The sequence below is a fragment of the Hippocampus guttulatus genome, chromosome 1 (assembly GCF_054856545.1).
Source record: "Hippocampus guttulatus isolate MCC_2025c chromosome 1, RoL_Hgut_1.0, whole genome shotgun sequence".
In the NCBI taxonomy this organism is placed as follows: Eukaryota; Metazoa; Chordata; class Actinopteri; order Syngnathiformes; family Syngnathidae; genus Hippocampus; species Hippocampus guttulatus.
The window spans coordinates 14,100,928-14,243,967 of record NC_141261.1 but is presented as its reverse complement, the minus strand read 5'-3'; the positions used below and the strand labels follow the sequence as shown (position 1 = coordinate 14,243,967).

Below are 143,040 nucleotides of genomic sequence, written 5' to 3'. Positions count from 1 at the left end.
TTGGTGGCGAGGAGGTACTTAGGTAGACCCTGGTGGAACCTTCCGGACCAGAACCTTTTTTGTGTGTGTGTGAAGTGGATTAAAAACAAACTACCAGCATACATTGGGAAGTTCCAGTATTGGTTCCTGCGTTTTGAAAGCCCCTATAGTAATTATCCAGACAGGCCGAGGTCCCCAACCCCAATCTCTGAATATGCAGCGGAGAAATGGAGGCCTGACCTTGGGTGACATGTTGTTGCTGATGCAGAAAGCCAGGTGCTGTTGAATGCTCTCCATGCTGTGGCAGTGCTGCTGTTTGGTTGTCCTTAAATACTTCTGGAGGGTCCGCGCCATGGACGGGAAGATGGCTTGCGCTGCCTCCCGCGGGTCCATCACGTCTCCCGGAACTTTCTTCTGCTCCTCTTCCTTCATGTGCTTGATATGAGTGAAGGCCTCTTCGACGGCGACCACCAGTCTAGCAGCAGAAAGCGGAGTGCAAGCGTGACATCAATACCAGAGGAAATCATCGGATATCTGGCCATTACACCGGCAGGAAGAGAGCACGGAAGAAACTGGGAGTTTAAAGGGGCCATTTAAATATTTGGAAGCAATTTCACTCTCGCTATGCTTAGCTTTGACTTGAGAGCAAAAATTCAAGATACGAGCGCTGCATGGTGGAAGTGAACTCAACTCCATTCACTTCACAACAAGCAGCAGTTTGGGGTGTGATGAACAGTTAAAAAAAGAAAAAAGCTTCAAGCTTTTTATTTCTCACCGGCTAGGTGATGTTCACTCACAAACTTAAAAGAAAATGTACACATTGTGCATTTAAAACAACCAAGTAGCTTTGCCTCATCTTCAGCAAGCTGATATGGGGAAACGACATAGATGAGCGAACAAATATCATCGTTATTGCGGTGTTATAACCTTTGAAGCAAAGGATGGCTGAACACAAATGGTGTAGCAGCACATGTAGATGCACAGGCATGTATTATTTATCCCTGTGTGAATCACTGCAGCTTATTGAGGAATGACATGCATCTCTGTATGTCTTCTTTACACTGCAGTCTCCAAAATATTTTCATTCTTTAAATTCAAATCAAGTACGTCATTATTCTGTGGTTCTCAAGTGCAATACTACAGTGTTATTTTTCTCTTTAAAAAAAACGCTGACCAGAACAAATGATTGGGATTTCCGTTCATTTCAACAAGGAAAGATGATTTCAGATATGAGTGTTTTGAGTTACAAGCGTACATAATGGAACAGATTAAATGAATATGTTAGGGCAACACCGTATTATTCAGAACGGTTACATTGAAAAGCAAACTAAGTATCATATATGGGTCATGCATGCTGAGATCATGATGTTTAAACCACTGGTGAAAGGAGTTGCCTTTGAGTGTCGGTTGTGTAGTATTTGAGGAGATGCAGCAAAAAAAACCACAAAAGATGGTTTGAGCAAATTCAGTCTTCCTCTGGGGAACCGAAAACCAACTGCAATGGTGGTTAAGGATTCAAGAGACTCTGAGAATGCCGATCAAGAGGAAGCCAAGTTTTTCCCGACCCATTGCCACCACTCACCGGGCTCTCCGTTTGCGCACTCGCCTCTCGTGCTCGGCCTCCTCGTAGTAGAGCTCGTTGTGGCTGGAATCCCGGCAATGGGCGGCGGCTGCAATCATGGCTCTGGACTGCGAGTGCGCCATTCCTGTGGCCGCGTTGTTCCCCGGACCTGTCGCAGCACACACAAACGAAAGGGGAAGGATGACAAGAATGACTCTGCCGCAATTTATAGATGTATATTTTTTGCACATTCCTTCTCCGGCCTTTTTTTTAAGGGGTACACATCTCTCCAAAAAAAGACAATTCACAATCTGATATGTACTGTATATTGATAGGATCTCAATTCAGTGAAACTCCTCTACAACGAAATCATGTTTGCAGCAAGAAACTTTTCACAACAGGGGACTTTTCACTGTAGCAAATTTTATGTCAGACGTAAACACGAACACACACAAAAAACGTGTATGTGTAATTTTATTTTTATTCCCATAGTGCATAAATATGAGCATGCACTTATTGACACTTCATATAGCCAGCGAAGAAAGAAAAAAAAGGAAAGAAATTGCGGTATTTACGATCAGCATTACTTTCACTGACATCAATTTCTTGCAGAATGTCTTTTATTTTGCTTCCTCCAGCTTCCATTTTTATTACTTTTATCCTGTCTTCAAACGTTCAAGCTTTTCTTTTCTGAACTCCTTGGTACGCAAAGATCCGTTTTGTCGCCATTTTAGCAATGCAACTGAAACAAATACTTCCTGTACTACTGCGCATGCGTAAACCAGTGTGGTGGTTGCTGTTGCCTTTTCCAAACGAAGCAGTAGAGGTCGCTGTGGCATGCTGAAGTTGGATTAGACTTTTGTGGAAGGCTTGTTTTCATTGTAGTGAATCTCGTTGCAAGGCAAGAGCAGAGAAAAAGATTTTGTATAACGGACCAGGGCAACTTCGTTGTAGGGGGAGCAGAAAAGTGGGAATGGCTTTCATGCATGAAAATTTCTTCACACTCGGGGGTATTTTCGCCCATGTAGGTTTCATTGTAGAGGAGTTTCACTGTATATGGGGTGCAATACCATTCAAGGAAGTTATATTTGAAAGGGGAGTGATTTGAATTGGTGCAATTCGACGCACTCCCGCATTTTAAATCAAAACCCCATTTTCCGATTTAAATCATTATTTTGTTACACTCCTCGTAGGGATTCTCAACAGGCATAAACCTTGGATTTTTCCACTTTTCATCCGGAATAACCTTGTGAAATTCAGAATGGTTCTGCGCTCTAACATCGCTCCAAGCTACGGTTGTACGGTTAACAAAAGTGGATTCTTGCGCCCGATCCTGAGTGGTGCAAATGCAGGTTAAGAGATGGCAGCCTTGATAAATTATTCATGCGGACCAAAGAAGGCGCATAAATGGAATAATTCATGAAGAGAGCAGCGGAGGAGTTTTTCAGCATATCGTGCTTTGAATGACAGCGCTTAGGTGGGATGGATGGATGATGACGTTCCAAATGTTGACACGTTTGCAACTCCGAGGAAACAATACAAGCAGGCAGTAGCTTGTCAGGAATCATCAAACTTCCTGAATTAAATTGGATGAGCAATTCAACAAGAGTGGAAATGAATAGCAAAGGCTTGAAAGGGGATGACGGGTGAACGCAAGTGAAGCGGTGCAAGGGCGGGGAAAAAAAAACACATTGTCAGCCATTTTCTCCTAACATGGAGACAAATGCAGGGGAGAAAAAAAAGTGAGCCAGGTTAGTGCACTTGAGTGATGCCCGAGAACGGGTGATAATTTAACAACATCTGCGCGTTACATTCACACAGTTGACTGAATATTTGACATGAACTCGCGGCATGCCATCAGTGTGAGAGTGCGGCATTTACAAGGTGCACACGCTGTGCGCAAATCTGTGAGTGAGAAGCATCAGCCTTGAGTTGACTTACTGTTCAACAGATACGCTCGGAGTTTAGCTTTAAAGACTTCAAGAGAAAACACCAGGAGAGGAGACAGTCAATGACACACACGATTTAGTGAAGCAGGAGGGCTCGAGGCACAGCAGGGAGCTTACGCACACGCACACGCACACACACCTTCTGCGGGGGCCGCGGGGAAGTCCCCGTCGACGTTATAGACTTTGAGACCAGCCAGGTGCTTGGCGGCGCGCGACTTGGAGGCGGCGAGCAAAGCCGGGTTATGGATGGCGAAGTCACAGTAGTAGCGCTCCAATACGGCCAGTGCTGCCCGCTGAATACTGCGCACACAAAGTCCACCTCATCATCATATTCACACATTTGAGCACATGATTTCAAAGCCACGAATCCTGGAGCTGAACAGCCAAAGTCAAATCCACACCGCAATGTCGAAGAATGCAATTTTCAACTCGCAAAGGTTGCAATTGGAATCAATAAAAACAAAACAACCCCCATAATGCTCCATTTTGGTCAATTGGTCGCCTTTTTCAGCACACAGAGAGAGAGAGAGAGAGAGAGAGAGATTTATCCATATTTTGTCAAGATACGTTCAGTGCTTAAAAAGTGCAGTGCACGTGTTTCCGTATTGTTTCACGAAACATGAAAAGTTGATCAAGCCACAGATTTGTTTGAATTACTGTTGCGTCCGATTTATGATTTCCTCAGAACTCTTGTTCATGCCACTCTTGTTCAGTAGAATTTTGTGACGTTCTCTTCCCTTTTGTTTTCTTTTCACATCTTAAGATATCGGGGGCGCTTCTCAGCGACCCGCCAGGCTTGCCGTTCTGAGTTAAGAGTTTTGAAACGTGTATTTGTGGCCCTTTCGGATTTGTATAGGAGTACCCCGGTAGTCTCCATTCACCCCTCCCATCGCTTGGCGCTTTTCTCACCTGAGTTGTCCCAAGTTATAGTGCCTGGTTTCTCCGTCTGTGGAACGCGTGACACACACGGAGTAGTAGGGCCGAAGCTGCCTTAACTCCAGCAGCACGATGGCCAGGTAGTGAATGAAGAGCAGCGCGTCCACCAGCGACACGGCGTATTGCACGATCCCCTGGTAGTCTTCATCCTAGAGGGCACAAACGTGAGGATAAGGCCAAAGTCGACCGCCGCGAGTCACGAGGTGTTCAAAGGACAAGCAAAAAGCAGGCATCAATCTCAAATTTCTCTTTCGGCCCACCTATCCCAACCAACACTTGAGCCCTTGGCGCAAATCGAACATCACGTTCTCACCTGCGAATCGAGTATCCTCACGCCATAGAACAACCAATAGGAGACCACAAAGAGCAGCACCAGAACAGCAAGCAGCGCCCGGAAGACAAAGAGGCGCGGGAGGCTGGCTTGTGGCGGCCGGAAGAAGAGCGCCCAGATGGCAAGCAGCAGGATGAGCAGCTTGAAGGCCACAGAGATGAAGAGGCCTTCGCAGGCCGTGCCGCAGCTCTGCAGTTTCTCTGGCCAGAGGAGGTGGGGGAGGACCAGGAAGGCCAGCGGCGAGAGGAAGACCAGGAGGCCCAGGACGACGGCGAGCGTGAGCGTTAAATAGCGGCGGCAGTCCAGCCCCACACTCTCCTCCAGGTCCTTAGTGATGCGCACAATGTCTTCCTGAGAGAGGCTGTGCTCCGATGTGCCGGTCACAGCCGTGGTGGTTTCGCCCCAGTTGTCATCCTGCAAACGTGACATTTCAAGAACAATCAAGGGGGTGACATGCTCCTTTACCTTATTTGTTTGGTTTTTGTATTAAATTGATGACTTACGAGATACAAGCAAAAGCACGAAAACATACCGTATATCCCGCACTTAAAGGCGCACCTAAAAGCCTTCCATTTTCTTAAAAGCTCACAGCGCGCCTTAAAATCCGATGCGCCTTGTGTATGGTTATTACGGTAATATGTCGACCGCCAAAATGCTTGCTGTTGGTTCAGTGAACTGTGTCGCTGCTTTATTAAATACGTTTTACTGACATCTGATCGTTCTGTTGGCATTTCCTTGAGCGTAGCTCCATCGAGTGGATGCATTGTAGATTGCATCTTATAATGCGGTGTGTCCAATATATGAAAAAATGACAAAATAGGCCATTCACTGAAGGTGCGCCTCATAATCCAGTGCACCTTTTAGTGTGGAAAATACGGTACACCACACCAATGACCACTCGATGAGCAAGTCTGTTGAACCCCTACAGAACAAAACGAGAATTCCCCAAATCCAGAGCTCTAGCCAGTGTACGCCTCAAAATATGAGGACTAAAACAATGAATCGAATAACTGGAATAAGTGGATTCCAAAAGGCGAATCAAAATCTCTGCCTCAAAGCGTCACGGTGATGATTTTTCCACAGGGACGAACATAACGGTGCCCACGCACGACTCCGCATAGAAATAAGTTGGCGTGACTTTGAATTGTAAAAATCAATACACATTGGATTACTCAATGAATCGATGGGATCATATGGGGATTAATCGATTCTAAAAATATTGAATAGCTGCAAGCCCTTCCAAATTGTTTTCTGTCATTTCATATTTACAGTTAATTCATCACAAGTAGGTAACATTCTTTGAGACAGACAAATAAAAACACAACAAACCAAAGAGGTCAGAGAATTGATACATTAAAAAAATCACTCGCACATTTTTTTGTGGTTGTGAGGGTTATCCCCCTTTTTTTCAAGAATTTTTGGGTGGATAAAAAAATTAATGACATGCCGATTTTTGCTACTAGAAGGTCAGCCCGGTGACCTGTGGGTCTGCTGTATTATTCTTATTTTAATTATTGTCTTTTACATTTTCACATACAGCACTTTGTCACAACTGCGGTTGTTGTGAAAGAGCTACCAAAAAAAAAGAAAAAAAGTTGTGTCGCGTTGAATTTAACGTGACGTTGCATTTGCGGTTGATTCGTGGTTTGTTCTCCAGTGCACTTGTTCGTGAATGCATCACTTAACTGGATCATGTTCAATTTTTCTCCGACCTCATGAGCAAAAAGAAAAGGTTGTCGAATCAGGAGAGAAAGGAAGGGATCAAAAAATGGAGAGCAGAAAAAGAAAACAGTGCGCGATGCCAACTTGGGCTTCCACTGACGTGAGGGTGAGACTGCATCCGCAGATAATGAAGGTCAGCCATGTTGGAGCGGAGCCCCTTAGAACAACAACGATAAGGACTCTTTGCAAAGCAGTCATAACAAGCTTCCGGCACAAAGGAGAGGAAACATCGGCTGTCAAGTGGGGGTTGGGAGTGGGGAGGGGGGGGGGGGGGTCTGGCTGTCTGGGGGAGTTGGAGGAAGGTGCCCTGGGAAAGAAATAAGCCTCTGGCCTCGGGGTGAGAAGAGGGTGACCAAAGTATCACAATGGAAGGTTTGAACTGGAAGTGTGGACGTTGACTCACTGATTAGTCACCGAATTGACGCGACCCCAAAACACGCCAAGTGGCCATAAAAAAAAATAAAAAAAAAGTCAAAAAAAAATAATCAATTGACATGATTGATTATCTCTTCAGGGAAAAGTATTTTTTTTCCGCTCGCTCTCTAAATTTTAAGTGTTTGGTCTTTACATTTGGATTACATAAGACAATTTTAAATTTTGATTTCAGACTTTAGTAAGCATCATGGAACTTGACATGCTTGATTTGCTCTTGCGGGCCACATCAAATGACGTGGCGGGCCAGATCTGGCCCCCGGGCCTTTACTTTGACACCTGTGCTCTAAATTGCCCGTGAGTGTGAGCGCTACGTGTGCCCCGCGATTGACGGGCAAGCAGTTCAGGGTGTCCCCCGCCTACTGCCCGGCGACTGCTCGGAGAGACTCCAGCACGCCTGTGACACTCGTGAGAAAAAGCGGATTAGATAATGGATGGATGGATGGATGGAAAAAGCGACTAGTTGGGCTTCATGGAAAAACTTTGACAGGAAAACAGACTTACAAGTCGCAAAGCAGACAATGGAATGTCGGACACAACAAACAACCAAAACTTGAGAGCTCTACCCCGTTCTAAGTCGATCAAAGCACATTTTAAGGATTAAAATATGGGATAAAAACAATCCCTGACACGAGTCTTCGCACAATCTGTAATCTGTCCTGGACCGCCTGACTAAAAATAGACAACAGTGACCCACATTTGTCAACAGGATGAAGCGATTGAAGACAACAGGTTCTGAGTTGCCTTCATCACGTGAAAAGTCGGTGAAAGAGATGAAGCGGCAACGAGCACAACGTGCCCTGCAGCAGTTCAAGAACAAGACAACCATTAAAAGCGGGAAGAGGGGCCGTGCCACAGTGAAGACTTTGCCCGAAATAACTGCAGTACATTCAATTAGTACCGAGCAGAGGGGGTCAGCAATTTAGTTTGAAACGACATCAGGCAAGCCCTCCACTAATAATATCTTAGAAGCAGAAGTGATCTAACGTTACCAATCGCTGATGGTTTGGTTTTAACAGGGTATTGTTGTCATGATGCAATATCGTGTGAAAGCTCACAGCCTCTTGTCAAAAAGACATGGTCTGTTCTCAGGCACTTTTGTCCCCCCGTTGACATTCGTACGACCCCAAAACGGCAGCAATAATCACGCTATGTTCACATTAACAAAGGATTACAATGGAAAAAACAATCTATTCGCTGATTTGAAAGGATTTGTCACATATTTCTTATTCTAACATTGGAAACGTGATATTGCCAACGAACAGTGATTGCACTGTCAAAAATTTTTTTTTTTTACAATAATCCGGTCTATGCACCCAACTCGTCTACGCACAACATTCTGATTAATATGCATTTGTGGAGTATCAATTAAGCAGTGGAATCCATCCGATTTTATCCACCTCGGAGGACAGCCGTTTTGCCCCTCGCTGTCAACTGAAAATGACATCACGTTCACGGTGCTTTAGGGCTCAGCTTGCAAACATCACATGACCAAACCCTGAAAACAGGTGAGCCATGACGCTCTTTACATTTTATGTACGGATGTATATATAGTATAGAAAAAATATACAACATAAAATAAAACTTTTCACTCTAGCAAATTAATCTCAGCTGTAAACACACACACACGCACACACACACACACACACACACACACACACACACACACACACACACACACACACACACACACACACACACACACACACACACACACACACAAATCCATCCCTAATTTAATGGAAGGCACAAAAATACAATTTACCGGTCGATCTACGTCCCAACCCTCATCTATGGTCACGAGCTATGGGTCGTGACCGAAAGAACCAGATACAAGCGGCCGAAATCAGTTTTCTCCACAAGGGTGTCTGGGCTTTCCCTTAGAGATAAGGTGAGAGGCTCGGTCGTCCGGGAGGAGTTCAGAGAAGAGCCGCTTCTTCTCCACATCGAGAGGAGCCAGATGAGGTGGCTCGGGCATCTGATTCGGATGCCTCCTGCACGCCTCCCTGGTGAGGTGTTCCAGGCATGTCCCACTGGCAGGAGACCCCAGGGACGACCCAGGACAAGCTGGAGAGACTATGCCACCTAGCTGGGAACGCCTCGGGATCCGCCAGGAAGAGCTCGAAGAGGTGGCTGGGGAGAGGGAAGTCTGGGCTTCCCTCCTAAAGCTGCTGCCTCCACAACCATAAGTGGCGGAAAATGGATGGATGGATGGATGGCACAAAAATACAGAACACTATTCTGCAAGAGTGGAGTGATCAAAAATTGCAACGATACAACACATCAAATGGACTTTATGAAGCAAAAAAACTGTCGCCTATGAAGTGCCGGCCCACACGGACAAATAAAAACGATACACATAAGCCTAACCATGTTAAAGTTATGTTTGCATGACTAAGCTGGCCCTGCAGATGGGGAAAAAAATGGTTGTCCTCCCATAAATAGTGCAAGTATGTCACAGAGGTTGTCCTACCTGGCCTGATTTGTTCCCAGCTCCAGTGCTGACCAATGGCGGAAGGTTGGAATTTGCCTCTACGGTGGTGACAATAACCTCCTCTTTCTCAAGTATGGGTTCACAGACCTCCAGGACCTGCAGAATGTCATCGCCTGCCTCCATCACGCTAGCTGTGCACGTTCCAAAATCGTCAGCCATCATACTTTGTCCTCAACCGGTCCATCACAGTGCTCGGCCAGTCCGTGTAAAACCGACGGACTGCACAATGCGGATTTGAAGCCGAGTAATGCATGAGACCACTTTATGTATACAATTTTCCCATGGTGCCTGGGGAGGTACTGCACGTCACTTGCTTCTTCATGTGTGTTTGTGTGTGCCAGGGTGGAGGGGGGTGGGGTGCTGGGGGGGGCGCTCTTGATGGAGGTTAGGGAGAAAGAAGAAAACGGGGAGAATGTGAGAGTGATGAGACGATGTCGTGGGAGAAGAGATGGAGGGTGGGATAAAAAGACGGCTAGATAAAGAGTAAGAGGAGGGGGAAGTGGTAGACTAAATAAACATTGGTGCACACCATCCCGCCGGGCTAAGAATAAACAAAATAGCGATTAGTCGATGCACTTCTCCCATCATCTTCTTCTTCACTCTTCACCGATCCTTTTTTTTTTTCTTTTACTCCCTTCAGGCGTACTTCATTCTTCTCCCGTCGTTTGCCTCGGCGCCACTCTCCGCCCATTGCTTCTGACCCAGTGAACACCGGGGGAGAGCGCGTGTGCGCGGTTAAGAGCAACCGTAAAACAAGATGCAGACAGGAAAATGCAGAATTTTCTGGCAAAACGATAAATAACAAAAGTCGGGCTGCAGCGGCACTTGGCAGATGGACGCGCAACGCACGCAAAATGTGAACATCGAAATGGGAAAGGCTGCAATCGTGATCGGCAACAGCGAAATACACCACACAACTACTGTGTCAGCAATTCGCTTACAGTGTTTTATTCTCGGTTTAAACAGCGATAACACTTTGGGTCACAAATCTCGAGCGTGAAATCTGCATTTTTGTGTAAGGAAAAAAACAGTCGCGAGGTCCTTTGAAAGCGAGGTCCTTTTTCGCAGGACAGTATTTTGACATACTGAAACACGACATAATAGGACACAGGGAGTTTGCAGGATTACCATATTTTCCGCACTATAAGGTGCACCGAAAGGTTTTCTTAAAAGCTCCCAGCGCCTTAAAATCCAGTGCACCCTGTGTATGGTCATTACGGTAATATGTCGACCACCAAGCTGGCTCCTTGCTGGAGACATGCTTCCAATGTTAGAACTTGCTGTTGGTTCAGTGAACTGTGTCGCTGCTTTATTAAATAAGTTTTTGTTGCATCTCTGAAAAAATGAGAGCTGTGGTGTTGTTTTTTTAAACGCACACTTTATTAATGGTTTTCACAGTCTTAACAAATGCAGATACGTGTTTGTCTGTCTCCGTGCCTTCTCTTCTTCCGTTCGACTCGAGAGGCGTTCATGACCGCCTCCGAAAAACGTAAATTAATGATTCCTTCAATGAAACGACAAACATTGAAAATAACGCATTAAAACAGAAAATCAAGCAAGGAAATCACAAAATAAATTCTATAGGGGAGCTATAGAATTTATTTTGTGATTTCCTCATTTGTGAATAAGATAAGATAAGATAAGAAAACCTTTATTAGTCTCGCAATGGAGAAATTCCCAATTCACAGCAGCAAAGTTATCAAAGGAAGAAGTAGAACAACAAAATATAGGAGCTGCTGGAAAGGCAGCCACTCTCGCGGCGCCATTTTGAAGTCAAAATAACAAAAATAACACAACATAAATACATAGGACACAGACAGTCGTGCAATCTTCACCACTTTTCTGCATTCATATTGTTGTCTGAAGCAGTTATAGATGAAAGAGGAGAGGATCAAAGTGTCCTTTCACCAGTGGGTCAGAGACGTCATGCTGAAAATGTGCACACGTCTGCTACAAGCTAAGTTATACAACAAAGGAATAAATAACAAAACAATTCTGAGACAGTCCAGTCTCCTACATTTTACTGACATCTGATCGTTCTGTTGGAGCTGCACTCAAGGAAATGCCAAAATAAATTCTGTAGGGGGGGCTATAGAATTTATTTTGTGATTTCCTCGCTTGATTTTCTATTTTGATGCATTATTTTCAATTTTCGTAGTTTTAATGAAGTCATCTTTAATTTACGTTTTTTGGAGGCGGTCATGAACGCCTCTCGAGTCGAACAGAAGGAGCATAGCTCCATCTAGTGGATGCATTGTAGATTGCGCCTTATAATCCAGTGCGTCCAATATATGAAAAAAAAAAGACAAAATAGCCCACTCATTGAAGGTGTGCTTCATAATCCAGTGCGCCTTTTAGTGCGGAAAATATGGTATGCTAAAAAAATAAAATAAAAAAAAAACGTTTAGCTTTGGCCAAGCCAGAATATTTTCCATGAGGATCTGGATAAAGGTGACCATAAGTGGCTGGATGACAAATAATATGAGTAATTTTTTTTTTTTGCACCACAGACCTGTTTTACATATAAAATACAACTCAACGTAACGCACAGTGTAGTAGTTGTAGTTTGTGGAAATCGTGTACGTGTCGCTCGTCAACAAAACATCCAGTGACATCTTGTGCCAAATGCTCCGCCTTACAAAGTGCCGCTTTTGCTGTCCTAAAGTGACACAATGTGGTGTGTGTCGTCTCACACAATGTCTCTGACCAGTAAAAAGCCCTCATGAACACACACTGTTGTCTGTGTATTATGAGACAAAACTTTTTGGCGACAAAGACGGATCTCGACTTCATGCTGGTGCTCTTTCTTTCCTGACTGTGTCACCTCGTTGGCGGGACAGTTTGCCACACCGCAGGGTGCTATCATCCCTCCACAGCAGCAGACTGGCAAATCCAGACTACCTCCGTAAATTGGCTTGTTGTGAGACGAAACGCCAAACACACGTGATGAGTCGACGTCAAGCATTAAAAGTCAATTGGGCCAGTCAAGTTGACTCATCGACTAAATGCCCCAATGCGGTTGAAGGAGTACATTTTCAGTTTTCAGTCCCGATGGCATCATTTGGCAGAGTCTACCGCCCGGAATCATGAAGGCATTGCTAGTCTGTTCGTCATCATCCGAGAACCACAATGTAGCCTCCAGAAGGCCAAACAAACATAAATCACTTTTAAGAACTTGGCATTGGCAGATGTTGGCGCTCTACTTAAGAGACATTCTATTTAATTATGGTCATCTTGGTTGACTACATTTAAAATACAGTACACACACACCCACACGCACATACATACATACATAGTGTGTGTGTGCGCGCGCGTCTTTACTGTTTCTTTGTCCAATAGCATGTATTGCAACCTCCATTTTTCCAGATCCAAGAGAGTCATTCTGGGTGTGTCTACTTTTGTATTCCAACAGTGGATCTTTGTTCAGAGTCATTCTCTATCTTCCATAGGAATTAGGTAAGAGGCTCCGTCCTCTGTCTGCTCGGTACCAAAGTGAGCCGCCTGCCACTTTTACACAGTTTACAAAGAGCAGTCAGCGAGATCGCCAGAGAATGATATCACATCTTTGCAACAATGGAAGTGGAATTAGTCAAAGACAAATTCTTTCTCAAACCGAGGCTATTCTTTCATGCCAAGTAGAACGAACACAAAATGTTGACTGCCCGCTGCTCTCCTCATTTTTCTGCCTTGACTTTACTGAACTGTGTGACATGAAGAACCAGGTACCGGTGAGGCAATTGTTTGCTGGTTTTGTTTCAACAAAGATGAAGGAGCATTAGAATTATAGCTCGAGCAAAGGAACCCCCCCACATCGGACAGGTCATCAGTAGTTCCTTCCTCTGATACAGTGCAAACTACCTCCTGTTTCACCAAACAATCAAACTGCGACCTGCACTTTGCCACCTCACCCTAAAGATCCACTTGAACGCAACAATAGCCACGGGACGAAGTGAGCCGAACCACGTCCACTAATGTGGCGTCACAGCACTTCGTCTTTGTATGTGTGCGTACGCAGTCGAGCAAATCCAGAAGCAACGTCCCCCCCGCAGGCAACAGTATCGAGTAAAAACACAAAGGAAGGCAAGCGGCACTCCGTTAAAATTAGACACGAGCATAAACAAACACGGGCAACGTTAACGAAGCTTTCCAACGAGGCAAAAGTAGACGGCAAGTAGGTCAGTAAAATTACAGCAGCTTTTGATTTACTTCTGTCTCGATGCACTCCCAACTGTGACAGTTGCTTGTTTGGCAACAAGAAGCGTTTGGCGCCCGATGACGGACAAGGCAGCCAGACAAGGTCACCAACATCCATATGACCTTCAGGTAACAAGCTGTCATCGCTGGACTAACTCAGTCACTCATGAGCTCAAATTCATGAGGAAGTTAGAAGAAGCCTTTGATGCAACATGGATAAGAAAGACCGCAATCTTGCGGGAGCATACTGGCTTCAAACGAGGACCAATGTGGCAGGATGGCAGATAGAAAGTTGTCAATAAATGCAAAACGTTAAATAAACGATGACATTTGAGGGACTCAAATTTGTTGGGGGTGTCAATATATCCTTGATTGTATGACCCTGTCTAAATGTCTGTGAAAGCAGGTGCTTTATATGAGAATCACGCGGATACTACAAAATAAAAACGAAATACGGTATTTAAACCCATTGGGTACTCCTGCGCCATCGAATGACAGGTAGCAATAGACCAGGAAGTGATGATCACTTTCATGCCAGAATCTAATTATTATCATATACCGTATTTTCCAGACTATAAGTCGCAGTTTTTTTTCATAGTTTGGCCGGGGTGCGATTTATACTCTGGAGTGACTTATGTGTGAAATTGTTAACACATTATTATATCATTTCACGTGTTATTTTCACATAAACCACAAGAGGGCGCTCTCGGCCTGTGTTGATAAATCGACGATGAGTCTGATGTAAGCGACATAGAAGATGAAGCGCTGTTTAAAAGTGACACCGAGGATGAAGATTTCATTGGATTTATTGATTTGGAGTGACACTGATGGTTTGGTCAACTCGTTAGCATGTTCTTTATGCTGTAGTTATCGGCATAATTCTTAATGTGTTGCGTGAACATACAAGGCACATTCTCAGTTTGTTGTTTATGCGTCATCTAACGTTAGCATATCGTGCACTTATTCAGACTGTTGTTCTCTCATGTATTTTTATTTTAAATTGCCTTTCAAGATGACATGTATGTTCTTGGTGTTGGATTTTATCAAATACATTTCCCCCAAAAATGCAACTTGTACTCCAGTTTGACTTCTGGGGGGTTTTTTTTGCCTTCTTTATTATTCAATTTCTGGCCGGTGCGACCTGCACGCCGAAGCGATTTATAATCCAGAAAATACGGTATTCATTTTGGAGATGGATGCATGAATGTTTTACTTCCCCTTCGGGTAACAGTCGGAGTCTAACCCGGTCGGCTACGCGTTAAGAGTGGTTACCAATTGCTTCATTAATATATTTGACTTCTCAGAGAAGCCCGGGAAAACTGCTCCAATTTTTGGGTGAATGTTAAATTCAGCTTGAAATCCGTCCGTGCTGTGTCAAACATTAGGAGCTCACTAAAGATTCTGCACTGAATGAATTCATGATGCTGGATGCTCTCTTCTCATTTCCATGACAGGTGGTCCAATACATTTACTAAGCACTTTACATGATTTAATGTAAAGTGGTGGACTGCGCTGCATCATCCTAAAAGCAGGTAACAATACTTTGACCACAAAGAAAAAAAAAAAGTATTTCAACAAGGTGACAAAAAAAAAGACGAATAACAGCAAAAGAAAATATCTCAGGCGATATTTATTTCACCACTGCACACCACAACCGCAATACTAACCAGAAGATTCAGACCACGTTAAGGAAAAATAATAGGATTTCAAACACAGCACACGGGCAATTTTTTGATCTCACTGTCCAAGTAATCCGGAACAATTTAGAGCAGATGATGGTATGACTGGAGAAATACATAAAGGCACATATTGTATATTTCTGATTGTATGCAAAAGTAGAATAATTCCTGTCATCATGTGAATGTAATCCCATAGATGCAAAATGGGAATCATTTCTTACCTTATATTTGTCATTTCTCAACAAATCCATCACATAATAGATGCGTTGTCATCTTCTATCGACATGCACGATGGCTGAGCACACACTTTGAGTTGTCTCAACTAAGCAGCTTGGCCTGGTCCATTTCGGGGCGGGGGGCCGACAGAAGCATTTGAGACAAACCGAGCGACTCCTCCCAAGGATTAACAAGGCTTTCTCTCCAAACTGACAAACCATCCATCTAGAGACCAACTTCGCAGCCTGCTAGAATTCTGCATATTTGCGCAGATATTTATCAACCCAAATGCAGCCGACAAGTGGACCGGCCCCTTCTGGTAAATAGCAGATGGCCTGTCGTCACACCGATAAGCACATTTGACAACGTCACCTCATTTTGACTTGTGCTAAGTCTCTCGAGCGCCCAACCTTTTCAAAATGGGATCATATTATCGGCACCGTTAGGACAGGGAGGTTTAAAACAATGAATACGAGGCTTGTTCATTGAAGTCAGATGACACGGGAGAAGGTTGTGTGATTAGTGATGGTCCGATTGGCCTACCTGGACCTGCTCGCCTCGAACAGCGGCGTCACCCAGCAGTGGCTCAGCTGGAGCAGGGTTAATAGTGACTGATTTTTCAGAGCGGCTGTCTTTGCTGCGACACTTGTGGCGATCCCGGCTTTTCTCCCTGAAATAGAAAAAAAATTTCTAATTTCCCGATTGGCCTAAAACACGGGTGTCAAACTCATTTCACATTGTGCGCCGCATACGGCCTCGGTCGATGTCAAGTGGGCCGGACCATTAAAATTATACCATACTCGGCTATAAATAACCAAAATAATATGTCTTTCCTTTGTTTTTGGTCTAAAGAAGCACAAGAACATTAGGAAAATGTTGAAATTTAATGAACATATCTTTTACAAAACATTTCATGAAGCACCTTGGATTTCCTGGCTTTGACAAATGTGCAATTTACTTTGATCATTCACATACATGCATTGCAACTGATCCCACTTATTGTACAAAGGCACAAAACTTTAACAAATAATTGGTATTGAAAAATATAGTAATGCATTTTAAGATTAAATGAGATTTATTTAGAAAGGAATTTTTAAACCATTTACATATGTGCACATAAAATCTAAATGTAATCCCTGCCTACATTTTACAAACTAAGGAGAGTGCTATTAACTCATTCAGTACCAGCCAATTCTGGACCAAGTCTGAAAAGACATTTAAAAACGTCTTTGGGAGTGAATGAGTTAAATGTGTAAAGAATAAAGTATTCACATGTCCTTGATAGCGTCTGCTGTGTTGGGTCTGTCTCAGTGACAGACTGAGGTTGCTGTTGTCTTCTACTGTGATCAAAACAGTGTGTCCCCAAGCGGATACTCCATGAATTGCACCTTATTAAAAATATTCATTCTGTGTCTTCTATGCATTTTTTCACTTTTAAATGATCCTGCAGACCCGATCGAACCTCCTTGGGGGGCCGGTTGCGGCCCGCGGGCCGTATGTTTGACACACCATGGTCTAAAAGAAGCATGATGTGCTAACCTAAATGTTCTGCTGGGAAGTGTAAAGAGCTAAATAAATAGAGACTGTCAGTGAGAGAGATAATCAACATTAATTTTCAAACATTGTTCGGCTTGCGACAAAATCCAATTCCTGACGACTTAATCTGGGCAACGTGATCCACATACAACCCAAGCATGCGCTACAACATATGAGCTCCATTGACCGCCCGTGCATTTACACTTCTAATCCCGTGTCAAATGTTAACCAGCATTAATGTTAGAGGAATCTATGAGCAAAATTGTATCATGTTTAAAGTTTCATTTAATTTGGGCACATCGAAGCGTTTGGGTGCGTATCCAGCACCCCCAAATGCCTGCACACAAAGGCGCCGGCCATCTGGCCGGGGGACTGTTGAAGTCCACAATTAGCACGTCAATACAGGTGGACAACCACAGGGGAGAAGGCGACACTCGGTCACAAAAGGGGAATGAATAATTCGGGAACAGCGGTTGAGCAACAAAAGACGAGTTGAGAACACCCGTCGCGCCCAGACGACATTGACCATCCGCAAAGTCTACAACATGCTAATTCGATGTAGACCAGCCAGAAAAGGCGCCAATGTACTGGTGGTTCAAGTTGGAAAAACAGGTAACCAATCACTACCGAGGAGCCGGACCGGGGTGCGGCATGCAAACATCGGGGGCAGTGTTTTTCTTGTATTTTGCATATGTTACAATAAAATGTCGAACTCGCGGTGGCGGGACTGAGAGTGTGATCGCGGAGCAACTAACCGTCGTTCGCTCTCAGAGATCCGCTCCCGCCGATATTGAAGACAATTTTCCTGTGTGCCGAGTCATTTCTTTAACTTTGTCCGAGAAAATCTCTGACAATTAATCAGCGTCCTCTGTCCGGCAGCACTCTGGCGACTTGGCACCGAGCCCAACGCGGATCCATTACCACTGAGAAGCTGGCATGCGTGGCCTCAGTTAATCCCTCATCTGTCTTTTTCACATTTTGCCTGCGGCCATCTCGTGTCAAGAACAAAAAAAACAACAAATGACAATTCGTGAATTAAAAGCAAAGAATGACGTTTGGTAGTACAGAAGATAACATCACAGTTGCTCAGGACTCAGCTTGCGACCAACACTGTCCAAAGGCGGAAAAGAGCTGAGCCATGACTGGCCCTGAGCAAATGTGATGTCATTTTCAGTCGACAGCAAGTGGCAGCATCAGGCAAAATGGCCCCCCCTCTGAGATGGATAAAAACCTTTGCTGCTTAAATTTTTTTCCGCCAACTCAATATTCATCAGAATACCGTGTTTTGACAAGTGGGGCCTCACACAACATATTGTTGAAACGAAAATGCTTGACTTGACTTCCCCTTCAACACCACCCAAAAGTGAGAAAAAAGGTTGCGATGCCGCACTAATAAATGGTGCTCTTGAATAAAAGCTCAAACTTCCAACTTTTATACAATTACCCTTAGCGATCCCCGACGCAAACTTACAGGACATCCTGGCGCCGTGAGAAAAGGCGGAAAGAACCTGTGAGTGACAGTGCTGGCATCGCTATGGGCTAGCGGGGCTGTGTTTTGATTCGAGGGTGTGAACCACACTGCTTTCCGCTTCTATTCTTGTACTTCCCTTCCAATAGGAACATGATCATCGCGCAGACACATACAAGTGAAAACATGACCTCCATCGCAGAGGCAAATCAAGCTGGAGAATCGAGGATGCCGCGTGGCCGTTACGTTAGATTACAAATACTTGCACATTTCTGTATCCTTAACATCCTCGGCTATTTCAAGGTTAAGACGTGGCGGTCCCGACTTGCCAGCGATGAGATATTAAGATTTTCTAGGAATCTTGTAGAAGTGAGCATCTATTTAAACACAAATGTTATTTGTGTTTACATAAATGTTATGTAACAAAATGTTATTGAAACAAAGTGTCGCACTTTGGGAGTAATTATTGCCATTGTCTTCGTCTTCACAAAAATGACATTTTTAACAGGCACACATAATAATAATAATAATAATACTAATGAAGGTAACTTGAGCAAATTTGCTATCTCAGAATTGGGTGACCAAACTGGTAGGCCCTCCGCATTCATCAGTCGCCAAAAAGTCGCACTTAGCTTCGAAAAAGTTGGTGACCACTGGCCTTGAAAGGGTTGAGATAACCAGGGACGGGAATTTCAAACAGATTTTTTTTTTTTTTTTTTTTGGGGTGGTGCCCGGTATTCCAAGATTGTTCACTTTTCACTCCAATTTTGGGAACATTCTCCCTGAAAGACATTACAGGATATCATCAATACCACAACGCGATGCTTTTTAAAAATCATTCCCATTACAGTTGGTCAGATAGTGTCCAATGTGTGTGTTGCGTGTTTACCACATTCCACGTCGGCATCTGTTCCTGAGAGTGTAATTAGACAGCAGTGATCCGAAGCTGCCTCCTGCATGGCACCCCTTCGGTGGTGTATAAAGATTACCTTCTGACTACCATGCCCAGGGCCTAGAAAGGCAACAACACTTGTTTTCTTTCCAATTAGGCGGCAGACGGTGGATTTGGGGGAGTGGAAAAAGTACCTGGTAGGGAATCCTTCAATGTTCCATTGCCAATTTTTGCCAATTGTTTGAAACCCACCCCCCTGGTATCAGGAAGCCGTGGCCAAGTGGATAACAACATTGGTTGACACCGTGGGGAGCCCGTGGGGAGCCCGTTGCACACCCGCGGCTGTCGTGACCTCAAAGCAAGACAGTGAAAACCCTGACCTGTGCTGCCGTGCGTGCAACTGAGATGGGAACCGTAGAGGAAGACATTTCCGACGTCATTAAAATTCTGGTTGGAAATGCAATTACACACACAAAGGGAACATGTTGATAAATGTCGGCTAAATAAATTGAACAATAAAACACTAAAGCAACTGAGGAGAGTGCATTCATTCATTCATTCATTCATCTTCCGAACCGCTTTATCCTCACTAGGGTCGGGGGGGGGTGCTGGAGCCTATCCCAGCTGACTTCGGGCAGTAGGCGGGGGTCACCCTGAACCGGTCGCCAGCCAATCGCAGGGCACACAGAGACGAACAACCACGCACGCCCACACTCACATCTAGGGGCAATTTAGAGTGTTCAATCAGCCTGCCATGCATGTTTTTGGAATGTGGGAGGAAACCGGAGCACCCGGAGAAAACCCACGCAGGCCCGGGGAGAACATGCAAACTCCACACAGGGAGGCCGGAGCTGGAATTGAACCCGGTACCTCTGCACTGTGAAGTCGATGTGCTAACCACTGGACTACCGGGCCGCCCTGCAATTTGGACAAATGAGATAAATGCTACATACTGTAGACACACTGCTTAAAAAGAAAAATGTGGGTGTAACATCGGTGCAGAATCTGCACATTCAACGGATTTTGTGATAATAAAAATAATAATAATAATAATGAATAAAAAAAAAAGATCTATACCACAGGTGTCAAACTCAAGGCCCAGGGGCCAGATCCGGCCTGCCAGATCATTTTATGTGGCCCGTGAAAGCAAATTGTGTGTCAACTTGCTAAAATATTACTGAAATGTCAAATTGTCATGTGTAATAAATTAGATTTAGCAATAATTTTGATACCCTGTTTGCACTCACTTGAACAATAATTGAACAAACTATGATAATTGACTGATTTCAAAACTAGTCATGTATTAATTTGTTGTGTACAAATAATCATTTTGTGGTTTCACTGTCATTACGGCCTTCCAAGGGAAGACACAAGTCCAAATTGGCCCGCGACTAAAATGAGTTTGACACCCCTGTAACACTATTAATGGTTCGTTTTCAATGAACACGGTTACTGTATATCGTATCGATAAATGTATCTGTCATGAATAGCGAGATATAAATGTCGTCCATATCATTCATCCCTACGACCAAATCAAGATTTTCTGAAATGTCAGCAAACCAATTTTTTTGCAGAATGCTGACATCACATCAAGGGCAGAATCTGCCAGGGCTGGCTTTGCACAAACGTGATCTTGTTCACAGGGGTGATTAGCACCTGCTGTCTAGAGCCGTGTCAGCGTTAAATTAGAATCAGTTTTCAATGGCCTTACCTGGATTAAAAAAAAAAAAAAAAGTAAATTCTCTGTTAGATTTTTTTTTAAGGAAAGGAGTCTGATCATCACCAACAGATTCCACCTGGAGAACATGCTCGACTTGTCGCTGGAAGGTTCTGGATATTCTCTCCCTTTGTCTCTGTGTGCATGTCCAGTTGCCAAAATACTTTGAAGAGCCCCGCACGAATAGCTGTAAATCCTCAATGTTAACGATGAAACATACTTTTGTGAAACATCTCCAATTAAAGATAAAAGCGTGAATGGGTCGGTCTGATGTTGACAAGAAAGGGGTTCTCTCATCCTATCTGCAGAGCCATCAGAAATTAGGCCTGATCGGGCCTGTCAAAGCGGAGCTGTGGTGACACACTAATGCGTAGCCAGAGGAAGAGGAGCAAGATAACCCGATAGCAGCTCCGAGCGTGGCTCAACATTAAAGAGAGGGTAGGATTCCATTTTACCCGTGCCGATGGGAACCCCGTGAGCGCCCAGAGTGGTAGGAATAGCCAGAGTAGGTGGACTCCGTGTCCATGGCAACGCCGCGCCGCAATTCAGCCGGACGTCGTCTGTCCTGTTCACAGAGAGGCGAAGGGTGGCCGTCTTGCTCAGGCGGTCGGTTTGGAAATGAACCCTGAGGCAGGGAAACATCGACCTGGGTGGGGCGAACATAAAAATAAATAAATAAATAAATAAAATTACATTTAGAATGTGACAAAATCAAGAAGATGAATTTCAGTAGGTAAATCCCGGCTGGATGACTGCAATACACTTGGAGTCAGCCAATCCTCCATTACGTGTCTCCAGTTGGTCCAGAATGCTGCTGCTCGCCTCTTGACTGGTATTCATTCGTAAGAGGGAGCACATAACACCTACTCTGGCATCCCTACACTGGCTCCCGAGACATTTGAGAGTTTTTTTTCAGATCCTATTATTTGTTTTCAAATCTTGAAATGGCTTCGCCCCATCCTCCGCCCCTTCACATCTGCAGACCAGACATTATTCGAGGTACCAAGAACTAAGCGGAGGCTCAGAGGGGACCGTTGCCGGTCCCTCTCTTTGGAATGACCTCCCACTGAAAATTAGGCAAGCTCCATCGCTGCCCATCTTTAAAACTGCTCTCAAAATTCATTTCTATTTTTTGGCTTTTGACTCAGCTGCACTCAGACTTGATTTTTTGTTTGACTGTTTTTGTGCTTGCCACTGTCTTCATTATTCATGTATTGTTTATTTTTGTATCTATGATTTTTGCTCCATGTACAACACTTTGTATACAGCGGTGGTTGTTTTCAAGTGCTCTAGAAATACACTTCAGGTGAGTACAGATTCATGATGTAACGAGGTCCGACTGTAGCGCAAATAAAAAAAATAAAAAGTTCCGCATGGCACACTAAACACTGAACCTTTTTGTGTCATGGTATAATGGATTACTTTTTAAAAAACTGCCATATTCCAGTTTCACCATCTCACCTGCGACTATGAGCATTATCCAGGAGCCTCATTATTCAGGACTAATGTTTTATAATTTTTTGCCTTCCTAAATAAAATGTTGAAAAATGAAAATAAGAGCCCAACATCCGATTGGCGGTTTATCCTGGAATCCTGGTTCTGGTAATGCCATTTGAAACATTTGGAGAACCCCTCGGAATTTCAGCCCCTGCGAGCTTATTGGTGGATATTTTTTCACTCAAACTTGTCAGCCAAGAGGAGAAGGTTTTTCCCCGAGTAAGTTTTTCCCCGCAAGTTTGATCGTTTTCCTCCAATTTGAAGATGTTTTTGGACCACATTTTCTGCAGGTCCGATCGGCTCAAAACATTGCCCAAGAGGGCGCAAAAATGGATGGATGATTTGGATTTGCTTGAATCTCAACGAGATCGTTTAATTAAACTGAGAGGAAAAGGTAAAAAGCAGGTGCTTTCATGTGATCTGCCGCTCGCTATCAAAAAAAACCCAAAACCAAAACACTATTCTCAAGAGTCATAAGATGTGGCCAGTTCAAACGTCCCACTCCTAAACATGGAGCCCGCTCGCGCAGCACACCAGCAAAGCCACGGCTCTTGAAATGCGCTTGGCAAGAATACAAATGTCCAAAAAATAAATCACACAAGGCAGGCAAGAGATACGCCGCATGGAAAATTCACATTCCGGTGCCTGAGCACACTCACCTCGAACACCTCCACCTCCTCTTGATGGGGAACGGACATAAATACTATGACGATAAGATGATTTCAACAATATCTGATGAGGAAAAAATAAATAAATCATCAAAATTTGAACAAATGCTTTTCTGACTGCCGACGAGCTGCACTACGTCGCCACTGGAAACTCCCACTGAAACTTCCTGGCCTTGCTTCCAGCAGTATGCCCAAAAGAATTTACGGCTCATTTGGAGGTGCTTTGAAAGTTCTCCCTACTGGTCAACATTGTTGTATTCACGACTTGACTTGGCAATTAATCGCTCCCAAAATTCGCCAAGTTCACAATGACAAACTTCGAAGAAAAGTGGCATCGGGGCAGCTGCGAGTGACTTCATGGGCTGTGTTCGGGAATGTCTGCCTTGCATGACTTTCATTCAAGGGTTGAGGGGGGGAGCAAACACTCATTTTAACAACCCCCAACTCATTGACTGACAGTCGTACGACTGGTTGTCCAATCTCAACTCGGATCAAAGGATCCTGGAATGCCACCGGCTCGCTGAAGACGGTCCCCCCTGTCACCGTCGGGGCGTGTTCGGATCTTTCACGCGGCCGAGACGTGCAGTTGCCGTCTTTTCATTTCAACCTGGATGACTAACAGTCACCAGACAACAAATTACTCTGTCTCAGCGGTCAGCCAGGGTGCAGATTCCAGGGATTTTCCGATGAGTCAAGTCATCCGACAGTCTAAAACAGCCTTGACTCATTAACCGTTAGTTGATCTTAAAGCAAACAAAACAAAAAAAAGCCATTTGTGCACATTGTTTTCTTGATGTTATTGTAAGTCCCCTTCCAAAGCACCAAGCAACAAATTAGAGGAATGCTTTCATATGTGTCTCTTCTTACATATGAATATGACAGCATAGATCAATATTTGCCCTGAAGACATTTGATCAATATGGTGAAAAATAATCCCGATTAGGCAGACGGTGCTCCAGTGTTTAGCGTGTCAACCTCACAGTGCAGAGGTTGTGGGCTCGATCCCGGCTGCGGCCTTCCTGTGCGGAGTTTGCATGTTCTCCCCGCTCCTGCGTGGGTTTTCTCCGGGTACTCCGGTTTCCTCCCACATTCCAAAAAACATGCACGGCAGGTTGATTGGACACTCCGAATTGTCCCGAGGTGCGAGTGTGAGCACGGTTGGTTGTTCGTCTGTGTGTGCCCTGCGGTGGGCTGGCAACCGGTTCAGGGTGTCCCCTGCCTACTGCCGGAAGAGGCTACAGCACGCCCCGCGACCCTTGTAAGGATAAAGCGGATCGAAATATGGATGGATGGATCCTGGTAAGTGATAGAAAATATGTGTGGTGATATATTGATGTAATAATGTGTGGTCTTTTCCAATTATATCATTAGAAAATATGTACCTCTGTGTTCGACATGTCAAGTGAAAACAGACAGACGGACAGTAGGAGTGGTTGCGCTTTCGCCTGTGAGCCGTGAAGAAGCACGAAAAACCTCACGATGCAAATTGTCGGGTTGAGATAACGCGGGACGCTAAAATGATGTCGATTTGGAATGCCAATTTGCACAGTGGAACACAATGTTCGGGGAATTGTTTGTGCTGCTTTTTTTGGGGGGGGGTATCTTTTTTAAGGCTCTTCGTCAGCTGTTTACTCGAGACAATGAAGACACGGCTGTCATATTGCGCAAACCCAGAAAAGGGTACACTAAAATATCCCCGATGAATCTCACGTCACGGCGTGATGTGCAAAGAGCGCCCATTTTTTACAAATAAGAATTGGCAAAGCAAGACAATAGTGTGAGTCATACTACATGGCTCAAATGACCGTCTTGCATTTTTTTTTCCCTCCCGTGCGGCCCAGTTCAGTTACCATAGTGGTGCAATGAAAAAAAAAAACTAACAAAAAAATAGAAGGAACCAGATATCCTCTGATCGTATTATACGCGGTGTCATTGTGAACAGTGCAGGCAGTCTGCCATGAAAACAGAGGAAACAATGTGCAACCCCAAGAAGCCCTTTCAACAAAAACGACAGCATGAAGGGAAAACTCAGTCCAGGCTGAACTAAACACCGTCATCTTTAATATGAACTTTGTTGACTTCCATATGCACACGCAGCAACATCAACGATGGGTCTTGAGAAAGTAGAATGTAAATAGAAAGTAATTGTGCTCCTGGGGCTGTTGAGAAAAGCCGCGGCGTGACAGGCCGCTGGACCGACGTACATCGTTGCTCACTGACCCGAAACTTGCGGATCGCCGCAGCGGCAACGTGAAGCGGCAGCTGTGAATAGGTTTTGTGATATCCCACTGAGCTGTTAGTACGGATTACAGTGGTTATGGTGCCGTGTTTAGTTCTGGTTTGGCCAAACCGTAGTGCGCCAATGCAGACACGAGTGCCGCCAAGAGCTTCGTGCGGGCAACATTTTACGTTGCGAGAAAGGTAAGGTTTTCCATCCTTATAATATATATATATATATATATATATATATATATATATCCTGATGTCATAGTTCTCCATAGAACAACATGTAATTCATTGACATTTTTCTGCAATGTTTTCTCATTTCCATAGAACACATAGTTAATAAAATAAAAGGTCAATAAATATAAAATAAAACAGATGTCCAATGGTCAAAAAAGTACTATCCCAAATATCATTTTGTCAGAGCATACATTGATGTGCTTCGGATAACATCTTAGTCCACATCAAACGCACACTCTTCAAGTTGATTAAAAAAGTGCGTTTCACGCTAGGATTTATAGTTATACGTCTGTGCTTGACAGGCTTTCCATCAAACGTGACTGCCATGTTTCTCCCCCCCTCCCGCCACATCACTTGCTTTAATCTTTTGAAAGGCAAAGGCAACGTCCTCAATGTGGGATTTAATAGGTCAATGGGTCCAAGTTCATGCAGGGTGCAAAAAGGAGCCTGGAGCAACAAAATTAAAAGCTAATTTATGATCAGAGTCTGCAGTGGACTGTCTATTTTTACAATGTTTACTGCCAAGCTTACGAGTGCATGGCCCCGTACTGAACTGTGATTCCAGGTGCTTTCTAAAACAGACGTTTTGCACAAAGAATTAGGACTGTCATCGTCTAATATTCTTAGAATCGCTCATCCCATCAATTCATCGATTAGTCAGATACTATTTTATTTTAAAGTGTATTACAAAACCATTTTTTTTCCTCCAGATAACTATTTACAAATAAATTATTATTATTTTTTTTTAAATTTAGTGTTGTTTCGTAAACTGATTCAGTTACTGGTTCGGTCATGGTTTTTCAAACTAAAAGGAGATGTTTAGAAATGTCTAATTTTGATTAAAACACAAATAATAATCAGTCTGTCATCATGAAAGACTACAGAAAAATCAGAGAATAATTAGTGTTGAGATAGCACAAAAATGTTGCCCACTCGGCATCCGGTGAAGCTTGGTAAAGGGGGATTCCCCCAACTGCGGCCCCTTCTCAAGGTTTTTCCACCCAGATGTTTTTGTTTTTTTTAAGCGGGGGGCGGGGGGGTTCCTTGCCCTGCTAGGGGTTAAGATCAGGGGATGTCGTTAATATTTGTCAACTGTGCGCCTTTGAAGCCTTTTGAGACTCTTCTGTGATGAAGAGCTATCTAAATAAATTTGACTTGAAATCAGAGGATTTGGACAATTTTAAGTTAAACAATAGCTTTAAATGATTACTCGATAATTAAAATAGATGTTGCTTAACAATTAATTACTCATTGATTAACTACAGTAATTAATTTTGAGGAAAATTAATAAATTATTTGGGGGGGGGGGGGTACACACCAAATACTGGCTGTCCTCCATTATTGTCCTTTGTTTACAAGTGACCCAGCCCTCCACTTGGAGTTGACTGGCGACTTAAGACTGTCACCATGCTAATCATATGATTGATGTAACCGACTTCTGAGGCCCTTAAACTTGACATGGTGCAAGAGGCTAATTTATGCACGCTATCAAATAGTTTGAAGTCACTGGACCTCAGTTTCGTGACCAGCTCATAAGCTTTCAAAGACCAAACAGGGTGGAAAGCACAAATACGATAAAGGAGGAGCATCTCATGAATAACAAAGAAGGGTCTGTCGCGTTTCAGATTTCACAAAAAAAGCCATTCATCTGTTTTCCATGTTGTGGAATCAAAGAAAAAAATCATTTTACAGCATGGCTGAAACTGGAGCAGTTGACTTGCAATGGCAAACTTCAGCTGCCTCGACTATCCTAGTGTGTCTGCAAAATAGTGACTTCCCTCGAGTAAACATCAAAGCTCCATTGCAGATGAAGTCACGAGACAAGCAGCAGCATGAGGAGAAGGAGCGCACCGTGTCACATGTTTGCAGTGTTGATGTTCGCGGCAGAGCAAACGAGAGTTATGACTGCAGTGGAATTGGGCTGGCATTCCAGAAAGTAACCGAATTCAACCTCCAGTTGGGAAAGGACCACACTCCAGCTAACCCTGAGCTGTTGACTAAATATTGGAGGTGCATGCAACAAACAATCGATTAATTGGCAACGATCCATCCATCCATTTTCCGATCCGCTTATCCTCACAAGGGTTATGGGGCGTGCTGGAGCCTACCCCCGCTGTCTTCGGGCAGTAGGCGGGGGACACCCTGAACCGACAAAGAACTACCCACATTCCCACTCACACCTAGGGACAATTTTGAGTGTTCAATCAGTCTGCCATGCATGTTTTCGGAATGCGGGAGGAGACCGGAGCACCCGGAGAAAACCCACGCAGGCCCGGGGAGAACATGCAAACTCCAGATCGGAAGGCCGCAACTGGAATCAAATCCCGCACCTCTGCATTGCGAGGCTAACCAGTCGACCACCGGCCCTAATTGGCAACTAATAGATGAGCAAATGTGTCAACAAGACATGAACTTAAAATGATCCAAATCTTCAGAGTTTCAGTTTATCAACACTCAATATTGTCAGATTTCTTTAGTCCTCCAAGAAAGCAGACTTCTTCGTGTTTCATAAGGATGGACGATAACTACCGGACAGATAACTCTCTGACTGACATTGGAAAAAAAATTGGTCTGATATCAACAAAACTGGACCACTAACAGGAGGCGCTTGAAATACACCAACATTGGTCTGGGTACCGTCACTTTAAAAGTGTCACATGGTTGGATTCTGCTGCATGGCGTAGCACGTATTTATGGCACAGCCATCACCAGAACTCTACAATGTTGGGACTATTATGCTCACTGCACACGTTGAAGCGGCAATGGCTGGATGAGCACTCCAGCACGCAAAAGATGACTGACACCTGGACTCGGAGGCCTGGGATGTAAGCATACGCTTCAGCTGGCCATAAGAGAGACTGTGCTGAGGCAGACCACATATGACCACCCCCCCCCCCCCCACATACCCTGTATTTTGGTCATGTCGCCATCAAATGCAAATGTAATATCAAATGCATTCCTTTGCAGATGAGAGAATTTGAAATTTCATATCACGATGGTCATAGTTAGAATTTGTAAATAACGGGAAGCCAAATTAATTTTCAGGCGTGCAAGTCAGACTTGACTTGATTTACGATGTGCTTAAAACAAGTGCCGACTTGACTTGCTTGAATTTTCGGGAGGACTGGACTGACTTGATTTTTGCCACATTAACTTGGGAAACTTGAAATTCATCACTTGAAACTTGCTTCAGATTGGTACCTACGGTATGTGACTTAGTCCCACCTCTGCCCCGCTGTCATCACGCAGTCCGCGAAAGTTCGAGTGACTTCATGGCGAGACAAGCAATTAAAACGTCAAATTCCCACAATGTCCCCTTTATAGCTTGCCCTCACGAGAATCAGAAACTATCCACATGTGCTTCTTAAAGTTAATCATTTCGGCATTACTTTGGTACATTTCTCAATGACAGCCTGTGAATGGAATCTCCCGAGACGAACTAACAAGAGTGTACAAGATACACATTTATATGCAACCTGCATTCTTGGACAAGCTATGACTTTCACTTCACTGCGAGAATAATAGATGAATGGATGTTTTATTTCAGCTCAACACTCTCGATATTTAAGGCAGTCCACCATCGACTTTGCTGTTTTCATGGTGAGGCGTGACATGTCTCGAACTGAAAGACAAATGATCACGATAAGGCAACTGTCTTTCATTTGGACTGTGTTTGTTAAACATAGTTCATATACTGGCGTAGTGAACATACACTAATACGTATCACTGCGCCGGTTGCATTTCAGAACTAATAACTGTTGTCATGTATCCCTGCGCTCCTCACGCTTCAACAGCTGAGTCCCAAAGCAGGGAAATAAGCTCACGTTCACCAAACAACATTACGATAAGCGAAGCCATTACAGAAAAAAATAAAAAAAATACAAACATTAACTCCTTCATAACAATGTGACATGTCGAAGCTGCAGGGTCATGGTTTCGGCTTTGGTTAGTGCGTCAGTCTCGTAAAAATCATACAGGTAGATGACAAAGGCGTGCCTTTTCCTATCAACAACCAAGTAACTTTCTACATTCGAACGAGTTATTGAGCGAACATACACAAACACACATGTCGTCAACAGCAACGGAGACAGGAAGACTCTCACGCAGGGACCTTCACACCCCACTGAGCTAACTTGCTAATTAATTAGCTCATCACAAACGTGCAGCACAAGCGTCATTGAAGTGAAGCGAAGCTCACCTGTTGTGGGGAACAATCTCATTCCCGTGCTTGACTTGACATCCAGAGGTTGTAAAACAGTTGGGCTACAAGAGGGAAGCAGCCCTTGCTAACAGTAGGGGGCGGGGGTTCACACCGCCACTTTGGAATGTTCAGCGGCAGTGGCTGGCAACACCGCTGGGGTGGAGTGAGGCGACCGGCCGCTAGGAGGTGGTAGCTTGCTCGAAAAGATCGAGAAGTGGGTCCTTTTCTCGCAGTGGTGTCCAAACTTTCTCTTCCGATTACCACATTCAGAAAAATGGAAGGATGCAAGAGCACTAATTACGATTAAATCAACACGTTCTTGCTTCGTTTATTTTTCTAGGCTTTATATTGAACAAAATGGGAGTTTTCATCCTTCCATCAGACATAAGACCTCTTCCTCCTCTGCACACACTTTCTCTCTCTCTCTCTCTCTCTCTCTCTCTCTCACACACACACACACGCACACACACACACACACACACACAAATAGATACTGTAGCTAGATAGATGACTGACAAATATTGGATAACTTCTCGGGTAGCTTGCATGCACAATAAGCGTATCGGCCACGCGCACCGGCCATGTGCACGGCAAGTAAACTGCCTACAGAGGCACGCACATTGTGTGGAATGCACTCGGCCAAAGTAGCACTGTCAGACAGCAACAACAAAGTTAAGTTATGGCTCGTCACGTATTTCGGGGCAAGTAGGGGTCATAAAATTTCAGGATTCTGGGCTGGCCAGACTGCTGACACAAAAGGTGAAGTTTAGTGAGATACGAGTTGAATTCCTTCAGTGACCATGCTCGTAGCTCAAAGCCTCTTACCACAAATGTAAACATACAGTATATTATAACCATAATTGCGTATTTAAATAGAGGACTTCAGACTTCAAATGTTTTTTGATTTGAGTGGATAAAAAGTTTTGCCACCAATGACTAACAACCATTTGACCAAAAGTGGTGCTCCTGACTGGGATGGTGCAGTTGCCTACGATACTGTTAAATTAAGTTAAATCAAAACAAATGTTAAGGATACCCGTCCAGATTGGCTTGTTGCTGCGCTTCTTTCTGCTAAAAGATTCACACACGCGCGCGCGCGCAGACACACACTCACACGCACACGCGCACACACGCACGCACGCACGCACACACACACACACACACACACACACACACATATTTAAGAAGCAACAGATGCCCCCAGCGATGAGGTGGCTGATGTGTATAAATCAATATTTTTGTCCTCCTTTCATACCCCCCCGCCAAACACACACACACACGCCTTAGAACCGATGCCCTCCAGAACACAATAGAGGTCATGACTTTAGTATGACCCCTCTCCATTCCCTCGCAGAGCCAAATAAAGCCAATACTCTGTCATTGATGGGGATGGTGCGACTCGCAACTATAATTGTAATCAATTATTTTTCTTATTATCCACTCATATTTATAAGATTTGGAAAGGTGATTTTGCACCCGCATTGATACATGAGGCGCATTCAAATAATTCCCAACGGAATGTGTGGATTTGATAAGAAACAAGTGAATACGTGGTTTTGTCAAGAACAAGACCGTTGCGGCGTCTGCTGTTTGTGAAAGATTAGTGCGCCATCATGTGGTAGAGTTTGTCTATTACAACGTTGGCGATTTGACCTCTCGCAACTCAGTTGTGACGTGCACGATTTCACGTTTTCAAGGAGTCCTTCCAGTAGACATCAGAAAGTTTCGGTGGATTCAAATGTGTGCATCAAAAATCATTTCATTACAAATACAATTTCTTCTTTTCCTTCCTGGCCTACTTTCTTTCTTTCGTCAGAGTTGCTTTTTAGTCGTCTGAGTTCCTTCTTTCCTTTGTCGACACCTGCTTTTCGAAGTCTTAGTTAAGCCTCCTTAACTCTTACCCCCCTTCTAACCTTCTTCCTTCCCTCCTTCCTTCTGTCATTAAAATCTTGTTTTCCGCTGACCTTCCTTCCACCTCAGGAAAGTTTTTTTATCCTTTCCTTCCTGATCTTATTCCTTCTCTCCTACCATCCTTTCTGCCTTTGTTTCTTTATTCCTTCCCTTCAGAGCCACTTTTTTAAAAATTTTCCTTTGTTCCATCCTTTGCTTTAACCTGCTTTTCAGCCTTCCTTCTTTCCTTCCTTTCTTCCTTCTGTCCACCTCAGACATGATTTTTCCTCTTTCATTCCTTCTCTCCTATCTTCCTTTCTGGCTTCCTTCCATCAGAGCTTCTTTTTTCACTTTGCATCCTTCCTTCATTAGCTTAAAGTTGATTTTCTGCCTCCGTGCTTTACCTCAGTCCCACTTTAAAAAAAAAAACATCCTTCTTTCCTTTGCTCAAGCCTATTTGTCCGCCTTCTTTTCTGACCACATTCCCTTCACCTCATACATGATTTTTTTCCTTTCTGCCGTGCTAACTTCCCCGAGACTCACTTTAAAATGTTCTGTCATTTATTTATTTATGTATTTATTTATTTAATGCTGAATGCCGCTATACTATTCTGCCTTTCTCCATTTCTTTGGTACAATACTGCTTTTTTCAAATCCACCTTGTTTGTTTGTTCCCCCAAAATAATTGACACTATTCACAGTACCTGTAGAAAAGTTTGTTTACCTACTATTGGGCCATATCATTATGCACAATTGATTCCAATGCATGTTGGGTCAGAAGCACGCGCTGCCACTTATTGCGTTCATTCAAAGTGGAAAGCACGTGCAGATGGCCGCGATTGAGAAGGCGAGGTGCCATAGCTCTCAACCCCCCACCACAGTCCCCGATGAATTGAATTTGGTGTCCAGAAGATGGATGGCTCCCTCCCCAAAGACACACAGTTTATGAGTTTGGGCTTTTTGGGTAAATAGGAAGAGAAAATGATAGTGTGTAAAAATGAAGATAAAGTGGGAAGAGATGTCTTTATAAGCCCACGCACACATGATGCAGGTGCTGATACGTATATGGCTCAAAGTTATAATCATAAACATATATTGATTATGCACTTTGCACTGATATGAATGAAGAATGACAACACATGGAATGGTTGTGATGCTCTTGACAACGAAGAACCAACACCCCTTTGTCAACAAAACACAACAAATATTCATTAAAAATACTCTAAATTTACAGTACTTCAGTTTCACAAAATCGGCCGAATCATGATCGGAAGGGACGTGACCACACAACATTTTAGTAACATTATGTATATGCAATATTGCTTCGTTTTTGTTGACATGCAGTGCAAATTTGAGATAATAGTTTTAGGAGCAACTTATCTTTGAATACAGATGGTGGAGCAACACACATTGACAGAAATATAACCGGATAACTGTAGACTAAAGTCAACAGTCTCCGCGCCTCATCGCTGAACAGCTTGCCAAATTTTCTCCATGACAAAGCCCAATATTTTGGTGAGGTCACCTTGCCTTATCTGTGCAACTTTATATAAGATAAGAATGTAAAAAAAAACTCCACATATGTTGTCAGAGTTACATGATGGTGAGTCACAATCATATCAGAGCATTTAATTGACTAAGGTTGGGAGGAGTAATTGGTTCCCATATGTAGATGACATAATAATTTATTGATTATTTTTGGACCTCGATGGTCCAAAAAAAGGGGGGGGGGACCACCAGGACGCTGATTAAAGTCACCTTGTCACACGCAATGACACATCTACAACAATTGGATTTCAAAGATCTTAAGCAAATGGAAATATCATGATTGTAAGTGTCCAGATTGAGCCCGGTGGTTCCGAGGCCTCTAAATGTATGCACACACACCTCATGACAAGCCCCAGTACAGATGGTCCGAGCGTGAGTCTGAATGAGAAGGGAACCATCCGCGGCTGCTGACGCATTGTATGTGTGTATGTGTTGGGAGGGGTCTTCAATACAGCACTTAATGAGAACAGACTGGCCCTTTCTCAACCCCCTTCCCGTCCCTCGCCCGACGCCCCCCATCCGCCCAACACCCACACACACACACCCACACACACACACACACCCTCGCTGTCTGATTCTCCATTTCTCCGCTCTGCCCATTCCCATCTGTTTGGAGACAAAGGGCCACGAGCCAGCTCGGGCTTCGGGACCCGGCTGGTGAAGTAGGCCCGGATAATACGGCCCATCCCGAGGGCTGCATTTCAACACATGGACCAAGGCTTTGTACTTTGTGTACCTATGCTGCTCAAGCACTCTTCATCGGAGGGGGAATCTCCGTCAAAACAACCGACTCCATCAGGTGTTCGCATGTGCGCTTTGAACATCCATGCGGTGCGGAGTATTATAATGGCCAGTGAGGCAAAAAAAAAAAAAAAAGACAGCTCTCCAGTGTTGTGAACATATGGCTGTTTGTTGTCACACTGTCCCTGTCCAATTTGCACAAAGCGTGCCACTTCTCTGAATTAAACGGGTGCGAGTGGAACGCCACGTGCATGCTGGCATGGAGCGAACCCCAAGCACGCCCAAAGTGATGAAGAGGATGATGATGGCGGCGGTACCGTCTATTGCAGGCTGCACACTTCCTGACATATGGTCGCTCCTCATCCTCCACCATTACATAAGCCCGCTGTGACGTGTGTTAATATGTGTGTGTGTGTGTGTGTGTAATATGACTCTCGCTTTTTCTCTTGTCTCTCTCTCGCTCTCTCTCTCTCTCTCCCCCTCACACACACATGTCACACACACAAACACATACTGTACACACAGCAGCAGCAGCAGCCATACTATCGGCCAGGCTGTTCAGCGCCCTCAGCAGTTTGGGGGATGGAGGGGAGGGAATGGAGGGAGAACAAGGGGCAGAGTGGTGGGGGTTATGGGGTAAGGAATAAATTGAAGGAAGCTGATGCTAGCACAGCTTTCGAGATGGGGGCGGGGGGGGGGCGAACAAATGGCCTTGTGGTGCCTTAATGGAAGTGTACAGATGGACAGAGCCTTTGAGTAGACTCGAGAACAAGTCCAAGCGATGCCACAAGTTCACAGCTTGTTTTGGTTTTGCATAGAAGAGCACAATCTGTCCATGTGGTCATTCATTTTCTTTTAGTTAAGGTATTGCAAGGAGTTGCACTTGAATCATATTACGGTGGAACTTCAGAGGTGGTGGAAGCCAATCCATTCCAGAAGACCGGTTGACTTCTGGTGGAACCGGTGGCAGTGAATTCAACTTAACTTTACAACTAGCCGCAGATACTGAACAATGCTTTAGAAATAAGGCTTGAAGGTAAGTGTCAAAGTCAACATCAACAAAGAGAATCTCACATTGTCAAACTCCATGATGCGCGTTGATGTTGCCGTGTTGTAGCCGTTTAAGCCAGTGGTCCCCAACCTTTTCATTTGCCGCAGACATGTTTAGATAAGTACATGCTCTCCGTGGACTGTCAACAATTTGCCGATCGCGGGAGTCTTGGGCGGGTGTGTGTGTGTGTGTGTGTGTGTGGTGGTTGGGGTGGCGGGGGTGTCTATCAAAATCGACTTTGCGTTTTTTTTGTTTTTTTTTACTATGCAATTTTTAAAGCATTGGTGCTGACTACAAAGATTTTTCTAGAGTAAATGGCTCATGTTTATGTGGGAAGGCTGTGCAAGCGCCGCTCATATTTTCATGCTTTCCACTTCATCGCTTGGGTGCTCCAAGTTCAAATTATTCAACAGGTTTGTTTTACTGCAATGATGACCCTCCATTCCCAATTTGTATTTTTTTTTATTTTTGTTGAGGTGGGGCGGGGGGGGGGGGGGGATCTGTCTGAGTCCGGCCTGGTACTGGTCCGTGGAGTGGTGGTCAGAGATCACAAACAGTGCAACAAACACATGCAGCCAGGCAATCTAACAATTCAGTCATATATTATTTATTCCCTGCAAAAAAACCCTATTTTATGACTTGTGAAACTCTTCTTTGTGTGTATCTGCATGTTTGTATTATACTGGCCCCTGCTGGCCAAGGTGCACACATCAGAAGAAAGAGGGGTCGGAACAGATTATTGGCATTTCTATTCATTTAAATGGGGAAAAGTTGATTTAAGATGTGAGTGCTGTGAGTTGGTCAGAGAAACAATTCACCAAGTAAGTCAGGGTAACATTAACTGTACAGCAAATATTTTCAGCTAACCTATATGACAATTAATACATTACGTTAATTACGTAAGTAAATAGTGAAAGCCAGGCTTTCACTCTCATCATGTCACTGCAACACAAAATTATTTTGGATTTGTCATTCTATAATATTGTTTAATCGTAGCGATGTTGTAATGATATGAACTAACATCTTTACTTAAAGTAAAAATCATGGCCAGAAACGCTTTTGTGTCCTTAAATCTGCAAAATCATCACACTGAACCATGCAATCATATTGCTCCAATTACTCTTTTTTTTTTCAGAATAGCAACTCAAAAGCAGATATCTGGTGAGGGAATTTTAGAACAGGCTGCAGGCTCCTCATCTGATCCTTGGGGGCTACCTGGCACCTGCAGGCACCATTTCGGTTAGCCCTTGGATTGACCCGCTCATCATGACGTCATGCAAACTTCTGGGTGGCCTGTAAAAAAACAAAAAATAAAACTTCTATGGAACAGGGAATTGTCTTGCTTGAGTTTAGCTTTCTCCATTATGGCTGTCGTCTGAATGTGTGACATGTCAGTCCAAAGCAAAATGGTACCTGAAGTAAATGCCTTTTGAAGAAGGTTGTCCATTTCAACAAGTAAGTTGATTAAAAAATAGATGCCTGGGATATTCAGACCTGACGAGATCATTAATGGGGAAGTCAACAGCAAAATTTTCTTTCCAATAAAATTTTTTATGCACCTCCACTAGTCCAAACATGGCATTCTGATTAATGTTGTGTTTGGACTAGTTAAGCAGCAAAATCCATCCGTTTTTAGCCTCACGAGGCGGTCATTTAGAGAATTTCTGTCAACCGAAAATTACATCACAGTCGCTCAGAGCTCAGGTAACAACCAATCATGGCTCAGTTTCAGAAAACAGGTAAGCCATTTCGGAAAACTGGCAGCTAGTTAGCTAGCTAGCTAGGTAGGTGGCTAGCTAGCTAGCTAGCTGGATAGATTAGATAGATAGATAGATAGATAGATAGATAGATAGATAGATAGATAGATAGATAGATAGATAGATAGATAGATAGATGGGCCTCTATCACAAATGAATATAAATATTTGTGTATTTTGCTCAAACCATTTGGCCATATTATACAGCTCGGTGGTGAGCTGGCTCATAAATTTCCATGTCTCCCATCGCATCCCTCCCTCCCGGCTTTCCCACGGGAGGTGCCAGACGGCCAGTAATTTGGTTGTCTTGGCTCGTCTGGAGTAACACCTGCCCCCTCTCTGGGGAGGGAGCGAGCCTTTCAGCCAGGAGCGCACATGAAGGAGCCTCCTACCACTGCCTTAGCTGCTGACCACTCACACTCTGTGTGTGTGCGTGTGTGTGTGTGTGCGTGTGTGTGTGTGTGTGTGTGTGTGTGTGTGTGTGTGCGAGTGTGTGTGCAGCACGCTAACCACATGCACATTAGTCGCTTTCCACACGTCCACGTGCACGAGCGTGAAGCTGAAAGTCATCCTCGATTCCGGTGCTTCTCATAACGCGGTACGAGGACAATGAGTTGTATGCAAGCGCCCTCTAGTGGTTCACAAAAGAATCACTGAAATAAACGTTCAAACTGCGCATAATGTTACATGCTAAACATTTTTTTAAAATCCAGTACAGTACACTTGCTGAGTAGAGTTCAGTTGCATTTAAGTTTTAAGTGGTGTACATTGGCTTTTAATTCTTGAGAATTGTTTGTTGTCAAAGATTGATGTAGGTACAATTTTTATGTGCTGTACAATTTTCAATCATTACTACAAGAGCAAATTTTTAATTTTCCTATATTTAAGTTCAGTTTCAATGTTCAAAACAAGCATAATGTTACGGTGGCTTGTCATATTATTAAATGTGCTTTTTATGATGATGTTAAATGTACTCAGACCAGTTCGCACATTCTTATCCCCACATTTTGAAACGGAACTATGAAAATCAGAAGAATATAAAAATGCAAACAACATTTCTTTTCAAATATCTCCGTTTTTAATTGAAAATAACACCGGAAAATATGAAAAGTCTGTCCTTTAGAAACCAGCAGTCACACAATAGCTCTACTACAAAAGATGTGCATATAAGCAACAAGTAGTCTACACAACCCTGAAGAGACAAAAAAAATTCTTTGGATAGAGGATATGTTTTTTTTTCTCTTCACTAGAAAAAGCACATCATTAATTTCCAAATACAAAGCAGAGACAATTAAACAAATAACACCCTCCCCACCTCAATAACATCAAATTATTGAACATAATAAATTCAGAGTAGGCTACTTCTTGTAAATTACTTGTTTTTTGGTCACAGCAAAAAAAAGAGAGAGGTTGAATCATTTCAATCCCTCAGCGGTGGAAGCCGTTTACCATAATCGTTTTAAAAATAAAAAGTTATGAGGGGTCCATTTCTAACCTCTTAACTATCAGGAAATAAATATTTTATAGAGCTCGTGTGCTCCACCTTGAAGTGCTTATCGTTGCTATTGATAGACAACAGACATCAAATGATGACAGTAATAATAATAATAATAATAATAATAATAATAAACCATATACATCAGACTCACGCGAAATAAATAAACAGAAAGTGCATTTTTAAAGAGGACCATCACTTTTCCAGGTTGAATTCCACAGTCTAAAATATCGAAGCGAAAACAATTACACGCACATACACTCACGCACACACACGCACGCACTAACACGTACACACGCCCGAGGTAAACATAAATAAGTGTAGTCTTAAATAGCAACACAAATAAATAAATAATTCCGCACGGTTAAAAAAATAACAATTTAAGGTCACCGTTTTATACGTCATAAGTGGCACTTTCGCATGTTGTCATTCCTCACCCGTCATGAATGGACGGACATTTCCGCTTTTGTGGCCGCATAAAGGCTACGTCATGAAATAGGGACTGATGGTGTGGACGAATTCATTCGATTAAAATGGGACTTATCCCCCGACTCGTTTTGGGATGGTCGTGTCATGACGTCACCGAATGGCCCGCTAATGCCTTTGGGCCACGCGCCGCCGCCGCCACGGATCGGAAATAATGATGCGGCAATTTGGCGCCCGATCGGCCGCCACGAGCCTTTTGCGTGACGGGAAGGGGGACAACAAACACGTTTTCAAATCAACTTTCGCCCGCTGAACTACGAGGAGCAGAGGGGCGCGTTTGAAAATGGAGAATGAAAAAAGAAAAATGCTGTTCAAGAAAATCTCAAAGGCCGAATGGATGCTGACTTTTTCTTTTTTCCTTTTTTGTTCTTTTCTTGTTTAAACGTCCAGGACGTGGTTGAGATAGGAGATGTAGCAGATAGCAAGTCTGAGGATCTCAATTTTGGACAGTTTCTTGTCCGGCGGCAACGTCGGCAGCAGTTTGCGGAGCTCGGCGAAGGCGACGTTGAACGCCTCCACCCGGATCCGCTCCCTGGTGGCGTGCGCCGAGCGGTACTTGGCGGTGGCCCGCCGCCGTCGCCGCTTCTCCTCGCGGCTCAGAGGCTGATCCGCCCGACACTTAACGGCCCGCTCGTCGCCCTCCGCGGGCTCCTCAGACGAGCATCCCGCCGATTTGAGGCCGCTCAGCAGCGTCTCCGGGTCGGATTGAGTCCATGAGAGGTCCGCCTCGGCCTGGTCCGGACTGAGCATCATCTTTAATATCCTTCGTTTGCACGGAAGTTCCTACACAAAAAAAGAGGGGTGGGTGCATTATTTAGAACTTCTTCTACTTTATTCGTTTGTAACCATGCATTAAAAACATTTGTGATCTTTACTGAACATATCGGGTGCACAGAACTGACGTAATTTTTGAGAGTCGGGGAAAATTGCGTCAGTTGCCCGCATTTTAATCAATCGCAACCTACACGTAAATTAACCTCTTTTTTTTGAAGAGTGGTATTTCTCAGTTGAAAGGCAAACTAAATGCAGTGCATTTTGAACGCTTGATGACATTTAAACTCTATAAATTACTCTTAGTGTATCCTAGATCTATAAAAGAGCAAGAGACTATTGAACAGTATAATTCACTTTGTTGTTGTTGTTAGTTTTAAAGAAATGAATAATCGGGCTTTTATTTTTAAGTGCCAAACTCCATCATGCAAATCTATTTAGCAGCGACTCAACACAATAAGACTCGGCCATCTGTCCGAGTGATAACACAACAGTTTGGCTGAATGTTGTCAAAATATTGCCGTTTGTTCTTCACATATAATGAATACGAAAATCGAACGTTTATCAATTAGAAATGAACTCAACTGGATCTATCCATGTTACTGACTTCCCCGGTGGAAACATTTCAAGCAAATGATTCACATTCGTGCCCGGATTTGAGACTCTCACCTTGATACAGTTGTCAGCTTTAAAAAAAAAAAATCTTTCTCTCGCAAATATCCTCAAAAGATGCTCAACTCGAAGTCATATTCCAGTTCGGTGTTGCACACGCAACTTCGATGTCAACTTTTTCTTCTCCAACTCGCACACATCGGAGTGCATGCGCGCCGGTGAAATGTTTGGAGAGGAATTCGCTGTTACAGCTGATGTCGGCCGCAGCTTTTTTTTTTTTGGGGGGGAGAGGGGTGGGGGGGAGCGGTGTCGTCAGAAGGTTCGCTCCTCCACATGTGATGATGGAGAGACAATGGAAGCGGATCGCCGGCTACTCCTCCATCCGCGTGTCGGAAGGTGACGATGACGATGATGATGGAGATAAAGAGTCTTCAGGATGGGGAGTCACTTGATGTGCATATGAACACTTCCTGTGGCTCTCCCGGTTTCACGTGTGAGATAAGATCCGACGACCCCCCGTCTAATAAAGGCTCACTTCACCGCGGAGGGGCGGGAATATATTGGAGGAGAGGTATTGTCTAACGCCACCCTCTCTCTCTCTCTCTCTCTCTCTCGTGCACGAGCTTGTTGTTGTGCCCCCCCCCCACCCCTCCACCCCACCCTTCCCGGAGCGCTTCCGGCATCCCATGGGGGCTGAGGGGGGGGGGGGGTTAAAAATGCGCGTGTATGATAATAAAGGAAGGAAAACATGACACATGTTGTTGCACATTTGCGTTTTGTGAATGACAGAAAAGAAATACAATAAACTCATGATGGATGCTCTTAATTTATTCGAATGTGGGCGATGGTTTTAATGTTGTTTGTGCGCAGGTGTGCGATGTTTAATATGCATCGGTTCATATTGAACTTCAGACACTTTTAACCTTTGTCTGAGGTTATAGCAGTCGCTCATTTGCTGCGTTAGCATGAATGGCCATAAGAAGGTTGATCAATATTTAGAATTCGATCTGGAACCAGGGCAACAAAACGACATCAAACAGACGATTTGGTCATAAATATAAATGAGAAGTAATTGTGTGATCGTCCTTTCGGTTTTCCCCGGCATTTTTTTTCATTGAGGCATTGGCTTGAAAACAGTCAGGAATGTGATGCCTTGTGATCCGAATTGAATTCATTCTCTGACCACATGTGTAACCTCAAAAATGTGTATTGCATTGAAATGATTGGAAATGTCATAACCCTTGCCAGCGAGACAAATGGGGGGGGGGGAATAACTAAACAGAAATGTGATTTTTTTTCATGACAAAATAACAGCGGATTATACTGCACTCTATAAAAAATAAAACCATTAATGACATAATTCAAAAGAATGAGCGGCAAACAGTTTTTGTCTGACTTGAATGCACTGTGTGCTCCTTCTTGTGGCCACCCGGGGCAGTGCAAAATATCCATCTTTCCATTTTCAACACACCTTAGCCTGAACAGGGTCGCGGGGAGTTACTGGAGCATATCCCATCTGATTTAGGGCAGAAGACGAACTACACCCTGAACTGGTCGCCAGTCAGTCGCAGGGCACATATTGAAACAACCATTCACACCCGCGTTCACACCGTCACTGAGTGGGAACCGACCCCACACTGCAGGCACACAAGTCGGGCGAGTGGACCGAGACCCCATCTGCGACCAGTACAAGACAGACATGTGGATATACAGTACAGCGCATGCCAGCACAGTTGTATTTCGGCATTCACCCATTTATCTACCCGCAGATTTTTATTTATGTATTTCTTTTTCGTTCGTCAGCTTTTATCTAATCCTTTGTTGCATTTTCGGCGGCCCGGTAGTCCAGTGGTTAGCACGTCGGCTTCACAGTGCAGAGGTACCGGGTTCAATTCCAGCTCCGGCCTCCCTGTGTGGAGTTTGCATGTTCTCCCCGGGCCTGCGTGGGTTTTCTCCGGGTGCTCCGGTTTCCTCCCACATTCCAAAAACATGCATGGCAGGCTGATTGGACGCTCTAAATTGTCCCTAGGTGTGAGTGTGGGCGTGAATGGTTGTTCGTCTCTGTGTGCCCTGCGATTGGCTGGCAACTGATTCAGGGTGTCCCCGCCTACTGCCCGAAGACGGCTGGGATAGGCTCCAGCAAGCCCCGCGACCCTAGTGAGGATCAAGCGGTTCGGAAAATGGATGGATGGATGGATGTTGCATTTTCAGTGAAAAAAGTAAAGGATGGCAATTATGGTCCCACTGCTCAGAGGACAGTCCACTGTACGTGCAGGAGACAGCGTCAACTTCTCAGAAGGGCGGTAATATTCGTCGTTCTTTGCAGAGGATAGAGAATATGCCCGTGAGCACTGTGGTAGTATCCGTCTGGAGCTGTTTCTGCAGCATTTGTGTTCGAGAGCGCATAGAACACTGCAAACATCGACGCTGTTCATGATCTTGCGCCTAGGGCATTTCCCATTATGTTTTCGCGTCAATACAGCAGCCTTCAAGGCCACATCACACGTGCTCGTCTTTGTTTTATGTTAAGTTGGGCAGGAAACTTCAACTGAAAGGCAATAAACAGCTCAAAGCCTTTTTTTTCCTCCAAGATTTTTACTGGCTCTGCCAAACTGCTGCTCTTTGTGGAGTGAGTGCTACATAGATCAAGCAAAAAGTCAGGTCGCTTATATTTCAAGGTGCCACTGTATTTGACCAAATACATATTTTAAAAAAAATGAAAACGACTTCAGAGCCTACAGAAAGTTCCATGCACATATTGCTTATTTGTGAGCTTTCAGTCCGCCTATTAGTCCCGCTGACCACCACACCTGCCACCCATTCCTCTTCCTGTCAAGCCAGGAGGAGAAGCTGCACGCCAGGATATGTGCAGACTATTGCTGTGCCTAAAGAGGTGATTACAATTATAAGAGCAGGCTCAACGACCGGTCGCGGCCCGCGGCCACCGTGCGCACCCTCACTGCGATGGACACACAAGTCACACTGCATGCGGCGCCAGAAGGACAAACTCAGTACAAATCCAGCATGCATGAGAGGGATTTGACTGGGTAAGAGATGACGGACAGGTCGCCCTCGGCTCCAAGTGTGTGTAAATGTATGTGTGTGTGCGTGTGTGTGTGTGCGTGTGTGTGTGTGTGTGTGTGTGTGTGTGTGCGTGTTGCTGTGACTTGGAGAGTCTCACAGCAGGGAGTATCCGAGACATGTCAGGAACAGGAGACAGAGGCCTCTTGACAGCTGGAGCGCATGAAAACGCATGCGCGCGCACACACACATACACACACACACACACACACACACCACGGAAACAGTGATGCTTGATCCGCGGCGGTCCGTGCTGCTGGCCTGTGATGGCCAGACCCCCTCTTCAGTGCATGAGGCCCCTGGTTAAGATCCTGACAAAATGTGTTAGAATTGCATCGAGGGAAGATGCAGCCCCCCCCCCCACCCTTTGCCCCATAAAAAAAAAAAGCAAGTGTATTCAAAATGTACAAATATTTACTGTACATACTACAGATGCACCAACATTACTTTTTTCAGTACACACATTAAAAATGGTTGTACCTGTCTGGTAATGAAAGAAAATAATTAGAATAAACGAAAGAGAAATGATAATAGTAATAAAAAAAAATCACCCCCACCCCCAAAAAACAACTCATGAAACAGGTCTGGACGAAAATGATGGTACCCCTTGAAAAGATGATCATAAGGCATTTCAAACTTCAAAATCATGGGAATAAAGTTCTCTTTTTGGTCATAAGTTGGTCTATATTTCTTTCATTTTAGTTTTCCTTAACGTTAATCAGCTAGAAGTGTACTGATAACAATTTTGGAGACCAATAATACAGTACTATTTACAGTCGCAGCAGAGAGTTGGGGAGAGAAAAATGTTTTCTTCTCGCTTGGGGGGGGGGATACTAAATAACTGCGACCTGCTGCCATAGGGACATGTTCAACCAAGGTGTGTTGTCTCATTTGTATCACAGGTGTCTTTCGACTTCAGTTTATTTCAAGGGTGACAAAATAGTACTTGAACACACGAAACGTAGAGCAGAGGAAGTGAAGGCAAGCGTTGTTTCAGGAAGAAAATGATAAGACAAGCACGTTAAAGGTAAAGGCTATAAAGACCATCTCCAAGCAGATGGGCGTTCCTGTGACAGCAGTTGACATATTCAGAAGGTTGAGATCCCCGAGAATAGAGCCGACCTCCCTGGATGTGGCCACAGGAGGATCAGTGATGACAAACAGAAGAGTCAAACAATACGAATGGTATCGAAGGAGCCTTGAACAACCCCCAAATAAATTAAAGGTGAACTCTCAGGTTAAGGTACGTTAATTTCCCATTACATCACCTGTAATTGTTTGAGCCAGAGTGGACTTCATGAGAGACGACCAAAGAGGTCACCACTGTTGAAGATAAATCGTTAAAAATGTTTTAATGTCTTTTATTGTTATTTTTCTTTCACTAACAGAGGACTACCCAAAATGTTGTGCATCTGTCTCTCTCTCCTTTTATAGGAAGATTTGGCATTTAAAAATGTTTTCGAAATCGTCAACAGGAATCGGTTGCGTGCGCCACTGTTATTCCTCGGACAGAAAGGCAAGACACCTTCAACTCTTATGACGCAGGTCACATGGTCAGCCATCACTCCCAAATGCGAAGATAAGCAGGGAGCCGGTCGCAGCCGGATGGAGCTACGAAATGGGGAGGATTAGTCACTTTGTCAGGCTCCTCTCGGGCGGGTGGCGAGCCACCGGGGGCAGCGAAGAGACCGATAGGAGCAAGAAAGACGGGCATGAGAGGCCAGACAGTAGGGGCAAAATGATTAACAACAACAAAGGGGGTGGGAGGGGGGGCTGGGTGGTAAATGGAGAACCCCCCCCCCAGAAAAATCCCAAATGTGAACATGTAAACCACTGGTGTCAAACTCAAGGCCGGGGGGGGTCCAGATCCGGCCCGCCGCGTCATTTTACATGGCCCGCGAAAGCAAGATAAGATAAGATAACCTTCATTTGTCCCAATGTTAACTTGTATGATCCTTGCTAAAATTTGGACCAAAAAGTCAAATTGTCATGTCTACTAAATAATGTTGAGATTTTGCTCTCATTTTGTTACCCTGTTTAGACTCACATAGGCAATAATTGATCTATTATAGTTGACCGATTTAAAAACTAGTAATCAATTAAAATGTTTTGGACAAGTAAAAATGCGATGAGACAATGAAACGTTTTTGTGGATTCACTGTCATAACGGCCCTCCGAGGGAAGAATTCCAACGTGGTCCACAACAAAATTGAGTCTGACACCGCTGATGTAAACTCAATTTTCAATAAGAAAAGTTGATTTGAGATCCGAATGCTTCGAGCATGGTCACGGAACGAATTCAACTCAAGCCAATGCACCGCTGTGTGATGAAAAAAAATAAAAATGCAGCACATAAATAATAAAACAAATAAATGCATTAAAAATGTCGAGTTGTGTTGTGTTCTTACAGACCATTCAAACGCACATTGACCTTTATGAGTGTGTGTGTGTGTGTGTGTGTGTGTGTGTGTGTGTGTGTGTGTGTGTGTGTGTGTGTGCGTGCGGGCACGATTCTGTGTGCGTGCGAGCACGGGTCTGTGTGAGGGCAGGAACAGGAGGTGTGGGATCTGGAAACCTCTTGGTCCCATGTGAAAATGTGGCCGACGACGGCACCATCTGTGCACCCAGTAGGGAGCGCTCTCAGTCATACGGACACACAAAGGTGCTCACTTTCTCTTTCCCTACTGTGGGACCCCCTGACCCCGTCTCCCCTCTTCCTCCTCTGCACACACACACACACACGCACACGCACACGCACACACACACACACACACACAAATATCATCATACAGTACTTAATTTGGGACATGTCATGTCCTGCGACAGCACACGGAAATCGGAGCACAAAACACATTTTTATCGGCATGATATCCGACAACCACAAAATTGGGTATTATCGAATGAGATCCGGGCTAAGCGCTTTCATATTCAAATTCGATAGTCATTGTCACATTTGATAAGCGACTAATTTCAGTGGTTTGAAACCGCACTGCACCGTGGACGCAACGGTTTCTAAAAGTTTGCTGTAGGTACACGAGCAACAACGTACAGACGGAGGCTGAAAATATGCAAAAAAAAAAAAAAATGTAGAAAGTGACCCCCAAGTCACCGAAATGCGCGCGACTCAAGCCAATCGGAGTCCCTCTCCTAACATTGGTTTGCAAGTTGAAATATACAGAACACGCTAATAAGTGAAAGAAGAAGCAGTAAAAAGTAAGTAAAAGGCCTCCCTGTGTGGTGTTTGCATGTTGGGGTGGGGTTTCTCCGGGTACTCCGGTTTCCTCCCACATTCCAAAGAAATGCATGGCAGGCTGATTGAACACTCAAAAAATTGTCCCTAGGAGTGAGTGTGTGCGCAGATGGTTGTTCGTCTCTGTGTGTCCTGCGATTGGCTGGCAACCGGTTCAGGGTGTCCCCCGCCTACTGCCCGAAGACAGCTGGGATAGGCTCCAGCACCCCCCGCGACCCTCGTGAGGATAAAAACGGTTCGGAAAATGAATGAATGAATGAATATCATAGGACCAATAAAATAACTCGTAAAGCGTTCCGTTGATGTTCAGGCTAGGTGAATCGTGTTACAGTATATGATGATTTCTCATCATTTATTATTTTCTTGAAACAATAAGAAAAAAAATGTCATAGTTTCAAAAGTGCCCATGACCCCAGCAATGTGCGTCTGCACTTCCGGATAACAACAATTTCAGAGGAGGCGGGCTTGAGTCCCGTTTAGAGCTGAATGTAATTGTCAGATGTCCTCATGGTCCTTTTCCCCGAGTTCTTGGAGCGGCATCTCATCAATGAAGTACAGGTACCCTTTTTTTTCCAATCAGCACAGCAGCTATATTGTTTCCTTTGAACTCCATCTCTTTCATAGATATACCTAGAAGCCCACTTATGTCCAGGTCCAATAAGATGATACGGTCAACATAATTTCTCAGAGGGCCAATCTTTTTATTTGTTTATTTATTCATTTTTGCTGTCGAGTGAAATGCATTTTATGCGCATGACATACAAACGATGAAAATGTGACACATGAACCTTTGAGCTTTTATTTTCAGTTATGCACATCTGCATTAGATAAGCCCCTAGCCACAATGTTTTAGATGTTTCCCTCCTCCAACACACCCGAGATTCAAATGATCAGAATTGTGATCATGCTTCAGCAGAGCTTGCTGATGAGCTGATTATTTGAATCAGATGTGATGGAAGAGGGGGGCATTTAAAACGTTGTGGATAGGGGCTCTCCAGGAGAGCAGCTTGTGACCCCTGCCTTGTATGGAGTCGGTCTCAGCTCCTCAAAAAGCAGTCAGAGTAATTCTTTGCAGAGAATGAAGAGTGTATGCCTGATTGTCGTTACACTATCTGTTTTACGCCACCATTTGTGTTCAACTATCTGTGACTCTTACATTAGTAAAGATCAAATCTTGTGTCCATTTTTTTTTTTTGTATGGGATCCAACACCCCGTGACCCCCAAACTCCAAACCTCTCCTGGATCCACAGCCCCCAGCTGGCTGATGAGTTCATTAGGCCCATAGCTTCGCCAAGGATCACGGCACCGTTCTGGTCAAACTGGGAGGCATGAAGGGGTCCCCGGTGGCCATTGGGCCCAAGCCACTGTCACTGGAAGGGGGACAGGAAAGTCTCCGAAAGTCCCACGTGTCCTTGGCCCATTCGCCGAGGCCAAGCTTGTTATTTTGCACATTAGCAATCTGTTTTGGGTCTTGTTTGTCCCTAGAACTTGAGCAGGAGAAGCGCGAGGGGCCGGGGCTCGAAGGGGTCCACATAAACAATGAGGCCAACAGATTTGTAATAATCCCCACAGGTCGCGGGGACATCTGGCCCGCACTCGCAGCATTGGCACAATTAATGCACAGATCTGTGGGATCGAGCAGGCTGCTTCTAAGGTGTGTTTGTTAGCGTATTGATCGGGGCGTATGATCAAGTCAACCGCTGCGTCAGTTTTATTTCAGTTTAAACGGCGTTTTAGATTGTTATCTTGAAATCGTGTTGAATTAAGTCCTTGTTTCCAACACAGTATCCTTCACCTGCATCATTTCTCTTTTGTCCCTTTTTCCCTCTGTCCTGCGTTCCCTTCTCCACTTCTTCACAGGTCAGCCCGGGTCGGGCCCTCGGTGGATGGGCTCAGGTGGAGTCTCAGCTGGAGCGGGAGGGGAGGGGGGAGGAGCCGTGACTGCATCCTTCGAGCCAACCAAGAGGCAGTGTGTCAAAAAATAAAAATGAGAAAACAAACCTGTGCAAGTAAAAGTAAAAAAAAAAAAACAGCTTTGTCCCTTACGCTTTTTTTTTCTCTACACCTCCCCCATCATCACTCCTTCACTCTCCGTCTCCTGGGAGAGGCCTGGCCAGGGCCCGGCCTGGACGCCATCTGCTGCATAATGTAACGGGATGGAAGTCCAAATCCTTCATTTCCACTCACTGTCTGTCATGCGTGCACGTGTGTCCACTTGCACATGCACCTATGAGCATTAGCATGACACGTTTGACTGATGGCTCTGATGCAATTATCAACACATTTGCGCATGTGAATACTTCCTCATCGCGTCCGCCTGTTCGACAGAAGCAATTGTTCCTCTACAAAGCTAAAATACAAAGGGAGGGTCAACTTCACTGATTTCGGGGCACAATTTTTCATGAACACTACGAGGGGCCTATAGAGGATCACACACTTCCTAAACAGATGTCTGACCAAAATGCCATTTTTAAAAATGGACAAAACGTTTGTATTTTTTAATTAGACCTGTGTACGGCGCAGTCATGCTCAAATGCACGTACCAGTATATCTCTTTCGACTCTTCATAAAGAAAGGGTTTGAAGCAATTAAAACATAACCATATGCTGGGATTTTTTTTCCCAGTGCAAAGGTGCTCTCATGCGGACAAAATACAATTCCAACGAACTGTCAACTAGTGATGGGACGATGATAGCTCAAGAGTGTATTGACACACTTCACAAACTGTGTCACTGTATTGACACTGTGTTGGTGACCCAATAGTGACCCCTGCAGTAGTTATAAAATCATTGCAGGTAAAGAAATTCCTTGTTTGTGTAAATGCTAAACTGAGTTGGTATGTAAAATACAGCAAATTTGAGTTACAATTTTTAACCTATGTAGAAAATTTTTGTTTAGTCATGTGAAATAAAAGAAAAAAAAGTGATTCGTTTATGAATTTTTATTGAGGAACAAAAGTCTTTGGAGTGTCTGCTTTAAACAACAAAGCGTATGAGGGAAAAGTGGTTAGGATTGCACGACTGTCCGTGTTTTATGCTATGTGTTGTGTTCATTATTTTACTTTATGTTAACTGTTTTGTTAAGCGCTTTGTTACAGCTGCAGCTGTTGTGAAAGCGCTACACAGTATAAATCAGGATGTATTGTATTGTATTGCATTTGCTCCAAGGCGATTTCTCCTCTTAGACACCAGCTCCCCAGCCTCAGAAAATACTCTTTCACATGGTTCAGATGACGATGGTGAACAGAGAGTTTTAAATGAAAGTTGATGCAGATGTGGATATGTTTTCTGGTTCCATTTTCCATGTTGCAAAGGGTCTTGGTTTCTGGGTGTGTTTGCTTCTGACAGGCAACGTTGGACTTCAATTATGGAGGATGTCGCAATTATAAAATAAAATGAATAAAGCAACTGTAAGGCTCTTTAACTGACTATCATATGTATTACAGGTCATTCACTTGATAAACTGATAAAGTGGGTGCAATGCGCCACCGCAAAAAAAAAAGTACATAACAGTAAACAATGTTCAAAGGAGAAAAAGATTTTATAAGATCAAAATTATTCCACACTGGGGACAACTTCTTAGAACGATCCATAATTTTGCAAAACTCCAGCCAACAAACCCACGACATTAGTCACGTGATTCTTTCTTAAAGCAATACACGCACTGATACGGGGTTTCACTCTTGAGCTCTCGGCACTGTGCTGACGCACCAGTGTCGCTCGTCCCATCACTACTGTAACAGTTCTTGTGGAGAAAAAAAAAATCCCTGTTCATGGACTTTTGAGAGGTGTGTAGCATTCGCATGTTAACTTGCGTTACCGGCATGCATGGTGCCATTCAATGCTTTATTTATTTATTTATTTTTGCTGTTATAAGGATTGTTATCCTTTCTGGTTCAGGTGTGTTTGTTACCTGTTGTTCCCTGAATGTGTGTCTTCATTAACCGTCGGCTTTCTTTTATGTGACGCCGTATTTGTTTGAAACCCTAGCTGAGCTACGTGTCAAATTCTAACTGACTGGTCAGTTTCGTTGTACGCTACGCCAAGTGTTACCTGGCGTCTCACCAAATCTATAAAGCGCTCATGTGCCCGGGCTAGTAGCGTATTTTCCGCTCTAAAAGGTGCACCTAAAAGCTTTTCATTTTCTTAAAAGCACACAGGGTGCCTTAAAATCTGATGCACCTTGTTCATGGTCCTTACGGTAATATTTCGACCCCAAAATGGCTCCTTGCTCGAGACATGCTGACAACGCAGAGTTCAAACTTAAGGCGATCGGTTTCGCAGTTGAACACGGAAATAGAGCAGCGGCAAGAGAGTTCAACGTTAACGAGTCAATGTTATGACTTGCTGTTGGTTAAGTGAAATGTGTTGCTGCTTTATTAAATACGTTTTACTGACATTTGATCGTTCTGTAGCAATGCCAGTCAACAGCTAAGCTATCTTAGCTGCTGTCATTTGTCCAAAGCTTCTTTGATATGTGATGTGGGTTGCGGAGGCGCTGATTGGTTGAATGATACTCGTATGTGCTCGCGCTCACGCGGGCATCTTCTGTTGGCGTTTCCCTGAGCGTAGCTCCATCTAGTGGATGCATTGTAGATTGCGTCTTATAGTGCGGTGCGTCCAGTATGTGAAAAAAAAAGATAAAATAGGCCATTCATTGAAGGTGCGCCTCATAATCCGGTGCGCCTTTTAGTGTGGAAAATACGGGTAGTTACGTCTCAAAGCAAACAAGGTAGACAAGCTTGCCTTTAATGCCACCATAGAAACTGCAACCTCTTCATGATCAGATTCCTGAAGAAGAAATCCCAGTAGAATCGATGTCTGCTTTCTTAGTGATGAGCGGTGCGACCGCAGCTTCAAACATTCGTATAGGAAATATATAATTTCACCCGCCCTTGCTTGATTTTTTTTTTTTTATGTAATTAAAAAATACAATTACTCAAGGGGGCACTCGGTGTGGGGCGGCACGTGCACCCTGCCGGCCGCCAGTTGCCCATCCTTCCAAATGAAAGAATGGCATGCAGCCAGAGGTGTCCCAAATTTGCTTTTTGTTGACAAGTTAACACGATAATAGCGCATAGTGTTTAAACACCCCGCACCACTCGGTGACGGTGCTAACCCGGAGGTTCAGAGAGTTGTCCCTCCCGGTGGGGCCGCTGTAAAGAGTGGGGGGGGGGGCCATCTGTTTTCTGCTAATAAGCCTCCTCTCCGTTCACCCTTTTCTCCCCTCGCCTCTTCTTGCTCAAGTCTACCGCCTTCTTGTTTTGTTTGCCCTCTTCGCATCGAGTACAGTGTCCACACAAACACGCCGGCACAAATGACAAAATAAAGACGGACATTTGCGCGTCAGGACAAAAACAGGCCGTGTATGTTTAAGAGGGGACGAGATATGCACTGAGATATCGGTGGTGAACTTTGACTCTTGACCAGCTATCCGCGGTTGCTGACAAAAAGTAAATGTGACACGTCCCGCCTCATGTGAACCCAAATACTGCCCAACGCTCCCCAGCCTTACTACAGCTGCTTCGGGCAGCGCTGGTATATATTCCCATGTCACGTTATTATTAGGTTGGAGAAGGGAAGTCAAATTTTGATGGGAAGGGAATATGGTAGCATGTCTACGCATGTCAGACAGTCAGAAAAAAAAAGTGAATCGATTTGATTGTATTTTTCACTTTTCCGACATGATTCACACGGGAGTAAAGAGGGACAAGGGCGTCTTTGACGCTTCCCCATTCCATCAAGTTGAGTTTTTCCATTGAATTTCATTGATTGTATTAAGTATATGTGATGCTGTAAAAAAAAAAACAATTAAAATTAAAAAAGCATAAGGGTCAAATAAAATTCCATCCAAGGAGAAAATTTACACGGAAACATGTGAGCTTGCTGACAGGGTGACCAATCACACATTGGCCATTTTTGGCGAATGTTAACATGTAATGAGCACATGCTGCACCTTCACTGAGCAACACGAGTCACTTAACAAGCTGATGGTGTTGTGTTTGACAAATATATTCCGGTTTTTTTCCAACTCAATCTGATCACATGCAACTATACATGTAAATAAATTGCATAATTGTAGATATTAATTTGACAACCATCCACTGTTCCAGAGTGCACTGAAAAAAGACAACAAGTTGGTTGTAGTACCACTAAAAACGTCAGCGGGTTTGTCAAAGGGCAGTTTGACCACAACGACAGGGCGGACAGCAGTTTCAAGGGCGCACACAAACGTGTTCCGGATGAAAACGGAATGCGCGTGATCAAAAAGACTCGTCATTTTCATCAATGACTTTTTTTGTGGAAGACAAGTCCATGTTTTTTTTCTTTTTTTCTGAGCAATCCAGCTTTATCGGACATGCCAAAACCTTCATGGGGTAAACAATGGAATTAAAACCAAGGATAAACATTTTAAGAGACTTGTGTGCAAATATAAGTTGCATTATTCTGCTAAAGGAAATTTATCGAAGAGAAATGTCCACACAGTAAAAGCTGTACAAAGAAACGTGAACACACACACACACACACACAAGTGTGGTGAGGATCTTTCTTAGCCTTGAGTGATGTTTGGCTCTCTCCTTCCTCGTTTCTTTTCATTGGACAAACTTGACGGGCAGGTTTTGTTTGATCTTTTCTTATATGTGATATATTTTGCGTTGATATGTTTTTGTGGAATATGACGCTCAACCAGCACAAATGAGGATGAAAGAAAATCTCTGGACGTTCATCACGTGTTAGCATTCAACACTGGACATTGAGGTGTAACTATAGGAATACTTTTTTTTTTCATATTTGGATGACAGTCACGACTTGTTGAGCAAAACATGGAGCGTTTTATGGCACAGACGGTTTCACATTATGTGCCTTGAGAGAGTGGGAGTTCATTCAACGAGCGGTCTCATGAATTTGTAAAAAAAATTAATAAATATGATCAGCATCGGGATATTAATATGGACTCAGATGGCCCTGGATCGATCAGAATTGTTTCCATGACGACCCAGTGATGTGACATGGAGAGACTGAAGACAAACCGAGCAGGGGGAGGTGGATTTAGGTGCGCGCACACACACACACGCCGGCCTTGAGCTGTCCTGCTCACACAGCGCAGAGGTGTTGAGTACAAAGACGTTTGCCTGCTCGCACACACCTCAAATGTGAGATGAGACGACACACACGCCTGCGACATTACCGCCGCGCATGACAACATCCATGTGTCTTCCGATATTGTTCATTACGTGGGGCTGTTGCATTATCTGATTTATGCCTTCTTGTGGCGCATCTCAATACAGCCGAGCGCTATTTCACAGATGATGTGCCGATCCCGTTTGCATCTCATTCGGGCACAATTGAGGGGATCAATATACAGAGGGGGCTGCGTACTTGTGTGTGTGTGTGTGAGTGTGTGTGCTGATGGAGCCTTGCAAAATATCAGTGTGTAACTACGTGCAGCTTCAAATGGCCACTCACACACAAACACACACACACACACACACACACACACAACACTTTGCAACGACCACAAAAGAGTAAACTGAAGTGATTTGATTAGCAAGAAACTACACTATGATCAGAAAATAAACAACTATGTAATAATTTTTGCCAACAACCAATCATCTTTATTTCATAGAAGATCCATCGGTCTGTCACTGACAGACGCTTGTTTTGATGAGGGCTGATAGAAACACGACCCGCCTGTCTCGCGTGTATGTTCGCGGGGCTGAATACAAGCAGGGCTGCTTCCATTGACTCGATTTGGAAACGCTTAGTTCAAGTCGCCGATTGGTGTCGCGATGACTTGTGTCAGCGTGGGATCCGTTCCCACTCACTGTCGGTGTGAATGTGGGTGTGTATGATCGTTTGTCTCAATATGTGCCCCCGCGACTGACCGGCGACCAGTTCAGGGGTTGGTCCGCCTTTTGACCGAAGTCAGCTGGGATAGGCTCCAGCATTTCCCGCGATCCTCTTCAGTATAAGCGGTGTTGAAATTGGATGGATGGATGCACACGCTTTGTGCTTTCTGTCCAGTGGGTGGCAGAACGCACCAAAGAGCCAAAGAATCTAAAAGAACAAGAAGGACTAGGATTTAGAGACAGGAATGGGAGTGCTAGCGACTTCTTCGCCACTTTTGACTCGAAGCGTTTTGCCGTTTTAGGGGTTAAAACAGCTGCAAGCAGCCACCGGCGTGCTTCCGCTGTACTTAACAGTTGAACAGATGGGTCATGTGAATTGGATGTGTGTGGAAAGCTCTTGAACAGCCAGCGCATGATGTCGATATAGCGACGTATAGCGTATGGTACACTCCATTTAACATCCGTCTATCCATCCATCCATTTTCCAATCCGCTTATCCTGACAAGGGCCGCAGGGAGTGCTGGAACCTATCCCAGCCGTCTTCGGGCAGTAGCCGGGGGACACCCTGAATCGGTTGCCAGACAATCGCAGGGCACACAGAGACGAACAACCACCCGCGCTCACACTCAAGGCCTACGGGCAATTTAGAGTGTTCCATTAGCTTGCCATGCATGTTTTTGGAATGTGGGAGAAAACCGGAGTACCCGGAGAAAACCCACGCAGACCCGGGGAGAACATGCAAACTCCACACAGGGAGGCCAGAGCTGGAATTGAACCCCGTACCTCTGCACTGTCAGGTCGACGCACCAACCACAGGCCCCACCGGGCCGCCCTTTCATTTAACATTTTAATTAAATTGGATTTTTCGTCTTTTGGACCATGACATGTTTTTTTTTGGGGGGGGGGGGTCTGGGTTGGACTGATCACAGACAGACTGGCGGACCAGTGAAATTTACTGACGTAAACGTGGTTAAAATAGCATGACAGATTGACGTTTACAGGTCTGGCTTGAAAAAAAAAAAAAAAGACAGACTGACGATAACGGACGGGCGCCCAGGCCACTGGCGGATGAGCGCGACCTGCAAAATGTGGTCAAGAGGTGGTCACTCTGGCTCACTATGATGAGATTTGGTGCACTTTTGGTGCGTTACAGTTTGGTAACTGTAACGCTCTGAGTTATTTTTTGTGATGTTTACCTCTGTCGTTTTTTGCCAGGTCATCCGAGAACAGCAAGTTAACTGGAGCCCTGCGATGGGGTCCCTTCGGGATCGTCGTCACAACAGTTTGATGCAATTCTCAGTTCCCTTGTATATCAGAGAGAAAGCAACAAAGCAACAAAGCAAACGAGCAGGCTCGCTGGCACCGTTCCTCACACTGCCATGCAAGTCGAGTTCGCTGCGAGGATGACGTTCTCCTTTCAGTTTGCTGCCGATGGCCCGAGCAGGCCTCTCAGTTTTCTCTCTCGTGTAAACACTCGGTTTCGCCACGAAATTCAGGTGAACATCGAACCGCTTTGTAACATTTACCGCCCGCTTTGTAATCCCGTAAGGATTGGAAAATTGCTTTTCCATCTGGAAATGTGAGGTTGTTTTCTTTCTCCTGATGACATTGTTCTGTAATTCATGTTAACTTACAGTGAATCTAACTTTGAATGTTGCATTTAAGTTACACTAAAGTAACGTTAATATTCCTATGCATAGTTGAGAGTATTGCTTGATGCAACGCAACTTTATTGATTTCATTGTAAACTGCGTAGTTCACTACCGGACGTGACGTCATGACAGCGGAAATTGCGTACGCGGAAGCAGAAAGTAGTGCGATCGATCGTACCCAAGAGAGAAACGTATGGTAGTCGAGTCTCATCTAGCAAAATCCACATACAGCACATCTTATGCCTTTGGTAGCATCGTGGGTATGTACAAGTTTGTATTTTTATCGGTGAACAGTTCTGTGACGCTTTATGTTCAAAATGCTGTTTGGCGATGTGTATAAAACACGTTAGGATTTGAGCTAGCGCACGCTAATTGCGTTAGCACGATGACGTCTTACTAGTTTCGCGGTCGAAGTAATGTTAGCTAATGTAGTTGGTTGTGAATGAAAAGCAATTCATATACACTGCGAATTCAGTTTGTTTTTTATTGGTGAAGAAGATGAGTTTAGCTGACTGTCCAAATCTGCCCGAGACAGTACAGACATCATCTTTGTTAACAAACTGAAAATGGGTCTGTGGACACTATAATTCATGGCTGGGGGTTTTTTATGTTGCTTTTTTTAATCCAATCAGGTGTGAGGTTCTCTGCATCTGACTAGTTTTGCGATGTAGAGCCAATCAAATTGGAGCGTAGGTACGTTCGGGTGCCCGAGGAATATTTTGACATGATTAAAAATGAATTTTCATAGGTCGACTTTTCAAGGAAAACTTGACACTTGTGGTTGCTCCGTCAACGCTGTACCCGGCTGGCTTGTTTCAACACAGAGAAGCAACTAGCTAGCTCTGACTAATCAACTATCGCCATACGAAATGAACAAAGTCTTCGAGTAAGAAAGAAACTATGCCGCAAGACTTACTGTGAAACAATATCGAGAAAGGCAGACGACAGGACCATAATGTTGTTTTGTTGGATGAGGTTTTCTGAGACAACGAGGGTTTATCAACGGGACTTTAGCCTTATATTCCTAAACAAGCTAGCAAAAGACACACACACACATGGTACACGTTCACGCCCGTTCCTGACAAATGACCGTGATTTAATGCCCAATTAATTCCAAATTCTATCCCCATTTTTTTCCAATGTGCTTTGCTCCGAACAAAAGGGAGGTGAGATTTATTCCTCACTTGGGCTCGTGTGGGTGGGTGGAGGAGGGTCGGTCTGGTTCATGCGCGGGCATAACCCGGGCCCCTGCAGGAGAGGCCCCCACTGCCAGCTGCCAGCCATAATCAAGCAGCCCCGCGGTGTCCATCACTGATGATGTTTGATGAGTGCGCGCCATCCCAATGTGGCTTCCCCGCTACCTTCAAAATGAGCCCTCTGCTCACCCAAATGGTGTTGAAAGTGACTTCAACTTGGCGAAATCAACAGTTAGCTGTGACCACAAATCTAGAGATATACCTTTGAGATTTCCACGGTTTCATGAATCATTTCTGTTTACATCCACAGCTAAATATACTGTATATATTTTTTTTAACAAGGAAAACCTGTGTCTTGCAGGATGCTGTAATTCTTTCCTCTCTTGTGATGTGAGGATTATTCTATGTCCCTGTAAAGTGAAAATACACAACATGTATCTTTGTTCCGCCACTAAGAATTTTTTTTTGAAGGTGTCAAAAAGCGGCAAAGTAAATAGAATGAGGCTTGAAAATAGCGCAAAATCCACCCATTTTCTCGGCTCTCAAATGCTGTGGACGCATCTTGCGTAATTCACTGTCACCACACCCCGCCCATCTGTCAACCGTCAATCAAATCCAGTCGAAGCTCATTTCAACGTACTCAGTTTACGTTTCCACCCCGATAACGTTCACATCTCAAAGGTCCCGATTTCACGTCGTTCATTTCCCATTTGTCGATTTTGTTTCCAACGAACATTTATATGTAATGTAAACCTCGTGAGAACGAGCAGAAATAGTGAAAAGTCCTTTGTTTATGAAACGCGGGAAGCTAATTGCCGCGAAGACTTCTGAGATTTCTGAATGTTGTGCCTCCCGACAAACAAGCAAATAAAAGGTGAATAAAACCGTTTTGGTGATCAAGCCTGTCGAAAAAAAGTTGGCTGGCGTCAGTTGAGGCATCTGCCTTTTTTTTTCTCCAACCTGTGTACCCAAGCCTTTTCGTCCTTTCATCTTTTGATTCACTTTTGTCCTCATCATCCATATCATGTCGACAAAACAGACAGTCCCGCAAAGCTATGGCAGATGAAAGAGCGCAAAACAATCAGCGTCAAAGAAAGTGCTTAAGAAGTGGTTAAATAGATGGTGCGAATGGTCGTTTCACGCAGGAAATTCTTGAAACTGCCACAAGTAGACGATTCATTTTGCGTACCGCTTTATCCTCACAAGAGTTGCGGGGGGGGGGGGGGGGTGCTGGAGCCTATCCCAGCTGTCTTCGAGCAGCAGGCGGGGGACACCCTGAACCAATCGCCAGCCAATCACGGGGCACACAGAGACGAACAACCATTAGCGCTCACTCTCATACCTAGGGACAATTTAGCGTGTTCAATCAGCCGGCCATGCACGTTTTTGGAATGTGTGAGGAAACCGGAGTACCCGGAGAAGACCCACGCAAGCCCGGGAAGAACATGCAAACTCCACACAGGAAGGCCGGAGCTGGAATTGAAAAGCGGTACCTCTGCACTGTGAAGTCGACGTGCTAACCACTTGACTACCGGGCGACCACGGCCCACATTGACTTTCATAAACACGCCGTGTGAGATAACCTCCGGTTCGGAGTGCACACACGTCACTTCACGGCTGCATTCAGGGGCCTAGTCCAGCTGACTTTGGGGAGAAAGGCGGACAGATGGCGGCAGGGCGCACGTAAGACGGGAACAAGCACCCACAATCTTATCCACGCCCTCACCGAGCGGGAAACGATACCGTGCCGTCCGCGCACAAGTCAGGCCACGTGTACCACTACTTCGTCAGCAAGGGGCCACTGCGTTTAGAACCCAAATCTCCGAATTCACTCAACGGGGTGATTTGTTGATGAATTCCAAGCACTCATCCCAAAACCTCACCCAGCTGTCCGCCCGACCAAAAAATGATCTTTCCTTTGACTGATTCGTACGGCAACATTGCTGCCATTTCTTTCAATTAATAATAAGCGAATCGCAAGCGCTTCCTTTAATGGAAGCGATGAAAGATTTATACGTGACATTATCAAAGCTGCTCTGCTGTGAGGGAGACGCCCTTGCATGCCCGCCGAGCTCAACCAATCGCAGTTCTATGAATACGACATGAGACTGATTTGATGTTACATCAGCGCCGGGCCAAGACAGGAAGTCTGACGGAGACCGCTGGTCTATTTCTGCCTTTCTCCGTCACTGTGGCTCTCCAGGCGAGAGATCAGCGCAGGGTGGAGTGTAGCTGGTGTTTTGCCCGAGGGGGGACACGGACACGCATGCTGTCATTGTTCCACAGCTGCCACGCCACACCATCACCCCCCGTCCCCCCCCTCGGTGGCCATCCTCACCTTTAGGGCGTCCCCCGCTGCCCCGCCTCTCTAATGAAGAGTGACACGCATCCGCAGAATCTGATGGAGTCTGAAAACGGGGCTCGCGCCTCCCCCCGCCCCGTTTGGTTGCCTGTTATTGACCGAGCCGGCTCACGCTGAGCGGAGGTGATGAGCGCGCCGCATACCCATGAGGCATTGCGCAAGAGCTCAAAGGGCAGATGCGCAAGTATGGAAACACGAGGGTCCAATTTTCTTTATTCATGAACCGAGTGATTGATATTGGGAGTCAAATGAAAGACTAATTGCTCACCTTAAATTAGGAATAACGGGCTCATTCTAAAGCTGGCGTGTGCCTGTGCATGTGTCCGTGTGTGTGTATATATGTATGTGTGTGCGTTGTGCATGCATGTGCATTTGGTGAGATATCAAAGTGACAACTCCTAAGGCTGCGGGCTCCCGACATATCACTTCAAATAATTCATATGCTCCTTTGTGACAGTTTCTTGCCTTTGTGTCACCAAGGCACGGTGTTGTTTTCGAGATACTGTCCTTTTAGAAAATAAAGGGGTAACAGAGAGCGATCCATCTGTTTTTTGTTACGTTTTGTGGAGTTTTCACAGAAGCTAGAAAAACGAAAAAACAGTGCAACCTCGATTTAGCCGACTTGGAACCAAGTGCCCCTGAATTCAAAGGACAGAATATAGTGTCCAGTCCACTCAAAACATCACTTATGAAGCAGCTGTTTAAGTCTGTTAGGTCCAGAATTAGCCAGAATTTGCACAGGGCCAGTAAACAGCGCTATGGAGCGTCAGATCCCGCTTATCTGTCGCCTTTGCACTTACTAATTTTCCCAGTGCCCCCAAAACATTCTTGGCCAACTCTCCATTTAGAGCGGGGGTCGGCAACCCTTAGCTCTGGAGCCGCATGCGGCTCTTTAGCGCCGCCCTAGTGGCTCCCTGGAGCTTTTTCCAAAATGTTTGAAAATGGAAAAAGATGGGGGTGGGAAATATCTTTTAATATGGCTTCTGTAGGAGGACAAAGATGCCACAAACATTCTTAACGTTTTCCAATGCTGTAAAAATGTGTAGAATAAATATTAAATTTCAGCATTTCTGTCAACGAAGATTTGCGTCATAGCCTGCGACACACTTTTCTATGAGCGGGGCGGGATGCCAGGCAGGTGGCTGTTGTAATAAAAACAGCGTTTCATGTACAATTCACCGAGAGTACTGGCAACGAATGCGAATGTGGAGGGCCGAGAGAAGCATTTTAAACGGTACACGTCAGCTACGCTAGTTAACACGCTGCAAAAGTGCCTCCAATGTCTCGCGTCAGGTCTTGACGAAGGTAGGTGGGCATGCGTGTGTAAGTGCGTGCGTATGCGGTAATGGGTCGATCGAGGGTGGTTGGTTGATCGAAAAGTAGATTTTCAGTCAAAGTTTGGACACCCCTGCTCTACATGATGCACTGCAGGAAAAAAAAACATTTAATCCTGAAGGCTCATTGTGTATTTGTAGCCAAGTTAGTTATTTTGATAGTAGGCTAATATAGATACATACAATACAATATGTGTTGCCTTCATTGTAAGGCTTACATAAGGCTTGTATTTTTGTGCGGCTCCACACCACCAAACAGACACAGAGGAGAAGCGGCAGTCAAACAGGCCAAAATCCAGATGCAAGGCACAGCACAAGACTGGTTGGATATCATTTATGTTTTGATGTGAGAGTGTAAAAATAGGTCGGTTTTTTTTTTCAATAAAGTATTCCGTTTTGTACTCCAAAGTACAAAAGCCTGAAGAGAAAATCCTCTCGAACCAACCTGCTGACTTTTTTTTTAAGCTCTCAGACTCAACAAAAGATACGCATATTATCAGCGTATGGCTCGTGATATTGGCATTGGTCAATTGGTAAGCTCTGATCTATTCTTTGGGAATGCAAAACGGCAAAGCGCCATAGGAACTTTTTGTCCCAGGAATTAATTATTGGGTGGAAAAAAAAGAGTCTTTAGTTCTTCACAAGGCACTCTCCTGGACATCGAGTTATGCCATAAGGGAACACACCTTTAGTTGTTAAGAGAAATCCAACTCACTGTGCGTGTGTGTGTGCGCGCGTGTTAAGTGGGCCAACATGCCCACGTCCACACACCCACATAAAAGCAAGCTGTATATGCACATGTGCGTCTGTGCAGCCAGCGGTGTAATATGATAAGCTCGAGCAAAGCGCATACCTGATGCCATTAAATGCAATTTCCCCCGTGTCTCAGCCAAGCCATTTGTCAGCTGCTAACACCGCACGTTTTATTAAAAAGCTCATCCGCCTCAATTAACTGCGCCCGCAAAGCAGTTTAACTCCGCTCTAATCCTGTCAAGATGTTTAAACGGGACTCATGTAGGCTAAGTGTATCATTTCAAAACCTGCCAGTCACATTTTATGGTTCTTTAAGCCACCATTTATCGGCACTTATTAATTCAGTTCCGCTCAGAGGGGAGTGCTTTTTTGGGGAGTTATGGGGGGGGGGGGGGTGAAGCAACAGTAAGGAAAAAATGCGCCAGGTCAAATTATTTTCAATGCCACATTTCAATTTCAATATGCTAAACACAATTTATTCTGCAACCATATGTCACCAACAACACCATGTGAGCATTTTCCTTTTTCGAAAATACGGCGGTGTCTCAAAGAAGAACTTCAGGACCCAATCAATACAATTTGGACAACAGACACACATAAATCCTCAAGCTCAAAACCCAAAGCACAACTCCAGAAAGAAGAACGAGCGCTAAAGTCTTGACTCTTCGATGGTCTCCCTCGGCAAGCGCAGTGAAGCAATTGTGTGGTTTTGTTGTACTTTGTCCCGATCTCGGGGCCGATGTTGTGTTTGTTTGGACTTAGTTTCCACAGTGTTTGATGAGTGTACACCGTGTCTGATAGAACCAATCTGCAAATAAAGTGAAGGACTCGTCGGGAAATGTCTCGCCTGTTCGTTAGGCTGGAAGGGCTCGCCGGACAGTTCGCTATTTTAGTGTACTCTGTGTTATTGCTCTGGTGCTCCTCTTCATAAATATAGAGCGGAGTCGTTATTTACGGCTTCTATTTTTTTTTTTTGTCTTTAAGTTCTTGCGAACCAAATTACCTGTACCTGCAATCAAATATTAGCACGTAACAGCTTTCCATCTGCTCCGGTCTCTCTCTCTCACCGTCACATTAGCGCAAACCAGGAGGTCGACGACACAGCGCAACGCCGGATGGGCTTGGCGGGGTGAAGAAAGGTGCAAATTGGGTGCCTGGTGGTCTTCCTCAGAGTTGAGAAGTGAATTGGCCCGGCGCGGCTTCACTTTGCCCGCCTTTTCTCTCACTTGACGTGTGGCGACGCCTCAGCCCAAAGACGGCTCGAGATCAACTCGGTGACGCTGACGTTTGAAAGCGAAATCGGCGAAGCGCCGGCGAAATGCGAGCAGGTGTGATCATAACAGAGACCAATTGCAATTAGATCTCGGGACGTGGGGGCGGCTTGCGCGCTATGTATTTTTAATCAAAGCTGTTAGCATCTGTCACGGATGCCGTATTACTCACGCCCACCTCTGATGGTGTGCAAAATAGATGGGCGAATGGTTACATGTCGCCGTTGGCCAAGAGCAGAACTTTCTTTGTTTTAAGAAGGAAAAAGTGCAGCCAATAATATTGTTCTTTTGTAAAAAAAAAAAAAAAAAAGTACTATAATAATATAATTCAATAGAACGTAAAGACTTAACGGTTTGTGTGTGCGTCATAAAGTAATGCTTCACTTCAATTCGTTGCGCTGCTCCTTCTGGTGTTCCAATCTTTGCCACCCAGAGTTGGGGGTTAGCAAGGGGCAATGTGAGTGAGTTTCAACAGAGGATCAATGAAATATGCCCCTGAGTATTGTGATATTGTCTGTCTATGTGTGTTGATTCACCGATTGTGTTCAAATAGTTGTTTCCTTTTAGGGTTATGACATTGCAACTATCAATGCTAATCATTAGGTTCTTTCCATGATGTGTGAGCATCAACACCACTCTCTTTAATGTTTAGTTTGACACAACGCTTCATCTGAAGCTTCTTTTTTTTTGAAGAGGAAGAAGAATTGTTCACTAACTGCCAAACTGATGCTTATTGTGGAACGAATTGAGTTAAGTTTGCTGCAACCGGACAGAACTCATATCAAAAATTTGTGTTGAAAAAAAAAAAAGAATCTCAGGATACCACAATTGATTCTGATTTGCATCTCATTTTACAGGACACAATGAGCCTAGATGTTATTTTGAGTGGCTCATTTTCACAAAGATGAAATTGCATTTCCGTGTGCTGCTTCTTTCTTGACAAAGAGACATTGCCAAATCATGGCCAGGCAGGCATGCTGAGAACAATGTTTTCAGTTTTGTATGTCATTGAAAATGTGAAACGTTTTGGAAAAAAGAAATAAGAAAGGGGGGGGGGGTTTGAATCAGCACAGTTTTCGTGTCCTCTCTTTTACTGGGTTCCAGGGTGTAACGCGGTCTACACACACAAATATTTCACATCTGAACTGATTTTTAACGTGAGAGTTTCCCACACATGACGAAACGCAATTATCATGGAAAAGCAGTGCATGGGTGACATCCCATAACTGAATTTGGGCAACGGCAGCTTCACAATAACACGTCAAACAAACCAAAATTGATGACATAGCTTGTGCCAACAAAAACACTCCGATACAACTGTCATCACCCCTCAAACTCTATTTATCTTTTCAGTCCTGGATATTATTCTGGTTGTGGTTGAGTCCAAAAGTAAAAATCTCAACGGATCAAGCGGTATCTCTGTCCCAATTTAGTTTTCAAATCATGACTTTCATTCATCGGTTTATCCCTTGTCCCTGCATCCATTGATACATTCAAAAATGCGTCAGGTGAGAGTCAGAAGCATATTCCGAGATGACAATGCCACGACTCATGGGGCGCCGAATGTGCAAGCGTGCGTCAAGAAGAAAAATGCCACTTTTCCACTTGGACTGGCCACCACATTGTCCAGGAGTTGATGAAAGTGGACGTGTGTTTATCCTTTTGCAATGGCAGGGATGATGCCAGAAATCAACCCAGTAAAATATTGTCATTAAAGCAGAACGTATTGCAATCTGTCAGTGTGTGTGTGTGTGGCCCCTCACTCGACCATGCGCTAACCTCACACAGCTGCAGAGTCCCCTTGAGGGTTTGTCACACAGGCAACACAGGGGGTGGGGATGCGACCAAAAGCAGCATCTCTCATTTTCATGCACTGCCGTTCTGGCACAGATTTTGCACACCGCTGCGGTTGTGCAATCTCTTTTCGGCTTGTCACTTACACTTTCCATCAGTCGTTGCTCTCAAAACTGATTGGTCACCGTGGCAAACGTGCATGTGTGCATATTGACACTGGGAATAAACACGCGAGCTCCCCCTAGTGGAACGTCAAATGTACAGTGAACCACCCCACACACACAACCCTGCCCTCCCCGGTTGAACGTATCCTCAGCGAATTTTATTTGTCTAATTTTGTGTGCTTTTTGTAATGCCACAAGAGGGCGCCAGCGCTGTGGCTAATAGGAACGTAGTCATCGGAAACATTTGTACTGTTAAAGTGATACATCCAGAACTGAAAGAGAGACGAGTTTAGCCTGGGTTGTGAGGTGAGGTAACGGAAAGTTTTTGTACATTCCAGTGCATGAAATATTTCCCAAAATATACATCATACTTCCAGAGATGCTGATTACGGTGAATAAGAATGTTTTGCTCGTTGAAGTTGACTCGATCGCCTTTTACTCCGACCAACCAATCACAGGTTGGAAAAATGCTGACATCATCTCGGGCCAGCCCTCTGGCCCCGTGAGGACGAATTACACATCCGCTTGATGAAAGAAAAAAAAATTGTTGCTGTTATGTCGTCATTTAGGTGATAGCACTCCTGATTCTGAAGGCCCAGGGCAGATTAGCTTGACATGGCAACACACAGAAGCCAAACTCTGATTCATAAAAATCCAAGCTCCACACGTACTCGAAGCAGTGCAGCCAGGGGGAAACGCTATCAAATGAAGCCTAAAGGCTGTTGGGAATAAATGTGTACAATTTCACGGAAGAGAAATATCAGAATTTTGGCTGTAAACGTAGATCGTGCCTCTGACTGCGTTTAGGCCGGCAAACAAGGCCTTTCTAGCCCTGACCGACCACCACGGACTTGACATCATCGTAAACGTGTGGCTCAAAATATCTGCATGTATGTGTGCTAAGGTTTAGACTTGATGTAAAAGAGCCAAAGAAAGTCGCTCGGCTTCCGGACGCAGCTTTATGTCCGCAATGGAACGCTTGCCCTGTCTCCTTCCAGCTCAGGTTCCTCAGCTATGCCTGTCAATCATACGCTGTTTCCTCTGAGTGCGTTTTCTATCTGTCAAGGGTCATAGAGAGCAAGAATGAGACCCGTTGTCACCCAGCCTGACTCCCCCCAATACCCCACCCCTCCACCTTCCCTTGCTCTCACTCCTTAGAGAGGTGTATCTCCACCTTGTGCGTCGTGTCTGGGCATGACCTGTTGCTAGGTAACCCTGGGTCACAGCTGCAGACTACGGCAAATCCTTTTTTTTTTCCTTCTTTTTTTTTCTTTATTTATCAGCCAGTTCTGTGGGAGATGGTGGCTGTAATTTATTAGTTTGCTATTGGGCGCCCAGCGCAAGTTTGAGATTGTAAAAAGAAGTGACGGGGATCGCCGCATTACAAATTCATCCACTTTTTTTTTTTTTTACCATGAAAATCAAGCATCTCCAACAACAAAGCCAATGGTAATGCACTTTCCATGCTGGTAATTGAACAGATGTGGTCTGAAGGCTTGAAGTGCCCAGAAAAAAACATTTCTTCGAACACTGTGTGACTCATTCATGTTCCAAGGATGGAGCGGATGCATCCAGTTTACTTTGGCCATCCAAAAGTGCTCATGAACGTCATTAATATGTCCTGTACCGACGCAAGCGCGCTCCTTTTTTCGAAACATTGAGTTCGAAAGCAAAAGCTGACATCTACATTTTGGGTGAATTAAGTTAAAAATAAATAAACATACCTGTCAACTCATACGGTTTAGCCATAGTTCATACGGATTTTGTGGTGAATCTTACGTATATGGCCGTATCGCACAAATCATACGGATTCTGAAAATTTCCGGGGTTTTTTTTCACCAACTCCAAATGATTTGGAGTTGGTGAAAAAAGTAACGCAGGAATACAACTCTGAACACAGTAATGCCACTAAGTAGAATGATGATTAGACATTAACCAGACATTGTAGACAGAGATCTACAATAAATATCATTGAACATTTCGTGGGGGTTTTTCTGCCGTTATTTTGACATATAAAATGCTTTGGTATGTTATAAGGATTTTTTGCTCTTTATAAGGACTTTTTTGGTAGTTTTTACAGGTTGGCGCTCCGAAAAGTTGACAGGTATGAATAAATACACAAATAAATACATAATTAAACTCTGGTTCCATCTTAAGGTCTAATGTAATTTATTGAAGAGCTCTCTCAACAAGGTCTTTGTTGTTCTTTCATTTCAAAACCAGATAAGACCAAGAAAGCAATTTGCTTCAAAAACAGCCGAGCCCAAAACGCTCACGTAACATAACTGAAATGATGCGCGTTATGCTCTGTCAATTAAAAAATAAGAAGAAGAGAGTGCACCAGAACGTATGTCTTGTCAACTAACTGTTCACCTTCATGTCAAAGTTTTTGTCATGTTGAAGGAGAAGGGCAAGAACCCAATTGAAACAATTTAATCTAAATATACCAGTAAGCAAACTGACGAGGCCCACCTGGACAAGACACGAGTGTCAGGAGGTCGCTGATTGGTGGGCACAAGCAACAGGGCTGACGAGAACAGGTGAAAACAAAAACCAAACGTGAAACAAAATTAAATCAAAGTCGAAAACACAGTTGATAAGATTGAAACGAACCCTCATTTGTAACACTTCAAAAGAAAAGATGATCTTTGTTGTCGCTGTCTTGAAGAATCTGCTAAGCAACTTGAAGGGAAGAATCTTAGGTTAGCACAGGCACCGTTGAGCGATACCACGAGTGGCAGTCTGCTAGCACGCATTAAACTGGAACCACTTCAGTTTTCCTGATTTTTCGGCAGAGGCTAATGACGCACTTTGGTCTCTTGACACTCGCATCTCGATTCAGTATCAGGCGCAGTTGCAAGGTACTGTTACGATACTCCTAGCTACAATAAGATAGCGAGCTAGCTCGCGGTGAGCATGAGACGACGGACTACAGTATAGCCACCGGACGCTTGAAGCAGATCTAGTTTCTCGGTTCAAACATGTAATGATGTGTCACCAGAAGAAAGTCGTCTTCTCTGCACTGTGTCAAATTGAGAAAACATTTATTTTCTCTTAACAGGGACTTTAGACTGTGACACTGCAAACGGTTGTAGCACATCCTATACGTTGGTACCGACAAAGAAGCTTTTTGCTTTATTCATCATTTATGATTTTGGATGCAAAGGTGTCACACCTTATCCATCGCGTTACTTTGTCAAATGAGTGTTAAATTGAGTTGGCCGCTGCCTGGCCCATCTGATGATTTGCGCAACACTTGAGTGTGATCTTAACGTGTGATGCCTTGGCCCAGTCAAAACTTCTGATTGAAGTCTCAGCCAGTGCGCCTTGTTAAATCTCTCAGCTTAATGTGCCTGTGATGAATCTTTTTCACATGCTTCCTCCAGGCCATATATGATCAAAACAAATGCACCTGCACTAAGTCCCCCCCCCCACCCCCTCCCAAGTGCAACTCCTCTGGGACGGGTAAAAATTGACTCCCTGGCTTCCTCCGCCAGGCAATTACGTGCCATCTGTTCCCATCTTGGTTGTTCCAGCTCATTTTGTTTCCGCGATTGTTCGTCTAATATCATCGGCCCGACAGCACGAGCGGGAAAGTGTGTGTGTGTGTGGGGGGGGGGGGGGGATAGGTGGCAGTGGCACACCAAAATGAGGAGTGGCATGAAGAGGAATTAATCGAATCTATAGTAGAAGCCGATCTTCTCCTCTGAAAAGAGACAGTCCCCCTAGAATGAGCAGCATTAGCATATTCATGACCTCATATTACCTTCTTTATGTAAAGTAGGCCAGACTTTCTTGACCACCCTTTTCACGCCATCTGTGATGGTTTCTATTTTTTTTTTTTTTTTAATTGTTGGTGAGCAACAGGTTTACTTGGTTGCTGCACGGTAATAATAATGCATTAGCCTTCCTGTCATGTATCAAACGGATCTATATGGAAGCCCATATACAGTAGCAGGCGGTAATTCTCCCTCGCGGAATCACATGATTATTTGGTGGAAGCAGCTATTGGAACCATTACTCTGCCATACGCCAGCCCGGATGCGGCGCTGATTTAATTGCATCCATGTTGGAGATGACGCGAGCATCAAAGGTTTAACACTTATGTCAATAATAAAAACAAATAAATAAATAAAATAACGGGCGAGCCGGGACGCCACTGTAGTCAGAGATAATTCTCCATCTCTGCTGACAGGGCCGGAGATAGAAACAATCAGTCACAGAGGCAGCCAGACAGCCTGTAGGACCCCCCCCCCCCCCCCCCCCGTGTGGTGGGCGACCCGAGGGAGGGAGGGAGTGGGGGGGGGGTATTGCTTTTGGCTTCTTGAGCCAATGTGAGCGCCACATGCTGACTAGCTGGGTTTGACTTTCAAAAGGGTTCCATAGGATTTCATTCTGTTCAAGCAAACTTTCTGAAGCCAGGCAGCAATTCAAACTCATTTTTGGCGCGGGCCAAATTCAGTTCGTTCCCTCGGAGGGCCGTGATGACTGAAACCATATAAAGAAGTCAAGAATAACGGTTTATTCACCTATTGTTTAAGTCACTGTAATGAGGGGTTTGGTAACAAGAAAATGCTTACAGTATCACTCAAATGAGAATTTGAAATTGTGGTAGCGATTTTAGCAAGCATCATGAACGTTGAAGTCGTTGATTTACTTTCGCGGGCCGCATAAAAGAATGTGGCGGGCCAGATCTGGCCCCCCGGGCCTTGAGTTTGACACCTGTGAATTAGCGGTAAGAAAAGTTTCCAAGGATCACTCGTAAGTCTCACGCCGATTAAAGGTGTCACAATGTTTTAAACATTTTTCAATCATCTCCATCCATCTACATTTGGGTCATTTTTATTGCTGTCAAATTGGAGCCAAACAATATGTAAGGATGAAGCTTCTTCATCAGGCCAAGGCCACGGAGGGGGTCTCGGGCTCAGTTCGACACATGACAAATGAAACGGCAAAATGATGTCCACTGGAGTGCAGATAGATGTATTTCTGGGTCCATTTGTTGACAGCGGCTGTGAGCGCACGCAGCTCGCTTCCACCAATAAGAGAGAAATATGGGCCCGAAAACACGGGAGGGAAATTTGCTCGAACACGACTTGCACTTCCTCGACTGCGAAAGAAAGCGTGTGTGAGCGCCTAATTGGCTGTTCAGTCTGCTGTGCCTATCCTGTATGGACAAGTTGTGACACATTGCTGATGCTTCAGAAAAAAGTCGACCTTCTGCAACATTTCGGAAATAAAAATGTCTTCATAAAATCCCACAAAGAGCTATGGTCCTTCCGGAACAGGAATATTGAATTGATGTGCAGTAGTTGATCTTGTAGCATATTTCTCCTTCATGAATCCCACATTTAGGAAGGGTTTGTTGCTTCCTTATACAATATTTTAGTTGGACTCAATAAAGAAAGTACCACTAAGCCATGATTGCACGTCAATTTAGGCCCTTCAAAATTGTGCGTTTGCTGCCATCTGCTGGTAAACTGGAGACATACCGCGGCCCGTATCTGAAGCAGCACGGTTAAACTTCGCCCCCCCCCCCCCCCCCCCCCCGCCCTCCCCTACAATGACATAATCAAGCTAATTGTTCTGACCAAGTAGTACTTTCTTATATTTTTTGGTGCTTGTCTCTGTTTTCAGCTCGGTCACAGAAGGAAGTTGTTCTTTTCTAACGTATGGCTAAGTTTGTTCTTGATCGATTAGCATAGCACCTAGCATGTACTCTTGAGCAAAAGGTAACATTGTTTTACAGGCCTGTTACTGTAATTAGATTACTACTAACATGAAATTAGGATGCAAATGAATAATAGTATTTTTGTTCCAAGTTCAAGGTGTCTTCTGCCCAAAGTCAGCTGGGTTAGGCTTCAGCAACTCCCCGTGACCCTGTTCAGGATAAGCGGTGTTGGAAATGGATGGATTTACTTTTTTGAAATATGTTTTTCAGGTGTCTGAATGTCTCAAACGGGATTGAGCCTCAGCAAAAGCAAAATAAATGCCATGGCAAATAAATTCTCATAAAATGTATAACGTTGATGGTCGAGCTACACAAATAGAATTACATAAAGGTTTAAGATATGATAAGAAACCTTTATTTGTCTCACAATGGAGATATTCCCGATTTACAGCAGCAAAATTATGAAAGGGAGAAGTAGAAGAACAAAAAGTATATCAATAAATACAAATTATAAAATATAAATATGAGCATTTATTTATGCCACCTTGAAAACAAAAAATGACTGAATGACTTGAACAACAACCACCACAACAAAAGACCAACCAAATCCGGTTTTGAAAATTGTTGTTGGAACCTAAATGGTCCTCTCCGACTTTTGAATGACCCGAATACTGATCTTTTGATTATTAAATGAGACAAATTCAGACAGTCAAGTCATTCTTTACACAAATAAATAAATACACAATTAAAACGGATTCATTGTAACAAATTTTCAAGTGCATTACTCCGTTACTCATTTAAAAAAAAAATCTTCATCAGACATACTACTACAAAACTTGTACTTACCCTTCTTTGAAGTAATGGCTTGCCACATAAAAGTCAATATATTATGTATGCTATGCACAGGTATCCATTAGTCACTGCACACACCATTTCCAACAATGCCATGGCAGAGAGAGAGTTGGGTGGGGGGGACGGGACGTGTGTGAGATTGTTTGTGTGTGTGGGGGGGGGGGGGGGGGATCAAGGGGCTGATGCGAGGAAGTGCAGGTTGGAGAGCAGAGTGGAGAAGATCACCTGGCATGCAGGTAAGTTCTCTTCTCTCCAAACGTGAACAATCTTGAGCTTTATCCATGATTGAGCCAATGCGAATGTTCTACGGCACTGTTTGTAAACGTCTCCATTTTCAGGTTCAGCTTTGTAACTTAGTTTGAAATACTACGGATATTTAAAGATCAGGGGGGTGGGCAAATCTCCTGTTTCATTCATGAGGTGATTTAAAATAAACAGACAGATCGATAAATATGCATTCGTAAAATTAAATGGATGTAATTTTCTCACATTTATTATTTAACTGGTTAATGAATTCTAATGTAAGTCTGGTAAATAAAAGTAAAAATGAGAATGGATTACATCGTTATTTTATTATTTTTTCATATCCGTGTTGTCCTCTAAATTTTTTTAAATTAAAATATTTTGATTCATTCATTAAGAAAACAAATGTATATTTACTTTTCTCACCAAACTGGTTAGTTGATTTAATTCATGAGCAAAAGGTTTTAAAAAATGCTAATGAAAAATAGTATTTTTATTTCTATTAAAACAATCTCGTTTCCATATCTTAAAATCTGATCTTAACAATTTTTTGTGAAGATGACATTCAAATTTAAATGTGGCCCTTGAGCACAAAAGTTTGCCCACCCCTGTTATACTATCCTGTGTATGTATTGTCATTTATTTGTTATTTTGTCTCAGGACCTCAGGAAAAAAAAACTTCATAACTTGGCCACCTGCACGGCGAATTAAACTTTCATGCTGGTGTAATGTGAGAGTCGTGTCACACGGGATGGCCGCTGATATGCATCCTTACCGGTCTCTCACAACCCGCCGTTGTGTCAAGTGAAAATTGTCATGGTGGCGAGTCGGGAGGGTATACCACATATCTTCCCCCCGCCCCCCCCCCCCCAAAAAAAAATCCAATAATCCAACATCTGACGCCCCCCCCCCCCCTCATTTTTTTTCCTCTTTCCATTACGTGGGTGAGATCTTGGCGGTCACATGCCTTCAGAGGCAACCTGACACTTTAGCCATTCATCTCGTGCAAAAGCCTTCTTCTTGTGTGGACAGCGAGACCAAGAATTGCTTTGTCAATTCATCCCAGCATCCATTTCGCACGGACAACATCCGTCATAAAAGCTCGCTGGTGATCTTGTGCCTGAAAGACACGGCTCACTTTCCGTGCCTCGGGTGGAACGATGAGCCTTCTGTGTAACTTTAGGATGAAACTATTTGACCTTGTGGAAATATTTTGATGGCCCGCAAGCAGGGGCGCAGCTTCATGCTGGCCATGGCTACTAATTGTAACTTGGCTAGCCACCCTCCACGTCGTCTGCTAAATTTTGATATATGCGATTTTTTTATTTTTATTTTTGCCATTTTCACATGGATGCAGGGGTTTTAAACCCCTTGAAGTCATTTCAAGTAACTATTTAAACCAGGGGTGTCCTAGCACCTTGGGGTTCATTAGCAGCCCTCTTTAGAATTTCTTGATGAGCTGATCATTTGAATCGAGTGTGTTAGAGGAGAGAGGCATACAATATAGACATGCCAGTGCTGGGCATGCCTGATTCGCACATACATAGTTAACCTCTGTTCTGTTCTGTTCTGCTCTTCTCTGACCATCCTGTCTGGTCCTTGGTCTGGAAAAGGTGTCCAGAAATAAATGATTAAAAAGCCCTCAGTAAAATTCCATCAATTACAGAGGCCATGCTTTAAAATTGCAAATTGTGAGAGCTGATGGGGAGTTTGTCAAGGTCCGTGTTCTTTCACTGCTTTCATCTTGGCTTACGACATGGTGACCGTTGGGAACAGGGACTGCTAAAATATTTTGTCTGAGAGATAAGTGGAGGTTTATTTGGTTAGGGGTGGACGTTAATGAGACATTTAAGTGACCAAAGATCCCTAACAATGTCGAGGTCTTAAAATTGCCGCCTTGAGAAATAAGCACAATGTTTCAACGAGAACATTTTACGAGAAACTGAATTTCGGTGCAGTTGATGATGATGGGTACAGTTGCAAAGCACCGATGCCATGCCCCGGTTTTAGGGAGAAAAACACATTCACGTCAGCCCTCGCAAGTTTATGTGTCGCATCTGAGTATGCGGGTAGGTCAAAGAGAAACCCGAGGAGACCGAATTCATCTTCAAGACCCCCTTGTTACACGCTTGGATCAAACCGTCTGAGCCTTTTCTAGTCTGGATCCTCTTCCAATACTTCCATCTTGTGTCTTCACAGGCAGAAAACATAAACGGATTCGTGTTGTTTGCTGCCAGCCAAAATGTTACTGCGCTCTCAAGACAGAAGACCCCTGCTTGGGTTTTCGGCACTACTAAGGCAAAGCATTCCCCAACATCGTCAACTGGCATCCACGGTGCCTCTCAGGAGTCCGAAAGAATCCATCTTTACGTTGCGACCTCTTAGCGCTCCACCTCCTTGGGCAACACAGGCACTCTACAACTTGGAGGAAGGCGAGCGAGAACTGCAAGGCCTCAGAGAGCGCCAGCAGGCCGAGGCAGATGAGGTGAACCGGGAGTTGGACAGTGCAGCGATCGGTGCACAGAGAGAAGAGCGTCGTCTTCTCGAAAAGATCGAGCGGGATCACGGAGAAGCCCAGCGTCTCCTGAGTCAGGTGAAGCGAGAAAATGCGGCGGCGGTGAGGGTTGCGCAATCCCTCGTCGATCAGCAACTACGAAAAATGCGGCAGCTGAAGGAGCAGATACAAAGATGGGGCGGTACAGCTGGGGGTGCCGATAAATCTCAGCTCGAAAGACGGCTAGCAGAGGTTACCCAGCCGTGGGAAATCTCTCTTACGATTAAAAGGGTCAGCTTCCGACCAACCGAGTCCCAAAATCCATGCTTGGGGCAGATCAACGTCTACGAGCAAGGTGTAACTTATCCCATTGGTGTCTGTGGCGCCCAAGGACAGAAGTGTGCGTTGCACTCGGGACACTCCACCTTGTCAAACATCCCCCCTCTCGAGATTCGGAAAGAGCCTTCGACAGTCAAAGCGGAGCAAAGACAAAGTTCAAAGGAGAGCGCAAAGACAAAGACTGGAACTCCACAAATTGTACGGAAGCGAAATGTGTTCAGCTCGACTGCGAACGAGGAGTTCAGATCGTCAGCATCTCCCACGCCAAGACATCGCGCCGTATCGGAGTCCTCCCAAGAGGAGGAAGAGAACTCAATGCGTTGTGTCGCACGCGAACAAGACCTCTTAAACGCTATTTCGGCAGCGTCGAGTCAAAGAGAATCTGAAAGTGAGGAATCCGATGGCAAATGCCAACGACCCAAGAAGCTCTCCACTGTCAGGGGAAAGAAAAAGAAACAAGCCGTTGTCCTTGTCTCACGCGAAGAAACTTCCTGTCCTCCAGAAAGTGAGCCCCTTTCCAGGCACACTCTTGGATACCTTTCCACGAGATCGAATTCATTATCTCGAAAAGCCCCGTCAACGTCGAACGAGTCATCAAAGGACAGCGGAAGCCCTCCGTCCTTAGCAGCGAGTGAGGATTCGTGTTACACGTGCCCCGAGAACGGATCGGGCAGTGGATCCTTCAAGCAGGAGCACCGCCATTCACTTTATTCCGGCAACTTCTCCGGTAAACTGAGCCCCGCGAACCGCGGTGACAAAGGTGTCAGTGGACCGATTAGGAAAGTCAACAGGATCCGCCTGACCGCTGAGCCGACTCTTGAGCAAGGCCAGGGACATGGCTCTGAGCCAGAACCAGACAGCGACGCTACAGATTCCAGGAAACCGTTTCAGGCCAGAGCCCAGACTTCTGTTACAAAATTGTTTGGTTTAGATCCTGTACATCGATCTACGTCCGTGCCGGAAATAGAAAGTGAGGAATCGCATCAGTACAAAAATGACAACAAAGAGAACAATGTGGGACCTTTTCGGGAGTTGGAGCAAGAGGGCAGTTCAACTGCGCTTGACTCAGCTTACCTGGTGAGACAGTTTGGAAAACAAGGATCAGGCCGCACTGATTTCAACCTGCCGAGCGGTATACACGCAACTGCTAAAGGGCTGCTCTTCGTGGTGGATTGCGGAAATGCCCGCATTCAGGTGACCGACCTCCAAAAGAACGTTGTGCAGCAGGTGTCCCCTTCAGGGTTCGAGAGATCTTCCCGTATCTGCAATTACTTTGACGTGGCCGTCAACTCGAAAGGACTCATTGCTCTGACCTGCGCCGCCGAACGAGCCGTGTTGGTCTTCAACCGTCACGGGCGCCTGCTGCGGATATTTGGAGGCACGACGAATGGCTCGGCAAATGAAGACCTGGATGCTCCCCGCGGGGTCACTGTTACGCATCAAGATGATTTCTTGATTGCCGACATCAAACGCGGCACCCTGACTGCCCTGAAGCTGGACCCCAAAACCGGGGCCAGGCTAGAGCGTACGGTTGTCACAGGCTACCACAGGCCATACCTGGTGGCAGCCTGCCTCGCGACAGGACTCGTGGCGCTGTCCGAAAGAGGCAACGGAACCGGCCGCGTGCCATGTATACGCGTACTGGAGCCCGGATGGAGTACAATACGAGTCTTGGGGGTGTGCTCCGGCCTCGGGCCCATCTTATCTTGCCCTTGGGGCCTTTGTATCGACTGCAATGGGGATGTACTGGTAGCAGACTGGGGAAAGGAGGCCCATCGGGTTCTTCTTTACCCGTCAAAGGGTGTCGGCTGGCCGCTCGTCACGGATAATTTGAACAGCCCGAGAGGTCTAGCGCTGCTCCCCGATGGCCACGTGGTCGTGTCGGACAGCATGAATCATTCCATCAAGATCTATCGCTACAAATGATCTTCAGAAGATTACGAAGACTCCAATGGTGAGCCCTGAATGGTGACGGTGAACAAGATGGCGTCGTGGTTGGCAGCTGTCTGCGGGAGCTCTTCAACAGCTCTGCTTTATTTGGTTGTTTTTGTCTTTCGTTTTATCATATGGAGTTTGTTGTCCCGGCAGTATTTGAGACTGAGAGTCGTCGCTTGGAATTGAAGCAGATCTAAATGGGACTGGAGAAGTAAAGCGATCTCGACAACTTCTTGTTTGCTTTCAAACTTAGCTTGTAGTCGACGTGTGCATGTTTTGAGCATGACGTCGCTGACCCACTGATGAAAGAACACTTTGAGTCTCTCCTCTTTCAACTAGAACAATAATAAAGCTTGGAATCAGAAAAGGCCTTTTCCCTCAATTGTTTTGTTCCCGTTCTTCTAATCTTATCAGGTAACGCAGTGCAAACTATGAAATCAAACACACAGCCACAGAATTTTAAAAAAACTAACAAAAAAAAAACATTGACTTGAGCTGCTCTAATTATTACGAGGACAAAAGCACCAGCACCAAAGACTTTTTTTGGGGCAGTTAATGATTGCCCCTGACTGGTGCCACATGTTGACTCGAATGACTCACGTATGTAAACACAGTCCGACAAAGACACACGATTCCGAAGTATAAAAGCCCAACCGGTGGACATTCCGATTGAAGACCGCTCAGGATGAAGCTGCTGGCAACTCTCTGCTTGGGCCTCATACTCGGCCTCGCCGCCTCACTGTAAGTCATTTTTTGCTTTCATTGAAATACCCGAAAATCTGCCTCAATGTCCTCAGAATCGATGACCTCAGCTCGATTGATACGATCCTCTGTATCATCCACTTCCTTTTAGTTTTTGTTTTGCTTTTTTTTAAGTTCAGCCTACTTAACCTCATGCAAACCAATATAATTGTTCTGCAAAAGATATATTTTTTACATTTGAGAATGAACTTCATTATTTGCACTTAGTGACTCCCGCCCCCATAGTGCGGATCGATTGGTCAAACACAGGAAGTGTAGATTTCCAAACTTTATTTACAATGTGGTTCGACTGAACAAATCTGAGTGCGTTGACTTGTGCAAAGTGCCGACTCATCGTCTTCTAACTCCAATTGGAGACTTTCGCAACATGAAAGCAAAACGTTAAAAACGACTCTTTTGTTCTTTCGCAGGCCCCTCGCAGATGTCACCCAAGGAGGTGAGACAAGTTTGAATCCTGGTTTTCGGTCGAATGTTCATTAGGATTCCAAGATACGACAAAGACGTAACGACACTAGGGTCACGACATTTCTCAATATGAGATTCAAGTTTTCAGATGATTTTTTGTGGGGGATGGTGGGGGGGGGGCGCGCCATGCAGAATCTGCCCTCATTTTTATTTTTTCTCTTGGACATCATGTTTTCAAAATAAGAAGAATCTCCATCCATCCATGAACTGAGACGCTTATCCTCAGGAGGGTCGCGGGCGTCAGTAATTTTTTTGCGAATGAACAGTTTGGTTCAGCTACTGGGGGATTTTCTTTTCTGGAATGTCGCAGCTATAAATGACAACGCATGGTAGAATCTGTGAAACTTCAAAACAAATGAAAACATTTCAACTCAAATAGTAAAGACTTTTTTTTTTTTTTACAAATCGGTGTTAAAAAATGTTTCGGGACACAAAAAGCCATCTCTGATTAAAATGTGCTGTTGACCAGTGTAATCGAACAGTTTGCAAGTGCAATCACATGAGTTATGATACATTATATGGATGAATTATTATTATTTATTTTTTTTGCGCAATTAAAAGGCACAATACAGGAAATGAAAAGAGAACCAAATGTTTGGGTAGCCGTCAAGTTCAACACGAAACTCCAAGCATGTCCTTGAGGACCTTGCAGTGGAGCGGGCCACAGTCACGTCGGAACGTGACCTCGGGCTCATGGCCTTCCCGAAATGGTCGGAACGTATTGCGCAATATACTGCACACAAAAACCTGATCGGAATTATTCCGTTCATTTCCACAATGCCTTGCCTCCTCCAACTTTGGTGTGTCTGAAGACTTGATGTGGGGTCTCTCTCTCTCTCTTTTCATCACGGTAATAAAGATGAAGGTGTCCAAGAGGCGCCCCTGCCGGACCGATGTGATGGTTTAGAGTTTGACGCCATCACTCCGGATGAGAAAGGAAACACCATCTTCTTCAAAGGTACACTCAAGTTCATCCAACGTGACGTCCGATTTACATTCATCAAGCCCAGGCCGTTGACTCGCGAGAACCGACACCGGTAAGATTGATTTCCCTGCAGGTGCCCACCTGTGGAACGGCTTCCACGGCCCAGCTCAGCTCGCCAATGAGCTCTTCAAGGAACTTGATGACGATCATCACATCGGCCACGTCGACGCCGCCTTTCGCATGCACGACCCGGACAACCACGACGACCACGATCACATTTATTTCTTCCTGGTATGAGCGAAAGCTCTCATGGGTGACGTCAGTGCTGTCGAAAGCTGCGGTGTGACAAATGTGACCTTTTTTTTTTTCCTTCCCCCAAGGATGACAAGGTGTTTAGCTACTATAATCAAACTCTGGAGAGCGGGTATCCAAAAGCAATACAGGTTGACTTCCCCGGAGTCCCGTCTCACTTGGATTCAGCTGTGGAGTGCCCTAAACAAGAGTGTGTGACCAACTCTGTTCTCTTCTTCAAGGGTATGCGGGCTTTCAGTTGGGGGCGGGGGCTAAAAAATATCTGAAAAATGGCAGAGCAATCCATGATAGGTAAACTCAAGGGGGTTTCATGTTCCGATTTGTCAAAGAGCCTAATGACGCAACGGCCGGTGTGTCTCCGCACAGGACACGACGTGCATGTTTTTGACCTTGACACCAAGCAGGTGAAAACAAAGACGTGGGCCAACCTGCCAGTGTGCACGTCAGCTCTGCGCTGGCTGGAGCACTACTACTGCTTCCATGGTCACAACTTCACCAGATTCAACCCGGTCACAGGCGAGGTGAGCGCCGGCGGCTACCCGAAGGACGCCCGCAATTACTTCATGAAGTGTCCCAATTTTGGTGAGCTCCTCCAAAAGCGTGTTGTTGTTTTTTTGTGGGGGTTTTTTGTGTTTTTTTGGTTTTTAATTTCTGAATGCCATTCAGACTCATTTTTTTTTCCACGTGTGGGCTTGCAGGCCACGGGGGTAATTATGAAATCCCTAAATGCAGCGACGTCAAATTAGATGCCATCACCACGGACGACCACGGCAAAACATATTTTTTTGCGGGTAAGGTCATGTTTCCCCGGCAAACATTCTCCTGAACGACAACGACAAGCCGCGCTCAAGTTTGATCTACTTGCAAAGGACCCATTTACATGCGTCTGGACACCCATCGCGATGGTCTGCACGCATTCCCGATCGCGAGGGCGTGGAAGGACATGACCAGCGGGGTGGACGCCGTCTTCTCCTACACAGACAAACTCTACATGATTAAGGTAGGCCTTGCCATTAAAAACTGACTTGTTTTGTGCCGATCCTCGGTCAGGAACGTTGCATCTGGTCCACTTACTGTTCGAAGACATTTCACCTTGAATCCAAAAAGGCTTCTTCAGTTACGGATTTTTTTATTTTTGTCCTTCACTTGGACCTCCGCCAGTGTGATCTACTTGAAAGCGCTAACTCGCTAGCTACAGAGCTAGATAGACAGCTCGATAGACAGACTTAACTTTGACTTAACCGAAGGAGTTGACTCGGTGCTCGTCAAGTTCAGTGTGTGAGTACTTTTGCCACCTCTGTTAGCTTGGGATTGTTGCTGTTGGATTTTTGTTGTTGTTGTGTAATATTCAAGGGTTGCTTTTTGCTAACATTGCCGTCTTAAAGTGACACGGTTGGAAAGGGAAAAAAAAATCATCCTGTTTTTACTTCATAGTTGTTTAGACACACTGACTGAGGTGAAACTGTTCCCGTGCAGGGTGATCAAGTGTACATCTTTAAATCGGACGCGCATCACACCCTCATCGAAGGCTACCCGAAATCCGTCAAGGAAGAGTTAGGCATCGAGGGACCTATAGATGCTGCCTTTTTGTGCCCCGATAAAGATACAGTTCACATCATCAAAGGTAAGTCTGTTGGATGTGATGTGTCCTCCGATATTGGTCAATTATTCATACTTGACTTTACTATTTTCAGGAGGTCATATTTACGACATTAATCTTTTGGCCACACCAAGAGCTGTGACCAGAGACTTCCCTCTGCCCTTTTCTGGTGTTGATGCTGCTTTATGCGGTGCGGATGGAGTTCGGGTATTCAAAGGCCCATCCTACTTCCATTATGAGACTGCCTTTACCCTGGCTACGGCCAGAAATGCCCCCTTGGCTGAAAATATTACCCCCGCCTACATGGGATGTCGGGAGTAGGAAAAAAAACTTCAGCTCATGATCCATATCAGGACATGTGAACGATTCGGTTTTGTCAAATAAACATTTTGAAATGGTTAAGTGGATTCGAGTTCATGTTTGTTGTTTGTCCGTGTGTCAGTGAAAGTTCAAAAATTCCACTACATTCGAAATACCTTCTTCACGGTCATATCAATATGTGAATGCATTTAAAGGAGGAAGTCGTTGTGCAAGGTATGTCGTCAGAAACAAGGCAGTACAACACTCCTGTTGAATCTTTTGAACAAGTCGGACCCAAGTGATGAAGTGGAAAGCAGGAGCGGTTTGCTTTCCACAAATGCACAAAAGTTAAAGTTAAAAAAAATGAGGTCAACATTCAGTCTAACTGCAGCCTACAAGAGTCCAGAGGTCATGCTGGCATTAGCAAGCATTCAAGGCCCTTTCACTCCCTCCACACTTTTTGTTCAATTAAAATCCCCGTGACTTTCACCAACAATAAAGGGAGTGCTGGCCTCAGCACAGCTCCGCACTCACGCACAGAGACAAATGCACACAAACGCACACCGAGCCGTTTGATCCGCGCAAAGAGAAAAGCAACGACAAATGAAGCAAACTGGACAACGGTACAAAATAAGTTTATTGAGTAACACTTTTTTTTTCTTTCAACATCTGAGGTAAATGAACATTTACATCAACATGCTCTTCAACAAAAACTTAGAAAGACGTTCTTTCACTCATACGGACACACACGCGCGCACACAAATACACGCGCACACACAGTGTGGATTAAAAGCAGGGTTTGCCCCTACTAACAGTTTTTGCTGTGGAAGTCCCTCAGGCATGTGTGTTTCAGCTGGAAGTCTCTTGATCATACACATATAAACAAAATAAAAACAGTCACTTTAGATGAATGACTCCATCATTGCAAATTCAACTTCTAAATTCTCCCAAGACAATTCTTTGTGTTTGTATTAGCATCAGCATACCCTAATTATAGCGGGCTACAAAGTCAATGTGCAATCCTTTATGAAAGGTTAGAAAACAGCTTGCTAACATTTAGTCAAATGAGCCCAGTTTAGAGACAAGTACAGTATGTCTTTTTTTTTCTTTTTTTGGTTGAATTGTAATTTTCAAAGTGCTGGAAGTACAGAATCTAGCGGTTTCATTCACTGCTGGGGGAGATAGCTTCACGTCACCCTCAACTGTGGTGATCGACTCAAAAGAGACATGTAGCTAGCTAGCTAGCTAGTTAGTTAGCTAGCTAGATATCTTATCTCCTTGCACAGTGTCGCAAGTGAAACTTGGGTGAGACAGGCAGGAATTTGTGAGAGGGACAGGAAAATAATACTTTAAAAAAAATCCACATGGGATGTCTGGTAAAAAAACAAACAAACAAACAAAAAGATCAGATCCCTCAACCCCCACCCTTGAAACCTAAAAGTCACAATGATAATCTACAGCTAGTCTAGAAAATGAAACTCGTCCTATACAGAACAGCTAGGAGGAAGTCAACGGTTCTGTAACACACTGCAAACACAAGCATCAGAAAATAGATGTACAACAAGTCCTCCAACCAAACCGGCCAATTTGGGTTTGGACCCTCGGAGATGCTCGGCTACATCGCTCAATGTTGAACATTTGCTTTCATGACCTACAGTATGACCTTTGGAGATGTTTCTGTTTGTTACCGGCGTCCTCTTACAGTGAAATAGTGATGAATCTCCAAACGGAACCAGAAACCTTTGGAAAAAAAATGTAATTCTGCATCACACGTTGAGTGACCTATAATAGCCTCTAGTCCTTATATATACAGTATACATATTTATAAGTGACCCTGATGTAACAGCAGAGATGGGATTGTTTCAACACTGAAACAATATGAATGAACACACAAATGCAATACACCCACGTGAGCCGTCCAGCTCCATCGTCATCAATAAAAAGAAACAAAAGTGCAAACGGGTCTTTGTGTCTCTCTCAGCAAAGACACAAAAGACAAATATGAAGATGCCGTACTGTTGCCTCTGAGCTCCCAAATCCATCATCATCGTCGTCATCCTGACTACCTTGAGGAGGAACGTGAAGTCTTTCCACTGGAGAAGCGACGGAAGCGGCGTACACATTTTATTTACACACGATTCATTTATGTTTTACATTTCAACCTATTTTTTTTTAATGTGTCAGAAAGGTTGTAGGACTGCTATAATAGACAATATGTGTATTAGGTGACAGTTGGGGTACAACAACTTGTAGCACCTGACAGTTACTGGCCAAGTAGAACATTGCCGTGTTGGAGCATTCACCCCCGACTCATTTGACTGCGCGCCAAGTTCAAGGGGACGCTATTTGGAAGACAACAAGATGGAGGCGCTGCGGAGGATTCCAGAAGAATCCATCCAGGAGCGCATTAAGGTCTGGCAGAGAAGACTGGGAAAGTCTCATGGACCGTGGGTTCTATTTTGATGACCGAATTTGGAAGCACATAAGAAAATAAAAAAGTGCAGTGGGTGTGAACACATCTGGCCTCATTTGCCAGAAATCAAAAGCAGCTGTTCCCTTCAAGCCGCCACGTGACAACATGTAATCATCGAGTGGGCGGGCCAGACGTTAGCTGTCGGGCCCCTGAACGTAATCGCCCACGGGGAGTGTGAGGTAAGGGCTCCGGCGGGTGGACGGTGCGAATGGCAGCCGTCACGTGCCTAAACGTAATCGGCACCTTGTGTACAGGTGATGTCACACCACAAAAGTTCCCGAAATTCACGATGGCCAGAACACCCCACTGGTGCCAAACAAAGTTCGGAGCAGTCGCGTTAAACACCGCACGCCCTGGACGACACCTCCGTTCCGATGTCGTCGCTACCGCAACCTGCCAGATGGGTCAATAATGTGGCTCCGTCTCAACAAGGCCAGATCCCATCTGGACACTTGCTTAAACACAATGTGGACAGTCTGCTCTAAAAATCGTACATCGATCGTATCTGATTTGGAATCAGATATGGCCGCAGTCCGAACGCAGCCTAAAGGCTTCTTTCTACCCGTGCGGGCAGCGACAATGCAGACAGCACTGTGGCAATGCCGCGCACAATTTGCCTTTTTACTGTTCTGAAAATGTGCTGCAGTTTCACTCCAAGTCAGCAGGGGTTGCTGCGGCCGCTATCGGCTAGGACACCATAGGGTGGAGTTTCCTCTGCCTTTTCTGGCCAATTCCTGTCGCCGTGTTCACTTGGACAAGCGACCAACATGGCAACAGCGATAAAGATCGTGCCTTCTAGAACAAAGGGGACCCAGCTGATGCCTTGAATGGTATTACGAAATTGATCAAGAAGGCGGAGCCATAGGTGGTATGCGTGTGTAGGCTTCTTTACACACCCATACGTAACACAAATGCCGCCGTTAAGCTCAGAATCTGTCCGCCGGTCCCTCGATCAAATTCACCCTAATCAAAAAATGAAACTATCATTAGACTGCCGACGCCACTATTTAGATGTGGTGCGAGCAGGCAGGATCTTTCAGGACGACTTTCTACCACCAAACAGTCCTACGGCCGAGTGTATCTTGAATGACACGGCACACCTGAGTCAAAAAAAATAGAGCAGTGCAGGTGGATTACTTCAAAATGAAAAATTTGGGTGGTTTGGATTTTTTTTTTTTTTAATTTTTGGTGACAGCAGTCCTGGAACTTTTTTGACACACCTCATATAGTGAGTCGTGTACTACAGATGAACCCACCACAGAATAATTGGTCATGACAATCTTTGAGAGACATTTGAGAATCTTTGCTGACTTTGGTGGAAGGGGGGGGGGGGGGGTGGGCATGCTCAAATAAGGCCCGATGATCAGTATGTATGGGTGGACCCCATTAGCTTGTTTTAGCTTAGAACCAACAAAAAACCTCAGACCAGCAAGTGTGTTGGGCATATGGATGGGCAAGAGATTTGCGACAGGTTCACAAAAGAGGAGATTTTAAAGATTAAGAAAAGTGTGAAAGCCAGTTTAGATATTTAGCTTTATTACCATCCAGTCGAATCTCGTCGCCGGGGAGCTTTAGCCAGCAAGGGCTACGTAGCAGGATTTAAGAGAAGTCACAACCCTGCGTCAACAAGTTAGGATTGAAAAAAATCAATCAATAAAACATAACATAAACACACCCCACAACATTTGTGATGTGAATGTTACACGAATGGGTAGTGAACCTCCACAGCTAGCTGAAAGCTAACGCTACGGTACTACAGCTCCAGGTTCACCAAGATGTTGTTTTTTGCGGTTTTCCGCAACATCATCTGACATATTCAATGTATTAAATATTGAAGAGCATTCGTACCCAAACTTAAGACAACTAACCGGGCACAGGCTAAGATGTGGCATGCCTACATTCAGTCGGGCAACATTTTGAATGTGGACCTCGCATCTCTTCGGTTTTCTCCTGTATTCCAATATTCTGCTGCTGTTCCCCATACCATTTTTTTTTCACCCTAAAATTTGGGAATAGATTACACAAAGGAGACCCTGATGATTTATTTTACACACTGTCATGTTGCGAAACTTCAAACAGCCCTTCTAGTAAAAAAAAAAAAAAAAAAATGCAGATGGGGATTCTGTCTCCTCTTTTTTTATTTACCGAACCATGAAGCATCAGATTCCCCCTCCAAGGAGGTTACGTTCTCACTGTTGGATTCCTGGTGAGCTAGAGTGCACAGAAAATATTCAACCGACTTCCATTAGGACCTTGTGCACGGGTGGAGCGAGGGGAAGAGCGTATCAACTCTCAGTGCAGATCTGGAGAAATGTACAGATTATGTTCACTAATAGCGGAGGTGCTTATCGATGAAGATACAGTGAACCCCCGCGATTTGAGGGGCAGAGGGTCAGTCTGTAATTGACTGCCCCCCGCCCCTGAAGAAGGTTTGTAAATCGCCTATACATGCGATAGGCAAAGCACTATTTTTGTCCGAATGAAAGCCCTCAACTCACTTCAACATACCTTGTAGCTCCTTGGCACCGACATGCCACGAGACGGCGGCAAAGCACAATTTTTTTTTTTTTTTTGTCAGAATGAAACCCTTCAATTCACTTCAACACAGTTCCTCGGCACCCGCGTGCCGCGAGACGGCAGCAAAGCACGACGGTGGTCGAAACGTAACCTCCTCACTTCATTTCGACATCGTTTCTTGGCACGAAGATGTCACATGATGCCGCCAAAGTCATGCGAATAACACAGGATAGGTTGCCCCCCCCCCCACCTCCCAAATGAGTGAATTGGTGAATTTGCGAATAAGCCCGGGGGTTCGTTCACCCTCGGGGTCGTTTGCCCTTGGCGGAGTGCCGTTTTGAAGTCACGGTTGGACTTTGGCTGGAGTTTGTCTAGCGATGACTGATGGGCACCTCGTCTACTCGTATCCGGATTAAAGCAGCATTTTGTTCGCATTGCCGTGGTTACACAGCCAAATCGTCAGGCCGAGCCCTGGCGCCGCTGCTCTCACTCACCCGTCTTGGCTTCTGCGCGTCGGGGGGCTGATGCATCTCGGCTTTGGTGACCACGGTGAAGTCGTCGCTCGGCATTGCTTTCTCCTCGCTCGCCAAAGCCTCCTCCAGCGAGAGTAGGTAGAGACGAGCGTGGCAAGGGAGTGTGGGAAAAGTGGAGTGTTGCGGCTCCGGCGGGGGAGCGGCGATAATCGTCTCCTCCGGATGTGGGGAGGAGGAGGGGGAGATCCGAGGCGATGGGGGAGGGTAGGAGACCGAGGAGTTTTTTCCATCGGCGTCCTCCAACGCCATGTTGCTCCAGTTCTGCTTCTCTTCCGTCAGCCGTCTGTGGACTCCGTCGTAAAAGGAAGCGGGCAGCGACTGCAACAGGAGGTCGTCCGGGTGGAACAACGCGCGGTCCACCTTGACCGAACCGGTTGCCATATCGGGACTTAAGGAGATCACCTCGGAGGGACTGTCGGCGCCCCCCTCGGCGGCGCTGCCCCCGACCACACTCACGCTGGCGTACGTCGGCAAACAGTCGAGTGCCGGTGGACTGACCTCCTCGGGAAGAGTCTTGGCGTTTCCGCCTCGTACCACGCCCTGCAGCAGCGACTCGTTGTCGGCGACAAACTCGTTGGTGACGCTCTGCTTGACTTTCTTCCAGCCCAGGTGGTAGATCTCCAGCAGGTTGAGGACCAAAGAAACGCAAGCCACCGCCAGCATGAAGATGATGAATATCGTTTTTTCCGTTGGCCTGGAGCAACACATAAAGAAGAACAAGCACTCAGGCGAAAGGTAAAGACGGATACCCGGCATGAGATTTCTCGTTGCAGCGATCCAACACGGCAGTGACACGCCTGATTTAAAGGATCAGCTCATCAAGCACGCTTTGCGGAAAACCTGAGAACGATGTTGATCGTTTGAAGCAGGTATGTTGGAGGAAGGTAAACATCCAAAACATGTAGGATAGCGGCCCTCAATGCTCGGAGGCATTTTAGAGAATTCAGTTTTGGATTCTATGCATAATCCAACCGAAATTTGATCCATCCCTCCATTTACTGTTGTCAAAACGATATGCCGTGGGAAAAGTCATCAAATCAACAAAACAAGCGGTGGCACAGTCATGCGCTGGAGGCTGCAAATGCACAGGATGAACCAAGAGCCCCAAATTAATTTGTCACCTACAAAATCAGTGAGTGAACAGCATCTATTTAGGATCTTCATCGAAAGGCGGAACTTCTGGATCAGAGGAAAAATTATCCATTTAGGATTAAACGTGTCACTGTTAGACGAACTCCTTCAATGTTCAAATGTGGTCAAAAAATTTTTTTTCACAAATCTAAACTATTGGCGGGGCTTTATTCCAGTCCAACTTTATCGAGTCCAAGGAGAGCGGGCACCGGGGAGCAGCAAACTGCACAGAGTAGTAAAATGTGGCTACGAAATAGCACCAAACCCAAAGCTACTGAATGGAAATGACTGGGTCCCCACATCCCCCGCCTCCCCATGACCTCAGGTTAACTCATCCGAGGGCTATTTTGATCATCTGAAAAACGTCAGTTCAAGTTCCTTTTGAAAGAGGACGTCATTTTTTCAGGCATTGAAAACAGTTGGGCTTAGTCCAGTCCCTAAAAATAAGTCCAAGTAAATTGTCAAGGAATCTGACTTAAGTCTGAGACAACAACAACAACAAAAAGACATGAGTATGAGAGCAGTCTCCAGTGGGGGTCTTTTCGGTTGCCAGTTACCTTGAAAAAGTAAAGTGATTAGTGATTACTTCTTAACAAACTTACAAGCAACTCGATTAGTTATATTCAAGAGCCGCGTGAGGCACATTAAGCAAGTTACATGCATGTATGCTATCAGATGCGACTTCAAGGTAGACAGGATAACATAATACGACTCCCGAGGATATAATCGTCACGTTCGCTAAGCTAACGTAGCATCGAACTTAGCATAGCATGCTAACTTAGCGGATAACCGCGATGAACGACACAGACTTGACTTCGCCCGCTTAACGATTGTACGCACACAAAATGGCGGCACGAACTAACTATTTTCAGTAATACCTGAAATAGCGTTTGCTCTGTCACTGTGAAATACGCTCATTCAAATGATCATGCAGACAAAAACCAAACAAGTCTTTGGTCCGCACTAAATGCCGTTACGAGTCCCTGTTTTGTTTTGTGTTGTTGTTTTGCATCATAGTGTTAGCGTATGTGTGTAACTTACCTTTCCTGCTGGCTCATTTCCACTGTGTTATTAAATGACTTGCCAACTAAAGCTGGGTATACGCCTCACTGACTGAAAATCGAAAGTCAGAAGGAAGTTTTAGAGTTTGACTTGAGTCACAGAGCGCTCCAATCATCTTGGTCGTTTAGTGCAAGTTGGTCACCTCAGCTGTCAGCTCTGTATTTTCCTAGTCGCGCGACAATACCAAACACGTCAAAAGTCTTTCAGTCTTTTCAGTGATGTGATTTCTATTCATCTTTTCCAAATCTCAGAGTCTTCCGAAGTACAGGACTCGAAGATGGCGCGCTATCTTTGATGACGCAATGTTAATAACGCAACAAAAATGCTGTGTCTTTATTTGATTGTACTTTTTGCATTCTTGATGCCGTGATGGTTTTGGAGACGTCGCTTTGCCCGAATCCAGCGATTATGCATGACAACATACAATCAGATTTTAGGACATTTGACTGAACTGTGTGTGGAATAGAAAGTCTGCCAAATCCTCAATTTGGACTCGGAGGAAATGTGGTTTCTCACGCCGCATAGCAATTTGCTCAAATTTGATTGACAGAGATACCTTGATCAGAGTAAGGGAATCCAGGTTGATGGTTCAAAGACTGTCGGCAGAGGGTTGCAGACAAGCAAAGGTCCTTATGGTATGTAGTGATGGAAAAAAAAAAAAAACTGACCTGGATATAAAGCAGTCCACTGTGTTGGGACACGGCCAGCGGCGACATTTGTAGAGCGGCCGCAAGTGGAAGCCATAGAGGAAGTACTGTCCCAGGATGAAGCCCACCTCAAACAGTGTCTTGAAAATTATGTTGAAGATGTAGGTCCTCAATAAGGCCCCGCGGATTCGGATTTTGCCGTGCTCATCGCGGATGGGTGGCTTCTCCTTCTTCCACGCGCCCCCTCCCTCTCCGTTGTGGTAGAGGGGATCGTGGTCCTCCAGGTGGCGAGCCATCTTCCTGTTCTCATCTTCCCGCTCCCTCCTCTTCTCCTCCATGCGCACAATGTGCAGCACGTGTCCCAAGTAGATGAGGGTCGGCGTGGACACAAAGATGATCTGCAGCACCCAGAAGCGCATGTGGGAGATGGGAAAGGCCTCGTCGTAGCAAACGTTCTCGCAACCGGGCTGCTGCGTGTTGCAAGTGAAGTCGGACTGCTCGTCGCCCCACACTTCTTCCGCCGCCGCGCCCAGCACCAAGATACGGAAGATGAAGAGGACGGTCAGCCAAACCTTGGGGAGGAAGGACCGCGAGGTTTGAGGAAGAAGCGGAGAAAGACACCTTGGATTGTGTCATCAAATCAAATCAAATGAGAACGGGCCCTCGCCATCCATCGGTTACCTTTCCTATCACGGTGGAGTGTTCCTGAGCGTTCTCCAGCAGTCGCCCCAGAAAGCTCCAGTCACCCATGCTTCACTCGCTTTTTTTTTTTTTTTAACCTGGAGAGAAATTAGTCTGTAGTGAGGGGAGCTGGTTAGCGAACCATGTTGAGGCTAATAAGTTGGCGTCAACGGTTGGCATTGACATCAACTTGTGTCCGACGTGTCATGGTTCATTTGATTTGGGAGCGGCACAAAACGCTGAGGGCTAAGGGCGCATCAAACAAGCCAAACTTACTAAAATATCGTTGCGCCGGTGATAAATCCATCGACTAGGAAGTAGCAGCAAAAGGAGATCTGCAAAGGAGAAAAGCATACAATGAGTTGATTTGCAGACAAACGCAATCCCAAATATATCTGGAATGAAAAATAAGACTGGGCGAGTGATCTTTACATCGAACAATGGATGTTAATTATGCACAGCAAAACACCCGTCCAACATTAACAGTGACAATGGGTGCTACCTTGAAATCAACTTTTCACACCAGACTTTTTCATTTCAACGGTGGCAAGAATTTGTGTGTGTGTGTGTGCGTGCGTGCGTGTGTGTGTGTGTGCGCGCCCCGCAGGGTCGGCTGGCCGCTGGACAATGGCTGGCCATCTGTGGGAAGTGAATGAGTGGATAACAGGTTGTCCCTGTTGAATGCTGGACTCATCACATCCCAGGAATGCTGAAGAGGGCAAATGTTTGCCTGGGATCAACTGATATTCACCAACACACACACACACACTCGCACACACACGCACACTTACAGTAGCCTACTCTTCTTTGTCTAATCCACCAAATTGTCATCGGTTGACCATGTATTTTTGTTTTGATACAATACGTTTTTGCTGTTTGTTAGTCAGTAAGACACCCCTCCCCCCCATATAGATAGATATTAAGATATAGATATGATGCATGAATCTTGTTGACAAGGAGCCGGGTATGTGGGAATGTGTCTATTCATATTAGGTCGTACTATCTAGTTGACTTCTGGGATGTGCTACGATCAATCCCCATCGCGTGCTGCAGCAATGAAAAGTAAAATTAAAGCATAGGAATTAAAGTATTTTTGACAGATGTGGTAAAAGACCCAAATTAAGAGGACCCTAACAATCAAAAAAAAAATGCAAGACAAGATCGCATAGAAATCCACATCAAATGATGTCAATGTGTAAGCACAGACGGATGGCTGTGACTTGAAAATCCTCCTCTTACAAAAAAAATAAATAAATCAAATATTTGCCAGCGGCACCACTGTGACTACTTTGCATATGGACATGCACATGATCTGTTCACGTGATGAAATGCCACCCGCCCAGACGCATAATAGAGAAGCTGCCAGATGGACATTGTCCCAGAGGTGCCGTGCACTATTGATGGCGCCGAGGTCTTTGTGCTCAAACAGTCAAATGGTTAACTCTTGGCCGACTGTTTGTATCTCCTCCCAAAAAAACAATCACACACGCACACACACACACACACACACACAAAGTCATCGCATCAGGTGCAAGTTAATGGAAGGATGTAAACGTGCAAAACGTCTTAAAAAATACATTTCAAATACAATTTTAAAAATGTATATACTATATATATATATATATATTCAAATATATACACACACGGTGTGCATAAAAAATAGGTGTTTCAATGCACATGTGATCACGCGGAGTGCAATACGATTCAAAGACGGTTGATTTTAAAGTGCAACTATTGGAACAGTTCAGTTCCAGTGGGGATGATGCAACAAGCTTCTTGTTGTCATCTTCCACCATGAATGAGCTTGACCGTGGGTTGCAGCACATCCTTTCAAAAGGGAAATGATTCCATTGGATTCAGTTCGATACACTTGTGAATAAAAACAGACAAACCAATCAAAATCCTATTTGAAACCAAAAAACATTTTCGGATTGCAATAATTTTAGTGGCATATATGTATACCGTATATATAGTAGTTTACATTATAAACTGCAGATAAAGGTGCATTGTGAATTTTGTGTACGTTAAGCATGAAAAAAAAATAATAGAGGGGAAAAAATACAACTGACAACAATTATTAGAAGTAATACGGATCTGATTTGTGATCGTTTATGACGACTGACAATTCCTCATTTGCATCTGGTTCATTTGAGTTGAGCAACCATCCTTGCAGTCGAAAAAAACAAACAAACAAAAAACACGGGGCTGGCAAAGTTGTAAAATGACTCCTGATTAAGAGGATCATGAAAACTTTGATGTCCGTGCAGTCACTCTGTTCAAAATGATTCGACTAAGAGATTAACATTGTGCAAAGTAACCCAAATCACCATGAGCAGAGAAGTGAGTCAACATGGGAGATGCCGGGTGACACCCCCTCCACTTTCAACAAGAGCATCACTTTGCACCCACCTTCTTTCCACTCTCCTCCGAGCACATCTGCCCCAAGCGAGTCTTCTCCAATCCTTCTTGTCCCACAGGTGAGTAGGAGGTGACCACTCGTGAAGTTGGGGTGATGAGCAGTGGGGATGGCGGGGTGGGAAGTGGGGTGGGGGTGGGGGGGGGCACAAAAGAGAGAGAGAAAAAGAGAGAGAGAGACTGGCTGAGAGAACAAGGGAGAGTTTAAGTGAAACAAAAGAAGAAATGAGGCAAGTCCAATGTGAAGAAGGCGCGCGTGGAACGACGAGTCCCACCAAGGCCAAGCGCAGCTGCTGCGTCCCGCGTGGCCAAGGCCATCCGCCTCTGTCACATTGTGTGCCCCCGTGTTGGGGGTGCGCAGGGTGGTGGGGGCTTGGAGGTGGTGGGGGGTTTAGTTTGGTGTGTGGCTAAAGGTGGGTGGTATGTGAGGTCGTGGCGTGAGGGAGGAGTGCAAGCATGTGGATGACCAGCGGTGGTCAAATCCTATTTATTTATTTGAGCAAAAGCTTCTTGAAATTAACACAGGCGCCTGTGAGTTTTGGACATGGGTTGTGAGTTTCTTCCTTTCATAACTGCTGCTGTAAATTGGGGGGGGGGGGGGGCGATGATTTTCTTATTATTCTTATTCTAATCCATCTCTAGATAACGTCATAGCGTCACAATATGAACCCCCACTCCCACCATAAAAACTATAACTACAGGTCACACTGCACACACATATATACACACACACACACACATTGTGTGGGTGTAAGTGGGTGTATCATGCTGGTCTTAAGTGCTCTGTAATGAGAATGTACCAGGGTCATCATTAAATTTGCATACTTTTCCATTTCCACTCCATGATTTCTACTATAAATATGCAAGTTCAATATTTCTCACTCATTGAATACAATAATTATTGACGGAAGAGTCAAATCCAAGTCCAGAAGGTAACAGACATCGCCACAGTTTAAGTTTTACCCAATGGTGCTTCAACTCAACCAGCAGGGTTAAACCTGCTGTGGCAGTGTTTTTACTCTCTGGAGTTGTATTTGACAGCGCTGATTATCCTAGACACAGAAATGTGAACATAAGTATGATTTGATCGGAAAATCAAACAAACACTTTCACGCTGCCTTGTACTGCTGACAGGTCGGCGATGACTGTTCCACTATGGCGGCCACTCTGACGCATTGAAGACGAAGGCGGACACGGCACGCGCGGCATTTATAAATGTCTATGAAAAAGACGACTCCGAAGCGGCAGAGGGCGCAAAGCCGAAGAACAGCAAGCGGAAACTTCGTCGCAGGTTTTGTTCTGTGCACAACGGTGCGTCAAATACATCCAAACACGGCGGTAGAAAGTTCCGATAAACTGTGGAAATCAAGCATTGTTAACAAATCCAACAATGGCCCTTGAATCGCGTATTACACAGGAAGAAATCAAGAAGGAAACCGAGAAGCCAATCGACAGAGAAAAGGTAAATGCCGCGCATCGCATGGGCGTCTCACTTTAACTGTTAGCATGAAGCTAACTAACGTGCTTTGCTTGCAGCTGAGTTGATAGTTTTTTCAATCGTCAGCATACGTCGAAAGTTTTACAGGTATTCTAAATCGAGTTTTGCTGAATTGGGACTGCTAGCTGTTTTTAACCAATTTTGGAGTGCATCATTGAAGTTTTTCTCTATCACGTCAAATTTTTGAGCTACGGTGCAGATCTCCCTTCCGCCCCCGAATTGTTCACCGCTGTTATCGTTTATAGTTTAAAGTACGTGTACACTTGTCTGTCACAGACTTGTCCCCTTCTCCTGCGAGTTTTTACCACCAACAACGGCCGACACCACCGCCAAGATGAATTTGCCCGTGGCAATGTTCCTTCCAGTGAACTGCAGATATACACATGGTGAGACTGCAATGATTTATCAACTATTCTGATCGCAAAAAAAGGCGGAGAGCTAAATCTCTGCCTCAGGCCTTTCAAAAAAATCATTTTTCGACACGCATAGGCTGTGCCACCGTTCTCTGATGTAAGTGTTTGTTCCAGGATGGACGCTACTCTGCGTGAGCTGACCAGCCTCGTGAAGGAGGTGTACCCGGAGGCCAGGAAAAAAGGAACCCATTTCAGTTTTGCCATCGTCTTCCCTGACCTCAGAGGGAAGGTGTATCGGTGAGTGCCACAGCACCATTTGGTATGCTAATTTGCATTTTGACGTTACTTTAAGTACTGTACTGATAAAAATGTCCCCTTTCCTTCCCCTCTTCCTTTAGCTTTAAAGACATTGGCAACACTGTGTCTGGCAAGAAGTGTGCTGACGACTCCATGACACTGCAGTCTCAGCGCTTCCAGATTGGAGATTATCTAGACATAGCCATCACGCCTCCCAACAGAGCTCAACCCCTTGGACCGCGCATGCGGCCCTTTTGAGCGAATACATTCTTGACAAACCCACTCCCATTGTTCCCCGAATGTTTTTTTTTTGTTTGTTTTTAATCATCTTAAGACATTTTTGGTCACATCTTGTATAGTATGGTGTTCGATAAACGTTTTCCCTACCTTTTTGAAGGTTTTCTTTTGTTGTTTGTTCTTCAGTGTGTGTGTTAGTGAAGCTGTGTTGCAGCTGGCCTTGGAGCCCCTTCAAACCTACATAAAATGTTAACATTTTAAAAACAAATAAACGGGCCTTTTTCTCTAAAAAATGGGTGTCTCCAATACTTGTGTGACCCATCACATACAGTACCTGTATTTTTTTTCGCGATACAGTTACACAGTTTGTGTACATTCTCGGTTCACACTCCAGTTCAGGTAGTGGCGGTAAAACATTAAGGCCGTTTGCCGATCACCAATAAATTTCACCGAAGAAGAAATAGACGGAAGCTGCAATGGGACTGCTGAATTTGCGCATGCGTGCTGTTGTCAAACTGAAAGCGAGTAGCATTAGCGCCTGTGACGTGACAAGTGTTTTTATTGGGGAACGTGGAAGACAAACGTGCAATGTTTAGAAGAAAATTGACCGCCTTAGACTACCATAGTCCCGGTGGATTTGACTGTACAGGTAAAACCAATCTGGAAGAACAATTTTGCACAAGTAGAACGACTGTATTAGTGACTTCCTTACTGCTACTGTAGGACATTTCTGCCTACCAGTACTGTATATCTGTAGCGACGCCAAAATCTCTTTATATCAACTGCATGTTGCTACTAGTGACATACTATTCTAAAGTATATTAACATGTAGCAGTTCACTAGTAGTACGAGTAGCCCGCAGATGTCAACGAGTGCACTGTTTTGCCTCTAAAGAAAGATACACTTGTTTCACGAGTGCGCCCGAGTTGTCCTACTAGTGTGAAAATAGTGGAAAAACGTCACTGAAGATCGTCGTTCTGTTCGTGTGCCGTAGTCGTTCTACAAGTGCACTGAATTGTCTTGCTTGTAAGGACAAAGACTGGACTACCACATGGAGAATTCGGGACACAAGAAGAATAACGAGATGTGGATTCTGATATTTGGCATGATACATTTCCAATAATGAATTAATCGGCTGATTAATTACAAACATGAAAAAAACGACTTTCCTTTTTTTGTAGCTTAATGCTTACAAAATCAAAAATTGCAGGCAAAACATTTCACTTAGCAGAGACGAAAAAACTAGGTATTTGGGTTTGGATACTTGAATCCAAACACACCGGATTCAAACACAATCCTCCAAAACATCCATATTATGAATGTCTTTTTCTCAGATGAGACCCAGTTCAGGAACTTTGTAGTGTGGCTAGAGGACCAGAAGATTCGACACTACAAGATTGAAGACCGAGGCAGCCTGCGAAATATCCCCAGCTCGGACTGGCCCAAAGCATACCAGAAGGTGAGCTCATAGGACATCAATTACGAAACTAACTGATCTCGGTTTGGATTGCTGCTGTCAGACTCTAAATTTAGCAATGTCTTGATCATTGTGGCAGACAGCGGTGTAGCTCTCCTTGTCCTGTATTGAATTTAGTTTCATGTGGCTGAATGCAACGGAACTGCAATGTCTGACTGAAGTTGGTTCGTCAGATTAAGACATGGGTGCGTAAACCGCAAAATATGAAGGTGTTATTTTCTTTTGCGTGCAGTATTTGCAGGACGTCAACTGTCCTTTTGGAGCGGCTGAAAGAGCGGAGGCTGTGGACTGGCTGCTGGGTCTGGCCGTGCGATATGAATATGGAGACAATGGTAGGACAACAGATTTGTATGTTTCGTGCCATACCGAGGTTGGTCAATAGATGGCGCCATATGAAAAAGGTACTGTACATGCTGACCCCATTTAAAGCGCATTTCAACCGACTCATCTCCATAAATGTGAAGCCCCACATATCGTCAATTCAGCCGCTGCAGACCCGTTTATTCATGATTTTTGTTCTCAATATTTTGAAAGTACTGTATATGGGGTTTTTTTTCTGGCTCCAACCCCCATTTTTGTGCCTCCGTAAAAAGCAGATTTCCAACTCAAGTTCTTGTGACTCGTGTATGATTGTGTGTTCTGTGTCTCCGCCTAGTGGACAAATATAGAAATTGTCCAACCCTGGAAGCCTCGAGCGATTGCAGTGCGGCGTCAGACCCTCTCGTCAACCTCGACAGTAAGCATCACAAGGCGACCCTCACCTTGTTGCCCTTTCCCCAAACGCTCCTGTAAGTGAACCGAGGCGCTTTTGATGCTTTTGTGTGACTCAGGTGACTCGCCAGATTTCAAAGCGGGCGTGCTCGCCCTGGCCAACATCCTCAAGATCCAGCGGCATGACGATTACCTGGTGATGCTCAAGGTGAGACTCTCTCCAACACCCCCCCACCCCCCAGGCAGATTGAATGCACACACTTTTCGATCTCATTGAACTGAATGTCATCTTTTTTTGGGGTCTCCCCCTGAAAGGCCATTCGTATCCTCATCCAAGAAAGGCTTTCACCAGAGGCCATCGCCAAAGCCAGCAAAAACAGAGAGGTAAACAAACACATTTGGCCTAGCACGTGAGAAGCCAGGAATTTGATAACGCCTTTCATGTTCTTGCTAGTGTTTGCTCAAAATGAGAGTTCAGTTTCATCGTCAACAAATGGTTCAGGAGCATTCACGCATTTCGCCTTTGCCTGCCACGCTTCTACATCCACATTCCTCAACCGGTTCAAACTTCAGATTCCAAAGTTTCAGGACTCGTGAGGAATTACTTTCCACATTCCCAAAACGTTTTCCCAGAACTCCATATTTTCCACTCCAAAATGAGACGGCTAGCAGAAAAAAAGTTTTAACACTACAAATTCTGTTTAACTTATTCATTTGACACATTTCTAAAATTCCACATCTTTCACAGTAAAAATCTAAAATATAAAGGGGAAGTGAACCCCCAAATGGTCTTCAGAATATATAGTCCAGGCAGTCTAGTCAAAACACGACAATCTAATTAATATTATCGTTTGTAAATATGAATTAAGCGTTTTTCCATCTCAGCGGGCGGCCATTTTGCCCCTTGATGTTGACCGAAAATGACATCACATGGCTCAGGTCATGACCAATCGCAGTCCAGACTGGGAATGTCACGTGACCAAACTCGGACAACATATTCCACGAATGCAATATGATGCAGAATGCCATGTTTAGACTTGTGGAGCCACATAGAACATAGTCAGTAAAATGTTGGTGTTGACTTCCTTTTAAGTGATATTTTAAACATTTAGCCTCTCATTCCACATGTCTTGACTGATTCAAACGCCTCAAAATTCAAACTGCTCAGTTCATTCAGGGCATTTTGAAAATTATTGACATTTATAAAATTCCCAAATTTCACGTTTCACACCCCAAAATTCCCAGAGATTTTATGTACAATATTTAGCCCAAAATTTATTCTGCACTAAGTCACGAAATGTCTCCTCTCTTTGTCTTCAGGGTGTCCCAGTAGCCTTAGACAAGCACACCTTGGGATTTGATACCGGTGGTGAGTGTCTTTATTTCCCCCGAATGACGTACTGTTCAACTGCATGGACGTCTGCGCGCAGGATGTAGCGTAGATTTGATTGATGGTCTCACCAGATGCCACGCTGAACGAAGCAGCACAAATCCTACGTCTGCTACACATCGACGAGCTGAGAGAGCTTCAGACCAAGATCAATGAAGCCATCGTAGCAGTCCAAGCTGTCATTGCCGACCCAAAAACAGATCACCGGCTGGGCAAGGTCGGCAGATGAGGGCCATGAAGGAAGTTCTGGAGGACTGGCGTTCATTTCAAAGTCTGTGGTTGACACCAGTTTTTTCTTCTGTGACCCTTTTTTTTTTGTGCACACTGTGATCTTCCAAGACTTTGTTTAAAAGAGAAACAGCCATTTGTTCTGATTTAGAAAACACTAGTGTGATTTTTTTTTTGGATCCCTTTTTTGTGTGCTTCCACAGAGCGGCAAACTCCAAAAAAAAAATAAATGAGTCCAGTACCAGAACACTTTTTAATGTTATAAATATCACATTTTATAAAGCGGCGGGGGAAAAAAATCTAATCAGGAGGCGGGGAACTATTAATGGTGCAGGGAAATAATGACATACGTGGAGCTGCTGAAATTGTGACACACAGTGGAGGGAAAGCCTTCATGATTGTAATCTGATTTACATTCCTCACTTTGGATGATCCTTTCCAAGTTTCCTGTCTTCATGCTCGGCGAAATTGAGCTCAACTGCTGCGTCGTAACGTGGCCGACGATTAAACTCCGAGTTGGGTGCAAAGATTTTACAGCTCTTTACTGCTTAAAACACACTTGAAAATTGAAAAAAATGGTGATATTACTCTTCGGCTTTGTTGGCTCCAAAAACAAACTTGCATATAAAAATTCAGTAGAAAAAAAAAGGTACAAAAGAAATGTACAAAATTATTAATGTGCGGTTATATTTTGGCAGTGGGGGGTGGGGGGGGGGGGGGGTGAGAGCTGATCCACAGGAAGCCACGTCCCTTCGGGAGCCTCCTTTTCCTCCGAGGGACACCGGGAGGGCTCGTCACATCCCCGGCTCAAAAAAACGGCCCCAGAACTTTAGCACCAAAGGACCGTGTGACTGTCGTTCTGCTGTTAATGGTTCCCTGACACACACATACACAACAGTACATGAGTAAAACCAGCCCTCTCTGGGGCCATCTTGTGCCTCTAATTTGATTTACAAGAAACCACAGCGCCCAAGGAAAAACCACAGAAGTCACCACTGACAAACTATCGTTTCCAGTGCGCTCGCGGGAACATTTGCTCCATAACTTCTGTTGACAATCAAACGAAAGATACCGTCACCGAAAAGTAGCAGACGGTGAAAATGTTTTATGGTGATGGTAAGCAAGAGTGGTGGACAAGTGAAGCTTCGTGAAGCACTTGTGTACCTTTTTGACTCCTCTAAAGGGCACTCTTGGTTTAAAGATGCAGTGGAATTTTAATACATTTCCACTGCACTAACCTTTATATTTAAACCAAGACCACCATCTTGAGGTGTGAAAAAGTATCACAGGTGCTTCATGAAGCTTTGTTTTCCCATCATTAGTAAACAATAAGCTTCCCAGGTATAAAAAAAAAAGCGCGCCTCATTGGGGCGAAGGAGTAAAGCGGCCGAAACAACTAACATCCTGAACAAGCAACACCCAACAACTTAAGTGTGTGTGTGTGTGTGTGTGTTGAACAATAACGGCTTTTAAGCCAGTGTGTTTCAAAGCTGTCATCGTGCTCCCAATTACACCACGCAATAACTTCTTTGAAGCGTGCTTCTCTTATTACAGCTTTAGCCAGTGACGCATGACATTGTGTGTGTGTGTGTGGGGGGGGGGTGTTACTACTTTGGGCATCATCCTGTGTTTAGAGTGATACTTTGTTCTTTACAGGTGTTTTCTAAAAGTCTTGGAGATGACATCAGCGCATCAAATGACACCAATGGATGTATTCTTTGGTTTCATGGATGACAAACGTCAGCGTTAACCTTGGCATGTTTCATCACTGCACGTCAAAGGGCGCGCGCACGCACACACACAGAGTGAAAAATCTCTGAAGTTGGGTCACTCGCACTCAAGGCACCAAGGTGTCCCCGTGCAGCGGCTTAGTCCATACGATGGATAGAGAAACCATTCAAGGGTGCGGGCGACTTACATCGGCTTACCTGATAGACAGTGGGATGTTGCTATGGCGATGCCATAGAGGTGAGACCTCTGGTCCGGCAAATATTCGTCGGTGAGCTTACCGCTGTCTTTGCTGAGTGTGATCACACCGTCCCTGCGAGGAAGTGTTGAGGCAGCGCAACGTAAGGAACGCGGCAATCATTCGTGCAGCGCTCCCCAACCTTTTTTTTTTGCATGTGTCGCGGACCAGTTGAAACAAGTACCGGTACTTGCTGTTTGCGGACCGGCAACCCTTTTTGTCATTGCTTATACATTTCCAGTTTGAAAGCGCTAGTACTGACAGCAAAGATGACTAGAGAGTCATTCAACAATTCATTAACATCGATTTTTGTCTTTTGTTTCAAACAGTGCTATTCTACTGTCCAACAAATGTAGACTAAAATAAAATAACACTGGGAACTACTAAGAAACGGACCAATCAGGAATAATAAATATCCTTTACAATGTAAACGTCATCATTTTTAAGTTATGATCCGACCGATGGTATTAGCATCATTGCTACTTGCAAATGGGACTGCTAGCTCGGTGTTAGCGACTCAACTGCTAAAGTTTACGGGGGCGGGCTTCGCAAACATGCTTTCCACTTGGGCGCTACTTCTTCAAATGATTTGAGAGGTTTCTTGTATTGCCTTGTTCTTGACGACATACGTCGCTCTGGCCAGGCCGCTGGGGGGGAGGAATTTCTCTCGTCAAATCTGCGGAAGTCACGGCTGCCCATCCGCTGCGCGTTTCGATGTACTTTTGGTTCATTAATTACTCTTACTTTCGGTTTACTGTTTCTTTCACTTATTGGTGGATTCTGTTCATTTCAACTCGCAAACCAGTTTTAGAAGATGGACTCTGATTGGCTTTTTGCTCACAGTTAGCAGGTCTGTCTCTGCGGCCCGGTCCCAAATGGACTCTGGCCCCGGACCGGTGGTTGGGGAGTACAGAGTTAACGGATAAAAGGTTGTTGCGGCAAAATAAATGAAGACGCTCACCTCCTCCAGTCAGTGTAGTAGAAGTGGTTTCTGTGGTAAACCATGCTAAATGGGTAATTGAGGCTGGGGTTTATTACCCTTCGCCTTGAACCGTCTGGGAATACACACTCTAAGCGCTTAGTGCCTGAAAGAGAGAGAGACAAAAATGTGAATGGTCAGCAGTCATCCTATTGAGTCCTTACATAATTGTCAATTTGAAAGAATCGCCGTATTTCTAGGTCATGTGAGGGCAGCGGCAAGAGAGTTCAACGCTAACGAGTCAATGTTAGAACTTGCTGTTGGTCAAGTGAACTGCGTCGCTGCTTCATTAAATACGTTTTACTGACATCCGATCGGTCTGTTGGCGTTTCCTTCAGCGTAGCTCCATCTAGTGGATGCATTGTAGATTGCATCTTATAATACGGTGCAACCAATGTACTGTATGAAAAAAAATGATAAAATAGGCCATTCATTGAAGGTGTGCCTCATCATCAGGTGCACCTTTTAGTGTGGAAAATACGGTAACATTTCTTTCATATTCATTTTTCTTTTTTTCGGCATAAGCTGAACCTGTAAAACCCAAATGTCGACGTATAAAAAAATTGATATTTCTAATCTGTACAATCTGTTAATTTGTTGCCTGCGTCTGTTGAAAAAATACACAGGAAGAGGACCGTGTCAAAACTGTTCCGACGTAGTTATGACAGGAATTGTCCAGCTGTCTTACAAATGACTTCTTCCAAAAAGTTCATAACTCAGTTACTGCTTTGTAGAAGTAATTAGTTACTCAGCAAAGTAATGGACGGCACAATTAGCGACCTCTGGTTGGATGTGTTTTGTTTACCCGCATCGGCCCAGCAGATGTGGCCGGAAGAATAATCGTACGTCAAAGCGTTGGGCAAACCGATCCCCTCGGAAACCACCACCCGGCGGTTCTGACCATCCACCGACGCGCTTTCAATCTTGGGAGCGTCTCGATTCCAGTCGGTCCAGTACAAAGAACTGCAAAGGGACACAAGATGGGTTGGACCCGGACCATTTCCACTTTTTGAACAAAAATACAGTGATGTCACAATGTGCACAAGAACATGCATGGCCAAAACGCGTTGCTTGAATATAGAGTTTGCAGTACCATGAAATCATGTTCATCAAATCCAAGTGAAAGTATTGAAGTCGTGTATATGAGGTCTCGAAAATGAAAGCATGACAACAGTAGTTGTCATGAATCCACGCAGGTGGTTCATTTGTTATGCGTGGCGATAATGAGACATTATCTTTAGATGTCTCGAAAAAATGAGCTCGAGCAGCGTCGCCTCATTTCGCCAAAATATTTCTACCTCCTCCCGCCTCCTTCTTTTGTCGATATGAGATGAAAAGATGAGCCCCTCCACGCAGGGCCTTATTTACTTCTGTGAACACTGCGCAACGTGACGCCGTTTTCGTTGTTGTCGGACGTCATTCATGTCGTGTTTTGTATGCATGCGTGTCGCATCACGGATGTGTTCTGTTCACATTGGAAGCATTGCATTTGTTTCTATAACATGAACGAGTACATAAAAATATCGGATTTGCCCCTCCCTAAAAAAATCATAATTAATAAACGAGGGATAATATCGCTAGTTTTTCACAGAGGATAAAGAATATACAGAATGCCTGTGAGCATATTTATATTGTCCCATCTTCATATTTTTCCACCATTTATGTTTGAATCTGTTGGTTGAAGGATGACAGCACCACCACAACGATTAATGTCAATCATTAGCCAGTCTATGGCGTTTTCCATGATGTGTTAGCATGGAGCTAACGCAGGCATTCTTAAGGCCATCTGTAACTCTCTTGGATGACTTGTTTGACAGTAAACCTCAACTGGGAGTGGCATGAAACAGCTTGAAGTGCCTTCCCTGAAAAAAAACAACTTTATTTTCTGCAAAACTGCTGCAAATTGTGAAGTTAAATGAATTGCTGCCACACAAAACAAAATAAATTATCGGTCGAGTGATGTTTCATATCTCCAAAACACTTGTAAGTTGGGTCCCTCGTATCTGAAGGCACCAGCGTACTTCAATTAATATTGGGTAATTGCAACCACAAAGCTAGCGGAATCTTCAGACTTTTTTTTGTTTTTTTGTTGTTGTTTTTTTGCCCTTTGCTTAAACACGTCCGTAAATCGGAACAGACTCTCAGACGGGAATAGAACGGGTCCAATTAGCTCATCAAAGATGCTCAAGTGTATGATCACAGCTTCAGGCGGTGTGTGTGTGTGTGGGGGGGAGGGGGTCTGCTTTCCATCATAAATGATGGGATACAGGTGGCAAGTCGATTGGGAATAAGGAAGTAATACACAGCGCTTGTGCTATCAAATTACAAGCATGCACAGTTTGGGGCAGTTAATCAGTCTGATAAATGTCTGAGCAGATGTTTGCGCAAGAGTGTTCGCGCATGTGCGTCGTTCGTCATCATTTGATTGCTTTACATGTATGTGTGTGTGTGTGGGGGGGCTGTATGTGTTCTCACGCATTTGCGTGTACGTGTGTACAAGCTTGACACACGCATGCGCTGAATTTAATTGACTTGGGTGCTTAGCTTTTGGTCAGAGGACGCGTGCGTGCGTGCGCGTGCGCACACACACACACACACACACGCGCGCGAGCAAATGCATAAAATTGGCCCGAGGTCAAAAACTAATCACCGACAGACATTTTAAGTTTCATTATTTGGCTTATTGCTGTTGTGTTTAATGATGGATTAAACGCACTAACATCTTCCCAAACCACACACACACACACATTTTCTGTTGATGATCTGTGATTAATTGCAATGATGGAAAGCAGATGTTATTCCTGAAAAGCTGACTGCTGATGGCCTGGTGCTCTCGCTCTGTGTTTATGAGTCTTGGCGGCCGTCACTAAGAGAGCCCTAAAATTTGCTCGTGTCTTACAGAGAGTAAACACATGTTGCAAAAAAAAGCCCAGTGATTGAAATTTTATCAGCCGGTGACGGACTTGTGTGGAGGCCGCCATGTCTCCAGTGTGGAGCAGACCAGACTCAACAAGACGTCAGTGCTAATAAACGAGATTCAGGACTTGTTGGTGCATCGTCCCACAGTGGATCACCTCTTGGTTGCGTCGCTGGAGGGTTCCGGCTATGGGGAAGGGCTGACGAGTTCATTTAAAGCAACATCGCTTTGTCGTTGAAGGCAATTTTCAAATGTTAATGTTTGCAATTTGGAGGTGAAAAAACCAAAACAAACTGTTTCATTTTGGTCGACCGGGAGGCTTTATTTTTATTCTGATAATTATGTGAATTTTATATAGCTATACAGTGTCAGAAGCTTAAGAAGTGCAAGAAACATATTTACAAATCACTGTTGGAAAAAGTTGACGCGAGAAAGCCACTACTTGTTTGCATTATTGTTGTAATCTGACTCTTATGTTTCTGCCAAGTTAGTGAACGCTTAAAAGGGTTTAGTAAGTTAACAACGCTAATTGAACTAGATAAAAAAACTGTATTTCATATTAATTCATGTTTCATTTATTTGAAAATAAGCCTCATCGCTAAGACCAAAGCATTTATGTATAATAAATGTTTTTGGAATGTGGGAGGAAAGCGAAGTACCCGGAGAAAAACCATGCAGGCACGGGGGAGAAGATGCAAAGTCCACACGGGGAGGGCGGAGCCGGAATCGAACCCTACGCCTCTGCCGTTCACCCCTACTGGGCTGAGAAGGAGGATCGTGAACTTTACCCCGTGGATGACACCACGATGATGGCCCGGGGATTGACCAAGTCTCTGTCAAAAAGCGTCCTTCGATCGCTCCCGTCCAAGTTGGATCTTTCGATCAGGTCGGGGTTGGAGTCCACCCAGAACATCAGCCTTCGATTGACATCCACAGCCAAACCTTCTGGACTGACCAGATCTACAAAGAGTAGATCATTTAAAAAAAAATTAATAAAAATCACTCCAAAAAATTAGCCAGTGTGTCAAAATGTGTGTGTGTGATCACTCACTTGAGTTAATGAGTATCTCTGGCTCAGCTCCTGGCACCATTGATGCTCTATTAATGGTACGCGCAGACAAATCTGTCCAATACACTTGGTTCTGCTTGCAGTCATATGACAGACCCACAACGATGGAGCCCTGCGCACACACACACACACACACACACACACACACACACACACACACACACATACACACATACACACACACACACACACACATTCACACACGGACAAGATCATTGCAACACATTTATAAGAAAGTCATTCAAGCCAAAGTTGCCATCTGTGCATTTTACATGTAGAGTCAGTAGTGTTCTGGACCGGCTGGCGTCTAGTCTGGACCCGTTGAGAGGAAGGGCTCCGATTTTCTGTCCCTGTGCATAAAGCAGTGTGACATCAGCGTAAGAGGGAGGTGTCACATCCGGGCGAGGTAATGGGCGCACGGTGGGCGGGGCCACCGAAGGAAGGCCTGCAAAAAAATAGGGGCGAGGGGGGCGTAAAAGTTGGCACATGCATTGGGAGGTTTTGACAGAAGCGATTTTGTCAGAGATGATCCAATGCTCACATGCAGGCTTGACGACATCATTTGACCTGGTGCCGGGAACCTCTCGCCCATCCTGGTCCACACACCAGCAGTAGGTGGTCTCCCCATAGCACTGGATTGGACTGAGAAGCCGAAAGAGCGCAATCAATAATTCACCATCAAGACCTTCTTCAAGAAATGGGAGCTCCATGCTGCGACAACGAGGCACTCTAAAGCGGCCACGCAAGCCCTTGTCCACACACTTGCTATCAAGGTTGGAGTTGGAGAAGCAAAGCGCCCTCTTTGAACGACTGCCTTTCTTTCCGTGACGTGCACTCACTCATGGCGTACAACGAGGTTCTCTAATGCGGCCGCGCCAGTGGACTATCAAAAGGAAAGATGCATTTTCAGGGTGTAGGCATCGCTAGCCAACTATCTGCAGTTGTGCCAGATAACCAAGGATGCCAACAAAGGCGTTCAAGCTCTTACTGCATATCGAGTGAGAGGGGCAACGAATGCTGGGGCCCAAGTACGTCACTGTGCCTCATTTGAGCCACAAAAATCTGGAAAACTGAAAAGGCGACAAAACAGTCTCACGTTATACATTCCAATTGGGTGGTACGTAGCTAATACTTGTCCTTGCACGTATCCAGCAATTCTTTTCAAACATGTCAAATGTACTTGAATTAGTGTTACAGTATCTCTCAGCACAGAATGTGAGTTCAGTTGCTATCTCCATAAGTGGCTCGTACGACGTGAATGAGGAACTACCTGAACTGCCCATCCGGCTCGCACTGGGGCAAGTACTGCTGCGGCTCTGGCTTCCCACCGTAATGCTCCATCAAACTGCTTCTCCAGCGCTCACACACGCTCTCGGGACGCTCGGTAGGAGCCACGTAGACTGCGAGAGACACATCAACAAAGCTGAACATCTCGGCTACGATGGACAGTAACGCCTCGGGTTTGTTTGGAGGGTGCCCGTGCAGATCGGCAGTCATCCAGGTCAGGGTGATCGGCAAAGTTTGAATCGTGGCGACTAAGATTCTTCTCGTTCATGGAACATGTTTCGCCTCAAATCCAAAAGGGTGGTCACGATAGGCTTGTCGTCGTCAGGCTGGCAGGTGAATGACTGATTTGGGTTATTCCTTTGAGGAATAGTGGCCACTGACTTATTTTGCTACCAGGCAGGTTGGTATGCAATAACCATATTGTTCGTGACCACCAGAGACTTTAGAACTGAGGAAGCCTTTTGGACTTAAGGCGAAACATCTTCAACAAACAAGAAGATTCCATCGGACTTTATTCATCCGTTGTGCAAATATTCGAACGATGTTCCTGGCTTGAGTTTACAGTATATCACATCTACAGTATATATGAAGGGTGTGATTAATTGTGCGCAGTGTCCATTTGTTGACATGCGCACACACTTTGTCTTGCCTTTGTGTTTACCTTGTAAAATCCATCTCATAACTCACTTTATTGGAGAACTTTAAAAGTTGCAGCTGGTTCTCAGGAAAGGCTGCGTATGTTTCAAGACGGAGAGGACGACGATGGCCATTTGTGTATAACGTGGGAAAGCAGAAGCCTACAAGTGACTGTCAGGTGACAACAACCATTCGGGTGGCAGGCGTCACCCTGAAAAAGGCAGCGTTTGCTTATGGTTTGGTTGCCGAGGAAACACTCCATCCGTCTTCCCGCTAGACAAACTCTGAAGATGTTTGGACAGTCATAAAAGTTTCGTTTACAGCAAGAACTGCTTTTAGCCTACGTGTGTGTATGTGTGTGTGTGTGTGTGTGTGTGTGTGTGCGCGCACCTCGGATCGAGAGAGGGTGAGTGAGGTCATTAGGGCAAAGAGTAAAACATCCAAGAGGGCATGAAATGAAGACTGGTCTCAGCTTACCAGGAGCGTCACAGTCTACGGGAGGAACACCAGGCGGAGTTCTTGTTCCTGCTCTCTCTTGACCGTTGCTGTCCACACACCAACATTGTCCAATGGAACCATGGCACTAGCCCATCAAACGATAATGACTTGAATATTCACTTTCATGCAGTTCAACATCGACATTGATCTATCAGATACAGAGTGTTCAGAAAAGTGATTCAAAGTAGGATTCGGGAGGTGCTCTATGTTGGCTGTATGTCAGCTCATCGTCCAAAATATAAGAGCAAAGCGAGTTGAATCTGTAGAGAAGACAAACGTCTGAAACCTTCTTGAATGTACCTGTTGTGGTGCGTACTGTCCGTGAGCATCACACTGCGGCACAAAGGCTCCCTCCAGACTGGTTGTCTGCATACTTGCTCTGTGGTGTTCACATTGAGTTTTAGGGCGTTGGTCTGTTAAAAAAAAAAAAAACGGTTGAGAAAAGGGAAAGAACGAGCATTGTCAAATATCTACCAACATATACTGAGTGAACGTGCCGAACGTAAGAGCTGTCTATTTCTTACTCGGTCTCTCACAGTCGATGGGAGTTGTACCAGGTGGAGTTCTGGTTCCAGGTCTTTCCTGTCCGTGGCTGTCCACACACCAGCAATGCCCAGTCGAGCCGTGACACTGAAACGGCAGTAACATTTCAAAACATCATATGGCAAAAAAATGAGGCCTCTAATTTAAAAATCGCTTACCTGTTGAGATGTGTACTGTCCGTTAGTATCACAATGAGGTATGAAGGCTCCCAGTATGGGCTTGCCATCTGGACCGGGAGCCTGCACACGGTCTCTGTGTTGCTCACAATGAGTTCGAGGGCGTTCTGGCAAGTACAATTCAGATTATACTTTGGATGGTACCCTGATCTGATGCAGTCGTTCTTGCATATAAACATGAGAAAACATTCAAGTTAAGACCTTGGTTGTCACAGTTAAAGGGTGTTGCACCAGGTGGAGTTCTGGTTCCAGGTCGTTCCTGCCCTTGGTTGTCCACACACCAACAATGTCCACTCGAACCGTGACACTGGAACAAACGCCATGTTTCAGTCCAACCGTTCGTCCATTCATACCTGGGAAATACGAATACCCAATCGGGGTCGATGTGCTGATCGGGATGGCCGGACTCTCTTGTTGACTTGACATAAACAGACTTTCACAGAAAGTGAGACCTTGTGAAAGTTGGAAGCCACACCCAAGTGACAGAAGTGCATCCTCCAACCAGTCCTTTTTGAGACTGACCGCAAATCACTATTCAAGGCCTCAATGGGCTTCTCCCAAACCCCTGTACACTTCTTATCCAAAACTATTGGAACAGTAAAAGCCGATTCTTTATTTTTCCTTCAACTCAAGAAAACAATCACCGCAAACATTTCATGAACCAAAAATTACCGAGGCTTTACCAGAAGATGCAGAGCACCCGTTAAAAGAATAGGGAGACCAGGATAGAATTCGCCATGAATTAAAGGTAAAATATTTGCAATTAAATATTACGTCTGCAAGCGGCCTGGTGGTCCAGTGGTTCACACGTCGACCTCACAGTGCAGAGGTACCGGCTCTTCAATTCCAGCTCTGGCCTCCCTGTGTGGAGTTTGCATGTTCTCCCCGGGCCTGCGTGGGTTTTCGCCGGGTACTCCGGTTTCCTCCCAACTGATTGAACGCTCTAAATTGTCCCTTGGTGTGAGTGTGAGCGTGGATGTTTGTTCGTCCCTGTGCGCCCTGTGATTGGCTGACAACCGGTTCAGGGTGTCTCCCGTCGACTGCCAGAAGTCAGCCCCACGACCCTTGTGAGGATAAGCGGATTGGACAACGGATGGATGTTACGTCTGCTCTCCTTAAAATTTGGCGGTCTTTTCCAAACAATGATACCTTCTCAAAATGTACATGAACTCAACTTGGAATCTGTATCGCAGACATTGAGCATGGTTCATTCTGACTCAATTTCCTCAACCTCCGCTGTGATCCAGGACGTGAGAGTTTTAGAGTATAGACAGGAGACTCTGTCAACCTTCCCTGGGAAACACTCACACTCAAAAACTTCCTAATGTGGATGTGGATATCACATTAGTTGAAAAAGACACGTATTCTTCATACTTGTTGTGTTTACCTGTTGAGGCGTGTATTGTCCATTCGCATCACATTGAGGTATAAAGGCTCCCAATATGGGATAGCCATCTGGACTGGTGGTCTGTACACTGTCTCTATGCTGCTCACAGTGGCTTTTAGGAGGTTCTAGAGATTACATTGCAAAGTTACGCATGGATTGTAAATACAAGACAGTAATAAGAGAAAGTGTAAGCGCAAGAAACTGTTTAGTTTGGCACCTGGTTTGTCACAGTCGATGGGTGTTGTACCAGGAGGAGTTCTGGTACCAGGTCTTTCTTGTCCTTGGCTGTCCACACACCAACAATGGCCAGTAGAACCGTGACACTAAAATACACAATATGTTTTTGGCGCATAAAGACCTTGAGGTCTGGGGACTGATCTGGTTGCATAGACGATACACAAAAGACGTAATGCATCAAACTGTGAAGAAAGTACCTGTTGAGGAGTGTAGTGTCCGTTCGCATCACACTGGGGTACATAGGCTCCCGCGAGTTGATGACCCCCTGGACTTGTGGTCTGAATGCTTTCTCTGTGCTGCTCACAGTGACTTTTAGGACGTTCTAGAAAGTACATTGTAAAGTTATACTTCAATTAAAAATAGAAGAGAGTCATCAGAGTGGAAAGACAAGGAAAGGTGTGCTTTGGCACCTGGTTTGTTGCAGTCAAAGGGTGTTGCGCCAGGAGGACTTCTAGTACCAGGTCTTTCTTGTCCTTGGCTGTCCACACACCAACAATATCCAGTAGAACCGTGACACTAAAATACATGTTTTTGGCGCATAAAGACCTTGAGGTCTGGGGACTGATCTGGTTGCATAGACGATACACAAAAGACGTAATGCATTAAACTGTAAGAAAGTACCTGTCGAGGAGTGTAGTGTCCGTTATTATCACACTGGGGTACATAGGCTCCCGCGAGTTGATGACCCTCTGGACTGGTTGTCTGAATGCTTTCTCTGTGCTGCTCACAGTGACTTTTAGGGCGTTCTAAAAAGTACATTGTAAAGTTATGCTTCAATTAAAAATAAAAGAGAATCATCAGAGCGGAAAGGCAAGGAAAAGTTAGCTTTGGCACCTGTTTTTTCACAGTCAAAAGGTGTTGCGCCAGGTGGAGTTCTAGTACCGGATCTTTCCTGTCCTTGGCTGTCCACACACCAACAATTGCCACTAGAGCCGTGACACTAGAATATCCACTCCGTTTTAGTCGTTTAGAAGGATATACAAAAGACATAATACGTCAAACGGTCGAAAAAGGTACCTGTTGAGGAGTGTAATTTCCATTAGCATCACACTGGGGTACATAGGCTCCTGCTAGTGGTTGACCCTCTGGACTGGTTGTCAGAATACTGTCCCTCTGGTGCTCACAGTGGCTTTTAGGACGTTCTAAAAGTAACATTGTAGAGTTATACTTCAATTAAAAGTAGAAGAGAGTCATCAGAATGTAAATACAAGGAAAGGTGAGCTTTGGCACCTTGTTGGTCGCAGTCAAAGGGTGTTGCGCCAGGTGGAGTTCTAGTACCAGGTCTTTCTTGTCCTTGGCTGTCCACACACCAACAATGGCCACTAGAACCATGACACTAATACACACAATATGTTCTAGTCACACAGAAAGATATACAAAATGCGTCAAACTGTCGAGAAAGCACCTGTTGAGGAGTGTACTGTCCGTTAGCATCACAGTGAGGTACAAAGACTCCTACGAGCGGATGACCATCTGGACTGGTGGTCTGAACTCTGTCCCTGTGGCGCTCACAGTGGCTTTTAGTACAGTCTAAAAATGACATTATAAATGTATACTTGAATAAAAAATATGAGAAAGTCATCAGAGTGTACTGACTCGGGAATGTTAAGACGTTGGCACCTGGTTTGTCACAGTTTATGGGTGTTGCACCAGGAGGAGTTCTAGTCCCGGGTCTTTCTTGTCCTCGGGTGTCCACACACCAACAATGCCCGGTTGAGCTGTGACACTAAAGTACACAACATGTTTTAGTCGCATAGAATGATATGTAAAAGACATAATGCATCGAATTGTCGAGAAAGTACCTGTTGAGGAGTGTAGTGTCCGTTAGCATCACACTGGGGTACGTAGGCTCCCGCTAGTGGTTGACCCTCTGGACTGGTTGTCTGAATACTGTCCCTGAGGTGCTCACAGTGGCTTTTAGGACGTTCTAAAAATTACATTGTGAAGTTATACTTGAATTTAAAAAAATACAGAAGCGAGACATCAAAGTTTAAAGACAAGGGCGTGTTAAACTTTGGCACCTGGTTTGTCACAGTCAAAGGGTGTTGCACCAGCATGAGTTCTAGTACCGGGTCTTTCTTGTCCTTGGCTGTCTACACACCAACAATGCCCAGTTGATCCATGACACTAAAATACACAATATGATTTAGTCGCAAAGAATGATACAGAAAAGACATAATGCATCAAACTGAAGGGAAAATACCTGTTGGGGAATGTACTGTCCGTTAGCGTCACACTGGGGCACATAAGCTCCCGCTAGTTGATGACCCTCTGGACTGGTTGTCTGAATACTGTCTCTGTGCAACTCACAGTGGCTTCTTGGACGCTCTAGAGATTATATTGTGAAGTTATACTTGAATCAAATTTATCAGAGTGTCGCCAGAATGTAAAGACAAGGAAAGGTGAGCTTTGTCACCTGGTTTGTGGCAGTCAAAGGGTGTTGCGCCAGGAGGAGTTCTAGTACCAGGTCTTTCTTGTCCTTGGCTGTCCACACACCAACAATGGCCACTAGAGCCGTGACACTAGAAACACCCAATCCGTTTTAGTCATATAGAATGATATACAAAAGACGCAATGCATCAAACTGTGGAGAATTTACTTGCTGAGGAATATACTGTCCGTTAGCGTCACACTGGGGTACATAGGCTGCTGCCAGTGGATAACCCTCTGGACTGGTTGTGTGTATCCTGTCTCTGTGCAACTCGCAGTGGCTTCTTGGACGCTCTAGAGAATATATTGTAAAGTTATACTTTCTTACTTTCTTTTCCCCCTTTAAGACCAACCAGTCAAAATAAGTTAAACTTTGGCACCTGCTTTTTCACAGTCAAAGGGTGTTGCACCAGGAGGCGTTCTCGTTCCAGACCTTTCTTGTCCTTGGCTATCCACACACCAACAATGTCCACTAGAACCGTGACACTAGAACACAAAATTCGTTTTAGTCAGAATGATGACATAGAATAGACACAAGACCTCAAACCGTCCAAGATCGTACCTGCTGAGGAGTGTAATTTCCGTTAGCATCACACTGAGGTACAAAGGCTCCCACCGGTGGATAACCCTCTGGACCCTCGGTTTGTATACTGTCTCTGTGCAACTCACAGTGACTTTTTGGACGCTCTAGAGATTATATTGCAAAGTTATACTTCAAAAAGAGAGTCATCATAGAGTGTAAACACCAGGATAGTGAGTTTTAGCACCTGGTTTGGCACAGTCAACGGGTGTTGCACCAGGAGGTGTTCGAGTACCGGGTCTTTCTTGTCCTTTGTTGTCCACACACCAACAATGTCCACTAGAACCATGACACTAAAACAAACAATACGCATGTTTATACAGTACGTTTGAGTCATATTGATAATATGCAAAAGATATAATACCTCAAACCATCTAGAATTTACCTGCTGCGAAGTGTACTGTCCATTTGCATCACACTGAGGTACAAAAGCTCCCAAAATGGGATAGCCTTCTGGACTGGTGGTCTGTACGCTGTCTCTGTGCTGCTCACAATGAGTTTTAAGACGTTCCGGGTCTTCTGTTTCATTGATTCAATTAACAATATAGGTTTGAGCCATACGATTAAAAAATAAAAAAGACATCGGTACTCTATTATAGTACTGTATACAGAACATTGGGAAGGATTTGGCATTTGCACCTGGCTTGTCACAGTTAGTGGGTGTTGTACCAGGTAGTGTTCTGGTTCCCAGTCTTTCCTGTCCTTGGCTGTCCACACACCAACAATGTCCAGTAGAGCCGTGGCACTGAAATGAACAATAACATTTAATAAAGCACATCATATACTAAAAGCAATGTCTCCTCTACGAAATAATTTACCTGTAGTGGTGTGTAATGTCCACTGGAATCACATTGCGGTACAAAGGCTCCCGCTACGGGATAACCCTCTGGACTGATAGTCTGGACGCTGTCTCTGTGCTGCTCACATTGGGTTTTAGGTTGCTCTGTAAATGATAACGCAGAGTTAGATATCTCATGGCAATATTAGTCAGTATGAAGTCATTCTCGCAACACTGAAAAATATTGAGCTTTGGCACCTGGTTTGTCACAGTCAACGGGTGTTGACCCAGCAGAAGTTCTAGTACCAGGTCTTTCTTGTCCTCGATTGTCCACACACCAACAATGTCCATTTGAGCCGTGACACTAAAATATACATTTAGTCTTAGTCGAACCAAAATACAGTGGTACTTCTACTTACGATCGTCTCCACATACAAAATTTTTGAGTTATGAAACTTATGAAAGAAATCTCAAGTTCAAAAGGTAAAAATACAGTATGGGCTGCTACTCGCAACTTACTACTACTTACAAAATGTTCTACTTTAAGAAATTTCTTCCAGAACCAATGAATTTCGTAAGTATAGGTACCACTGTATATAAAATACAATGCATTGAGTCAGCACATATTTACCTGTTGTGGAGTGTATTGTCCATTTGCATCACACTGAGGCACAAAGGCCCCCACTAGAGGAAAACCCTCCGGACTGGTGGTCTGCACGCTGTGTCTGTGACGCTCACAGTGGGTTTTTGTACGATCCGGTTCATCTGGATGCGAAAGACAGATTTAGATGTTGTCGTGTAAAACAAATGGAGTTTCCTGATCATTTTTGAAAGAACTGTTTAAATCCCTGTAAAAGTCAAGAAATACCTGTTCATTTTGCTGCGCACTCAATTTTACAGTTGGATAGAAACTAGATGCTGAGCCTTTTCCAATCACATGCATTTATTTATTGCAGTTATACTCTATCGCCTCTTTTTTCGAGGCGTTTTGAAGCACAGGTTGACGCGTGCCGGGAATGACGGCGTTCTAAAGCCAGTGTTTAGCAAGGAAAGCCTGGCAGCCTCGTAGCAATGAAACAAGACATCTGTTGCAGTGATTGTTACACTGCCAAGAGCGTAACAGTTTAACGACGTAGAGGGGTAAATTTAATGAAGAAGTCCATCATTCCCCGTGCACTTTTTCTTCATTCACCTGGTTTATCACAATCTGTGGGTGGTGCACCGGGACTTGTTCTGGTTCTGGGTCTTTCTTGTCCCTGGCTGTCCACACACCAACAATGCCCAGTAGAGCCGTGACACTGTGACACATGGGTGTTATTCAAATTCATGGAGATCAAACACCAAAGTGCTAGATGGAGTCAAAGGCTTCAAAAAACATATCTCTGTAGTTAGCGGGTCATTCTCTTCTTCTGACCTGCAATGGCGTGTATTGTCCATTAGCATCACACTGAGGTACAAATGCCCCCACGAGTGGATTGGTAGTTTGGACGCTGTCTCTGTGCTGCTCACAGTGGGTTTTCGGACGGTCATCTGAGGACATTTAAAAAGTAGAAAGCACAAGCAGTGTCACAACAGCAAAACTTCCTGCACATCCACGACGGTGACAACAAATGCAAGGTCTTTCTGCTGAAAGTCTGTTTCGTACCGGGTCTCTCACAATCGATGGGAGTTGTACCAGGTGGAGTTCTGGTTCCGTGTCTTTCCTGTCCTTGGGTGTCCACACACCAACAATGTCCAGTCGAACCGTGACACTAAAATAACAAGATTGATAAGCATATCATATGGTAAACACATGATGTCTCCAATGTAAAGAATGCTTACCTGTTGAGGGGTATACCGTCCGTTAGCGTCACACTGCGGTACAAAGGCTCCCACTATAGGATAACCGTCTGGACTGGTGGTCTGTACGTTGTCTCTGTGATGCTCACATTGCGTTTTAGGTTGTTGTGGTTGCTCTGGAGGGTTTCGAGGCAAACAAAGCATGTAAACAAAAAAAAAAAAAACATCTCTTTTACAGCAAGACAATGCTCAAGGGGTTGAAATGATGTCCTGTCACTGAGTTTTATTCCACGTGGTCCTCACCATGTCTGTCACAATCTGTTGGCGCCATACCAGGAGGAGTCCTGGTTCCTGCTCTCTCTTGCCCCCTACTATCCACACACCAACAATGACCGGTGGAGCCATGGCACTGTGAATGAGTCAGTAACCTCCTGAGCTCCACTTTTTATTGAGTCAGTGGTCATCGATCCACTTTCTGGCTCTCGTCACCCACCTGCAGTGGTCTGTATCTTCCATCAGAGTCACATTGTGGGACAAAAACCCCAACGGGCAGCTGACTGGCTTGCTCCAGCCCACCTTGTAGTCTGTCTCTGTGCTCCTCACACTGGCTTTTCGTACGGCCTGTCTGTCCTGTAGACAAGTGGGGATGGTAATTAGGCACTTTTTTTTTTACACATGGCTGTACACTGTATGAACAAAATGACTGCTGGGGGAATTTGGGCAAAACAGAGCAATTGTGAGAGAAGGCCTGGCTCCTCATCTTTGTTCAAGTTCATCCCAAAGTTGTTTGAATCGTTGGGCTAAGACGTGTTCTTGATCTTGAATGCTCTGGAAGATCATATATTTTGGGGGCTTTACAGTGTCCGTTTCCACAACCACAAGTGGAATAGCTGCCTATCAGACTGCCATACGGAGGAGCAGGGTTGGTCTGTCCACAGCCTTGGTTCCACAGCTGGTAGTTTGACACCACTTCATCCAATATTGACCGCAAGGATTGTATGCAGGTGCTCAATCATGGAATCACAGTTTTGTTGTTTTAAATTGAAACCAGAAAAGGGTTGACTTCATGATTTAGTCCGTGTCCAACTTGATGTGCACAATTCCACTTTGCCACCCCATTCATTTGAGAATATCCAAAGGGGAAAACTTTCACTCACAATAAAGGTGTCAAAATATCCTTATTTTCCACAAACGTCTCCAGTTTGTGGCACATTTGAAAACGTATCTGGCTGCAATTTTCTTGGATTTCATGACCTCAGTCGGTACGTATGCTTCCACTGCACGCTCAATGCATAGAGATGTCACTTACTGTTGCAATCTGATCTTCACCAGAAGTGCTATGGAAACCACTTTGGAAAAACTACGTTTTCACCGGAGGCTCTAGTTCTTTCATCAATATTACTTTTACTTGGCTTTTAAGGACAAATATATTTAGTTTATCGGTTTTCTAGCAAAATATATGTAGTGGCTGGGTTGTGCCAACAGTTTAACAGGAACATTTCTCAACATACAATTGGCAGGAATTTAGGGATTTCATTATCTCCGGTGAGTCCACGTTTCAAATTGTTTTTAGAAACGTGATGTCCACCAGACCAAAGACAAAAAGCACCATCCGGACTGTAATCAGCACAAAGTTCAAATGCCAGCATCTTTGACGCTATTTTGTAGAAGAATCAGTAAATTTCGACAGTTGGTCATTGCTCATTCGCCAGCGACTGGCCTGCCAATCCGTCATCATCACTCCATCTTTATTTCAGGCTGGCCCAGTCCGTGTTTCCACCATTGCTAAATTACAGTTTGTCACTGATATTTTAGGACTGTCAGTAAAAAAATATATATATATATATGTTTACAAGGGTAACCGCACAATTGTATTCATTCAGAAACACTTTGGACCACTTCATATAAAATAAATACAGTACATTCTTTTATTATGACTGCTTCTCTATAATTAGTACCCTCAGTTCCAAAATGCAAATTTTGTGATTTCAAAAGGAATGCTCAAACACCGTGGGAAACATGCCCCTGTGATTTATAAATCACCATATTCTGTTTTTATTTTCATTTCAAACAACGTCCCAGTGTCAATGGAATTGGGGTTTGTATTTGTCAACATGTAGACTCTGTAAATGCCTGGAAAAACCCGCCTCGTGGCAAGATCACTGACCTTGTTGGGAGCAAAGGAAACCATCTCCATAAAAACCATTCTGACACTGGCACTGGAAGGAGCCTAGGCTGTTGGTGCATCTCGCATCGATGTGGCATGGAGAGGACCTGCATTCATCCATGTCTGAAGACATGCAGTCATAGATAGACGACGAACACTGTCACGTGTGCTAATGCATTGTAATATAGGTCAGATGGCTGAACATGCTATCGATTTAATCAAGAGCTACATTGTCTTTGTAGAATTTGCAGGGGAAATTCATCAAAAGTTCTCACACACACACACACGCACACACACACACACTTTCTCTCATTGGTCATCCTGCCTGCCCTTTCAGGGACCCCACCACTGGATTTTGGTGACAAACTCGTCACACTTTGCCTTCTAGTCAAAGATTCATAGAAATAATAATATGGTAAAGTATTATTGTTAAATAACACACATACATCTCTCTCTCTCTCTCTCTCTTTCTCCAGACAGACAGACAGATAGCTAGATAGATCGATCTGTGTCATGTCTGCTGGTCTTCAAGCAACCTAACATGTTGTGGATAAGAACACTCACCCACACATGTACGTCCGTCAAAGCCAAATTCATAGCCAGCCTGACAGCGGCAGCGATGGCTACCAGGTAAGTTGATGCACTGGGAATGAGCCCCACACATAGACAAGCCCTCTGCACACTCATCGATATCTAACCAAAGAGAGAGAGAGAGAGAGAGAGAGAAAACATGTAAACTGAGAAAAACACCTGGAGCCAAGGCTGCATTCTTAGTACAGTACAAGACGTGATTATGTGGTCATGGAGAGACACTGGGGCCCATCCATGGGAACCGAGGCAGAGCCCGGGGCTTTCCTAGTGCTGTCAGCAGGAGACACGGAGATAATGCTGGGCTAATGACAGGCCACGGACAAGCTTAAAGCAATGGAAGTCCCTGTTAATTACATCATTAAATACAAGGGAGGCCAGGGGGGCAGACAAGGAGGAGGAGAAGAGGGAGTGATGATTCCTTCCATACACATTGGATGGACAGATGTTGAAAACGCTGCTCCGGCGCCTTGAACTGTCAAAGTCTTTGTGCATGTTTAGTTAGCTGTGATGGGAAGTCAGGAAGGGCAAACACTTTGAGTGTACTTCAGTAGATTTTTCAGGTAGACATTCTTTACTTGACTATTTCTTTTTCTGGTGACTTTTCACCTGTTCTTCCTACATTTAAAAAGAGATGTATTCTCTCTCTCTCTCTCTCTCTTTCTCTTTAAAAAAAAAAAAAAGAACAGCAAAACGTTTTGACTAGTGTAATGCAACATATTCAGAGAGGCAAGATATTTCCCATCCATGGCCTTATTTTATTTTTATGTTGTTGCCTCCATCGAATCGAAAAAAAAATAACCTAAACGCACCGGCTGAATTGCTCTCATTTATCAGAAGCTAATTTGGCAATTTTGTTGAAGCATAGCAACTTCTGTTGTGAGCAAAATTATTGCAATACAGCGTTTTGATAGTGTGTCTCATTCATGTGAGCGTGAGTACTATGTACGTACGTAAATAAAAGAGTGAAACTATTCCGTACGCAAAGATGCTTTTTGTTCATTGTCCCAAGTTCAAAATATTTATTAAATATAACTGACAGTAAATAATATTTGTACTTCAGTACATTTCAGAGTCTGCATTTTTTTAAACTTGAACTAAAATATTTCTACTGAGGGACACAGTGTGAATACTTGTGCCACCTCTGTTGGTGTGGGCCAGACACCATTTTCCATGAAGAAAAATAGATTGGGAGTGCCACAGGGGACTAGGTGAAGTACCTTGACAGTTGTGTCCATCCCCGCTGTAACCAGTTCCACATCGGCACTGGAAAGCCTTGTCCTCCAGAGGGATGCACTGGGCAGTCGTGTCGCAGTCATGGCTTCCATCATAGCAGGGGTTAACCAACTCTGCACCTGTCAACCCCATTGAAGCAAAACAAGAGGAACAAATTGGTTTTACATCACCAACAAAACCGTGGCCATTAAATGTGTTGCTTTCATATTTTTTTGAGAAGGAATTGCAATGTTGAAAAGATTTAGGGCACTGCTTATGGCACAAGGGAAATATCTTAACTAACCAAAAACAGACATTTTGGTTCATCTTATGACATTAGATAAAATATATTTGTTACATTCAAATTGACACCAAGCGTATCACTGTAGAAAATGTAGTTTGACGTTACATTGAACCTCTGTATACAGTGGTGCCTTGAGATACAAGATCAATTCGTTAACACTTGGGACTCAAATCCTCATTCCCCATTGAAATTAATAAAGATGCCATCCACCCATTCCAGTCCCTCCCCGAAAAAAAACACATTTGTTCTATGCTTATTGATAAGACAAATACCACTCTATAATGTTATACTTTAAAAAAAACATCCAGGTAAGATATATTTAAATACAATGTAAATGAAAACCTTTTTGCTTCAATATTTGCTTCAATTCAATTGACCTTGTGGTAGTATAATAAAGTCAAAACGATTTACAAGACATGGAGATGGTCTCAGCTCCGCAGTAATCAGCAGTAATTGAGAATATACGCTTGTGAGTATTGTTTCATTAGCTGTCTGCATGTGTTGCCACCACCATTTGTGTTCAAATATCCATTGCTTGAAGAGTTATAATATCGCAAGGCTGATGCTATTTGTTAGCATTTGTTCATCCGAAAAAAAGTTCATCTTGTGACATCTTTAGGCAATCATATACCTTTTTTTTTGTTTGTTTGTTACCTGGCATTAAAAAAACAAGTTGGTCAAACATCACACACAACAAGAGCAAAAGAGCCGTCGATGAACAAAACTTTTTGGCAGAGGAGAGGATCCTCTAAAAGTGCTAAATTCACAATGAGTTGACCTTTGGACTATTTAGTGTTAAGTACTTTGAATGATTACAGCAACAAGGCTAAGTAAACACGTCAGACCAATTCCCACAAGATGGTTTTCTTTTAGGAAGTAACTTGCTTCGTATTCTCAATAATCAGCACATGGTTGAAATTAGACACACCAAGATGACACACACGCGCACACACACACACACACACACAAACACAATGTGATGAGTGAGCAGATGTGTGTGAAAGGTTTCCTCCACCATGACCGCACATTGACCAGGTGTTACAACATGAAATGTTTTGTACGTCTGCTGAACTACCGATTGGCACACTAGATGAACATTACAAGTCACAAGGATAGCTTCACTCTATTTTGTTTACCCAGGTGAAAGCGGAGAGAGCTGATCACTGAGCTGAAATTCTGAGGAAAAGCATTTTCGGACTTTCTGGATCCCATCTTAGTCCAATTTACTCGTGCAAATGGATGTCATGTGCTGCTAGTACGTTGATCAAATCAAAGCAAAATCTGATTGGATGCTGACTTAGTGGTGAGGTCGCACTTCCAGTATTTTTTTTTCTTCTTCCACGAAAAGCTCAATATTTCAGAACCAATAAGAAAAAAACAAGAGCTTAAGTTTCCCTAAACAAGCTCAAGAAGAAGAAAATACAATTTTTCTGATCAAGTACAGCAATGCTTCGCAAAAAAAATAGTAGAGTAGACCCAAGTCGCGGTAGAGTGAGTCAGAAGTGGATGGCGTACAGAGAGAAAATCCCTTGCACACAGACAATGACGTTTAGTCCAGATTGCTTCCATGTCCTGAGGCCAGAGCTTCATGCTTGCTTCTAATCAAGGCACGTCTCAAACGTAGTCATGAGACGGTGACGAGAATATCGACCAACACAAAAAGGAGGGTGGATGGTAAAAGACCCTGTCAAGGGAATTTTTGTTTCTAAATACGGTATACCGTACAAGTCTGAAAATGATTGCTGAAAAAAAGTGCTTATATAATACTGAACTTTGGCGACATAAAAAAATATCAGGAACATTGAAAAACAGTTTACTATTTTTTTTAGGCGTGGCTAAAACGGTGCCGAGGGTCGCATTTGGAAGTTGTAACACAAGTCTTCCCCTCCCACATTATATCAGAACTTGAGCAACTTTTTTTTTTGTATCAATGGTCATCTGGTGCAATTACAAGTTACTTAGTTACCAGGCTTTTGCTCTGTGAGCTTGCAGCTGGCTAACGCTAAGGCCTCAAGATGACCCGCTGGGTTTTTTCTAGCCACTGGAGACTTGAAGATGATGTATTTTCACAGCTGAATCCTGTAGTGACGTGTGTGGATAAGAAAGAAGCTAGACAAAGGAGCATCCATATTTCAGCAGGGCGTGGTTTCACGCATTCAGCGGACACGCCCATAGCGCTGGAGAGCTGACACAATGGCTTCATTTTTCATGATTGTGAAGCCTCATTTGAAGCATTCGGGATTGCTTTAACCAGTCAAATTGGCGTCATTTACAGGACATTTATTTTCACTCGATAGCGACTTTAAAGTCATCAAGAGAGTGCGGAGAGGAGAGTGGTGCACCTCCAAGGTGAGCTTCCTTCTTCCAATCCACACTTAATCACAGCATGGGGTCATGGGGGAGAGTTAGAACAGCATCAACAACATGGCCATTAGACTGTGTCGACATGAAGAACTTTCCCATTCATAATTTCAAGTATGAGGGTGTAGAATTTGGTAGTGATCCAGAGGACAATTGTTTGGCCTTGGAGGAGGCCTGTGCTCTATTGAGTGGCATTCATGTCAAGCCCGTGATTCTCATGACATCACAGGGAAGCTATTCTGCCCGGCAACCCGCCCCCGTCCTTAAAATCTGTCACTGGATAGGGTATTATTTCCCAGAGCGCGTGAGACCCTTCCATGCACATGTGAGCGCCTATACACACACACACACACACACACACACACACACACACACACACACACACACACACACACACACACACACACACACACACAAAGCACTTAACCCATGTTTACAAAACCCCTGATCCCCAAAAGCTCTTCCAGCTGTGCTCTGGGTGTATAAGCGTGTTTGTGTGCGGGTGTGCATGTGTGCGTATGCATGTGTGTGCTTCTTCTTAACCTTTACAATCAATGTAACATCAAAAATGACAGCGACTTGGTGCTCTCTTCATCGTTTGGAAGTCTTTTTTTTAAAGATCAGGTCGGACTGACTAAAAGAACACTATGTTGTGGAGAAAAGAACGTGAGATATTGTTGCAACATTAGAGTCCATTAGTATGACTGTTGGTGGGGGTTTTCAGCTGCAGATGAGTAAGGATCTAAGGGACGTGGCTCTTGCTGGGGTGCCAGAATTGCCAGTTCAACAGGCAATACAAATGGAGACAAGTCATATTTGTGTGGCCACAATGACAGACAAAACCAGGAACTAATCCTAACCCAACCCTTATCTTAACCACTAACTCTAATCATAGCACGAGACACGAAATCTAACTAGCAATGTGACAAGTAGCGGGCATCTTTGTGGAATTAAAAAAAAAAAAAAAAAAAAACATGGAACAAGCACTTGAAATGCTTCTAAAATCCTCCCTCACAAATAAATCCACAAAAAAAACAATTGACTGCTCAAATACACGACCTCTTCTCCTGCCCACACTGCTCTTCTCCCTATTTGTGCTCATTAGCATATTTCTCAGATCACTTCAACCTCTTTCATTTTCTCAACAATCGATAGCGGCCTTGTAATCTGGTTTGCTTCGTGTATGGATTGGGGATTTTCAGGGTTTTTTTGGTCTTGAATTCAAATTACTTCCTATTCACTTTCACGCATCTAATCCCTAGCAGGTGTACAGGTTTTTGTCATACCGGAGCTGAAACTACTTCCTGCTTCCATGTTTAAGAATCATGGAAAATGTCATCCATCCATCCATCCATTTTCAATACCTCTTATCCTAAACAGGGTCGCTTTGCTGGAGCCCATCAGTCCTTACGAGCCGAATGCTGCAGGCAAACTGAATGCGAGCTGAGTGTTTCTGGCGGCGCATTTCCAATATGGGACAATATCATTGCGTGTTACCGAGAGGACCGAGAGATAAACGACACAGCCAGCTCCCTATAGCTACAGGGACCGAGAAAAAAAAGGGAGCATGCTTGAATAATGGCAAACGAGGATGTTGCCATACCTGATGAGTGTACTGATTTGTTTACAGCTGTTGAACTGTCAACCAAGGTAGCATTGATAGCAGGTTGAAGTTGCCATTGCAACCAGATGGAGCATTTTTGGGGAAATTTTGTCATGTTAAGAACTAACCCTAATTACCAAAACCAATCATGAACTCAAACTTTTAACCATGGGCACTAACTCTAATCACTAGCTCGAACCACTAGCCGAAGCTATTGACGCTAACCAACCAACCAACAGTACCGGTAATTCAAACAAAAAGCAGCCAACCCAAAATTTGTTAAAGAAAAAAAAATCTTTAAATTTGTCATTCTTGTGTCCACTAACCTCCCACTGGGCTGATCTTGTTGGTGATGGCGTATCTCAGTATCCGCTCCTCCTTCACGTACATCACAAACACTCTCTCCATGGTGATCTGCTGGGTCTCGAGAGGCGGAACCCGGCTGTCGTGTCGACAGTCACGGTAGGTGATGTTCTGTTTTAGTTGGAACGAGAAGGACTCGGATCCTCCATCCGGCGAGACCACGGTAAACTCCCTCACGGAGTTGGAGGTGGCAACTGGAAACAAACACAACGGGTGCTTGTATAAGCAAATGGCACACCTTAGTGTCGGGCGACTTCAGTGGCCGTCGTGTTACCTGAAGGGTAGTAATGGTACGTCTCCTTAAAAGGATCCATCGTTACTTCAGCAGCAGGAGGGAGAAAAGGTACACTGCCGCTGAGCACAGTGTCCACAGTGAAATGGTTGTTCTCATCGAGGCCTCGCCCTGTCTGACTGATTAGCAGCCGCTGGTTGCCAGGATAAAAGACAAGTTCGGCGTGTCGAGTGAACTCAGCCCCTGACAACGACAAATATTTTCAACACTGATCAGTTCTTTTTTTTTGTTAATCATCTTTATTAAAGTCTCAAACTTTTCCCTATTGTCTGTAAAAAAATAGGATGAATGGTACTTCTGGATGGCAGAACGAGGGACTACCGCTCAGTTAAAGTCAAAAATAAATCAGGCTCTTCTGATGTTCTCAACAGCTCTCCGCCTTGGTCAAAACGATATCATGGGTTTCTCATCTCAGTGTGACGTGTGACGTCATGGTGAAAAGTTGGATAGGGTACCTGTTGTTTTGAATCCTGCTTGGCTGTTGGGCAGCTCCAGAGCAAACAGCCATCCAAACAGCTCTCCAATTGGCGCAGCCGGCATCAAGGCCCAACCCGCTGGCTCAGGGATCTAACCGATCAGGTCAAGGCCAGCAGAGAACCGGGAAGATGAAACGTGAATAGATATGACGTATGATCTTTCGTTGGATTTCGAGTGGTATAAAACACATTTGGGAAGCGCTGCTACCTCACTGACGGCTGTGTAAGCCCTCCCATCTCCCACCACGATGTAAGCATGCAGGTCGATGCTGTTCAGCTCCACAGGAGTTAAACCCACGGTTACTGTCCCACTCAGCTTGCCACTGACGCGCTGGGGGGCCGCTGAAAATGACAACAACAAAAAAAAAAAATGGCTCATGATGCTCATTGTGTTTCACTGAATTCAAAAATATGACAAGAGCACAGCGGGAGCTGTCAACAAACCTTCCGGCAAGCAGTGGCGGCCATTTCCGTAAAAGCCGGGTTGACAGTGACAGCAGAAACCCGTCGCATAATCAGAGCAAAAGGCATTCTGAGAGCACTGCTGCTGGAACCTGTGACAAACACGAATCCATGACTCATAATATTAACAGACAGAGAATACTGCGTAATAATATATGCTTTAGAACTGAAAGCATACCTCGCACATGTTTCCTTATTCTCAGTGGTGTAGTGAATCACTGCAAAACAGGAAAAAAAAAACTCTGAAGATTTTGAAGCGATGACAAGTGCGACAAGTGTTTGACATTATGGTAAATATACAGTATACTGTCGACAGAAAAGAGGTTGGGAAAACATTCCTGAAACACACACGCACACATGCACACGCACACACACACATTTAGGCATGCATGCATGAATACTGTACATACAGTACGAAACACTTGGACACAGACCAGCTGTTGCAATGCTGCATCATCATCTCATAGGCATGTAAAATGCTTCAATACTTGTTTGAAAAGACAAGGATATAATCGCTCTCTGCCAATCTCTAAGCGCCACCTCCCTCCCCCAAATAGAAAGGAAAGAACAAAGACCAGTTTTGTTGCGAGCTTGGTTAAACAGATGGTTACTTGGTGACCAGGCTAACTAAGGTGTGCTAGCTTACCCCGCTCATTAGCCAACATGAAGCTCTTTACCAACTGAATAGCGCTGAAGTAAACTTGTTTAAAAAGTAAAATTGTAATCTAACATGAAAAAAAAATCCAATACTTAAATACAATTAATTTTAGAAAATTACTTTTTACTGCGATTGGCTGGCAAAAGGTTCAGGGTGTCGCCCGCCGACTGACCCAAGACAGCTGGGATGGGCTCCAGCACCCCCCGCAACCCTTATGAGGATAAAGCGGATCAGAAAATGGATGGATGGATGAAAATTATTTTATAAGTACATCAACTGTCTGGTATCATTTAAGCCTTTTCCTAATTCGCTTTATCCTCATAAGGGTCGCAGGCATGCTGGAGCCTATCTAAGCTGTCTTTGGCAGGGGGTACACCCGGAATTGGTTGCCAGACAATCGCAGGGCACACTTACACCGACACAAACAACCATTCGCGCTCACAATCACACCTCAGGCAGAATTTGCAGTGTTCCATTGACCTGCCTCGCATGTTTTTGGAATTTGGGAGGAAACCGGTGTACCCGGACAAAACCCACGCAGGCACGGGGAGAACATGCAAACTCCACACAGGAAGGCCAAAGCTCGAATCGAAAACTGCACCTCTGCACTGTGAGGCCGCCGCGCCAACCAGTCGACTACCGGGCCGCCCTTTGTAGGACTTATGAAGGAAAATGTTATTGCCAAATCAAGAACAAAGTAGGACAGACAACAAACAAGAACTTGGGATGTAACTGTTAAAATCCAAAATACATTGGAAATTACCTTCTTTCATTTCAAACCCAGAAAAATGACATTTTGTGGGGGGTCCAATTTTCCTGTGAACTGATTCTAATTTATGGCAAGGGACATTACCGCCCCCCCCCCCCACACACACACACCTGGTAGTTGCACAACAGCCATATTGTACTGCAGCTGCTGAGGCATAGTTTCCCTCCACTTCCTGTCAGCCATCCTCCGTTCATACATTTAGGACTAAGTATGCCATAAATATAAATTTCTGTGAAGGTGTCTTACCTCCTGTATCAAAGTCAACATCTTCCTCTACACTGACCACGTGACCTCCAGAGGACAGGGGTGGTTCATTTCTGTGAGGGGGATACAAATGTCCCACCTCAACGGGAATCTATAAGAGTAAAAACAATGTTTTAAACTTTAGATGAAAAGTAATGCGACTGAGTGCCAATGTCATGTATCATGACTCCATGATGGCTGATATGCTGAAGGGGTGGAAATTCCAAGTTTTTACAACACCCTGCAAAGTGATGCGTTTGCTCCGTCGCATTAAAAGAGATAAGACATCACAAAAAAATGAAAAGAACACAGAGCAAATAAATGACAGTACTCATATCCAGGTTCACGTTCACCTGGATAGATTTTCACTAGCTAACTTTTGCTGCTAGCTGTTTCGATCAAGTTTCATGACCCTTTTCCACAATGTTCAGTTTTTTGTGTATAGTGTATACTTTGCATAATAGTGGAAATTTACTGACTCCTTACAACAACTAAACACAGCCATTAATGTCTCAACTAAAAAGTGAAAAATTCAAAATTGGGCTAAACGAGCTATTTTCCACCCGTCCCATAAGGTATGAATGTGGTTGAAAAGAGTGTACAGTTCGTACTGAATGTTAATATGCATGAAATTGATTGCACATACATTTTATTTTCATTCCCTATTACCAAACTATTCTGTTCAAGATATTTGAGGTTTTGGAGCACAAGTGGCGACAAAATGAATTATTGCAGGTTTACCTGTGGTCGCTGCTCTTGGGACCACTGAGCGCCTCCATCTGGGATGGCCTCTTGAGGAGGCGGCGGCGCATACTGCCGCTCCGCTACCTCTGAACCGTGCCTGGGTTCAGAGGTCAAAGGTAAATCTTCACCGCCATGCGACACCTCAGACGCTGACAAAGGGAGGTCAGAGCTTCGCGACTGGAGAGTTTCATCGGCGACCGCTGGGCGGAATTCCAGATCTTCACCTGTCAGGGGGAAATCATCGTCCTCCTCTTGATGAGCGGGCTCAAAGTTGCTGTTGTCTTCATATTCTTCAAAGTCATTGTACTCGGGGGTAGTGGCACCCTGGGAGGAACAACCACCGAGAAATCACGGCGAGCAGAGGCATCATGCGTGAAATCCTGCATGACGTTTGATTTAAACACCCCGTGAAGTGAATTCAGACAATTTCGTTGATATGCATCTCGATTCCATGTGGTGCGATATGATTCAAGGACGGTTCGATTCGATTTTGGTTCGATTCTAGTGGGTTTGCGATTTGATTTGATTTGATATGTTTGGGCATAGTTCGAGAAGGTATGATCCAATGCGTTTCGGGCTGAAGGCAGAATCATTTTTACAATATGAACTAACTTTTCAGTACTTAAAATGGCGAATTTGCTTCAAAGAGATTTATCAAGAATGAAGGAGAACTGTATTTGTCGCATTTGAAAGAAGACAGAAGTGATGGTGTTTGGTCCCATTGGCCCTTCTACATCCCATTCTGCGGACTTGGGCCCCCTGGCCCCTTATCTGAGGCCCACAGTCTCGAACTTGGGTCTTAAACTGGACAGTGATTTTAAATTGGACCGGCAAATTGGTGCCATTGTTAAATCCAGCTTCTTTCATCTTTGGCAGCTTGCTGATGTCATACAGCCATTCCTCCCTTCGTCACATCCCGGCAGGATTACTGTGATGCACTGAACTTTGAAGTCAGCCAATCCTCCATGAAGCGTCTCCAGTTGGTCCAGAATGCTGCTGCTCACATTTTGACTGGTACGCGGAAGAGGGAGCGCATAACTCCTACTCTGGCCTCCCTTCACAGGCTCCCTATACATTTTGGAGTTCTTCTGAAGATCTTATTATTTGTTTTCAAATCTTTAAATGCAAATGAACATCTGTTCTCAATCGCCTTACCCGGATAAACAGTGGTTTAAAAGAAATAAAACAGACAAATGTCGAAGAAAATGTGTGGTGCTTGATTGACAGCTTAAAGCGTTCAGAGCGGACACATCGGTTTGCTTTCTCATGATTTTAGAAGCCATGTTTTGTATACGGGTACTTTTGCCGATTGTTTTCAGTCATTCAAATTTGACACGGTCGCTGTATTATGCGGTGTGTGAAATTTAGAAGGCAGATTTATTTATTTTAACTTGAAGAGACTATTAAAAATGAAAAATAAAAATCAAGAGGGGGAAATTACCAGCGTGTGGTCAGGTTCTCTTGGGAGAGGAGTAGCAAGGATGCCACCAATCGATGCAGGGACAATGTTGTCAAAAGAATAGCGGTTCCCAGTGTGGAAAAGCCAAAGGCCTGGAATTCCAGTGTTCCCAACCCTTGAATGGGGGGGAAAAGAAATACAGCCACTTGAGCAATGCCATGAATATTTTCCTTGAAGTAACACTTGTCGCTTAAGCCCCAATTCCACAATAAAGTAGACACGTCTTCTTTGTTAGGATGGGTACAAAGGGTCAACAACAGTTTAACATCACAGCAGATGGGTGCAGCTCGACGCATAAGAGGACATCGCGTTCTCGAGAGACAATGGTCAAAGCCATTTGTGTGGGTTGCCAGCAAATGTGGACGATTACCGTACTTCTTTACGAGTCCCGAGACATCATCGTTTCACGGTAAAATAAAAACAACCGCCTTGCTCACTTCGCAGTCTAACGAGGCAATATGAACATCTGGAAAGAGAACAGAGAAGAGTGCCGGCCACTTTGCTTTGTGCCTCACTATCTCTGTTCGAGTTCATTGCAAAGATGTTTGATGGGTTTGAGGTCAAGGCTCAGGTCAGACTCCTCCACGCCAAAGTCATCCAAGTAAAATTTAATGGACCCGGGGCCCGTAAAAAAAAGAAAAAGGGGGCAGCCTGAAAGGTGGATGTGTCGATGCCTTTGACCACTGCAACAAGAACTACGACAAATAATAATGAATTTGCTTAATATGATATCCAAACAGGCATTCAATGCCAAGGAGATCTATTTTTTAAGATTCTAGGAAATCAAACCCATGTACATCTTTATATTTTTTTACCTTTTTTTTCCCCACCTGGCAGCGTTAAGAAGGGTCTAAAAATGGCTGACACCGAATGACTTTGATTGATTGGCTTCAGTGGGCTTGACAAATTCAAACCGAAGGACCTCGCCGCCTTCCCGTTTGTCGTTCTGTTCTCGGTATTCAAGAGAGGCGCGTGTATGACTGGCAACAAAAGCTTTCAAGCGTCACGGCTTTGTACTAACTGGGTGAGACGTTTGATACTCTGTTCATCGCTGGTCACGCTGTAGTAAGGTCCCTCGGTTCGGGAAAAATAGAGATAGGTGACTTCTCCTCTGCTGAATCCGACTCGGGCGGCCAGCTCTATCGCCACTTTAAAGGACTCCTGCATGGGAAAGGAAACCAACAATACAAAAGTTGTCCGGACAGGCGAGGTTATGTTTTCACTGGTGTGTGGGACGCTAAGCTATGATGCTAAGCATCTGCATGCGGGAGTGTTCAAGGAAAACAAGCACCTCCTTGTTTCTGCTCAGTTTACCTTGGGCCTCGTCCCAAAGAAGTTCAGGCCACCCTCGGGGTAGAGGAAGAGCGCGTACGAGTCGCTTTCGTCGTAACCAATCACTGCCTGGAAGGTGTTGACCTGGAGGAGGGAGGAAGTTTGCACTTCAAAACTAAAATGGCGAGCTCAAATACTTCCAAGCGAGAACATAAGAAAGGAAAAGTTTTTGGCACAGAGAGGACTTACAGCTCAGTCAAGCTCCCATTCAGGGAGATGCCGATACACAACAAGGAAATCACGTTTTCAAATAGCCAAAAGCAGAAAAGGGCTGGCTAAGTCATTCGGTTGCGCACCTGTCGACGAGCAAAACACGTTCATCGTATTCCCTGAAAGCACTTCATTTGAAATGAAGGCGCTTTTCAGTCTTTTCACTGTAGTCAAATTACGAGTAACCAACTATTGTCAAGACCTTCCCACGGCGCACATATTTGAAGGACTGTTAGTTACTCCATGTGATTGTCATCTGCGCACACACACAATTCCCAAGCGAACGATGAGCACAGCTGTCTTCCTGTGTGCGCGGATATTTTTCATGGTGAGGTTAAAGACGCAGGACTCGCACGTCTTCTTCACCTATAGCCAAGGAAAGCACACATGTGCGTTCCTCCTAATTGTTTACGGCGACATCTTTAAACTATCTTTGTTCTTTCTTGTAGCCTCCGGGGCTTGTTTTAATTAGCGCGTCTGCTCTGGGAGGCTGCGCGGTGTCTATATGAAATCTGGTTTTGCTTGGTCTTTTAAACAGTGACGTTCATGTCATGTTGAAGAGGGAGACACTGTGGATATATATTTTTTTAAAAAGTCAACATATCCCTGTTCAAATGCCAGGCTTTTGTGATACAAAGTGTCAAACTGAACTGATACGATGTGGTTGCAATCCCAATTCTAACTGGGATAGGGCTGTATGTGTTTCGAAGTGACCGATCACTTTGAAACTCATGTTAATGGGTGTCAGCACACACGATTTAAAGTGCCTTTGACGTACCCCCATAAACATTTCAGATGTTCTAGAAGGCTTTTCCTGATATGGTTGGTTTTGTTTTTCCAAGGAGAACCCAGTTTATTGCTATTTCAAACGCCGTAAAATTCCCGCCACCTCGGTTTTAAGGCCCCAGTTCCTGTGGAAGAATAACAGCCCAAAAGCATGATGGCACTTACGAAAATAGGTTGTGTGTAGACTTTTTTTTTCCGCTTATAACAAGTGAGGTCTAGAATGGTTCCTGGGTGATAGATGACACTGTCGATAGTTAGTGAGACAGACATGTAGGGAAGGTAGATCACCAGATAGGCAAAAAAATACTGGTGGCAAGACTTGGGAGTTGGATTTTACTGACCACAAACATCCACACCCACCCCCAAGCCAATTTGCACTCAGTGTCCCTTTGTGTGGGTGTACGTTTGACACACAGGCCGAAGACATCTAAGACAGCCCCCCCCAAACTCCCAACACCAAAAAAAAACAAAAAAACAAAGGCTTTCTTTCCTCACCTTTTCATTACAAGCATGAGTGTAGATGTGTGCACACAGTCTCACACACACACACACACACACACACACACACACACACACACACACACACACACACACACACACACACACACATATAATGACCTAGGAAGTTTCGTAAAGAGACGGCAAAGTCACACTCACCTGCAAAAACAACACAAAATCATCTTATGCCTACAAAGCCAGCTGTGTACCGAAACTGGTTATTTTCTTTTTGGAGGTGGGGGTTCAATTTATTCGTAGTAATGTTTGTAGCAGTCGTAGTTGTCGTGGCACCCATGGGCGACGTGGATGTTGTGTTGTGGGACATCTCAAAAGCTATTTCTAGTATAGCCAGCAGGTCGCTAAAAACGGGACAGCAGGCCGCGAGAGGCCCATGGGCCGGACTTTGGGAAGCCCCTGATTTCGATGAATCAACAAACAGTTTTGAAAACTTCCACTATGAGATTTTTTTTTTCAAACCTTCATTGGTTTAGCGTTCAACATCAAACACATAAATGATCCAAAATCACATGTGTCATCTGTTTTCATTTCAAAGAGTATTGCATAAAGCACCCCTTTAGCAAGCGAGTTTACGCAATGACTCAACTGATTTCGTATGACCCGACGCTGACCTGCGGACAGTCACTTGGGAGCAAGTATTCAAGAGAATACTTGCTGTTTGTTTCTACTCTACAGATACCTTGCTGGACACATCGTCCTTCATAAAAACAGACTTCATTATCTTTTGGGTAAGATCAAATGAAGACATTCACAAACATCTGCTTTTACTTTGCAAGACAATGACCAACACGGTAACTAAATCATTTTCAAAAAGGTTGCCGATGACAGCATCAATCCCACTTGTGTGATATTGCTTAATTGTGGTTTGGGCACGGTGTTCGACCGGTCAGCAGAGGCGCAGGGTTCGATCCTGGATCCGGCCTTCCTGTGTGTGGTTTGCATGTTCTCCCCGGCCTTGCGTGGGTTTTCTCCGGGTACTCCGGTTTCCTCCCACATTCCCAAAACATGCATGGCAGGCTGATTGAACACTCCAAATTGTCCTTAGGGGTGAGTGTGAGCGCGAATGGTTGTTCGTTTCTGTGTGGCCTGCGATTGGCTGGCAACCAGTTGAGGGTGTCCCCCGCTTACTGTCCGGAGACAGCCGGGATAGGCTCCGGCACGCCCGCCACCCTCGTGAGGATAAGCGGATTAGAAAACGGATTTGGGTGTTTTTTTTTTTTTTAAATCACTAAATTACACCAAATAATCACCATCAGTCTGATGCTTGCCGTGTGAAGCGAGTTGAGCCGAGTACACTGTCACCATATACAGTACACTGTCACCATATACTGCACTTGTATCGCAAGTTGGCACTCACAAGTAAAGGCGTAAAATTTTACTCCCGGTATATCTTGTGAGTTGAGTCGCTCAGATTTTAGGGCACGCTAAAAGGCAAAAAGTGAGAAACTCATCATTTAGCAGCGGTCTTTAGAAAAGCATTTCGTTTGTGTTCGCAATAATACGGACATCGGTGATACTTTGAATCAATGTAATCGTGAAATTAAATTTCCATACAATGCCATCTTGACAGCACCCAATGGGCCCCCTCCCCCAAACAAATATGACCCCCCCCCCCCCCCCCCAGTACACATCCTGAGTGGCACACAGGACTCAGTTCACACATCCTCAACAGTCCACCCCCCACTGAACTCCACCCAGCACCTCCGGCTAATCTCTTCAAAGCAAGATGCTATCAGTCCCGAGACCCTCAGACCGCTGTGATGGGCAAGGCCATTTAACCCCCCCCCCCCCCGCCCCAAACTTCCTCTGAAGACGTTCAACAATTTAATACATTCACAGGCTCTCATCCACATTGTCACAAAGTCAATCGACTTCAAGGCAATGGTCACTGACGCGCGTAGCATTTATGATTTGCACATTTGACTCTTTGCTCCGTCGGGTCGGGGGAGTACGAGGGGCTGACAAGTGAGATAAAACAGCCTGTGAAAGGCAAGCAAAGACAAACACAGATGAGAGGGCGAGACACGGGACCATCCCCTGTGGTTTTCCGCCAACCACTCCCTCCATCATCCATCCATCTCTCCATCCTATGTGACTGAAAGATAAAGCTAGCGCAGCAAGCTTTTATTCAGCTTCCTCGCAGAAGCGAATTCACGCATGGCCAAACGTATTCACAACTTATACTTAACTCATTCACTCCCAAAGACGTTTTTAAACGTCTTTTCAGACTTGGTCTGGAATTGGCTGGTACTGAATGAGTTAAGAAGAACAAATACATGGGGCGGAAGAAGAAAAAAAAACCTGATGGAAAAATAGAACCCCCAGATCAGCTCCTGTACATAAGTAAAAGAGTAATGACTCTGAAAAGTACTGAAGTAAAAGACGAAAAAGTCAAAATTTGTACTGTCACTTACAATACTGACCCCAAGATATCGATCAATGAAGCTGTCACCCTTGGATGACTTTTTTGTGCGTGCGTGTGAGACTGAAAAAGGAAACAAGTCTCTTGACAAAAGTGAGGAGTACAAACTAACATGTACATGACCATGTTGTCAAACGCCGGTAAAAAAAATAATCACTGACTAAATACTCGAAATGCATGGCTGAGGGATTGGACATACGGATGTTGGTCAAGGCACCACCGTATGGAAGGCAGCTGTAGAAAATCATCACAAGACAAATACACACGTCCGGATAGCTTAAAAAAACAACTTAATGTTAAGTACAGCAGCGAAATATTTGTACTTCATTACTTCCCACCACTGACTAAATCTCGAGCACTCTGCATGGTCCAGCGTTTAGATATACAGTACACGTACACCGAGTAGTGATATATTCATGCTCAAAGGTCCTGTTGATTCTATTTTGGGGATGGGGCGGGGGGACGGGGCATTTTGGCTTCTAGTCGAGCTTGTTTCTTGGAGTGGATGGAGTGTTTTGCCTTGTGGCCTTCCAAAATATTTGTTTCATGTAATGCAGGTTGGCTTCATATCCAACAATGTGAAATTTGACTCCATTAAAAACTCTGCTCGGTGCAGATGCAACCAATTTCAAATTAGATCATTTTAGATACGTGCACACTGCATACGCAGTCAAGGGATTCATGAGGTTTTATTCAAAAAGATCGACGATTGGTTTCGGTAGTAACCGATTTGGGGAAAACAGAAAAAAAAAAGGAAGGAGTCGCCAACAGATCTTGGGATTGGGATAGTTTTTGTCTAAATTGAAAGGGAGTGGAGGACAATTTGATGACCCGGTAAAATGACCTCTGACCTCTTGAAAAGGTTAAGCGGGAGATTAGCAGATGAAGGAGACCCCTGAGGCTGAATACACGAAACCTCCAAGAATTCAGGCTAATTGTTCACTCGGCGCTGTACATCTGTGGGCAAGTCGTCTTACCTTGTTGGAGGTCCCCCCGCTGGTTGGAACGGTCTCCTCATATGCTGCCACATTCTCCCATGTTGCCACTACGGCGTGGGTGGGTGTGAATTTGGCGTCCGGGAAACCCCGGTGAACTTCCTGCCGCGTGGATGATGGGGGGGAGAAAAAGAATACAGTTGGCAAGTGTTTTACTCATTTACATTGAACAAGGCCAAAAACGCGTCCAGAAAAACATTCCAGGTCTTTTTCGGATCAGAGAAGGCAATTACCATTTGCGGGCTGAACACAACTTCAAAATATTAAACATATGCAAAAACAGTTTGTGGTGTGAAACTGTGGAAAAGGATGTGTGGAGAGCCTTGAATACCCGTCAGGGTTTAAAGCACATCTGATTAAAGTCAACTTCAGATGTTCTTGAGGGCTTTTCCGAATATATTTGGCTTCCTAGCAGAAGCCTGAACATTTCGTAGCAAGACCGATTGCTGCTGCTGTATGGGAAATGTGTACTTTGGGGATGTGTTCAAACTAAAAAAAAGTTCAATGGACCAATGTCTCGGCCTCTTGCTAAGCAGGCTAACAAGCGCGTGGTTAAAAGCAATTAGCCATCAAAGTGCAAACGACGCTTTGCTCTTTTCCTTTTGTCAACGCACCTGGGCCACTCTGTTGAGCACGCTAGGCGTCTCGGTCACCCTGTAGAAAATCTGTCCTCGTCCTCCGCTGGTGTCCATGTCAGCCAGAAACGGCGCCACCACCGGGAAGTCCGTGGGGAAGCCGTCGTCCACGTACTGCGTCTCCATCGGCAAGTCCTGAGCTGATATGAACCCGTTGGTGGCCACCTGGACAACGTCACAAAGAGGTCAACGTTCCGGTGTTATTTTTGAACCGTGGATACAAGAGCACCCCCCAACTGAGCCTTTAAGTCCACCCAAGTCCTTTTTCAATGCACCAACAACATTCTCGAGGAGGATCACCCACCTTACTGCACACTAATGTGCTGTTGACATGTGCAGTGGATAGAAAAAGTCGACACACCCCTGTTCAAATGGCAGGTTTTTGTGGCATTAAAAAAAAAGGGGTTACCAACATAACCTTTTCCGTCATATTGCAGCCTCTAACTTGCACAACTGAACTGAATTTTTACAAACCATTTCGAGAGACAAGTGAGATAATGTGGTTGCACAAGTGTGCACACCCTCTCACAACTGGGATGTGGCTACATTCGAAATTTAACAATCACATTTCAACTTCTGTTGAATGGGAGCCGTCGCACACTTGCCACCTTTTAGGGCACCTCGGATGACCTTAAAATAAAGTTCAGATGTTCTAGTAGGCTTTTCCTGACAGTTGTTTTTTCTAGCAGATGCTTGAAGGTTTTATGCGAATAATGACTGCTATTTCAAACTGTTCATCATTCACGCCACACAATTTCAGTAAAACACATTTTCACATCGTCCGATTAAACCAAGGTTGATTTTTTTGGGGCATTTTGGCAGGTATGTTTGGCGCAAACACATCACTGCTCATTACTAGTAGAAGAACACCATGTCGACAGTGAACCATTATGATGACAACATCATGCCTTTGGATGGGTTTTTTGTCTTTTTCAGAGGGAATGAGTCAAGATGGAGGGAATATGATCAATTCAAAATAGTTGTCAATATGAGCACAAAACATTCAGGCATCCGCGACAAAGCCAAAACACCTCAGCTTTATTTGGGCGTTAATTCCCGGCGCTTTGAACTGTGGTAGGTGTATTTTGACTCCTTTTTAATGTTACTGTACATGTGAGGGGTTAATTCTGAACCCAACCACACCCCCGGTTTGAAGAGGGTGTGCACACTTGTGCAACCACATTATTTTAGTTGTTGTTACACTCTTGATAATATATTGTGAAAAAAAATCAAAAGAGTTGTACAAGTTGTAGACCACTAATGGTGGAGGGAAATATGATCCGTTTTTTTAATATCACAAAAACCTGTCATTTGAACAGGGGTGTGTAGACTTTTGATATCCACTGCGAATGATGAGCATGGTATATTTACTTTTTGCTGTTTGCTTCAGTTTTCTAATCATTCACTGCATTTGTATTGCTGCTTTACTTTGTAGATTAGGAGAACACCCCCCCCCCCACACACATTTAATCCACAAAACAAAAAGGCAACACCTGCACAAATCTAATGGCCTCACGTGGTCCAGTAAGGATCCCATTTACCGTCCCCAGTATTAACTAGGCTTTTACTGAGACCACCATGAGATGATATAGCTCTACACCCCTCCTCTCAAACAGATGAATCAATTGCCATATAAAATAAATAAAACAAGAACATAAACCTAGCAAGAGTTATTTGCGATGTGTTTACTCTGCTCCCTTTACTTGTCACTGAATGGAAAAACTCAAGTCCGGGCCTCATTCAACCGCTGCATGTACATGTTAAATAAAGAAAATAATTACATGCTATTTGAGAAAACAGAGATGTTCACTCTTCCGAGTGAGAGAACTTGGATTCTGCTGCAGTAGTAGGGGGAGAAGGGGGGGCAAAGACAAAAAAAGAAGTCAAGGCATGCAAATGTACTTACATAAAGCTGATAGAAGGGGGTGTCGTAGAAGTAGAAGGGTTTAGGCAGAGAGATGACTTTGGAGGTTTCATCATCTCCTTCTTCCAAAAGTGAATCTCCACTTAACATGCCATAGGGGAATATTTGGGCCCTCGGGATGGCCGCAACAGCGCACATGCTGCAGCACAGGCCCAGAAGGTAAACAGTCACCATTTGCCCTCTCTCCATTGCAGAAGGAGCTGCAGCAAGGGGACAGCTGGACTCACGGGGAGCAAAGAGAGAAGAAGAACTCCTCAACTCCACTCAGCAGAGGCGCTAATACTCAGTGAGAGGGAGGGAGGAGTTAAGGGGATGCTGGTGGGGCATACGGGGGTGGTGGTGGTGGGGGGGGGGGGGGGGGGTAGTGTGGGTGGCGACAGCGGTGGAAGCAACATCTGTCTCAAATTAAGACAAAACAAATAGAGCATTTTTAATCCAGATGCAACTTTATCGGTTTCGCAACGACAAAACCGTGAATTATTTTTACACACTTGGACGCGATCGCCTTCGGCGCACAAATCACACATTCCTTCATTTTCATATTCCTCATGGAGTGCTTGGATTCTCTTGACATAAATAAAAGTCCCGAGATATAAATTTAATATTAACGCTACTTTTAAACAGAATTCCCCTCTCCATTGTGGGGGTTAAATTCCAAACCGCCCCCGCAATGAGTGAAATCGAGTGATATACAGTTGGCATGTTTTTTTTTTTTAATGGTCTTTACAGCAACTTACATTTTCTTCAAGGTCTTTAAACACATTTTCAAAATAATCCATCAATCCGTCCATCCATTTCCCGAACCGTTTCTCCTCCTCACGAGAGTCGCTGGCGTGCTGGAGCGCATCCCTGCTGTCTTCTGCAAACACATTTTAGTACAGAAGACACATTGAGAAAGCACAAGAGCGATGGATAACACTAAAATGTTGCACAAACACTGGTAGCGATCCCCTCTGTGTTTAGGGTGAATAAATGCTGTTATTTCCAAACTAACAAACTTATCATCTCACAAGATCCATCAATAATTATTCTAAATCAGCAATCATTCTAGAATGAAACTCGAGCCGTCACATTCTGTAGGCAGAAAAAGCAGGATGACATGAGATCTCATTCAGTAGTTGACAACAAAAAAAAACTAGGCTCTGTTGAAATACTTCCTATTTTATTTTTGTTCTTTCAAAATACTCAAACTCAATGAGTTGATGTTAGAATTACACCCAATGTAAATTCGTGTTATAAACTGCACAAAAAAATAAAATAAAAAACGGTGACATTGTGGTACAGTACTGTGAACCTTGAACAAACCATGGAGGGGTGGGGATGTGGGGCGGTTACTGTATTTATGAAATCTAAAAGTAGATTTCAAGTACAGTGGTGCCTTGAGATACAGGTTTAATTCAATCTTGAATCAGATTTCCCCAAGGAAATGAATGGAAACAATTATTCCGTTCCGGTGATGCAAACAAATGAAGAAGTTTCACTCAAATATTCTGAGTAACTCAGCAATCTGCAGTAATATTTGCTGTTTCAGGGGATAAAGAACATATGCATGTGTGTATTGTTATATTGTCTGTCTACATGTGTTATTGCATCATTTGTGTTCAAATATTCCTTGCTAACAGGCTTTGGCATGCGCGCCACCCTTGTGAGAATAGGCGGATTAAAACCCATGTTTGTAAACCAAAGAAGAAAAATTAAAATTAAAAAAATCGGTCAAATGATGCCTTGTATCTTGAAAAATTCAAAAATCAGGTCACTCGTCTCTCAAGGCACCACAGTAGTTATGAAATTGAATTTAAAGTACACCATGGCACCAGCGAGCAGCACAGTGGACGAGTGGCTGGTACGTCAGCCTCACAGGTGTGTGGTTTGAAGTTCGAATCTTGGCTCCAGCCTTGGTGTGTAGAGTTTGCTTGTTCTTGTCGTGCTCCCGTGAGGTCGCCTCTTCACACGTTCCAAAAACAGACGCGTTAGGATCAGTGAAGACGAAATCAGGGGTCTGCTGTTAAAAGATATCACGAGCCACGATGCGTGAGGCAGGGACCGAAAATAGAATTGACGCCCCCCCCCTCCCAAAAAAAAAAGAAGTCCAAGCATGAATTCAAGGACCTTGCTTTACTGTGTGCTAAAACCTTCTTAGTCCATATGAGAACATGATTCATGCGGTGTGTCAATACTGACCGATGAATGCAATTCTGACAGACTTAGGGCGTAGGGTGCCATCTAGCGTCTGTAAAAGTACATTACATAATTTCATGGTAAGAATTGTGTGTACAAAAGCATTTAAAATTATAAACTACTGTGAGAATATACTGTTTGGGCATCAAAACTACACTTGAATGTAGGAATATTTTAAAAAACTATACTTCTTAATAAGTCAATTCAAATATATTGTATGTAAGTTCAATCAAACGTGTAAGGAAAGGTTTTTAAAAAATCCACTCTTTAATATAAATGCAAATGTGTTGAATGTAAACGTTGAAACTGTACTTAGGCAGTGATTCTTTTGCATACCACTAGAGGGGGCCCACACATCTCTAGGGCAATCATTCTCTTGTACACCACGCACGAGGTACCCTACCATCTTTAAAAATATGTATTTAAACAGTATACCAAATGCTCCAAGTACCACCATTAAAGATTAAAATTAACATACAGTGTAATAGTAGTTCTAAGTGTTAATGAAAATAATATTGCAAGTCACTGTAACATCACAATTTGAACATTTACCTCTGGTCCGAAGTAGAGGAAAATTGTCTGAATCGTACTTGGCCAGTCATGCTTTTTGCATGCCACTAGAATGGGCCAAAGTATTGTACTGCACTGTCATTGTGGTGTTCGTTTAAAATTGGGTGATTGCATGAGTTTTTCCCACGGCCATCCGACACTGTAAGATTCAATCAATAACTTCAGCACTATTCCAGAGGTGGCAAAAACACCCACAATGCAGAAGTGCAGATATTTTGGCCAAAAAAAAGGAACAGAAAGAGCAACAACACAAAAACCAAAAACAAACAAAAAGATTCTGGTCAAAGTAGAAGCACGAGTTCAACTACTTTACGAAAGTTAAGTCCTTTGAAATGTCAGCAAAAAGTAAAAATGATTATTAAGCACTGAAAAAAAATACTGAAAAACAGTAACAGTGTTTGTACTTTCCACTGCACTGCGCGATGCAAATCCTCCATCCTGTAATTAATGATTGTGACTGCAATAAATATCTGACGCTGCTGACCTCAGCTTGCATTTGTGGGATAGGATACCCACAGAAAAAAAATCCAATAAATTCATCAATAATTCAGAGGGGGGCCATTAGTGTGCACACGGAAACAAATGCACAGAAATGATGTGTTTCGGTCACTATTGGGACACTGTTTGCAGTCATTTCTGGGAAAATCTGTGTGCGTGCGTGTGCGGTGTCGAATCTATGAAGGTGGCATTTGCCAGCTCTTTAAGCACCTGCCATGCTTCCGCCACAACAATAAGCTGTAGACAAGCAGGGGACTCACAGATTCAGACTTTAATCAATAAGTGGAGAGCGTACACAAAGAGCAAAGGGCAATGCACTCTTGAGTTGGGATTCACGTGGATCAGTGCAGGCTCAAGGGTGGATCAGTTGGAAATGGCAGCACATGTGCAACTACATCAATAAAGCTGATTTCGGAGGCCGTGGGGGTGGGGAGGGGGGCAATCCTGTATATGATAATTGCATAGAGCAGGACTGTTTGCATCACGGGCTAAAAATTCCACTTTCGTACAGACCTTGGTTTTAGGTTTGGACCAGCAAAATATATTTATTTTTTTTGTGTAACCAGGGACAAACTTGATGGCTTTTTGAATTGTGACTACAGAATTTGACGAGAGCGGCATTTTAAAGTCTAGAATTTCTTTCAAGTTTCAAGGGGCAATAAATATGATGCATTCATCTTTTGCATGCCAACAGTTTCATACACTGCACATACTGGGTATATTAGATCATAATGATTTGCACGAAAAGACACGATCTATTACTTTCTATAATATATAGGTTGTCCCAAATGCATCATGCTTGAAACAGCTTCATGGCCGTCACGCTGCTCTAAAGCGTCGTACAACGTCCTTGTTTCATGGTAACCTTCCAAAACAGGATGTGGTTTTCGACAAACAAAGGCAGCAAAGAGTCGACTCCGACCATCACTGATGGAAACACCGAAGTCCTGGGGCAGGCTTTCGCGCAAAGCTAATTATGTACCTGTAGTCGATCCTCGTGAGAACGTACGTCGACGGACATCACGAATTCGTACGTTACAACGGTTGTTCGTTGTAACTGTTTCCAATAAAATGGCCGCCAACTACGATGTACGGTATAATACGGTATGAACATTTCGAGATGTAAAAACACGAACATGTCAATTCCAAAAAAAAAGACTTTTTAAGATACGAAACAAACAAGCGTAGCGTTCCTACTTCACCACTGAAAACGTTCAGGCAGCAAATGGTAGCCGCCATCTGCCACTGGCAGTGCCGCCGACGAAGCCAACTGTGGTCATTTTAGAGCAGTGGTTGTTAACCTCGTTAGCGGTACCGAACCCAACCAGTTCTTATGCACGTTCGCCGAACCCTTAATTAGTGAAAGATAAAAATATGATTCTTTTAACAAATTCAATACATTAAAAAATACATTTATTAAAAACAGAAAAAAGGAAATACAATTACACGGCATAAGTATAGTTTTTTT

The 143,040-nt window shown here is 44.4% G+C and overlaps 8 protein-coding genes and 2 long non-coding RNA genes across 13 annotated transcripts in view; 4 read left to right on the top strand and 6 right to left on the bottom strand.

The window, feature by feature from the left end:
• LOC147210509 (vang-like protein 1) overlaps positions 1-30,076 on the bottom strand; it is a 33,153-nt gene extending 3,077 nt beyond the window's left edge. For 2 of the 4 annotated variants that reach the window (XR_015100963.1, XM_086111745.1), the window contains exons 1-8: positions 29,933-30,076; positions 21,562-21,752; positions 16,037-16,163; positions 4,739-5,170; positions 4,399-4,574; positions 3,629-3,789; positions 1,562-1,709; positions 220-454 (exon numbers count right to left, since the gene is read on the bottom strand). Coding sequence is in view for 3 of the 4 variants with exons in the window: in XM_086111745.1 (XP_085967871.1) it covers positions 220-454; positions 1,562-1,709; positions 3,629-3,789; positions 4,399-4,574; positions 4,739-5,170; positions 16,037-16,163; positions 21,562-21,632 (1,350 nt within the window). In the remaining variant the exon portion in view is untranslated. Of the gene's footprint in view, positions 1-219; positions 455-1,561; positions 1,710-3,628; positions 3,790-4,398; positions 4,575-4,738; positions 5,171-9,383; positions 9,626-15,498; positions 15,614-16,036; positions 16,164-21,561; positions 21,753-29,932 lie in introns of those variants that run through there. The other 2 variants (XM_086111762.1, XM_086111753.1) reach the window with 2 other exon arrangements.
• On the bottom strand, positions 16,665-20,451 carry LOC147210510 (uncharacterized). The gene is made up of 3 exons (XR_015102981.1): positions 19,584-20,451; positions 19,387-19,509; positions 16,665-19,279 (listed from the first exon to the last, which is right to left on the bottom strand). It is a non-coding gene; the product is annotated as an uncharacterized LOC147210510 (long non-coding RNA).
• Positions 30,077-38,023: 7,947 nt separating the features above from the next.
• On the bottom strand, positions 38,024-40,822 carry nhlh2 (nescient helix loop helix 2). Its single transcript, XM_086130373.1, has 2 exons — positions 40,343-40,822; positions 38,024-39,685 (listed from the first exon to the last, which is right to left on the bottom strand). Exon 2 carries the CDS (start codon positions 39,653-39,655, stop codon positions 39,281-39,283), a length of 375 nt encoding a protein of 124 aa, XP_085986499.1. The 5' UTR covers positions 39,656-39,685; positions 40,343-40,822; the 3' UTR covers positions 38,024-39,280.
• A 33,178-nt stretch (positions 40,823-74,000) lies between these two features.
• On the top strand, positions 74,001-76,517 carry LOC147210507 (uncharacterized). The gene has a single exon (XM_086115211.1). It carries the CDS (start codon positions 74,001-74,003, stop codon positions 76,515-76,517), a length of 2,517 nt encoding a protein of 838 aa, XP_085971337.1.
• Positions 76,518-77,124: 607 nt separating this feature from the next.
• hpxb (hemopexin b) lies at positions 77,125-80,992 on the top strand. Its single transcript, XM_086111714.1, has 10 exons — positions 77,125-77,267; positions 77,699-77,724; positions 78,613-78,711; positions 78,812-78,969; positions 79,059-79,212; positions 79,357-79,572; positions 79,689-79,781; positions 79,860-79,990; positions 80,467-80,614; positions 80,685-80,992. The coding sequence occupies exons 1-10, from the start codon at positions 77,212-77,214 to the stop codon at positions 80,909-80,911; spliced, it is 1,308 nt and encodes a 435-aa protein (XP_085967840.1). The 5' UTR covers positions 77,125-77,211; the 3' UTR covers positions 80,912-80,992.
• Positions 80,993-81,509: 517 nt separating this feature from the next.
• Positions 81,510-90,029, bottom strand: LOC147210505 (gap junction alpha-3 protein-like). The gene is made up of 3 exons (XM_086111701.1): positions 89,935-90,029; positions 89,275-89,825; positions 81,510-87,107 (listed from the first exon to the last, which is right to left on the bottom strand). The coding sequence occupies exons 1-3, from the start codon at positions 90,001-90,003 to the stop codon at positions 86,324-86,326; spliced, it is 1,404 nt and encodes a 467-aa protein (XP_085967827.1). The 5' UTR covers positions 90,004-90,029; the 3' UTR covers positions 81,510-86,323.
• A 179-nt stretch (positions 90,030-90,208) lies between these two features.
• LOC147210504 (uncharacterized) lies at positions 90,209-92,667 on the bottom strand. Its single transcript, XR_015100958.1, has 2 exons — positions 92,344-92,667; positions 90,209-90,269 (listed from the first exon to the last, which is right to left on the bottom strand). It is a non-coding gene; the product is annotated as an uncharacterized LOC147210504 (long non-coding RNA).
• A 631-nt stretch (positions 92,668-93,298) lies between these two features.
• On the top strand, positions 93,299-94,889 carry sap18 (Sin3A associated protein 18). Its single transcript, XM_086111728.1, has 4 exons — positions 93,299-93,811; positions 94,124-94,233; positions 94,375-94,497; positions 94,599-94,889. Exons 1-4 carry the CDS (start codon positions 93,740-93,742, stop codon positions 94,753-94,755), a joined length of 462 nt encoding a protein of 153 aa, XP_085967854.1. The 5' UTR covers positions 93,299-93,739; the 3' UTR covers positions 94,756-94,889.
• Positions 94,890-95,224: 335 nt separating this feature from the next.
• On the top strand, positions 95,225-98,787 carry rtraf (RNA transcription, translation and transport factor). Its single transcript, XM_086111679.1, has 8 exons — positions 95,225-95,383; positions 96,069-96,193; positions 96,444-96,543; positions 96,867-96,947; positions 97,042-97,130; positions 97,238-97,306; positions 98,243-98,291; positions 98,387-98,787. Exons 1-8 carry the CDS (start codon positions 95,323-95,325, stop codon positions 98,539-98,541), a joined length of 729 nt encoding a protein of 242 aa, XP_085967805.1. The 5' UTR covers positions 95,225-95,322; the 3' UTR covers positions 98,542-98,787.
• Positions 98,775-138,548, bottom strand: nid2a (nidogen 2a (osteonidogen)). The gene is made up of 60 exons (XM_086111691.1): positions 138,309-138,548; positions 136,382-136,567; positions 135,750-135,869; positions 130,821-130,922; positions 130,528-130,667; positions 129,489-129,621; positions 128,045-128,371; positions 127,307-127,415; positions 125,812-125,851; positions 125,616-125,725; positions 125,380-125,513; positions 125,151-125,262; positions 124,678-124,878; positions 124,367-124,597; positions 119,778-119,912; positions 118,534-118,662; positions 117,970-118,092; positions 116,296-116,432; positions 116,106-116,211; positions 115,845-115,978; positions 115,669-115,774; positions 115,438-115,553; positions 115,216-115,321; positions 114,655-114,788; positions 114,282-114,387; positions 114,064-114,188; positions 113,885-113,990; positions 113,631-113,764; positions 113,433-113,538; positions 113,228-113,352; positions 113,046-113,151; positions 112,835-112,959; positions 112,652-112,757; positions 112,439-112,563; positions 112,257-112,362; positions 112,038-112,162; positions 111,856-111,961; positions 111,641-111,765; positions 111,466-111,571; positions 111,253-111,377; positions 111,070-111,175; positions 110,857-110,981; positions 110,646-110,751; positions 110,433-110,557; positions 110,216-110,321; positions 109,999-110,123; positions 108,813-108,918; positions 108,594-108,718; positions 108,417-108,522; positions 108,193-108,305; positions 107,872-107,977; positions 106,742-106,871; positions 106,013-106,113; positions 105,744-105,916; positions 105,454-105,583; positions 105,191-105,362; positions 102,291-102,448; positions 101,468-101,591; positions 100,469-100,581; positions 98,775-99,416 (listed from the first exon to the last, which is right to left on the bottom strand). The coding sequence occupies exons 1-60, from the start codon at positions 138,513-138,515 to the stop codon at positions 99,406-99,408; spliced, it is 7,596 nt and encodes a 2,531-aa protein (XP_085967817.1). The 5' UTR covers positions 138,516-138,548; the 3' UTR covers positions 98,775-99,405.
• Positions 138,549-143,040: the final 4,492 nt, after the last annotated feature.

Coding starts and splice junctions, on each gene's coding strand:
- nhlh2 (XM_086130373.1), bottom strand. CDS start 39,655: ATGATGCTCAGTCCGGACCAGGCCGAGGCGGACCTCTCATGGACTCAA.
- LOC147210507 (XM_086115211.1), top strand. CDS start 74,001: ATGTTACTGCGCTCTCAAGACAGAAGACCCCTGCTTGGGTTTTCGGCA.
- hpxb (XM_086111714.1), top strand. CDS start 77,212: ATGAAGCTGCTGGCAACTCTCTGCTTGGGCCTCATACTCGGCCTCGCC. Junction 77,268..77,698: donor CTCGGCCTCGCCGCCTCACT/GTAAGTCATTTT, acceptor GTTCTTTCGCAG/GCCCCTCGCAGATGTCACCC. Junction 79,213..79,356: donor CTCTGTTCTCTTCTTCAAGG/GTATGCGGGCTT, acceptor GTCTCCGCACAG/GACACGACGTGCATGTTTTT.
- LOC147210505 (XM_086111701.1), bottom strand. CDS start 90,003: ATGGGTGACTGGAGCTTTCTGGGGCGACTGCTGGAGAACGCTCAGGAA. Junction 89,826..89,934: donor ACTCCACCGTGATAGGAAAG/GTAACCGATGGA, acceptor TTCCTCCCCAAG/GTTTGGCTGACCGTCCTCTT. Junction 87,108..89,274: donor GTGGACTGCTTTATATCCAG/GTCAGTTTTTTT, acceptor GTGTTGCTCCAG/GCCAACGGAAAAAACGATAT.
- sap18 (XM_086111728.1), top strand. CDS start 93,740: ATGGCCCTTGAATCGCGTATTACACAGGAAGAAATCAAGAAGGAAACC. Junction 93,812..94,123: donor AGCCAATCGACAGAGAAAAG/GTAAATGCCGCG, acceptor TGTCTGTCACAG/ACTTGTCCCCTTCTCCTGCG. Junction 94,234..94,374: donor GAACTGCAGATATACACATG/GTGAGACTGCAA, acceptor TGTTTGTTCCAG/GATGGACGCTACTCTGCGTG.
- rtraf (XM_086111679.1), top strand. CDS start 95,323: ATGTTTAGAAGAAAATTGACCGCCTTAGACTACCATAGTCCCGGTGGA. Junction 96,194..96,443: donor GGCCCAAAGCATACCAGAAG/GTGAGCTCATAG, acceptor TTTTGCGTGCAG/TATTTGCAGGACGTCAACTG. Junction 96,948..97,041: donor CCCTCTCGTCAACCTCGACA/GTAAGCATCACA, acceptor TGTGTGACTCAG/GTGACTCGCCAGATTTCAAA.
- nid2a (XM_086111691.1), bottom strand. CDS start 138,515: ATGGAGAGAGGGCAAATGGTGACTGTTTACCTTCTGGGCCTGTGCTGC. Junction 111,176..111,252: donor GAAATTACACTCCTCAACAG/GTACCTTTTTCG, acceptor TGGATATTCTAG/TGTCACGGCTCTAGTGGCAA. Junction 100,582..101,467: donor TACTACACTGACTGGAGGAG/GTGAGCGTCTTC, acceptor ACTTCCTCGCAG/GGACGGTGTGATCACACTCA.